The following is a 133954-nucleotide window of genomic DNA, read 5'->3' on the forward strand; positions in this document are numbered from 1 at the left end:
GTTACGTCCCAGCGTTAGCCAGTGTTAGCTCACCGTTATGTTTTCTAGTCACAACTTGTATCAAACTCACCTCTCAGCGGACTCAACTCTCATGTTTAACTTTTCATCAACGGAGTCATCCTTCTTCAGCCAAGTTACTTCTTGTGTCAGGCATTAAAATAGTCTGTCAACACCGAGACTGTGTACGTTAGTTGTTAAAGGTCCGTAGAGCCATGCAAGAAGGGGTTTGTTTATCCGTGAGGCACCAGTGTCACACAGTCCGTGTCCAGCGTCATTGTGCGGGACCGTCCAGGCACTATGCTGCCTTCACGCGCGTCTTCATGTGTCCCGTCTCACAATTTAATGACCGGCTTGACTTCCTTCCTGTCGCCTGTTTAAATGACTCGTTAGGAATACTAAATTAAATTTGTATGTACATTTTGACAGTCAGGGATGCATTTGCACTGTCACACGAGGAGAGTCATGCGTATCGTCTATGTAATCAAAGTTGTCAGTAATTTATCCCTCAGAAGTTATTCTCCACATTCGTCCTATATCCTTCTCATCAAATATTTTCCTACTCCTAAACTTCATTGTTAATATAGAAAGTTCCGCCTTCAGTAGCTGTATTTACAGATTTGTTGAGTTGTTTGTGTGCGTTTTTTTTTTTTTTTACAATAATTGCAGTATTGACAACAGTCCCTGAAGGCAACATAACCAGTGAGTCCAACCAACTTGTGTGAGATGGATGACCACTAGTGGCTACAGGCTGCTAGTGCAGAGTAGTAAAGGTTTGAACATTTGCATAGTTTATGGTCTCCTGTTCAGAGGGATCGGTGTGTCAGATGCATTTTGATTCATCATGAAAAACATGTTTATTTTTATTTAAAATGAAAAGTTCCCCCAATGCTCTTTAGGTACAAAACCACTAACGGATAAAGTTGACAGAAAGAGGGCCACACAAAACCTGCATAATTTTTCTCCTTTTGTCATAAAACATGTATGTATGTAGCGTTTGAGAGTGATTAATTATGTGCTCCGGAGAACAATTCAATCTTATGAAACAATAGTATATAGAAATGATGTCCTCCGTGAGGAAGAATTTGAAATGTTATGACACTGGTGTCTTCTGAAAGAAAATCCCAATCGTTGTAAAGTAAACCTCCTGTCAGTTGTTCACATTCGTCATTCATCTCTTACCTATAATGGACAGTGTTTAAGGAAGCGTGCATGTGTTTCATAGCACTGACAAAACGTCCCTTGTGTCACAGTTTGGACTACTGGCACCAGGAAGGAGGAGAGGAGCAGACGCAGAACACAGCAGGCTGAGCTGATGATGATTTTACTAAATCAAAGCACGCTGAGACGACTGGCAGACACACAGGATGTAAAAAAAAGAATCTTCAGTAGTAAGACAGGAAACAGGATTAAGGAATGGTTGAAAATTATGACAGTAAAGATATTCATTCAACAAGACAGGAAACAAGCACAGGGTTTAAAAACACAGATAAAAGCAAACAAAGAAACAAGGAACAGGTGTGCAAGTGGCTAATGAGGAGGCAGGGAAGGAAGGATCTCTCAAGAGAGGTGACAAGTGGACAGCAAAGGGATGGCAGCATGGTCCACCACAAGCAAGGACTGGGGAGGGAGAAAAACATTTCTTTCTACTTTTAGTACATACTGCAGCTTCCCTCACAAAGTACACACTCTTGCATGCAGAATGCATTCAATTGGGACACACTACTTCGTCATAACATTGCACATTGAACTTTGACCCTCTTGCTCATATCGATGCTACACAGAGAAATGTAGCTGCTTTCCAAATCGCATACTTTTACTTTTTTGCTTTTAGTACAGACTGCAGCTGTCATTACAAACGTACTGTCCTTTAGTATGTCCTAATACATAGTATGTCAAATGCAGCACGCCAAAAATACTAGGATGTTCTACAACCGGTCGCATTTTGTAGTATGCAAGCCAGCATAGTTTTCTGGCTATTCTGACCCACAATCCTTTTGTGCAGCAGATATAACTGCAAGAGGGTCAAAGTTCAAAGGTGCAATGTTATGAGGAAGTAGTATGTCCCAACAGTATGTACTTTGTACTGAAAGGAAAAGGAAAAACCATGCGATTTGGAACGCAGCTAAAGTACGTACTTTTGCATGCAGTATGCGTTCCTTTATGACCTTGAAAAGCAGGTTGGCTTACGATAAAAAGCAACCTGATGCATTCGGACATCCTGGTATTTTTGGTATACTGCATTTGACATACCCCGTATTGGGACATACAAATAATTTTTTTGGCAAACTAAATATTATGGTAGGATGGGTATTGGAACGCACAGAAAGTCTTTAGGTGGTGGCAAAGGGAGACAGATATCCCCGTGACACCTTGTTTGTCTCTCATCACCTTATGTTACCGCCTGATCAAATGGCTGTGGACGAGGTGCCATCGCACCTTTCCTTTAACCCGGAATCAGATCCTTTATGCTTTCACGCTTACACTCTGTTCACAGCAATATTTTCTTACAGTGGCTTATGAGTCAGGTAGAGTTATGTGCTGCGTGTCACCATATGCATTTCATCTAATGCAATGTGTTATTGCTACGATTACTTCTGCATGTGAGGATAGAATCAACAGGAATGCACCGTTTCATATGATCCCTGAGTCTTTGATGAAATGCTTCCTGAGATTTCATTATTTGGCAAAGGCAGTGATATTGAAATGTATAAATCCTCAAAGGTATCTGTACATACCGTTTCAATATCATGTTGCCAAAATCCATCAAAGAGGCAAAGCATACCACGTCTGACCGCTGGGTGGCATTTATACACGCAGATAATTGGGCAGTCAGTCTAAATTGCTGTAGTTCTTCTAGTCTATAGTTTTGTAGGAAGCTGATGAGCTAATGCACTCGCATTAGCTGAGAGCATCTCTAATGGTTTGCGTTCACTGTGAGGGTGAAAGAGATGGAGCCAGACAGAAAGAGAGAGCTCCAGCATACCTCTCTGTGTTATCAGGGTGTCCTTGGGCCGCTCACTCTCTCATTTCCATCTCCGTCTGCTCACGTGTGGCTGACTGTTGGGAAGAGGCAGAAACAGAGAGAGAGAGAGAGAGAGAGAGGGGAGAGCAAATCAGCAAAAATCCAGATGCCTGCTGCTGCATCATCATCGTTTACATCGACAGTAATGATGCTCCTAATAGTGAACCATCTTGTTTCTGTGATCTGGGCTGCTCTAGACTTCCCTCCACATCTGCCTTGACTTTGATCTGTACAAGCGGTGCTTTTACCTGTTGAACTGATTTGGTCTGCACACAAATTCTTGCATCAGTCCTGCCTCTGCAGTTTGGATCTGAGGCCTTGTACATGATGTGAGCATATTTATGGACCTATATTTTCATGTACAATACGTTATGCCACACATGGCTTCTGTAGTTTTGGACACATGCCAGTATGTATGCTGATAGCATGTGTGAATACGAACTCTCATTGTATATTTTGTCTGTATATTTTATAACGTGGCAGCCACCAGTGCACATTTTACCCCACCTGTAGCTCTATTTTTTCCCCAAATAAAGTTTTTTTGAAGCGAGGTTCAAAGGACAGTGCTGTGCTGATTTAATGTGCCCTTGAAGCAAATTGGTTTTTTGTGATATTTGGCTTGACGTTAATCATTACCATGGCAATTTTTCATGTTGTTATACAGTACAGAGAGAAGTCATAAAGAACAAGAAACACCATCTCCGGTGTCAAATAAATGAACATTTATTGCTGCTTTGGAGGCAGATTATATGAATTAAATATATATAATTTCTTAACATATTTATGATACAAATGAAGTGGCTGGGTTTTTTTCTTCACAGCAAACAGATAACGAGTGTGGTACAGTCTGCCATCCTGATGTATAACTTTTACCAATGTTAGTATTACATTTATGTACATTTACTCTTTAAAAAAGATTGCCTGTCCTAGCTTATTGAGCATAAACAGAGCTAGAGGAGAGTGAATATTGGACCTTCAACAGGTGGCCACAAACAACTCACAATGATTGATAAAGTTGCTGTGTCACTGCTGTTTAACAGTTATTGCAGGGTTAATGTTATTTTCTGTAAGTTACTGCCATGTACAGTTTTCTCACATTGTGTTCACCAGGTACATAATGAATCATGGTTTACTACAGCAGACATTTATTAGATATATGTTAATTGTGTCAGCTATTTGGTTGATGGTTGATTTTATGTAACTTTAAAGCAGCTGTAGTCAATATTTTTATATTAACAATGGATCACATGACTAGTATGTGGGAGGGATCCCTTGTAGTTATAAAACCACGGAGAATTAGAACCTGACTCTGCAGTTCCCCTCAGCGCTACAAAGAGTTGTAGCCTTTATCAGCTCATTGTTTTGGTTTCAAGGCCCGGAACTTTTGATTAAGTCTCGCCGTTGTTATCTGCAGCATTTACAGCGGCAGCAGGCAGCTATTTTCAGTGAAAAAGGCTCTGATAAACCCACTGTAGCCAAACTGCAAAAGTTAACAAAGTTAGCGATTAGCTGGCGCCCGTAGCGAAGGATTTAGTAGCTAAGGAGCCAGATATTTCCCTCAGGAGATGGTAGAGACCAAAAACAGAGCTAAAAGAAAGTGAATCTTGTCGTCACATTCACCAGAAACACGACTCCTAAGAAGCAGTTCAGTTTGTGAGAAGCATAATACTCTGCTAAAATATTGACTTCAATGAAATACTTAAAGACATTTGGGAGTTTCTCATCACGATTATTTAGTAAGATTAATTTCCACCAGACTAGTTGCCATTCACTAGTCTTCTTTGGTAAAGGAAAAAGCTGCAGACACAAAAGCCAAAACACATTTCGAAGGCAAGACAAGGCTTTAAGTAAATCTGTAACTTTGGCTGCGCGGGGCTTTGTTTTCTCAATCCTGTCCTGGAGGTTCAGAAAATGAGCTTAGTGTAATGGAATACCCGTATTTTGGCTCAACAACTAATTTGGGCTACACCCCAGGAGCGAGCCAAGAATTGGGCCTTGAAACGCCTATCAATGGCCATAGACAGCCCGCACGTTTCTCCGCGGCTCAGGAAGGATTAGTGTTTGGAAGCAATTGCCATTAGTCTGCTGCACAATGCAGAGAGGCCTCAGGCGTTTCCTTGTCAGGAGACATGCAATAGAAAGGACAACAGAATATCTTGTGTGTGCAATACAACCACACTGAGACACATTAAGCCTCTTTCTAGCTCAAAAGGAGTGACTTTTCTGAAAACAAATACACAAGACGTTGTGCAGGAATTAATGGAAATAAAGAGTTTGTGGAGTAATATGTCTTTCCGGGGATGTTCGATCATGTTGGTAACGTATGAAGATTATAACAATCTTTAGGACAGCGTACCGCTCTGTAAAAAGGTCAAACGTAGCTTACTGACCCCTACACTGAGCATACTGTTATGACAAAGCTTCAAACTACACGCTGCATTATTAAGAACTCTGCCGAGATGTTCATGTTCAGGTTCGCCTCGTCTTTTCATTCCACTGTGGTGGAGTCCGTTCTATTTGTCAGCCATCACTTTTCTGCGGGGACCAAATGAGGACCGGAGGACTTTTTAAAAACCTTCAAAACTCTCGAGAAACTTTCAAGTACAGCTTTCTGATTTTCACTGCCTCATAATCGCAGTCTTTTTGCTTTGGAGTACTTCAATGTGGGAGAGTCCACACACACACACACACACACAGTGAGAGACACAGGACCTGAGCCACAGCCTCGTCCTCCTTCTGCGTGTGTGTGCAGAGATGAGCAGGACCGCACCTTCTGTGAGCGCTACCTGACACTGGCGATGCACGGGTACCAGTGAAGGGTTAGCTTTCACTGTATTGTCTTTTTTTGTTTGTTCTTTTTTTGCTCCTCCTGCTTCTTTTAAACATAGACTGATACGGGGCGTTAAGAATATTAGCATACAATGCTCTGGTATTTATTGTTTTTTTACGTAGTCCCTTTTAGTCAAGCAGGGTTCAGGACATGAAAGACCTCGATCAAGTAGCGCTGGATGTTCTGGAGTTTCCTGCTTCCATCTCAACACAAACGTTCCGTGTGACCTGTGGAATTAAGCTGCCAGCTATCTGAGCTCTGAGGACAACATTCAGTACTTTTTTTTTGGGGGGGGGGGTGGAGGAATCCTATTTGGATTTCATTTTTTACTATCAAGATAATTACTTTCACAACAGGTATGTATCTTTTCTTTATGAAATACTAAGTTGTTTCTGCTTTATCTGATTTTAAAGAAGGTATTGAACCTGGTTCTGTGACATAACAATAGATTGAATCGAGCAATCCTCTGTCATTGAAGTTGTTTTTGCTATAACTGGAAGTCCATTACAACGTGAGGGGGATGTCATTATTATGTTATACAGTGGTATTACAAGGCAGAGTTTTAAATTAAGATCATATAATGTCAAACATGTTCAGATTCTATGAATTATTACCTTCAATATATCTAGTATTGAACAAGGATTTTTCAAAACAAAAAAAAGAGTCATTTTTTGTCACATTCTACAAAAAACTAAATAGACTTAACAGGGGACAAAGGATATTGCTCATAAAAGGCTGTGGTCAGACACATCCGCTGATAAAAGCATTGATTCTCTGTTTAACTGTCGTAAAAGTCTCCTGTTTAAAGAGACTGAGCGCGTTATTCTGCGCTTCATCTCAGAAGTGAGGGGGGATTTTTGTGGGGCCCGAGATCTTTCAGCTACCGGTATTTCTCAGCACGGTGAAGTGAGAAGGGAGGGGAAGCGGAGCCGACACAAAAGGCAACATTATTCCCCAGCGGATCTGCGCTACATCCTACCATGAATAGAGTATTGAAAAACATAACATTGGGGACTAGATTATTTTTCAGTCCTCATAACGGAGCCATTTGTCCCGGAGTTTCGAGTGGATTGTTGGTACGGTCTGCAAATGAGACAGCCGTGGTTCTCGGGTGCTGTGCTGGTGTTAAACTGCCCACCTCCCAATTGGACACACAATGATCTCTCTTGTGGGCCTCTGGCCTTCTGTGCTGCACCTTTTCAGACAATATGACGGTTTAGTGAGAACGGACCCGGATGACGACTGCACGACCCAGAGTCATATGACTGTGTCTGCCGTCAAGTGCTTTTTTTTTGCCACGAATGGCCCGCAAAGCTTGTGTGTTAAATGTACCCTCCACAAGCTGAAGATAACTGTGTATACAGTAGAGAAGCTAAAGATTTTAACACCCCACCCCCACCGTTCCACCCCTGCCTCCAAGGAGACGAGAGGCGCCCCTGCAGTGTCATCGGGTGCCTAAGCGTTCTGGAGGGTTCTAGTGACAGATTGCAGGAAGCAGCGTTTATGCCTGACGATGGGGACCACAGAAAGCAGAAATGTCTTTTTGTGCCCCCTGAGCCCGGAATGTCCACTATCTCGAGGGGCCAATATCAAATTCTCCCCTCATCATCCCCTAATACGCATTCCTGTGTCAGGTCAGGGGCAATTCTGCATGAGCGAAGAGACAAACAACCCAAGGCCTGAGTGAGACACTGTGTGTCTCCTAATGACAACACGCTCCTCATAACAGCATTCATTCATTTTTGCTTGACAAGAATATGGGAAATTGAGTCACTCTAACTTCCCCATTTCTTTAAATACGGTATTACTCGTTTTATATTCTTTTTTAAAGTTTTTCCTCACACAACAGCTCATTGTATTGAAGTGTTTGAATCCTCCTGCAGTGTACATGTATATGAATCGTCCCAGTTTCTCACTTGAGAAGAATGTGGGCTATTCAGCGTCTGACCGCAGTGCTATCTAACCCCCGATTATTGAGTGATTGTCGGTGAATCCCAATGTTCTTCGTCTGTGGGGAAAATCCCCTTGATTATCAAAAACCACGGCGCGACACAGGAGACACAGCTTGTGTTACAGACACGGCCGCTGCCAGTGCAGGTGCACGGCGGCCATTTTGTACTGACTGTACAAAAACAGCAACGTGACCCCACTCCCTGTTCCTGGTGTTTTATTGGCACAGTGGCGGAACTTTTCGATGGCACATGCCAAACGTCTGGGAAACCGGGTCTCCTGGTTTGCTCTGAGAAGTGTTGGTGCGCCACAACAACTCCCTTACAGCTCCCTAATGTCAGTGGTGTATAGTAACGAAGTAGAAATACTTCGTTACTGTACTTAAGGCATTTTTTTGGATATCTGTACTTTACTACTTATATTGCTGTTGACTTTTACTTTTACTTCACTACATTTTGCAAAGAAAACTGATACTTTTACTCCGATACATTTCCCCTGAAACCTTCGTTCCTCGCTACAAAATCAAATCTATCTTTAGAAACAAAATGAATCATGAGAGCAGCGTCGGGGACTGTGGTGGAACACAGACTGCAAGCAAGCAGGTTTGGTGAATCAGTGGTCCTAGCAGCAAGTTAAATCATTGGTTAATCACGTTAATGCGCAATTGCAAACAAGTGCTCTCAAAGCCGCGGTGTTTTGATTCCCAGTGATGCCAGGATGCTACATGCTATAGCTAGCGGGTGACTACCTGAGTAGAATTCCACACAGGACGGGTGGGATGAGGAGAGGTGGACGGGTCAAACAAACACTGGTGTTTCCTCCAGGAGGCCGCAGTTTGTGCCGTGTGTGAAACGAGAAGCCAATGTTGATTTATTTGTGACGTCACTTCCGTAGATATGTTAACGCAAACCACGATCTTTTCCTAAACCTAACTAAGTAGTTTCATCGCCTACACCTTAATGTTCGTTGTTTCCTGTGAAGATGGAAGTTTATTTTGAAAAGACAGTATGCATGTAACAAGCGAAAACATACTCATGTTGCTGGACTTTTGCAGGAAAAACGCATGAAAAATGAGGAGTAACTTTTCGTTAGATATCAATAAAACGGGGATGAATTGATATCATTGTATAAAGAGAGTGACATGAGAAGATCAATCTCATGTCTGTAAGTTAAATCAGCTATAATCACTCTTTTAAAGTGATTAGTGACTAGTCTAAAACATTTTAAAAAAGGAATAACTTCAATAGAATCATTCTATACACTGTAGCTTCTTTACATTCTAATAGAATGTAAAGAAGTTACATTCTAATACAATGTAACTTCTTTACATTGTATTAGAATTGTCTTTTGAAGATGAACAGGACATTTTTCAGTTTCAAGTAATGACTGGGTTGTTACTTTCAGTGCTGCTTTAGTATTGATCATGTTTTATATTTGAGTGATACACATTTACCAACCCTGACCTCAGCCAGACTACCATCAATACCTCCTACAGCACCATGACAACAGCTGCAGGCTCCACCAGAAAAAAAAGAATCCAATACCGTAATTTGGCTGCTCGGAACCAGGACAAAATAGAGTGATCGTGTCTACCAAACAATTGCCTACTACATTGAGAGGTGTGTTCACATGCAACACAGGGCTTTTGGGAAGCTTGATGAGAGAGACTGACTAGTGTGTGAATGTGTGTGTTGCAGGCGGATGGTCAGTCAGGCAGCCATGCGAGGCCAGCGTGCGGTGGAGAGCGAGTGCAGGTGCTGGACCCTGGCCGTCTGGCTCCTGGTGTCCCTGCTGGGGTCCCTCGTCTTGGTGGCCGTCAGTGTGCTGCTGCGACTCGGTGAGTGGTGAGTGCGTGTGTTGGGGGGGGGGGGGGGGGGGGTCAAGGCCTGGTCCAAGCTGCCCGACTGTAGGAGTTCACCGTCTGTCGTGCAGAATGCTGCATGCGATCAGAGGGAACAACTCTATTTCTCTCTATGTGGGCCCCATTTTGAGAAATTTTGTCAGACAATCATTTAGAAAAGACATACTGGAAACTGGAAGAGCCCACATACGCCCACGCTCACAGAATAGCTCAAACTCATGACAGAGACAGCTGGATTTGAAAATATGATTGCCAAGGTAAAGAACATTTCAAGTAGAATTGACCAAACATTACAGATTCACAATCTTCGAGGAGGTGTGGAATACTTGCAGATTTGTGTGTATATGTATATATGTATTAGGTATTAGGTAGTATGTATTAGGTATATGTGAAGCAATGTGAATGTCCTTGTAGCTATTTAAGTGTTGAATATATTATTTTTATTACTGTCTGCGAAACCATTTTTTGTATCCATGTCTAATGTTAATACGTTTAAATGAAGAAGAAAAAAAACGTATTCGAGTGTCGAAATACAGTTTAAACTAAATGCTTTATTTTCATTTACGCTTTTTAAGTAATAACATCACGTGACATGTTTTCAAAGGACCGTTCTTTAATTACAAGTGTGGTGCATTGTCAGTGTTAAACAGAGCAATGTGAAATATATATGGAAAGGTAATAGGCCTGAAAGTGTGGTGCACTTGTTTCAAGTTCTCAACGGCAAGTGTCGGATTATTAAAGCATATCATTTCCTTGAAGGGGAATTTTTCATACACTGGCTCAGGATCAGAGTTTGGTTGCCGAAAGATTGAAACTGATTCCCAATCTTTATCTCAAGCTATGTCTGCTAATGTATCATGAAAAAAAACTCTGAAACACGATAGCAATTTGGATCGGTAGTTCTAAAATAAGGGCCATCAACATTTTGCTGGCCTCTCCAGTCCACTGACTGAATTCATTGTTAGACGCTTCATGTTCTAATAGTTGCTCAGAGGGAAACCGTTACCACACCATGAACTGAAACAGAATGCGACACATGAGTTGGTTTCTTGTGTGTCGGAGGTGAACCACACGTTCTGCAGGGCGTTCATAACGCTCAGGGACTGGGTGTGCCTGCAAGTGAGGTCCCTGTAGAGGAGTGCTTGTACGTCAACAGTTTCTGTCTGCCCTGTGTTTACCAGTGGCAGTTGGCTAAAAGCCCTGAAGAATTTTGAAGGATCAATTCTGCTCAATGGACAAATGTCAAGAGAGAGCAATTTATTCAACTATGTTGTGTGTTGCTGTTGTCTCTTGATAGAGACAACAGAAATCCAAATGAGTGCCTTACTAACATTTTGTGTGTGTTTTCAAATTTCAGGAGACTTGAAAATAAACAGACGGGCTGTATCCAGTAAGTAATATTTAAGTTATTCGCGTTTTGCTGTTGAACTAGTTCAGGCCCTGAACTAGTAATAACCTGCATTAACCTGCAAAAATAAGAGTTGGCAGCCATGCTAGTAGCTAAATGCTAACGCCAACGTGCTGATATTTTATCATTGTGATCATTATTTTATCATGATTTAATCGCAAATTTAGGCACAAAAATATCAAACACACTGTTCCTTGGATAAATGATGATATCTTAAAATGAATGAAAGAACGGGATTGTGTCTTAAAAACTGCAATTAAAAATAAATCGAGCCATGACAGATAACATTTTGCTATGCTGAGGAACAAAGTGGTAAAGAAATTAAGAAAAGCTAAGGCAGATTTATACTATAATAGAAAAGGCAAGAGGTAATCATAAAAAGATCTGGATCAGTTACACAAGCTAACGGGACATTTCAACAAAGTAAGGAAGCTGCAGCAACTTAACATAAATGGAAAGCTGTCAAATAACCCAGCGGAAATAGCAACAGCTTTCAATCACTATTTCATTGATTCTGTCGCTACTATTGCTAAATGTTTCACCCCTGAGAAAACACTTGCAGTTGCAAGTTGCAGAGAAGTTGGTAGCTGAGCAAATAATCTGGTATTTGAATACCAGTTATTTTGCCCTACACCCAATGCAATTCGGCTTTAGAGCCAATTATTCCACTGAGACAGCCACCTGTTTCTTCACAGAAAAAAATCTAATTTCTAATGGACAAAGGGGGAGTTGTTGGAGTTGTGTTTCTTGATCTCAAGAAGGCATTTGACACTGTTAACCATAGCATTCTTTTGTCTAAGTTGCACGGCCACAATTTCTCCTCAGGTACACTGAAATGGATTGAATCGTATTTGCTAAATAGATCACAGTATGTTGAAATACAGAACTATCAATCTACCGCCCTACACTTGTCCACAGGCGTCCCACAAGGATCTGTCCTGGGCCCACTGCTGTTCTCTTTATATATCAATGATCTGCCATCAGCATGCCCTGACACCAACATCCAAATGTATGCAGATGACACTGTGATTTACTTGCATGGTAGCAAAATGGGACAAGTGGCAAATGAACTCACTAACTCCATGGTTCATGTAACTGCATGGTTAAAGCAAAGCTGTTTACAACTAAACATATCCAAAACAGTGTGTATGTTTTTTACCAAAACAAACTCTGTCAGTGTAGAGCCTGATGTTTTTGTATCTGGGGAGAGGCTACGGGTTGTACCTGACTACAAGTATCTCGGAGTACTTTTTGATTCCAAATTGTCATTAAAATCTCAGGTGAAAAAGGTCTGTAACCGGGTCAAATTTAATCTATTAAATTTCAGGTTCACACGAAACTACATATCAACAGAGGCAGCTAAGACATACATGCTTGCTATGGTCGTTTCCCATATCACTTCCTGTTTAACAACCTGGTCACAGGCTAGCACCACGACTCTGAAACCACTACAGTCATTGTATAAACGCACTCAAAATCCTTGATAAAAAATCAGTTCGTTCTCATCATTGCCCTATACTACCAAAATATAACTTGTTTAGTTGGGATAACATGATTAAATATGTGAATGTCTGTCTCATGTACAAGATTATACATGGCTTGACCTCTCCTCCGCTCAAACAATTTGTGATCACAAGAACAACTGGTTATCGGCTCACAAGAGGACCAGCAAGAGGGGATTGCATTATCCCACTCAGGAAAAGTGCTTTTAGTCATTCTGCATTTTCTGTACAAGCTGCACTACAATGGAACTCCATCCCAGTGACCATTAGAGAACTAGACACATACAGGTCATTTAAATCTCACTTACAGAAATGGTTAGTTAGTACTCAGCTCTGTCAGCACTAGATTGTAACTCTCTCTGTCTGTGTTGGAACTTCCCTCGATCTGTCTGTCACCTTTCTGTCTTTCTTTAAAATGCCGGTCGACCGTCATATACCTGCATGCATGTCTTTTATTGTTGTTTAGCTGTGTCTGAGTGATTTATGTATTTTACATACTCTGTATGCTTTTATGTTTTGGCTGGTGACCTATGTGGTCTGAACAGGCCTCCTGTTGTGGTTTCAGTCTGTGTCTAGTGTTACAGGAAAATAGATACAGTAGATATAGAGTACAGTAACTATGGAAGGCCAAGAGCCTCCTTTCAACAAATAATTTGTACTCTCCCTCTGTCTCTCTCCGTATCCCCTCCTCCCTCCCGTTTCAGCCAATGGCGGGCAAACCCCCGAGAGGACGCAGTACCATGGTAAGCATGAGCGGGACGGCCACCCCCACCTCTACACCTGCCCAGACACTCATGTTGAGGGAAAACATGTCCAGGCCACGATATAAAAACACATCAGTGGCTGTCCGTGTGTCGGTGAAAGAGAGTACAGATCAGTGCCTGGGGCTTTTTAAACAAGGTCACTTTCCCAGATCTCCATTTCCCTAATCCCCACTTATTTGTTACATGTAACCTCCCACCCTCCTGCATCCACCTCACTCTCTTCCAAGGAGTTATGTGGCTTATTGTGTGCCTTAACTTGGTAGGATTAGACTTTTTGCTGTTATTAGTCATTACATTAGAGGCATGCTGGTCTGTCTTCTCATATTTTTTCGCCCCCAAAACAGAATCATGTTGTTAAATTGTCCCTGAGTTTAAAAACGCATCTAACAAATATTGTCCGCTGTCTCTCCAAAGTACAACTGGTGAATGGCCGCAACAGGTGTGAGGGTAGAGTCGAGGTGTTCTACAATAAGTCATGGGGCACAGTGTGTGACGACGACTGGGATATGGTGGACGCCAACGTGGTGTGCCGGCAGATGGGCTGCGGAACGGCGGCGGGCAGAAGCTCTCAGTTCGGACAAGGCTCAGGGCTCATCCTGCTGGATAATGTGGACTGCAAAGGGAATGAAGAAGATCTCAGCCAGTGCCGCAGTCTGGGCTGGGGCATCCACAACTGTTACCACTACGAGGATGTGGGTGTTACCTGCAGAGGTAATACCAAATAATAATACCTAATACCTGCAGACCTAATAATTCAAGTGTGCGTACTGGGGAAGTTGATTTACCTAAACAATTAAAAACTATCCGCTGAGTTACATACATCACTTTCCCAATGTAAGTCTATGGGGAAAAGTCTTTTTTTGGCCCCATGGCATCATGTGACGGACCAGGAAATTGTAATTACATTGTTTGGTCACTATGTAAAATTAACTTCAAACCCTAGCACTCCCCCTGGGATCTTGGGCTGGCCCAGGACAACATCCAATAAATGTCTGTAACTCACTGAGGAAAAGGTGTATTTTCCCAAATGTCCCAGGGAGCTCCAATACACATTTTACATTGCTCCAGAAAGAAAGGGTCGGTTCCCTTGAATCATATGGACTACACTTACTTACTGAACGAATAAGCTCAGAATTGGCAAACATATCAAAATGTGACTTGGCTGAGGTTGTGGTGAATCATCTCTCCATGTGTGACCCCAGAAAGAGAAGAGGACAATGTGACTAAAATCCCTGCCTTCTTTCCATTTTGCTGCTAGAACCAGCGGTGGTGGGGGCAAAAGGATTTGTGGATCGCACCACGCCGCCGCCCGGGAACTCCGGTTTACGTAAGTGCTGCCTGCTTTTATCGAAATTACACTGGTCGTCTGCCAGCCTGAAACGTCAGAGGGACACATTTGTCTTTTCTTTTTTTTTTTTTGAAGCATAAAGATAAATTGCCAATATCCAGTAACAAATACGGTAATTTTGAGATAATATACGATACAAGACTATTTGAAAAATGAATACTTGTAAACAGGATGTGTATAACTACAACCCCAGATAGGGAAACAGTATAACTTGTGCAGTATACGTGAAAGGGGTCGCTTGTACAGTACACTAGTGATGAACCTCAGCACCAGACGGGAGGCAGGCAAAGTTACTGGCTGGCTGGAGAACAACATTGAGCATTGAGCAGTGGAGACAAAAACAGAACTAAACTAGAGCGAATATTGGACTTCATTCATCAAGTGGCCAGAAATATGCTTCAAAATGAATGCTTGCATTTTCTAACATGTTAGCCATATCAACCTTAAAAAATGTGATAAAATGTCAGTCGTTTTTTTCACAGCTTGTTTCCACTACCAAACAAATTTCAAAAACCTTGAAAGACTCAAACCACACCTGTATGTGGCGTTAATCTTCAGCGAACACGGCTGATGAAATTACTCGCCCACCCCTAAAAAGGGAATCATGCCAGGCTGATTTGCGTAAAGGTTTAAGGACAGATGCTGCGTTGTCTGTTGAAATAAGTAGATCAGACCATTGTTCATGTGCTCGTTCCAATGTAACTTTAAAAAATGTGATACACTGTAGGGAATACTTAGAGAATATGTCATATATGCAGAGGAATTGAACTTCAGACCAGCTTCTCTGCGTTCATTTCGATAACTTTTTTATGCTCTGGGATCAAATTCAGAAAAACACACACACACACAAATCTATCAGACAGGTGGCATGCCAGATGTTACCACAACATGCAGGGGCCAGGCTTTATTAAACAATGAATGATGGCTTATTTTGTCATTGCGCGGGTCCACAATGCAGAAATCACACAGCCAAGCGTATTTAGAAAATAGGTTTATCAAAGAAACGTAAATTGAATGGAGGGATATATTATATCAGTTTTGCAAAACCGTCATCACATTTTACACAAGATCAAAAGCTTTTCAGCTCAGTAGAAACTATATTTAGGCAACAATACACCCCAAAAGGCCTCTTGAATTCCAGGCAGTCCTTATTGTTGGCTGGGTTTGCCTTTGTTGTGGTTGTTTTTTACCCTTAATTCCCAAGAGGAGACAAGAACAGAATTTTGTGAACAAGTGATGTAACTCGAAACCCACAGGGAGATGTAGTAAAGTCATCCAGATTAATGGGAGCACATTTTTTAAATGATGGACACATGAGATTGTCTATTGTCTTGGTTAGAAGGTGTGTTTTTGTCTCGGCCGGGGCATAATGACAACATCTTAGTGCTATATCAGATGTTCACTTCCCCGCTTCAGGAACCACAGAGGCCCACACCCTTCTCCTTACCCTGTATCAATGTCTGTTTGTCTTCAACACACATACACCAATCCTAGCAGTTATCCTAGCACATAATGAATTTCACAGAAATAAAGATTCTAATAGAATCAAGTCTTAAAAATATGTTGCAGAGAAATATGTATTCAACACCAGTCCCTATAATTCCCTCCCTCTCCATCTTGTTTTAGGAGACGGCACCATCCTTCTGGTGAGTGGACAGAATGCCTGCCAGGGCCGGGTAGAGGTCTACCACCAGGGGGTCTGGGGGACAGTGTGTGATGATGACTGGGGCCTCACAAATGCCCAGGTGGTGTGCAAACAGATAGGCTGCGGCAGTGCCGTCTATGCACACACCAACTCCTATTTTGGCTACGGAACCGGCCAAATTCTCCTGGACAATGTCAACTGTCAAGGCACTGAGCAGGACCTGTCTATATGCAAAAGCCTGGGCTGGGGCAAACACAACTGTGGCCACCATGAGGACGCTGGGGTCACCTGCATCGGTACACTGCTCTTAGTCATGGAATCTGAATTAACACAAGTCGTACGGATGTAAACTAGGAATCCTTATTGTTATTTAAACAAATAACTACAAATAGCAATACTAAAGGTTTACAGCCATGCTAGCAGCTCTGTCGAGCTAAAAGCTAACGTCAGCGTGCCAACATGCTCACATTAATGATCCTAAGATGCGGATGTTAATCAGGTGGCATGTATGGTTTGCTATGTTCAGAATCATAGTTTAGTGAGCTAGCATGCTAAACACAGAGTACAGCTGAGGCTGATGGGAGGGCCATTAGTTGTTTGTTTTAGTATATGGTCATAAACCAAAGTACTAACAAAGTAAAATGTTGACCACACAAAAGTTCCTACTGAGGGGGACAAAATACAAGATAACCATTGTTGAAATGTGAACCTCAATGCTGGAGCTAGAGGAACAGTCGGAGGATAACCAAAGTCAGTAGGGTGCATCCTCTGGGGACCATAAATCTGTACCAAATTTGAAGGCAGCCCATCCAACAGCTGCTAGCATGGCTAAAACCTGCATAATAGCCATTTATTTACAGTGACTATTTACTGTGACATTTCTTCTGTCTATATTCAGTACTACAGATTATGACAACGTTAGTTATTAGTAGTTGTGGTAATACTAGTGGTTGTGCCAGCAGTAAGGTGGCATTAGAAATAATAGTGGAGATGATTAGCGTGACCACATGTAGAGAACAAGTCAGTTAGTAATGTTGAGGTATAATTATAAAAAGCTAAAATTTGAAAAGGTAATTCATTGATTCTCTGGAAATAGTGAATAAGGAGGATGAGATGAGTTTATAATGGCAGTAGTATAGTAGTGGTTTGTGTGTTAGTAGCAAGCAGTAGTAGTTTCATCTAATTTAATTTCCATTTCTACCAACTTTAGGATCCACCACTGTACCTCCTTTGGTAACAGAAAACCAGAATCGGATCGTGGTAACATATAACACTGAAGGTATATATCTATAATACACGTCGGATGTTTATCTGTCAGCAAACACACACACACACACACACACACACACACACACACACACACACACGGATTGCTAGTAGTAGTAGCCAATTTGCTTTTGCTAGATTCTTTTTTCCCCTGAATAAAATTGTGCATTTTGCCAAATGGCCAACAGGGAGAGCTATTTCTCCCCCATTCACTCCAGAGGTGTTACGCCACAGTGCCACGAGTCATGGTGGTAAAACTGTGTAACAGACAAACCTCACCACATTCATCAGGAACAGGTCTGTCACGCTGGGGTATGGAGACACATTAGCTATCTAATCATGCATCTTATCTTCCCTCCAGCAACAGAAAACATTCCAGTCACCACAAGACCAACAACAACAACTGTTACCACTGTCCAGACAAAAGGTAACAATTATAAACTTTAAACACAATTACAGGACATTTTAATATTGGACTAACCAGGGAATATTACAGCACTTATGCAATTGTGGGGAAAGAGCCACTGCGATGATGTATCCGTCTCTATATTCCTGTGCAGGCAGACCAGCCATTCGTGTGATGAACGGTAACAGTAGCTGCCAGGGTCGTGTAGAGGTCCTCTACAAAACTGTTTGGGGGACGGTGTGCGACGATGACTGGGACATCATCAACGCCAACGTGGCGTGCCGGCAGCTGGGCTGTGGCAAAGCTATCACTTTCAAGGCCCACTTCGGCTACGGTTTTGGTCCGATCCTGCTGGACAACGTGGATTGTAGCGGCATAGAACAGCAGCTGTCCGACTGCTTCAACCTGGGCTGGGGTCAGCACAACTGTGGCCATCATGAGGATGTCGGAATTATCTGTGCACGTAAGTCTGGACCTCTCTATCACCATGTGGGGCCACAGCAGGCCTCATCAGACACACATTCGTGACAGAGCACATATACCGGGCTTGAACGTTGGGAAATGTCTGCATCGCAAATCGCTATCTTAAGTCATCAATTCCACTGAAAGTTCATACTTCCTTTGTATCTGCTCGTCTGTGCTCGCCCTGCTGAGCTGTCCAGTTGCAATGCACGATTGTAGTACTCTGAGGAGGAGACGGCCCAGAGAGCATTACAAATACAGGGGATGAGTCAACGCACAACAACGCACTGCCTCCCTTCAGGCCAAATTCCACTTCTTCAAGGCTAAATCAAAAGCACATACAGACTCCCCTTTACTGAGACCCTTGGTCAATCAGAAAATATGATTACATGTATTTTCTAAAGAAGTGGATTTTAATCAATTGTCTTTCGGAGTTATTGGCAAACAGTTGTTGAAATTGCTAAACAATGTTGCTACAAAGTGTGTCTCTGAATTGTAGAGTTTTTCTGCTTTCCTCAGCTTTTGAATTCTTGATAGCAAATATACGCGACTTCCCAGTAACAGAAAGCATACCTGCCACCACCACGCCTCCCTCTGAAGGTAGGTTAAATATATCTTCAACTAGCACAACAACAAAAAAAACGAACCCATTTCCTCAGGACTGGGTCTCACGTGATTCTTTTTTGTTTTCGCAGGAATGGTGAGACTGGTGGATGGCCAGCACCAATGCGAGGGACGGGTGGAGATGTACTCAGATTCTGGATGGGGCACAGTGTGCGACGATGCTTGGGACCTCCCCGACGCTCGGGTCGTGTGTCGCCAGCTGGACTGCGGCGAGGCCATGGCGGCTTGGGGAGAGGCGTTCTTCGGGCCCGGCTCAGGGACAATCCTGCTGGACAATCTCAAGTGTAGCGGCGCGGAGGCCTCCCTGCAGGAGTGCTCCCATATATCCTGGAGTGTGCACAACTGTGACCATTCTGAAGATGCTAGCGTCACCTGCTCGCTGTCGTGATTTCAGCAGAACCACACTCCCATCTCCACCATGGGTCGGAGGTGGGCATACCAACCTGGGACTTGTATATTATTATGTAAATAACAGCTTCCACATTGCTGAAGGAATACTCCACCACCAACAACATGCAAAATAACTAATGTGACAGTATATAATTACATACTATAAACTATCTATGCCTATTAAGCACTTTATAAATAAATATGACATAAAATACAATATACACCGTTTTTTAAATTGTTTTTATTTTAAACTAAGCTTTTAACTTTCTGACTCTTATTTTCCCCAAAATGTTTAAATATTTACTGTACATGTGATTTGTTGATGATTAGGGGAAGAACACTAGAGGAAGATCTTCAGTTATTAATGATGTGGATGAAAGGAGAAGAGTTTTGCAAAATGTTGCAAATATGTATGATAAAGAAAGCTGTGAACCACAAATAAACAAACAAATGATATACTACAAACAACAATGTGAGATAACACGAATATCCACAAATAAACGTGTTATATTTGGTGAATATACAGCAACTCTCCATCCACAAATACATAATGTGTTACTTGTGTTCTGTAAACCACCATATAAATAAATGATACTAATAACCATTTACATATGACAAAAACAATGCTCTTATTTTCAGTATCTAATATAATTTGGGTGTAAAATCCGTATCCGTCCTAAACATGTGGTTTAATTTTGTCTTCTTCTCAGATGGCACATGCAAATATGGTGAGTCCACCATAGCTGGCAACTCAAAATGTCTTAATTTACATGGGGAGAGCATGAGATTTAGAGTTGGGCATGTTTAATTCTTTTACTTTTTAAGCCAGCCCCTTTTCTTCCTGGTCATTTACCATTTGTAGCTACTAGCTAATAGAAATATGCTAATTGTTAATACATGTTGTTCGCCTAGTTAGCCAATGTAACCAAGAAAAACGGAGTACCCAAGTTCATATGTAGGCCTAAATCTAAATTGAAATAAGCCAATTGCCATGCTAATATATAAAAAAGCTAATTGACTGCACCCAATTTGGCGATAGCATAGTGACACTAGGTAGCTAACGTAGGCCATGTGCCACTTACAGAACAATCATGAATGCTAAAATGTAGTCTAATAGTAGGGAAAAAAGAATAAAGTCAGCCAACCAACTCCGTGATATCAGTTACACAGCAGTATCAATTTAAAGTGTGCCAACATTAGCCACAGGAAGCTAATGTTCATACCTGACCAAGTAGCTACTATCTGCTAATGCTGCGTTAGCAGCAACACTGAGTGAATAGACGTTATCGTTTTCAACCTTTACAATTGGGAAGAATGTGTTATTTCACACGTTGAACTGTAAATGTTCTACAATAAAACATCTTAATAGAGGCAAAGTATGAAAATATTTGAAACAGCATGTATTGAAAAGCAGTTAGAGAACCTCGCTGTAATGCCGTTAATCATTTTTTCAAAAATCTGCCAATGCTGGCAATTTAGTACCGGTAGGTACTTAGGTACTAACAGTCTGGATGATCTTAAAGCATTTTAGATATTGACCAAAACTGTTACTTGTTTTTCAATACCCATAAATCCGTTGTAAACACTGTAAATAGACTTTAAACAAATTCTCTTTATTTTAGTTTTGACCATAACTTCAGTTCAAGACAATAAAAAGAACACATAAAGAAATACATTGCAGTTTTAGATAAAAAAAACAACAATAATGGTAATATCTTTAATCAGCAGGAATTTAAGATATGTTACGATCAAAATTAAGCCGGAGACACAGTATACATCTGTGTTATGACAAGGCATCACTTAAATGGAGATATTTTGGCATCCACATTAAAGACAGTCAAACCTGAACTGAAGGTAACTTGAAGAAGTTATCCTACTTATCTTCCATCGGTAAACTACGCCAACATCTACACGTATCTCGTGAACACCCCCAGTCCTTACACAAAAGACGAGTTGGAGTGCTACAAAGGGCTCGACGCTTATAATCAGTTTGTCAGTGGATGGGTCCGAGACGTCAAAGCAACGGTCGTCGACAATTCTCATCTCGTCATTGGAAGGGTAAATATATACAGATCTGGTCAGATATTGAGCAATATTCAATGTTTACTCAGTGCAAACAGACACGTGTGTTTGTTTACATTGTACGTGCATGTCATTGTGTGCGTGTGTGTAGGAATTCACTTTCAACTAACTCCTAACTTCATCCCCCCCCCCCCACACACACACATATATATATATATATATATATATATATATATATATATATATATATATATATATATATATATATATATATATATATATATATATATATATATATATATGATCTGACGTTAAACTCATATCAAGCAATGCTGAGGCTGCATCTCTGTGTTTCGCCTGTTGTACACGCTCGACACGTGTCTGGCACCGACTGCTGTCACGGGCCGATGAAGCTTCGGTAACCTTCTCATGTCCAAGTTTAATTTATATTTCCTTTATTAAATACTGTTCACAAACGAATTTGTAAATAAAATCACTGACCACTTATAAAGTGATCCGCACATACTCTAGTGTACGCCAAATTCCATTCCTTTATATCTCGAGAGATGCGTGACAGCCATTTCTCGCGACGTCGCTTGGATAGTTCCTTCGTGTCATTTCCTTGATGTGTAATGACCGCTGGCAAACGAAAGAATGATTTCTTGTCTATCAGCTCTGCTCCCACAACCAAAGACAGCACAAAAGTTCACCATGATCGATAGGTTATGCGACTCAGCCGTGCATGCCAGTGGCTTTGTGTGTACTCCAACATGGCCGACAGCTAAACTGTGACGTCACACGAGACCACTCTATAGAGAGTAGACCTAGGTTACCCTTTACACTGGAGGGATGGGGTGTTTGGGTTCAGTATCTCAAGGTAGCTACCCGAAGGTTTACCTGATTTGGGTGATATTTAATTTGCCCTCCTAATAAACAAATAGACTGTTAAACTTAGCGTCAGATTAAATAACTGACTACAGACAACTGATTTGGGATGAAAAGAACAAATGTTCACTGAGTGCTGTTTAAACTGGTCAAATAATATTAACCCTTTCGGGGAAAACAAATACAAAACAACAATAACAATAACACACTTACAGCAGACTCAGTGTATAAAACCAGATTCTTAACTTTAAAACAATGGGCCCCACTCACTCTCACACACACTCACCCACTCACTCACTCACATGAAAATAATAAACGTTGCAGGCCTGTAAGCTCGGGTGCGGGGCTGCCTCGCGCGTCCTGATCGTCAGCAGAGCGGAAACACCAAAACCTCAACGGTTCATCTTCAGTCTGAGGGAAACAAAACAGTTTGTAGTCCAAAATGGAGAAAACACGTTGTTTTACAGAGGTGACGGCAACAGCGGTGAAGTCCTCGTCGAAAAAACCAACCGTCTCGTCCTGTCAGATGTGACGTCCTTTCATCCAGCAGCTCAACCACTTTAACAGAACAACTTTTCATAAAAATGAAAACCCCTCTGCAAAATCTACTGATATCAAACAATCAATATGCCGTGCTGTCCACAGTTAACAGTTTTGTTCTCCAAAACTAGACTTTCAAAACAAACGATCTCCCCTCGCATTTCTCTGGCGATCTCCATTGATATTCCTCCTTCTCCCTCTCCCGCAGTTCCCCCCTGTAAATAAAATATACATTCATTCAATGTTAAACACAGCTTATACGCGGATATGTGAGTTCTAGTGCACGAAGGTCAAAAACGCCAGGTGGGGCACTCTAGCACTCGCCTGAACAAAGTGGAAAATACTAGAACTCTGAAGGATAGCTTTTGCCCCAGTTAAATGTCACATAGTCTTACAGAGAACTAGTTTCAACTGCCTGCTCCATCTTAGAGATAGAAAGAGGCGCCCTTGCATATCTAGCGCCTAGCTTATCTAGTCGGCCGAACATAATATGCTGTTACATCAACATTTCACACACACCGACGTTCCAGAGAAGGCGGGACCCGGACGTGAGCCAGTGTGGGCGGAGATGCCCAGTGCTCCAACCGGCTGTCTGTTAGATAGAAACAGATCCGCCTCCTACTTAGTATTCAACCAATAGGCTTCCATCCGAAGAACCTATTCACGACTCGCGCACTCTGTCTAAGCGCCTTTTAGCTTTTCATTCGCTCCTACAGATTGAACATTTCTAGGTCCGTGCACGTTTAACTGCTGGACATAATACTTCTGTTACAAATAAACCTTATTGCTTGAATTGAGCTAAACGCCTCGACCTAAGTCTGTTCCCCTGAGTTTTCTCCTCAACATGAGTTTCATTCACAACACCCCTTTTTCCCGCTCCTTCCTTAACCCCGCCCTCTCCTTTACCTACAACCAATCAGAAACACCTCGCTCAAACTGAAAACACTATCAGTGTTTTCTTTCCTTTTTTTCTGGTTTAACCCATGGTTTGCAGTTAATATTGTTTTAAGCTGTTTTCTTTGAAAACTAACTTATTACACCAGGGCTACATTGATATCCAAAAAAAAGATGTTTTTCAACAATAGAGCATATGAATCATTTGGCTGGTCACATTGCTGACACATGTTTTTATAACTGAGCAGTCACCTCGCTACCACTCCAGGCACGGCCATCCCTCATGTTCTTCTCCATATATCTCATCTTCTCCAAAAAACATGTCATCCTCATGCTCCTCCTGTTGGCCCCGAAAACAAAGAGTGATTTGTTGAAACCAGCCGCCCACTGATAGAAGCCTGTTGGTGTGACCTTAAGTCAACCGCCATTGGTGACTTCAAAACATTCAGATTTCCACTGGTGGTGACAGTATTTAAACAAATGACAATCAAAAATGGACCGGGATATATAAAAAGGACAATACAGCAAATAGCAAACAACAAAAACACACACACACAAATATTCTGTATATTCTTCCACTGTCAGAGTGGTTCTGAGGTCCCAGCAATGACTGACTCTACATTTGGAAAACATATAACCTACAACATGTCCTTTCTCCTTATGATTTAAATGATTCATCCTGATTAAAAATGACAAAAAATGAGGATGCAGCAAAGCCATGGCACTGACCTTTGGCACACGTTATTCTGCTCTTGCTTTGTGCAGGAAAGCTTAACAGATAGCTAACAGTAAATCCTTTCAATAAAGACCCAGGCATCCGTTGAAGAGTTTCAGGGCTTCAGTTAGAAGTTCTTAATTTTGTAAAACTGTGGAAACACAATATGAAATATGGCCTTACAAACTGTCCATATACGCATACGTTACATGAATACATAACAACAATCCAGCATATAGCCAACATGAAAGAATGTTCGATTAGCTAGCTTCTAAGCTAATATTAACATTGCTGTCAATGGAGAAATGCTAATCGCGATTAGCATTTAATGCAACGCAAATACTATATTAACAGAGCAAAAACAATAGAATATAATATATCTTCTCATGCTTCATGACGAAATACTCACAGACTAAGGTCTCTCAAGGTTACCAAACAGAAGAGGTGAAACATTAGTGCAGCGTGTCCTTTCATTAGAATACCAAAACAACGAGGTACTAACTACGGCAAGAGAGGAAGGACAAATGCGAGCATGAAAAGGCAATGACATTCTACAACACAGAAATGTGGGGGCAGAACACACGTGTTATAAGTCGTTCCCGGGAAGGGAACATGGTCCATTCCCGTAGACATGTCTACAACAATCTCGTCTCGATGCAGCGGGATAGGGGGCCCGCCGCGCTCCTGCAGGACCAGGACATAGGTGACCCCCTATGTAAATGGCCAGAATCGGGAGATGGGGGAGAAGCGCTGATCCTGTCAGCGCTTGGTGCTCGAGGAGGTGCCTTGGTGACCCTCGATACTCTGACGTTTGAGGCTCGTGGTTCTCGATTTTCATAGCGCTATTTTTCGAAGTATTTTACAATTTACATTTCTCATTTCTTTCGGTGCTTCTGGTAGTCCACATCTTCATGGTGGTTCTGCTATCACAACTTCATTTTTGGATGGTTATTTTCCAGGTATTTTACAACTTAACGTTCGCGGGTCTGGGAGTACAACGGACCCAATTTCCGGGTTGCACGGGTTTAACGGGGTCCATATCTCCCCGAAAATAGAACGCACTGTGAATCTCTGTGTCTCCTATAACACAAACTCAGATCTGCCCTGGAAAGCCTATTTGGGATGCTGTATAAATAAATGTGGGGTGTTTTACATTCACATTTGTGGGGCTGTGTATTCAGCTGTTCTGCTAATACACCAACATTTCACAACTATAAACCTCACAAATGTCCCTTCATATACATGATTAAAACATTACATTAATACATTAAAACCAAGATATTTTTTCCCCTATTTTAAATCTCCTAATATGACTTAGAGTTTTTGAATTTTCTGACTCAATGCACCAAGAGAGCCCTTCAGCTCTCTCCTCGACTGATGTTATTTCACCTCCGAAAAACTTGAGCAAAAACTCAACCGTGGAGACTTAAAACTGTGGTGAACAATGACTTTCAGGCCCAGCATTACAGCAATGCACAGGTGATACTCATCAGCTGATTAGACCTCACTCAGTGTCTCCTGTGATAAGCCTGCTGCTGTTACCACTGTGTGTGTATAAGAAGACATTCAAGCGACTAGTTACTGTAGAGATACAACTGTTTAATACACCACCGCCATCTACTGCAACATAACGCCGGTGCACCCCCGCACAAAACACAAGCATCACCTGCTGCCTCTGTATTCAAGCTACACAGTAGCTGAAGAAAAGCAAGGTTCCATTAACAAAGTCGATGAACAGGTTGCTTTTCTGGAAACAGAAACATGCTAGTCATTAATCATAGTCACGATAACGGCTCCACACACTGGGCTGGATGTTTGGGTGACACAGACACTGCAACTCTTTTTAACGCCACGATTTTGGAAAATGAGAACTTTATTACCACACACAGACGCTGTATATCCAGTCACTTTCGAAGCCATCAGCTTATAACAGTTAGTCCTGAAGACTGGTTGCAGTGGATATGAAGCCAGACACAAAGTACTGTCATTGTCAAAAGAAACACACATGCCCATTAACATCCATTACCTCTGGACACTTCACAACATACAGAGCATGCCAGACTCCTGAAAAACCCAATTATTTTTGCATAATGATGTACTGTACAAACTTCTATTGCATATTGACGTGCTGTACAAAAAAAAATCAACAAACCGCATTGTCAGCTCACCATCCACCGGAGTGTGGATGGTGAGCCCGTATACTCACATTGAGATATCCTAGAGATTCTCACCCGTTAAGAGTCACCAAATATGAAAACCTGTGAATAGCACCTCCGACTCATTTGTGCTAAGGCAACCATGACACTATTATGGAAAAAAAGAAGGTAAACAAATCGGCTAAAACAGTAATTGAGCTGCCATGTTGTTAACACAAGTGGACATTGAAACGGGCACTTTATTCGTACCATCAGGTGTTTTATGTGCAGATTAAAAATCAAGTTATGGGGGCAGACCACACGGATACAAGATGTGAAAATAATATGAAAAGGGCTTGTGGAATGGTGTTGGTGTCCAGTGGACACTCGAAATAAACTTGTTGTGCAAAGAAAAGTCCAGGAGGAAACAGACTCCAAACCTTCCAGTGAGTCACAGGTATTGATTTTGGCTTTCACATCAGCACCCAATACCTTATGGTCAAATCAAAAATGGAGATGGATCTCTCCAGCAAAGTACCATGAAAGGGTCAGTTCACTACCCTCACACATTATGTACATGGATAGAGATACCACAAGGGAAAATGAGGATATATTCTGTTTTGTCTGATTTGGGTGAACAGACCCTTTAACGCCTCCTCACAAGCTATGCGTAAGATACACCAATTAGCCGAGTAGCAATTGTGATGACAGTACATAATTAGCCACTGGTGAAACAAGTAACAGATTTATAATCAATACTCTCATAAATACCCTCAGACCATTGCTTTTCACACGTTTCCATTATTTTGCACACGACAGTATCACCACTAACAGGGGCTTCTGTTGAACCCGATTAAATACAAACTAACAATGGCATGGCAGCACATTCCATCTATGGAACAACTGGTCTGAGGTTCTGACTCCACTGGAGGAAGGATTGGGATGTTATGGCATCACACGAGTAACATCAATTTAAACACCGTGAATTCATTCGATAGATATCTAAACTGGAAGATTGCACGCGTCACCATTTTTGGTGAACTGTGACGTCACCTCAGATTGTAATTATCCACCATCAAAATACATAGTTTGGATATACTATACATACGTATATGTATGAAAATATCCTAGTAACTTCAGCCCCATTTGTCAAATTGTACTTAGAGATGAATTTGCATCCTGTATTTTGAAAAGTAAAACACACTAATTTAAGTTGGACCTTTGAGTCATTAATGAAAATACGTGTAGGCCGAGCATGAATGTAGTTAAGAAAAGGAAAAAAGCTAAAATGGCTGTCAGTAGTCTGGCCGGCTCAAGAGCAAAGTTGGAGCTTATCAATCAATTTCAGAAACATCAGAATGGCCTGTACAAGAGGGCATGTTTGATGACTCATGATAAAATGACTCAGCATTATGAGCTTGCTTAATACGAAATCACTATGAATCACTAGAAATGGCATATCCATAGTAACAAAGATGGTTTCACAAACAACTTATATTGCATGAGAACGAACCGCTAGTAAAGGGATTTTATATTAATACACAAATTCAGCACTAATTATCCATGATTTAAATGATAAAAAGTGCACCCGTTAATGAATTCTAAATCTTTAACTTTGAAATGTTATTTGGCTCGTTGTTATGCTTCTCCTCTACCAAGCAACGCGATTGCAGTCTTGTCAAACACAAGAACACAAGATATGAACTGCTCTGTGGTCACGGGTGTGTCTTTTCTTTATCAGCAGGCTTTGAAAGGTGACTCAGCCAATCAGACCTGAGGACAGCAAATCTGTCTCATTGGCTATTATCATTATCATAGAAATAATAAGTAAATCATGATTTAAATATTACCCGTTACTACTTACATTTCAAACAAAAAGCTACGGGACTTGCACTTGAGCTTCACATTCTCTATTTAAAAAAAAACATTCTCACAATATCTCACTCCAAGGAGATGCTGTGACATTACAAGCCTAATGTGTGCGGATGTAAGGACTCGCAAATTGATCAAGGATTATCAACAATGTTGACATTGTTACCAGCTGAAATAAAGAAGGCCAGGTTTTTGACATGAGGCCCCTCTTCAATACAGGATCACTAGCATATTGGTTGGTGTTTTAGTGGAGCATTCTCCTGAAGTCAAAGTCAGGAGCTGGCAGTTGCCAGGATTGACTCACTTGGCCTGTGAGTGTGAAAGATGAATCCACTACAATATATGCTAACGTTTTATTTTAAAAAAAAAGGACATGTGAAGTGTACATTTGCTGGACTGTGGGGGCAATAGGCCGTGCTGTCACTCTCTCCGGACCAGGGTCGTGACGTCACTCCGGTGAGGACACGCCTTTTTGGGGTGGTGACACAAACCGAGGGAAAGGGCTCGGAGGGGGGAGGGGTGGTGTCCCGTCGGCAGGCGCACAGACAGCAGGCAGCAGCTGCAGCGAGAAGGAGCCCTGCGCCGCAACTCTGCATTTCAAACAGTCACATTACGGGTTATTTTAGCTCCGAAACGCACGCACCGCATCCCAAAATGGTAGACCGCGAGCAACTGGTGCAGAAAGCCAGACTGGCCGAGCAGGCGGAGAGGTATGATGATATGGCAGCAGCCATGAAATCGGTAAGTAGGTTTCCTCCGTTACGACCCTTTCTCTCGGGAGCATTTAAAGAAGATATATAGACACACAAATAGCTTCATCCATGTGTGAGTGTGTGTGAGGAATGTGTGACAGCTAGCTAACATAGCCATTAGGGCAGCATTACGCAGCCAAAGGGACCGAGCCTCTGTGTCAGAGCGCTTTTTTGACTTAAGCGAGTAAGAGACGCGAAACTGGTGTATGAAAGTTATGATTAAAGAATATGTTTAGGAGAAAGACGTGTTCGCGGGCAGGATCGCGTGCTGCTATAGTAAGATTTGGGAAACATTATTGAACAGCACGGCGAGGCCCGCGCAGCCTTTGCTCACATTTGTGACCCGTTACCGCACATCTCAGAGGGTTTAGTCATGACATGACGAGGTTCTAATAAAATCAGCATTTCGCAGTGAATCAATGTCTGTTTTTCTTTAGGGGGGGGGGGGGGGGGGGTTTGGCGGTGAGCTGCGGTGGATTGTGGTTGAAATGCGGACTGTTTGATCTTGGGGCGGTGCCTTTCACCGGGCTCCTTTTAAAAAAAACACCGACCAGGCCGCTTGGTTGTAAACTGAAAAAAATAAATAAAGAACCTGCGGAAATGAAGCACATTAATGACGACAAGACGTGATTTAACCGCCCGGCTGGGTCAAATGTGGGCTTGATCGCGAAGCAGTATCAAAATGAGCCCCGTCGAAAGATGCGCATAGTGGCGGAGCAGAGGGCGAGCTAGGTGGTACCACGGTGATGAGAGGGGACATGGCAGCTGTGTCGGGTTCCGGTTTTGGGTGATGCTGAGAAATAACGAGACGTCGACTGAGTGTGATACACCACTTTTCTTTAGCTCGACGTGTAAGGTGCAACGAGCAGGCATGCGTCCCCCCCCCCCCCCCCCCCCCCCCTCCCTATTGGCACTCGTTTTGCGCATTGGGAAGAGCAATGTTGGCTGAAGGTTGATCGCAATCGATTTGCGCAGAAAAAAAACGCGAAGCGTCCACCTTTTACGGACGTGGGTGTCGGTGGACGGGCGGCGTCTCCAGAACCCTCTGTGGATGTCATATTGCAGCAAACTATATATATTTTTTGGGGGGGCTGCTTAACCGTAGCATGACTGGCTGCCCCGTACCAATCGGTGCCAGAGTAGCAGCCGCATCCCAGTGCGTCCCCGGCCTCTCTCACGGCAGGTTTCCGCCACACAGAGGCGTGCCGCAGCATCTGGCAAAGATGCAGCAGTAGGCCCACCCGTAGTGCACCATTTCATATAGGCAGCAGGTTTTTTTTTTTTTAAATCACAGCATCACAAAGGCTGCATCTCTGTGTCAGTAACTGTCTGGACAATGAGATCATGGAGGAAGGGACACATTAGCACGGCTCCACCCACTTCCCGGTTTATGCTGAGTCAGAGAGAAAGGGAGAGAGAGAGCTGCCCCACACCCAGCCAGTCTCTGCAGCACCCAGGCATCTGGGTGTGACTGCTGCCTCGCCCATCCTGCGATGGGGAATCCCCGGGCGGCAACGGAGCCAGATAGCCGGGCTTTACGGAACACGACGCTGCACCCGCCCTCTGGAGGACACTCAGGAACCAGGCCCGACCCAAATGAACGATGGTGTCGATTAACTGCCGTTAGCGCTTAAATAATAGAAAAGTCTGAATTTTTACATCCGACACTAATGTCCCGGCAGAGTTTCCAAAACTCATCTTTTAGAAGCTATGTCACATGTTTTTAGTGGAGCTGTAAATCCTGCTCGTCCTCTTGTCGGGGACGGCTACCAGCGATCAGAAAGGCAGACCTAGTGCTGTTCTTCTGTGGATCCTCCTTAAATCTAAAGAGCACACAACTGGCGAGGTGTGTGTCTCTAGCGAGCCCATTAGCCTTGGACCAAGAGTCAGAAATGAAGTTGGGATCCTGGACTTCGACAAAAGCCACATGAACAGAAAGCGATGTTTAGAGTTGTTCAAAGGGTGTGTTAAAAGCCAAAGAAATTCATAAGAGTTTTTACATGCATTTAGTAGACCATATAGCGGTGTAGCTTATTCACTATAAACTGTTTTACTTGAAGCATTTGAGATTTTTGTACACGCTTTTTCTACCTTGTGGGCAGCCATTGCTTTCCTTTTATTTTCATACAAATCAGAAACATGTAGTTTTTGTAATACTAATAAAATAGGCTGTATTGTAGTTTTTTTCAAGCAATTTTCTCAGGCCAAATTGTAATTTTCTCAATATATATTTTAATGATGTTAGTTTCCGTCATATTTAGAATTTGTGACTTAGTTTTTTATTCAGCTTACCTTGCGACTAGCAGTGCTTCTTCTTCATTCGAGGAATGAAAGAACCCAACACGTTGATTGCCTCTCAACACGTCGATTGCCTGTCAACATGGCGACGCCCTAGCCGGCGGCTCGCAGCGAACGTTGATAAAAGTCAACTGTTCAAAGTGCAAACGGCAACAACAGTGCCAACAGTGTTAACCTGAGTGGGAACCGGAGGGTCGGGCGTTATCAGCTGTAACTGCAGAGCGGCGGCTGTTAGCTAGCCAGTGGGGCTCGCTCACATGTAGACATTACTCCAATATATCTTTACAGAGCTAATGGTTGCTTGCTGCTATTTTAATGCTCTGAATATCAAATGTATCACCAAAAAAAACCTTTAAATATCCAGGGCTTAAGTTTGATGTTCATTTTCTCGCCACGCCTCATTTTCTTAACATTCTGCTCCATTAAACTAGCCAGGTCAGACATAAATATTCAAAGTAACTTTATACGTCACATTCATTCACACATCTCATTTGGAGAGCGTCTCAAGGAGTGCCAGGCACAGAGAGCCACGGCTTCCGTCCCACTTAATGAACTGGATGCATTATTCTCTCATGGAAGTCCGTGCAATGCATTAACGGATACATTGTGCTGCAGCTGCTGGATGTTCACTGAATGTATGTTTAACACGTACTGACTGAGTAGTATTACTGCATTGGATAAAAAAGAAATGGCAGACACACGTGGCTGTAAATCTAAGGGATGAAACAGAATAGCCGAATATCCGACTGCCTCCAATGTGATTATTTTAAAGATAAGCTGTAAAAACATTTGTTTTAATTTGAGACTTTTTTTTGTTAAAGTGTGGTTTTCCATACATTTATCACAGGTACAGTGTCGGCCATACGCTCTGCATCTGCACCAGTAGGGAGTGACCCAACACAAATGTTGTGGCTGCATAATATACCTGCTCAGTGGGCCTGAGTGGGAGTGCAAAAAAAAATCGAATATATGAAAATACGACTGTTGTTGGACTTGACTGTCCACATCCTGTAAAAGCAGTAACTGTGCTCCCAACTAATGAAATAAACCAAATGGTATTTCTGTTTCTTGTGGAGGCCGTTACACTTGACTGAGCGCCATCACTGCCACTCTTGAAGTCTGACACTTCAGCATCTGATTTGTCTGTCGCTATGAGAAACAACATAAGCTGAAAGGGAAACGGGGACTTGTTCCAGAATTTTTCTTTTCCATTATCCACTTTTACTCCTCACTGCTTAAAGCAAACTCCACGATCGACCAGTGTCTTACATCCTCAGTAGAAAACAGTGGTGCGTGATGTGGGAGTGATCTGAATCTCCATAGAGTGGGTGTGAGTGGGATGGTGGGAGGCTTGTGGGAGATATCCTCTACACCAGCGGTTCCCAAACTTTTTAGGCCACGCACCCCCTTCTACATCCCGACCGGGTTGACGCACCCCCAACCCGCCCCCCCCCCCCACACACACACACACCTTAAAAACAAAAAAAGCAACAGAGCCGCATAAAAATCGGACGAATGAGAGAACAGTTTGCTCGCGCGTGGCGTTTGTTTACAAGATAAAAAACACAAAAACTCTTCCTGCACCGTGCCTTCGAAAAGGTAACGGACGTAACGTTACGAAGGTAACGGACGATTGGCCAGATTGGCCACATCTGTAGGCTCGTCTACTTGCAGAGTGTAAAACTCACTCTTCTTCACGCGACCGACCAATGTAGCCAGGATGTCTTCGGACAAAGCATCGATGCGCGCGACAGTGTTGTTGGACACCGGGATCACGTCCAACTTTTTCGCTTCTCTCTCTCCAATCATACATTCCACCATCTCTTTAACATTGTTCCCTCTCCACCACCGCCTCTCCTTCTCCCTATTACGCGGTCAGAATACTACCACAACACGCCGCCTGTCTTCGGCAGAAATGCGCTCATCCACGCACGGGAACAACACCGAGTTGTAATATATACCTCCATAACACCCCGCCACTCTCGGCTCATACCTCCCCAGCAACGAGGCACATCACCCGGTCACAATACCTCCAGAATGTCCCCCGGGTGAAATCCGGGACTTGGTTTTATGGTTCCGAGTGGCGGGCGCTCACTCGTTGGCGCCGGGACGCGAGGTCTCCAGCCATCCCCGCCGTGAGGCGCCCGATCGTCAGGTCTTCAGCCCTCGGAACAGGCCGCGGGTCAATAACTTGTGGGTGGCGGGGCAGAGGCGAGGCAGATCACAGAAAAATAATAAAGACTAGAGTATGGCAAAGATATGTTGATGAGAAGCGTATTTGTACGTCAAACACAAACGTAATCAGGGAGAAAATACGTTCGTGGTAAAACGTAATTGAGAATGCATTTTAGTTTTGGGGGAACGTAATTTTTAGGAGACAGGACTGCACCGCCATTACATTTTTCCTCTCGCGCACCCCCTAGAGGCAGCTCGCGCACCCCACTTTGGGAATCCCTGCTCTACACCAAATCAGATTTGTCTCAAAATGTGCCACTGTACTGAGTGGAAAACTGCTATTTCTTTCATTAGCCACTGATGATTAGCTTCATTTCAGATACAAATTGCTACAATTATTGTGCTAAACTAGCCCGTACACTTCCCCGTACACATCAGTCCAATTATGAATGCAGCCAATGTCATCTCAGGACACTTAAAGATGTCCCGAAGTGAGTCTTGAATCAGCGCTGAGTCACAAAGGCACTACGAGAGAGATCCACCTCACCCACCTACAATCAGGTCCGCTTCACAACATCTTGCTTGCATTTGCAGCAGGATGTGCGGAATTGAACCGAGCTATATTCCCGACAGCAGCACTTTATTGCCTCGCAGCTTCATTCAGTTGCCGTGATGTCTACTTTTTTCCTTTTGCTTAGTCACCGTCAACGGGTGCAGGGAGGGATGTAATTACTGGCGGCATCGGAAGGCATCACATTGACACACCAACCCTGACTTGCAGTTGTGATACAGTTCATATGAAAAGAAAGAAAGCTCAATAAAATGAAGTAGAGAGTATACATCCCTAGTGTGGAATGTGAAAACGTACAGACTGAGTCTGCCTTTCAGAATGGTCACGTCTTCTGGTTGTTGTGTTGCAGATCAGAGGAAACACAGCAGCAGTTTCAGCAATTATCTAGTACCCACTGATGTCGATTGATTGTGTCGCATATGGAGACACAAGCACTTTGCAGTGTCCCATTCCATGAAGGACTTAGCTCTAGAGTGGGTTTAAAGAACCAGATCAGTGGACCTTTTTAACTTGCAAAAAAAGAAATATATATATTTTTAGATGTCTCCCCCTTTTTAATTTTGGGGCTAGGTTCTTGCGTTTATGGCGTTTCGTCTCCTTAGGTCATGGAGTGAAATGTCATTTGACACCATATTTCATGTTCGTAGTGCTTGGAAGTTGTTGCCTTATTGCAGTGGCGGCTGGTCAATAGAGGGCCATAGGGCATGGCCCCACCATGAGCCACATAAAAAATAAAAAAAAATTATAATAATCAAATTATACAAATTGTCAATATTTGTGTTTTTGAACTATGGAATGTACCCAGTAATGTGTGTAAAATATGATATCTGCGCAAAATATATGCTTTTCCTGCTCGTCCTCTCCGCCTGTGTGCTCTCTGCTCGTGCTCTCTGTCTGTGTGCACGACACTCTGAGAACGCGCAGCTTGGGGGGCCTGATCGTTTTGGCCCAAAAGAGGCGGGTCTATGAAGCAGTTTAGCCAATTGCTGATTCAAGATATAAATGAGTGACATACAATTGAGCCAATCAGCGCCCTCAAATAGATTCAGCTGTGGGCCAGAACGATCAGGCCCCTCGCTGCGCGTTCTCGTCAGGAGAAGTCTCTACAGGCGCCCGCGCCAGCGCGAGCACTCCTCCTCCAAGACCCGTTTGAGAGGAGAACTTTGGCGGAGATTCTGCAGCCAAAGAGCTGATATCAGATCAGCCTGACCTCACAATCAGACAGCAGACTCGCCGGAAAGGGAAGCAGTACATGAAGCTTCTGTACTAGCTGAACACCAGACAGGTTTGGCTAGCTGGATGACGTCATGCTAATAATTTATTTAGCTTTTTAAAACAACGGGGACGGATCCAGCATGGACAGTTACGGGAGTGAGGGATGAGGAGGTAAGGAAACATGAGAACACCAGGGTAGGGAGTGAGGGATGAGGAGGTAAGGAAACATGAGAACACCAGGGTAGGGAGTGAGGGATGAGGAGGTAAGGAAACATGAGAACACCAGGGTAGGGAGTGAGGGATGAGGAGGTAAGGAAACATGAGAACACCAGGGTAGGGAGTGAGGGATGAGGAGGTAAGGAAACATGAGAACACCAGGACACACATGAGAACTCTGTCAAGCTACATATTAGACAAAGTGAACATCTTTTATTCTACATAGTTGTCCTCAGTCTCATCTTGGTCATGGAGACATCAACATGTAATAGAGATGTTAAATTAACAGTGAAAACTCATCATAGCTTAATTTAACATCAGTATTCATAATTACACTTCATGTTTACTTCTCCTGATCTTTACCTCCCATACAAGGTCCATAGGGGCATCTCAATAAATAAACAGGTTATATTATATTATATAAGTGTTATTTACTGATTGTTTTCGTGTTGGAATACATGTTAAATATTTAACTGCCAAGTAATAATGCGTGTTTGATACTTACATTTTTTTTGCATTAAATCATACTGGGATGTTTGCTGAAATTGATAGGATGGCCCTACCTAGAACATTTTCCACCAGTCAGCGGAGGGGGGGGGGGTTGTCACATCAGGTTAGGGGAGCGAGGGCAAATGCAGCAAGGAAAAGACAGAAGGAAAGCGTGGAATGGGGAGAAAAACGGGGAGCTGTGGGACTGTGGCCAGCCTTCATTATGGGAATTGTAATCCATTAAATGGAAATGAAAGGTGGCGGGCGTTGAGGTCCAACCCAGCCTCTACTTAGGCCCGGCATATCCCCTTACCCTCGCAGCCCCGCAGCTCTTACAGTCTCCTGTGGATATTAATGGTCATGCAGAGATCTGTCAAAGAGAAAGTTATTGATTGTCCTGCCTGGCCCTTTGTTTGTATTAACACTCAGCTGTTTGGAAGTTTGACTGCCTTGTGCGAGGATGAGTCACGAGAGAGACTACGTGATTGATGAGCTTTATGGGTAGACAGAGCTCCATTGTCATCAGCTGCACCGCAGCTTCCGTCAGGGCTTTCTGCTCGCCCCGCAGCCTTCTGAAACAAAGGCATCCATGTTTTTACAGATGTGTTGTTTAGGCCTGGTGTTTCTGGCCTCTCCGGTGCTCCAGTGCTGACATACTCTGCTGGTTGCATTTGCTGGAGGTCAGATACTTGTTTACACTAATTGTAATTTAATGGGCTAAGGCAGAGGCTGTGCTTCAGCAATGAGGAGGGAGGGGGGGGGGGGATTTCTACTGTGCTTTTAAGTGGGATCATTACGCAACGGGTGCCGGTCATTGTTTGTCTTCTACTCGTTCAGTACAGAGGTCATTGTGTTGATGACGGTTGTACATTTTTACAATGTCTTGTGGAGGAACACTCCTTAGTGAGGAACAAAAGTCAACAGTACTGCAAGTGGCCCTCTAGAGGCTGTCGTGTTCATCCTAATTCAAAGGGGTGTTTCCTGTGGGGAACATGAAACTACTTAAAAGCTCCTGGTAGTCTGTCCACTAGTGACCTTTTGGACTGAGCTGACAATTTGGATTGAGGGTGGCACCAGAGGCAATGCCCGAAGTAGGTAGAAATGCTGTGGGACGTTGGGTTTCTTTAGTAAACGTCATGGTAATCTGCCTTTAAGATTTTGAGACAAGCACATGTACAGCTTTTGGCCGAGTATTGGCTTTAAAATTTAAAAAAAATATTGACGAGGGCTCTAGAGTCTAAAGCCGTGCTAGCAGCTCCGTGAGGTTGTACTTTGGCACGATGCTTTGAGGTAAATGTTCATTAATGCCAACATGCTCAAGTTTTGATGTTTAGCAGGTAATATTTACTAGGTTCACAATCTTAGCTCAGCATGCCAAACACTTGCTAATTAGCATCTTACACAAGTGCAGCTAAGGCTGATGGAATGTAATGTTGCAGGTATTTGGTCATAAAGCATGAGTATTGAACAAATTTAAATTTTGACCTGATGATGGACCAAGATTAAATGTCAAGAGATCACCAAAGCCAGTAGAATTTCACCTCTTCAGACCTCAAATATCTGTAGTTTATTTCACGACAATCCATTCAATAGTTATCAAGATATGTCACTTTAAGCCGAACCTTGTGCATATGCCAGAGGAAAGGATAAAATATCACCAAAGTCAGTTGTGGGAACCATGATTATCCGTACAAAAATAAACTGCAATATCCCAAATAGTTATTACGATGTGTTGGTGGCACTAAAGGAATTTACCCTTCAATATGTGCACCAAATCTCTGGGCAATCCATCCAGTCGATGACAAGTTATTTTACAAATGTCAACCTCATGGTGGCGATAGAGAAAGTCAGGGCAATTCCCAAGCCCAAAAGATTCATCCTCTGAGGACCATGGGTGTCCGTACAGAACTGTTTTTCGTATTTTAGGCTACAGAATGGACATTTTGACCCGATGGAGGTGAGGAAAGCTCATCCTCTGGGCAGCATGAATGTGCTCGAAACATTTGACGGACAGACCAAGAGACTGACTTCACCATCCTCAGGCCCTGCATGCCACTGAAACATGATTGAGGTGAAAAGGTTGCTTGTGGTTTTTGGAGTACTCATGTTTCATACGCAGGTTGTGAGCTTTTAAATCATTTTCGTCTGGAGCCAGGAAAATGACGTTGCTGTGGCTGACACACACGGAGTTGTTTCAGCCGGAGTTGTTTCAGCCAGAGTTGGCTGAAAGGTGTGAGATATGAAATGGCTTGTTTTGCACATACACCCACCCACAGTGCTGCAGCGTTCGCCATACCATCAGCCATGTCAGCATCCTTGCCATTAGCAGCTTGTGGCCAGCGTCTCCAGCAGAGATAGAAATGGCTCTCACAAACAAAGCAGATTTTGCAGTCGCCCTGGAAACAGGAGATTGCATCACTGATTGGTCTTTGGTCTCCGCTCCCTCCCTCTTACAGTAATCTCATTAAAGATGGTCAGTTCTGTTTAATAGAACTGTGGCTTTGATCGCATTTCTGTATGCAGACAATGAGTTCATCAGATGAGGACACGAGTAGTCATAGGTTTTGTGTCAATAGGCTGTAGTAGCAACTGGAACAGGGATTAGCAGCTACTCTGTTATTGGAGTCTACCCAAAGCAGAGTGACACAGCTGTTAGCTTATCGTGATTAGGATGCACCTCAGAAGGTCACAGGTTTAAGCTTTCCTGTCCTTGAGCGAGACCTACCCTAAAGCTCTGCCATGTGTCGAGGATGCTGCACAAACACTATCATCAGCATAACCTCTGGGGAATAATTGTCTCAGTGTGATTACAGAGTTCCTAGCGACATGTTTGTCTCTTCCATACACTGCAGCAGCAGAGTGCTACCCCACCTGGGTGGTTTGGAGAGGAAACTAATTTAACCGAAATAAACCGTAACAGAATTAGACATATTATTCTCAGCCACGCTAGCCAGGCCTCTATGGATGGTGATACCAGTCTGTTCAACAGTCCACTTTGGTCCAGACAGAAATATCAATTGGATGGATTGCTATGAAGATTGCTGATATTAAAATTCTCAAAGCACAATTATTAAGGAGTACTTGTTTACCCTAAAACGGAAGCATTTCTTTGACTATTGTGGTACAGTACTTAAATTAATAAACGTTTTCCTATCGAAATACATAAAGAACATCCTTACAATCCCTTCAGTTTCACATGTAGTTTTATGATGACCGACATAGCGTTCAGTATGGCCATTGTGAAGAGCCGTTCCACATGATCGGCCGGGGCCCCCTGCTCTGCTGCGCTCATGGAACTGAAAAAGAAAGTGACAACAGGCTTTACACTCAGAAAAGGCCTGTAAAGATGCCTCTGCTGCACAGTCCCAGTGGGGTATAAAGGATTAAATCCTCTAGCCAGACACAGGCCTGTCCAAACAAAACAAAACCAGCTTTCAGAGCTGCGGACAGCCAATCAGGAGTCCCCTCAGAGGATGGAGGCGTGGTTTACCCTGCAGAGCCAGTTGCCTTGGGAGTTGTACAGTTTGTCTAGAGCAGGCATGTCCAAAGTCCGGCCCGCGGGCCAATCACGGCCCGAGGTCAGATTTTATACGGCCCGCGCCTTCTGTCTTAAAATGCATTATTTATGGCCCGCCAGCACAGTCAAAACGGAATGAATAAATCATACAAATTCAACATGCAATTCCTATTTTTACCTCATGGTGGCAGCACCACTCTGTAACTGTCTGGCTGTTTGAAATTGGCTCTGACCCTTGAACTGTCATGGCTACGGCAAGTAAAAAAAGGAAAGTCGATAATGAGGGCCGCCGCTTCCAGGAGAGGTGGAGATCGCAATATTTTTTTCACCGAAAACCGAAACAACTGTGTCTCCCTAATTTGTCATGAGACTGTTGCCTTGTTTAAGGAATAGAATGTAAAGAGACACTACGAGACCAAACGTGCTAATGCTACAACAAGCTATCAGAGAGCGTCCGTGCTAGAAAAGTGAAGCAACTCCGAGATAACTTGGCCACACAGCAGCGGTCCCTTTCACATGAAAACATCATCAAAGTAAGCTGCGGAGTGGCCGTGGTAATTGCTAAACATGACAAACCTTTTACGGAATGTGAGGTTATCAAAGACTGTGTTATGAAAATAGCAGAAAACATTTGCCCCGAGAAGAAGACAGAGTTTGCTAATGTTTGCCTGGCTCGTAACACTGAAGAGCTATCATCAGATACGAAGAGACAACTTGATTTTTTTCGTGAGCCTGTTTCATGTGTGTTGAATTTAAATGTTAGACAACTTTTCATCACCCTCACTAAGTCATATTTAAGATTGTCTTGAGGTGAGAATATTGATCGGTTCCTATGTAATTAGCTTTTAGATGGCTTGTTCTTTGTTATCTGACTTTCAAGATGTGAAAGAAAGGCAGAATAGTTGTTGAGATGTGTTCACACATGAATGCTTACATTTGGTTACATTGCTATTTGCTGTCATTGAAAATAAAATGATAAAATAACAAAGTATGTATAGGCTACTTGTATTGTTTAAAATAATGTCAGCAGGGACTGTTGGCCCTTGGGCATTTTCACATTATCAAATTTGGCCCTCTTTGAAAAATGTTTGGACACCCCTGGTCTAGAGGCATCTGTGACCGTGTTCAGAATCGTAGCTTTGTATGTCTTCGCTTATGCTGTCCAACAACTTGGGATGGCTTCGGTTTGACATGTGCACAGAGGATTAGTCATTAGGGGTGGGGGGAAAAATCGATACAGCATAGTATCGCAATATTTTGCGTGGCAATATTATATCGATACATGGACGTATGAAGTATCAATACTTTATTATATAAACTATTTAAAAAAGAAAAATCAAATCAATTGCTTATTCAGTCCACTAGATGGTGCCGAGTTGTTTTCTGGTGAGGTCAGCAGAGGTGCCGGGTCTGCGTGCGTGATTGGATTGGTAGGAAGTTGGTCGAAACAAAGATGGAGACATCAGAGAAAGAACTCAGATAAAACATGTTGACACAGTTTTCCTTTGGGGACATAATTTGAAGTTGAAAAAAGTAATAAATCGCAATATGTGTTTTCACACTACTCAGAATATCGCAGTATCGCGAAAGTATCGTGATAATATCGTATCCAAAGTATTGCGATAATATCGTATCGCGAGATCTCTGGCGAGTCCCACCTCTATTAGTCATACGTTGTAGCATGTTACAGTTTATAACTGTCCCATTGTCAACGGTTACATAACTCTTCACAAAGATAAGATAACAGATTACAAACGCCTGCATATTTTTCTTTCTCTATAGGTGACAGAGCTGAACGAAGCACTATCCAATGAGGAGAGGAACCTGCTCTCCGTGGCCTATAAGAACGTGGTCGGGGCGAGGCGTTCGTCCTGGCGTGTCATCTCCAGCATTGAGCAGAAGACGTCCGCCGACGGTAACGAGAAGAAGATCGAGATGGTGCGCGCCTACCGGGAAAAGATCGAGAAGGAGCTGGAGGCCGTCTGCCAGGATGTGCTCAACCTCCTCGACAACTTCCTGATCAAGAACTGCAACGAGACGCAGCACGAGAGCAAAGTGTTCTACCTGAAGATGAAGGGCGACTACTACCGCTACCTGGCCGAGGTGGCCACGGGGGAGAAGAGAGCCGCGGTGGTGGAGTCCGCAGAGAAGTCGTACAGCGAGGCCCACGAGATCAGCAAGGAGCACATGCAGCCCACCCATCCCATCCGCCTGGGCCTGGCTCTCAACTACTCAGTCTTCTACTACGAGATCCAAAACGCCCCGGAGCAGGCGTGCCACCTGGCCAAGACCGCCTTCGACGACGCCATCGCCGAGCTGGACACCCTGAACGAGGACTCCTACAAAGACTCCACTCTGATCATGCAGCTGCTACGAGACAACTTGACGCTGTGGACGAGCGACCAGCAGGACGACGAGGGAGGAGAGGCCAACAATTAAGAGTCCAAAACCTCATTCTGCCAAAAAAACAAACCGCGCGCTCACAAATGACAAAATAATACGAGTTAAAAAGTTCTTAGAAATTAAAAAACAAAAGGAGGGAGGGAGGGAGGGCGGGTGGGAGGGGAGGCGGTGGAACATTGGCGGCCAATTCAGCAGATGGTACCAACGTGGCTGCTGTTCTTTATTTTTCAACAAATTAAAAGTGAAAAAAAAAGGTTGACAGACGGAAGACAATTTTAGTTTGAGAGATAACCTAGTATTTAAAAAAATAATAAAAAGAATGAAACCCCCTCCTCGGTAGCCTCTGCAGCGTTTGCCAAAATCCCGCTTTAAAGGCAAGAGGTACGTCATTCATCACAGTGTGACGATTGGGTAAACTCTCCTTCACACTGGCAGAGACTGGTCTTACCGCGCAAATGAAGCTCAGCTGTCTTATTGTATTTGGTGAGGGGAGGAGCATTCGGAAAGTTGCGGTTGAGCAACCAGAAAATCGGAGTAACCTTGAATGTCGCGGCCTTGCTTGGCGAGAGAGAAAGACGAGGGCGAGAGAGCGAGAGAGGACGGGTTGCAGAGATGGAGAAGGGCTTTTATAGGGGTGTCATCGTGACACCTTTAGTTGCAACACACCATGATCGTCGGGTGACAAGCACGTTGTCTCGGCTATTGAGGATGACATTAAAATAATTGTTTTTGTTTTGCTTTGTGTCCAGCTCATACTGTAACTAAAAAAAATACAAATTCATAAAGTAAACTTAGTGCAGCTTGTCCCTCATGTGCTGATGTGCTTTGTTAAATAAATTAACAGTTTTTGGACACCTAATTCTTCATGTCAGTATTGTCGTTACTATAACAACTACTATTGGCTCCTTGTAGGAAACAAACCCCGATTTGATTTGTGGAAATCCGGATTGCAAAATTAAATGAATGGAAATTCTTTAAAAAGAAAGAAAAAACACCATCACGAGTCGACCCTTATTCTCCAGTTATACGATCTCCAGAACAAACCCGTAGGATCTCTGAATCGGCCCCTGGAACCACACACTGGATTGGTGAACAGTTTGTGGACAGAGCACATGCAACGCTAAGTAGAAGCTCTAAAAGCAGATCTGAGGTTTGTGGACTTCGTCTTCAGTTTCTTGGTCAAGAGATGCACTTGCCTATTATACTGTTCCTTCAGTGTAAGATAACTGCTCCAATATTCTCCATAATACAATACTGTGCATGCTGGTGATGTATTTATACAGTAGCTTCGATTTATTAACTTATACTGTAGATGTTATGTATTCATATGAACATGGAATTACTAGACCTTAAATCGGATTCTTTTCTATTTATTTCTTTTTATTGCGATTGTTAGCTAGACCTTACTTTAATCTGTGTTTTCTTTACTCCATTTGCTGAAGTACGCTATACCAAAACAGTGATTGTTCACAATAAATTGATCTGTTACGGACATCGCTATGGTCCCATGCAATTCTTGGTAAGGGGGCCAAAACGTGAAGGACATCATCTTGGCTTATGTTGGACAGCGGGAGTGAGTGTGTTCACAGCGGAACCCAGAGATTTAGTCCAGTGACTGTAACGTAACTATGGTAATTAAAATACTGTAGAGTCAATCAAATAGTGTAAAACTGCTACATTTTCCTCCCTATACATTTGGTGCACAACAAAGTGAAATACAGTCTCTTGGGACCAGGGCGGTAAGGTTTTCAGCAGCAAAGTAGTCCTCTGTAAAGTGCTGTCATTAGTAGTAAAGGCAGCAATACCACGGTATAAAAAAAACACTGTTACAAGTCCAGCATTTAAAATTCTAGTGGAGTAGATCCACTGAAGTGTCATCGGCTAAATGTGCAGCTATCAAAAGTAAAAGGCAGATTATGCAGAACGGCCCCTCTCAAAAGGAAAATATGACGTTTTTTTTATCCTGTGTGCAAAAGATATAAAGTTGATTATCGAGTAAAAAAAATAGAATATATTGTGACTTCGGGGCTTTTTAACATATGAAATTGGTGAATTTTCTGAACCTTTGGGTAGTTCATAGGTTCATGGTCTCTTACGGGTATTGTTACTTATTTTCTCCCGATTAGACGGACTGGTCTTTGATGACATCTCCATCTCTTTCTCTCTCCTGTTTTTTTGCAGGACATGCAGCGTGCCGACATATTCTAAATTCTTGCATATCTTTGCATGACTCAACCTGACCAGGCAGGTTGCCGATGAATGCCTGTCGGAGAGCAAGGCCTTTAATCTAAAAGTAATGAATCACATTTTACGAGCTGATCAAACGTTCTGCATGTCAAATCCAGAGTAACAACTAATCACAGCTGTGGAATATATGCAGTGGAGTATAAAAGTGAAGGAATAAAACGGAAGTAAAGTAGCAGTACCTCTGAATTGTACGTGTATATACAGTAGGCTACTTGGTTTCCATCACTGTTGTTGGGCGACTTGGTTCCACTTAGCTAATGCTGTCTTAAAAGTAACAGCATGCTCACGTAGGACTATCCTTCCAACACTGTAGGGAAGCATTTGTAGTTTAATACCCTCTCGAGGACGAGGGCATTCAAGAGTCACTCGGCTCTGGCTAATGACTCTGAAAAACAGCCGAGAACAGCTGGAAGTTCAAGACTTCCTCAAAAGAAACATTTAACCTGCAAGTGGAAACCTGAGAGCTATTGCGAAGAGTTACACTTAGAAAAATACTGCATTTTATCAGAAGAAACGGTCCCCTTTGTACGGGATAGTGTTGGTTCATTGATATCCCGGAAATATTGAATACAGCTGATCTGTTCTTCTCTTGCACTCCAAATCCTGATTTATTCTACACAGAAAATATATATTTAATACGCAATCACTTTTTGTGGGGAAGGTAACAGAAGGGTCGTGGTTGCATTTGTGTCCTGAATACACCGTTACAAATGGACTGCCCTCATCGGTAATGAAGGTAAGAGGCTGCAAACATGCTGGCAGCCTTTCGCTGCTGTACACTAATTAGCAGAGGTGGGAAGAGTACTAGATGATAATATGCTGCTGTAAAATTAAAGGACATATAAAATGGCAGTAGACTTCAACGTATACGCTACATTGGGATCAGCAACATGAGCCCCTCATGTCCAAACCAACAAGTATTTCCATTTATGGCACTTTGAAGCCCGTTCATACCTCACAAAATTAACAAAAAGAGATGCAACTCAGACAAACAAAATGACATGCAACAAGCCACAGAACCACAGAAGTAAAATAACCAGACCCTTCTTCAAGAACCAACAGCAGAATAAAACATCACCAGGTCAGCCTAATGGGGGCCGTATAAACAGCATAAAGTCCTTACACTAGCACTTACTTAGCCCCACACACACCTCTCACTAAAAGGTGCGTGGACGGAGTCAATGAGCATTTTAGCATGCTAGCATTTAGCCAGACCCAGCGGGCCGCAAACGACGTGGGTGTGTTTGATTTGGGTCACGTTTGAGTGTTCGCCAGGTGGGTTCAATTAGTGATTACTAAGGTAAACGCAACCTTTTTTAACTGTGCAAAGACACAATTCTGATAACCGTTACCACGACATTATCCGTAATGACGTGAACGCAAACATGTATCATTTCCAGAGTGTCAGCTGAGTGAAGCATTACCTCTCTCCTGCAGCGTCAGACAGACAGGTGAACATACACACCTGCCGCTTCTTTCCTGCTGATGATCCATTCGTTAAATTATCAGACTTGTGAACACAGTGCTACTGTTCTCTACATTGTCAGCCTATTTGCGCAATAATTATAAACATTTCCATGCAGGTAAGTCCACTGAAATAACAAAACAAACACCGTCTTTGGGCGCAAGGAATACATTTCATTAAGCCAGGAACTGGAAATTGATGTCAATCAAGAGCTACAATTGGACCAATGAACCTCTTAAATCACTAAGGGAGAACTAATTAGTGAACAGCTGGTGAGTGCTAATTGGCTTCAAGGCAATCAAAGCTCGGGCATGTGATTGGACGACACCCCCTGTCTAAGGTGTTGCCACCAGCCAATCCTGAGCTGTTGCTAAGCAGAAAATAAGCACACCACCTGCTCTGCTCAGAGGTCTTCAGTCCACACATTTACTGCAGATATAAGTGCTTTTGTCCATGTGGACTACATATGTATATGTGCTTTTACAGCTAGTAACATTTAATATCTATATATATATATATATATGTATATGTATGTATTTTAGTGAAAAGCCTTACTAATGCACGTCAAATAGTTGGACTGATTTGTATTATGTTCTTATGGTGAAATTCATCTTGTTATGGATGATTAATTGCTGCCACACCCGTTCCACGCCCGTTATTGTTTCACTTTTATCAGTGTTGGACTTTGCTCCGTATCCGTACTGCAGTGACATCATTTATTAATAAACACGAGCTGAAAACACGTAGAGATGTCGATAGTCGGTTTAAAGGACTGGCTGGCTCCTGGATTGATGGGGACTGGCGTAAATAATTTAGGCCTGCATTAAACTGGAAGGAAATGATGACTCATGGAAGAGGAAAAGTTGAAATGCTTTCTTAAGGCAGTGTCTGCTGCCGGCTGCCATGAATGGCTTCCACTGAGCTCATGGTTTTTTAGATATATCACACTGCACACAGTACATACAGTATAAATACAAATATTTAGAGTATAATGTTCAGCTAATGGACATCTGTTATGACAGATGTGTCAAACTCTCAGACTCACCGTTTGTGAGTAGAACAACGGTGAATTAGAAACGTCTTAAATCTAATTTGAGCTCATTAAGCAGCCTATTAGTCACGACAGGTCTGGGACCATTGAGAGAATGGGGGGAAAAAAGCACCAGTTCATGTCTGCTATTTACCCTGTGTAGGTATACAACATGCTGGAGGCTCAGTGCATAGCAGAGAGCGCTCTAGAAATAGATCTCCCCTGCAGCTTGGGAATCAAGACTGGAGTATGTGCATTAGTGGGCCGGCACGCAACATGAATGCCTGGAAGTTGACAGGGAGGAGGAGGAGGCGATGAAAACCACAGGCCATTCAGACCGTTACTAGTTGTGTTGCTTTCATTTCGTCCTGCATTTGGCTGGATGTTGAACTGGAGGGAGTTGAGCGTTAATAAAGAATAAATAAATCATGCACTATACGTGCCGCTGTACAGTGTATTGATAGCAACAGGGCCCTACTCTACTTTATACCCTGCCCATGTGTTTTTCTACCTTCATATATGTGTCCTAGTCTCGAGTGTCACCTTTGATAACACAATATAACCTTTCGTTACCTGCACGGTTCAGATTAGGTTCAATTAAGTTGATCCGAAATGGGAATTTTATATGCAAGTATATAAAATACATGCAAATTAAATTTAATTAAAATAAGCACTTTTTTTTTAAACTTCATCTTTAAATGTAAAGACATGCCAGCCATGCTAGCAGCTCTGTGAGGCTGTACTTAGGCACAGTGGTGTTTTGAGCTAAATGCTAATGTCAGCATGCTAACACGCTCACAGTGAAAATGCAATCGTGGCTCGCCATGTTTACCATCCTAGTTTAGCTTCTTTGTATGCTAATGTTAGCAAATTAGCGTTAACGCAAAGTATAGCTAAGGCTGATGGGAAGCAGGTATTTGGTCTTAAATCAAAGTGTTGGACAAATTTAAGTTTTGACCTAATGATGGCGCTATATGAAAAGTCAGAGGACCACAAAAGTTATTTTAATTCATTTCCTGGGGATCTTGACCATCTGTTTATAATTTCATGGCAATCCATCTAATTGCTTTTGAGACACAATATCCCAAATGGAGGAATTCCCCAAAGTCAGTAGGATTCAACCTCTGGGGACCATGAATGTCTGTTCAAAATGTCAATACGTTGAGATATTTAAGTCTGATATGTCAGTCTGTGGTGGACCGAGAGACTGACATAGAATAGAGAAGATAGTATGGCTATCAAAAGTATCAAAAGCTAAATCAGTAACAAAATAATTCGTGGTTATACTCAGAGTATCAACATTTTTGGCTCCAACGCACTGACTAGTATTCTCATTCCTCCTGTAACATCCATGCATGCCTGCTGCGATTGTGTTAAATGACCTTGCTCAGTCAAGAGTAGAGAGAGCAAATCTCCATCAATTATGCATCTATATGGGAATGAATAATTCATCAACAGACATTCTGTATGATGGGATTATGCAATTTTGGGCGTTATGACACATTTCGAGTGCAGATGCACAGCTGCATCCATCTCAGATGTCAACTGAGATACATGACTGAGAGAAGAGACCCGGCCCACGAGTCCACAGATCAGGGATCACATCCCTGTCAGGATGAAGTTATACACCGGTCTGCTGAATACCACATAATATATTGGGATGTGTGTAATGTAGTGGACATTATGATATTAACTCCTTTTAAGCGCTAATTTCATACTGACTGGCCTGACCGAGGTGGTGTAATTACCACCTGTCCTTAATAAAGGACACAATGTTTCAGAAATGTTTCAGACACTTTTGCTACTTTGAATGAGAGCTGGTGCATTATAACACTGTGTGGGGATGAGATGGACTGATGGGGGCGCTACACTCTTAAATGCCAGCTTACAACACAGCAGTGATGCTGTGAATCTTGTTTGTCTTAGGCTGCCTGCATCACTCACGGGGGCTGACATGTTTCACTTGCTCTCTTTTGCATGGACGACCATCAGATTAATAATTGAGCATAAGATTCCCCGACACCCAAAAGCCAAGCATTTCCATTTAGCCACATACAATCTTCCTGTTTCCAGACTGAAGAACACAAACAGCTCGGACGCCACTTCCATGATGTCACGTCACCAGTGTGCATGTAAACAGTTTGTAACTTTCAAAACAAAAGAAGAGACTTTAAAATGCCATTTTTTTCTTCTTTATTCTGTGTTTGCATGACTGAACAGTTTGCAGATAACACCAGTGCATTTCCAGTCAAGTCCCACAGTGTGTACGCTGACAGGTATTATCTCCACACTCAAAGTGGTTGTATGGTTAATTCACATGATCACTGCTTTTACAATCCTCTTGACTGTCTTCACGTGTGTCTGTGGGGGCAGCATGAAGCGGGTTAACTCCATAGAAATGAGAGAGAGGTGCGTAAACGAGGGAGAGACAAAGCTTTGAGCGGGGGCTAAGCTGAGATTTCCTACATTCAGATGAAGAGTGTAATTACGGCAGAAAGAGCAGGCATATGGCGCTACTGCAGATGTGTTTACACAGAGCACTGGGTTGGCTCATTACCAGAGACGGTGGGGAGGAGAGGAAAGCAAGGGCAATCCCTTGCTTTCCTCTCTGGCATGTGAACAAGCAGCTGCTTTGGGAGGAGAGCTAAGCCGCTTCTTCACCTTTCTACAAGCAGTTTGTTGTCGTAAAAGTGAGTATTTGAATATCTGTGACTGTGTGTGTGTAGGGGGAGACACCGCGGGCCGCTTCTCTTCCTACTTCTTCACCACGCAACCTTTGCTTTCCACGTTGACAGGTATCGTGGTCTCTGAGGACTCGATGGCCGGTCGGATCAAAGGAGCCTCCACGGTCAGCACCCCCTCGGGGGACAGGGAGGAGGCCACCTTCTCAACGTTAGCTGAAGAGGGGAGGCTGGAGGGGAGCAATAGGACACAGTTAGCTTTGAAGAAATCACTCCAGTAGATTTACAAAGTGCCCCAGACTTGGGACTTGGGAAGCATTACTGCCCCTACTTAAACACAGACTGACTGAAATATTAATGCCTGAGTCATCCTTGGGTAAAATCGGATTCAAAGTGCAGCTCAGTGTGCGTTGTGGCCCCTGGATGGCAGCAGAGCCCTATGAAGGATGGATGAACACTAGGGGAGGTGGAGGCTGCTGCTGCTGCTGCTGCTTCTGCTGCTTTTCAGAGCATGAAATTCAGCTATCAGCAGCAGCCAGCCCTCTACAGGCCGGACTAAACCACAACTAAAGAGACTCACAGCATCAAAAACCACAGCGAGAGAATCACAGGGCTCTGAATCCAGCCAGACAAATGCATTCCCTCTGTGAAAATTCAATCCAAAGCCGCCACCAAACAGCCACCACAAACCCATTATAATAAGAAATCTGTTACTTTTGAAGTGAGCTGTTGACATGTTGCCATGGCCAGCAGCTTCCTTTCATCAACTGGACCACAAACGCCCAAACGTGTAAAAATATAACTGATTTGGGTGACATTTCAATTACTCTTCAAGCTTATTCTTTGACCATGATCAGTTCAAACATTGAGCTACTTACGTGTATTTCCTGGTGAAGCTTCTGGACACAAAGCCGTGCTCATCCTTCCTCTCTTCATGCTTGCCTGAGGACACAGAAAAGTGGCACTAATATGAAAGATACGTTCACTTTAAGGAGTTGCACCTGAAATAATACATTATGGTGGAGCAATTCTGTAATTCCTATAACTTGCTTAAAATCAAGTTTTATTGCAGGTTTTCAACAAACAAAACTAGGTGAAGGATTTTGCGGACTCTTAACATTCACACCATGTTTAATTTGTCTTTTTCTTGTTATAGCAGTAAAAGCAGGTGTAAATGATATCAATAATTATGGATCAATTCAAGTATGCCACAAAAAACAGAGCCAAGCTAGCTGTTTCCCCTGGTCTCCAGTCTTTATGCTAAGCTAAACCAGCTCCTGGCTCTAGCTTTATACCTATTGTTAGTTTGTAGCTTATGTGGGGTTATGTACCGGACAATTTCTTGGCTTACGACATGTCAGGCAACCTCACGAGGACTCCAGAGAGTCACAGTGCCTTGCCAAGAAATAGTCGGGCCCTTCTAGTCTTCGTGCCAAGTTAAGCTAACTATCTCCTGGCAGCATGCTAGCTCCTTATTTACTGCACACGAGTAGTATCAATCTTCTCAGCAAGAAAGTGAATACTTCAATGACTTGTTTATTTATCAGTACCACTGTACTGTATGTGTATTAGTGACTCCTGCAAACAGTACAATGACTCTGCTATTTTTGGTTTGTGAAGGATGTGAAGTCACAGCCATACCCGTCTTCACCAGGACAATGTTGGCACTAAAGATAGTCAAATGTTTGTTATGACAACGGGCCCGATAAAGGTTGTTGTCCTCAGGGAGCTGTCCCCTTTCCAACAGGACGACACCACCAGTGTGAGTGTGGCTGGGCTAAGTCTGCTCTCTTTCATCTTCCCAGAGGGTGCTTCGTTCTAAGTATGAATGAAAAGGACTGACAATTGCATCAAGAGGTTGCACTTTGGTTTCTATACAAAACTCCTCACTAAAGCCACTAAGCTTCACCGAGTGATATCATCTTTAAACATCAAAGACATCCGTGTTCCGAGGCGACATATGAGAACCATGAGGTGGCAAATTCCACTTGGACTAGGCCCTCTGCTTTGTTTATCTGTTCCTGACTATGCCCAGTCTCTCGGCAGGGAGGTAGTGGCCATGATCCGGCCTAGGACCCTGAACCTGGACAAGATCCAGCAGTCCTTTTAAAGTAGCAGACACACTGGGTGAGTCACGGCTAAATCCTCTACTATAAGAGCATAATTCTTAATAAAATGGCAGACAGAGAGGCCGAGACCGGCTCGGAGGAAAGAGGGGCTCAAGGCCTCAGAGAGCTTTAAGCTCTTACAGCGATCCTTTCAACACACATTCTCCTCAGGTTTGCGCATTTAGCTTTGGTCCTTCACAAGCGTGGACACAATGGGAACAATTCACGACAAAAAGTGAAACCAGCTATTTAATGAACCAGTTTCTGCACCGTGTTCATCTGTGAATTGTGTGTTGTTTCGCATCTAGCAGGCGTGAGGCCAAAAGCCCCCCGCCCTCAGGATATTGTTCCAACATATTATGTAACTCTGCAACAATGCATCTGCCTTGTGCTTGACCTCGCAAAAAAAAAAAAGATGTGTCCTGCCTTTTTATCTTGAGTCTTATTCCCCAGACCTGTACTTTCTCCTATCCAGGAGAGAGACAAACCGAAGTCCACCAAGTGAGGCATTCTGTTATCTACGCGTGTATCTAAGCAGATCTTTAGATGTTATCACTTTGCTGTTAGATTGAGTGGTCCAAATTAAAGACTGACTTTCCCTGACAGGAAATTACCTTCAACACCTCAGGTTTTTAGTGTATGAGGTTATGAAAATACTGGGCGACTTGAATCGGCATGCACTAGGTGACAGTACAGTACAAACAGATGATCGGTGAGGGGGGGGGGGGGGGGGGGCAGTGCTCACCAGTGATTTCCACCACGCCGTCCTTGGTCTTCACCACCAGCTCCTCAGGTGAGAAGTGGTTGACATCCAGGGACACCTTCCAGCTGTCTTGGGTCTGCTTGATCTCCGACATGCCGGTGCTCATCTGGCGGGTCAGGGCACGGGCCTGCTGGGCCATCATGGGCGCTGGGTACATCACAGGGGCGTGGGGCATCATGGGGCCCATGGTGCTCATGGCGCCCATGTCCGGGGTCATGACGGAAGGCCGCAGGTATCCCGGCCAGTGGGTGCTGGGGAATGTGGCGAAGTCCTCGTGCAGGGCCGGCATGCCGAAGGTCTGATCGAAGATGCGGCTCTGCTGCCAGTCACGGAATGGGTCCCAGCTCGCGGTGCTTAGCAGGGTGAACGGAATACGTCTCTCGTTCATGGCTGCTGTCGTTGCGTGGCGGCGGAGGAGTGTTGCTGTAACGGAGAGCTGCTGGATCCTTTGGTCTCTCTGAAAGTGTTTTCCAGACGTGCTCTCTGTCTCAGCTGAGAGCTCTTATACACAGGCTGACACCACCCCAGTCAACAGGGCCCTCCCTTCTGACTCAAGCCCCCTCACGCTCACACCCCCGAAACATTTTCGGAAAGTACTAGCATATCTATTTGTGGCAGACGTTGCACTGTAATGGAATCCAACAGGAAGGCCCTCCCCAGTAACAGCCGCTCAGTGCACTGTTGAAACCGTCCTGAGTAACACACAGACAGACACAGAATCACACCATTAAAAGGTTTGAAAGCCAAACAACTTTGGTGTCATATTACTTCACCAAGTTTCCAGATTCATCCTGAGGTCACGAGGTGAAATAATGGCACTAAGGAGGGAGGATGCAGTGTAGGAGCTGAGGAGACAAACTACTTGGTGTACACTGAATCCAAAGTATTCAGCTCACATTCAGCTCTGTGATGTTTTTCGGCAAGCCCTCATGTTATTAATGTCCGAAACTTAACAAGCGGTTATTTCTCAAAGCCGCTGACAGCCTGCTATTGCTGCTGCGTGGCATGATTGTATGTCACAGATGTGTTCCTATACCAGCGTCGCACTGGCACTCTCATGAGATGTTCTGCTTTCGGGAATGGGCCCTGCATACCCTGTCAGCCTGCACTCATAGGATCCAGCTACGCTGTGAGTCAGAGGGTTCACAGTCCTCCACAGACAGTCGGTCTGTCAGTATAATAGTCCACTTATGATTAAAACCGTCTGACAGAAAGCGTTGGTGTGTGTGGTCACATCCCAATCGCTCAACGTCTTTTTTAAAGAGGGTCCAACTGTGGGGACCTATAGGGACCCCATCTATTTAAGGACCCGTCTTCAACCCAAAGTGAATAGAGTAGGATCCAAAGACATTAGAACTTTTACAAATGTTGTAAAATATAATGTCCCGAACCCACAATTGAACATGTTTTGGCGTCGTCAGGGAACACCATGTGTCACAAAGCGCCGTCTAACACTTAAACCACGGCCCAATCCCAGTGTCCCGACATCACCTGGTAAATGTGACATGATGAGTGTGAGAGGCTGCAAGGGCTTGAAATAGTGTAGACACCAATGGGACAGCACTTTGCTGCAACATATCACGTTACATTCACTCAATTAAACGCGGACCGCAGTGCAGGATAGCTGTGTTTTTGATACATTTGCAAAGGAACTGCCTACTAAATCATCCAGATCAGCACGTACTGCTGTGTGTCGGGCCACCTGGAGCTGTGTTGGACTTCTCAGCTCCTAGGAAACCACTGGGTGAAGGGTATTGTTCAAGAGGAGAGTTAGAAAGTGACAAATCATCAAATACTGTTCAGAAGGGAGCGTAATCATTTACCCTCAGACCTAAAGAATACATAAGTTTGGTATCTTTGGTAGGAAATAAGATGTTTGAAGTGCCACTGAGACTGTGAGACAGCTGCTGTAACTGAGTAAGCAGGTATATCATGTAATGTTCAGTTAAAGCTGCTTTAATCAACATTTTTTGTATTAACAATCAATCAAATGAATGTTTATTGTGAAAGGAGTCACTTGTAGTGACAAATTCTCCCTCTGCAGTTCCCCTCAGCTCTGGATGTTTAAAAAGAATGAAATGTATCTTTCAGCTCATTGCTTTTGTTTTATAGTCGGCAACTTTATAGTTGTGGTTCATGTGGAGGGAGAAATCTCCTCACAATGAAAGTGGAGCAGGCCAGCACACGTGGACTGATAGCATTTCAGTCACATGGCGCTAAAAACGTTACCGAAACTGATTTACAATTATAAGGAATTTAATTCCACTGATGCAAGTACGATTACAGTTAAACATTGGAGTACATACTCCTATGAAATATTAAAACAATAAAACCCCATTTGCAAAAAACTCTACTCAGCTCCTCAGGTGAAAAACACGTCCGTCGTCCGAGGGCCATCACGCGAGAGAGAAAAAGGCTTTAAATTAAACCACCCACATCTGTTCGAAACACCTCCTCTTCCGTTTATCCCGATTCCTATTGGCTAACTTCCAGGAGTGTATTCGCCTGTCTGCCTTTCTGTCCCTGAGTTTACTAACACATTCAATGACCGTCAGTTACGTTTTAATCCCTTCTATGATAATCCTTCAGTGTGAAAGTTAACCTTCTGCAACTTGGCAGAAGCTTCATGTCTTTTAGCTACTATTCCTACATCACTTTATGTTTATCTTAATTATGCATTCCCAAAACCCTTATGATTATGACTAATTATGAATTATGAATTATGAATTATTAAACACTTTTATTATATCTACTAACTACAGTTTTTTGCTCAAATTTCTTACATTCACTCTCAACAACCTCATTTCCAGCCACAGCAGCAAACTGATCAAACCACTGTGCGCTACCCACCTACCCAGCACCAAGCCGCAGACTAAGTTAGCAACGAGCTAACAGCCAGCTAGCAAGAAGAGGCTGTTGGACTTTCGTTCATCAGGTTTCCAGAATGAATCCTGATGTTTCCAGAATGAATCCTGATGTTTCCAGAATGAATCCTGATGTTTCTTAAAAGGCAAATGCTTGCTTTGAAAGGTGATCACACATCAGTGCAGTGGTTCACAGCGTGTTCACTGCCCTCAAGGAACCTAACTCATGTTAGCCGAATAGTTATTCATTCTATTTTAAAAGAGAAATATATTGTTTCATTTGAAGTTCTTTGTAACTTTTTACTTTTAATGTTGGTTTCTTTTTCGCAAGGATGCTTGATATTTGAGGCTGACTAATTTGAATGTACATATCTGTGAATATTAATTGCACAGGGGGAAAAAGACTTTGATATCAATCCCTTACAAATATAAACTCTATTGGGCACTGACGGATGGACACTTGATTTTGTATGCATGGCACATTGAAGGTAAAAACACAACAAGAAATAACTCGTACTGCTTGGGTTGAAACGTGATCCATTTCTAATAAACAATAGAAATGACTTGAATACAACCTCTGCTGTCATCTTCATCTTCTCGTGTGTAGGCTCAACCGAGACTTTCTGTGCACGGACAGTTAATGTATCGATCACTCAGTCGGCGTCGATTGGAGCCCACACACTCTCTCCCAGCAGATTCTGTTCTCAGCGATCCAACACCAACGTCGATAGTTCTTCTTCACGCTTCTTCGAGCCCTTTATTAACCCTTGAAGAAAACCAGCACATCTCCCCATGTATTCAGACAAATGGTTCCTTTCTGCGATCTAAAAGTCCATCTCTGTGTTTTCTGCCCAAGCTGAACATTGGCAGGCCTTCTGTTTATTCAGTCTCACTGGGTTTTGACCTCGAATGCCCCTCGGCTCCGGGTCTGCCTCCTGTATCGCTCCCCTGCCTGTAGTCTGGAGTCTCTGGGAGGGTGCTGATGATGGGACTGACGATCACTGGGGCGGTAATGACATCAAATTGAGCAAATATTCAAAAAGGCTTCAGATGATTCACTGCTCCTCTGCACCACCAAAGCCCCCACACCGGAGTGAGTCAGCTCTCCTGCTCGTCTCCCCTCTGCTTGTTCTTCACCCGGGATCCCGGTGCTCTCATCACTTGATGTGAAAAGAAGCAGCAGTGAAGTTAGAGAGGCAAACATGAAAAGGCTTTCAGTGCCTGTAACGTGACAATACGGGGATGTCATGGTGAAGCTGGGCGGTGCTTTGTTCAGATTAGACATTGGTTAGTGATACATGTCCATCACAAAGTCACACGCTCTGAACGTGCAGTATTGAGCTGTACTTGCTGAGTGAAATGTAAAAAGAAAAGCGGTTCCACTTTATAATAACTACACACTATGAAGCATTAGTTAAGTATAAGTAAACACTTAATTCATCATTGATAAAGCATTGTTCCTACATTAATAATTCATTAGTATGCAGTTCATCACAGTTATAAATGTTTTATTCTTGATTCATAAGCCCGTCTATTATGTGCTTCATTATTGTGTTTTCATACTTTATAAATGATGGATTCCCCATTTGTAAATGAAGTATTATATATTTTACAAACCAATTATTAAAGAGTTGTCGATGATTAATAAGATCATTTATAAAGTGTAATATATCGTGTAATATATAGTTTCTGCATCCATGCGTTTTTATGTTCCATCTTTAATCCTTAATACCTGAACAACCATGTGTTTGTTTACCATTGTTTACCATTTTTATGTCTCTGGCTTCCACGCTTCCACTGGTGTTTAACGTGGGTATAACGTCACATTGCTATGAATTGTGGGTAATTCCCAAAGGCAAAGTCTGCAGAAATCCAGACTTAACGGAAGGTGTTTCGAAAGGGCTCAAAGTGTCTGCGAGAGAGCCCTCAAACACTCGAGGATTTGACAGTGGGAGCATGAGAGCAGAAGCATGCGTGTTGTCAACACCGCATGCTTCTGCTGTGATATACTGTGCAGATGTCATCAGTATCAGTGTGTTGATATGTGCACAGTCCCCAGAATAGAACACGCCCTCTCTCAGTACTGGTTTTAGTGGAGAACATTCTCGCCCATACAGATATTTGAAGTTGTCCTACGTGAGTATCAAGGACCAGAAAGTTCTCACCAGCACCATCTGTAGGGAAATATACGCACAAGGCCTGCTCAACATCGTATCACTGCGCCTGAAGTTAGAAGGAGAAAGAACAACACGAGAGCATAATTACTTCCCCATTTGTTTCTGTTTATTGTCAGGTATAATAACTTGTACATTACAAAGAAATGACTTGTAGAACCAAAGGGGCAATGCTATACTTGGAATAAATTAAGAGGTTTGCAGGGTATCATAGTTGGGTTAGCTCTGGTTCCACTGGGAATGCAACACTGTGTGAGTGACATGAGGCCAGACGAATGGAAAGGAAGACTTAAGGGTGATCCCTGATTGTATCGCCAGTTAGTTTACCGCACTACTGAAGCTGTAGACAGAGTAGGTATTACAGAGCCTGCTGGTGTCTCTGCTATGCCAGGTGTTACATCACATATATTTTCCTCCAGAAGCTGGTCACCAGGGGACGGGAAACATGTTGTGGCCCATTATACGAGGGACTAGAATATGTGGTGGCTGGAGACATACAATAGAGTACGACAATGGACTCTCAGCTCCACACAGGGAGACGTTGTTTGGTTCTGTTTCGAGGCTGATCCTTCGCTCCTCAATACAGGCAGAGCCACTGTGGCGTGTGAGAAAATGTATCCACTACAACGGACCGGGGGAGCCATAATGGCGGTCGTGGGAGTAACTGTGGGCGAAGACTCCGTTCCACTGGCTACAATCAGAGCATTTAAAAACACACAGCGGTGCATCTTCACCCTGCTCACTAATCCGAGAGCGACGGCGAGCCCTCGCCACAATGACGGACCCATTACGTGTGAAACATGGACACGTACAGTCGAGCTTTCAAAATGGGAACACATTTGCATCACAATCGCATCCTTAAAAGCGTGATCCAACTGCTTTACTGCTCGTGGCAAAAACAATGATGAATAAATGGTAATAAATTAGATCATAAATAACCCAATAAATAAACAAGTAAATACAGTAGAATCATAAATAGCTGTGGTCTACACAAATGTGTGCATGGAGACTTTTTGCAGACAGTTTTTCCTGTACAGTACCACACAGCAGCCGCATCGGTGCCGGCTACAGTGGTGTACATGTCAATCATTTCCTCACTGGTCATTGCAGAGGAGGTACACGCACACCTGCGTGCGCGCACACACACACACACACACTCACACACTCCCTCTCTCATAAAGTCAAGGTTAGCAGAATCAACATGATTATTTAAACAGGGAAGAGTAAAATTACATAATAAATAGTCCCCGCCCCCCCCCCCCCCCCTCCCTACCCATCCCCCTGTGTATGCAGGTGGCTGACTTACTGTATAGGCCAGCGGGGAGCACAGATGCACCCTGGCACCGTTCATTTGGGCCAGGTACTCTCCTTCCAGCAGCAAGTCTCTCCTGATGCATCATGCTAAACAAACCTCCTCCAACGAGATGGAATATACAGTGCATAGTTTACAAAGCCGGAACTTAAGAGACTTTACATCTATACAGACAAACCTATACAATACAATTTTTATCATTAAAAAACATTTTTTTTCCTTCTTCTCCCTATTTCATCAGCCGACCTCTCCTTTGTTCGAACCTCTGTTGATCTCTGTGCTTCGATGGAACGGAAGTTTTTGGGGAGACGAGTACATGATGAGGGGAAACAAACTGAAATGTACAGCAAGCCGTCAATGTTTTCCTCTTTTTGTCTTCTACTCAGCTCCTATTGTAAGGATATATATATATGTATTTATATAGTGTATAGTTTTTTTTAATGGATTAATTTTTGGTTGCGTTGTGGAAGAAGAGAAAGAAAGTGCTAACATACGGCGAGATTTGTTCTTTGGGCTCTACCAAAATTAATTTTGCGACGGGCGGTGAACCATTTCCATTTAACACCTTGTTTACGTGAAGACATGAACAGTGACGGCCAATTTCATAGTAATGTGCTATTTCTCCTGTTTGATCCGGGCTCTGTGTTTGGAGAGAGATAATGGTCTCGAGTCGAGGAGTTCGGGGCCCCCGGACCGGACAGCGTACGGCTCCGAGGAGGGCTTGGTAAAGATCACGACTGAACCAGAGCACAGTAACATGTAACGGGACTCCTGTTTGTGTGTGGCGCTCAGAAGCCGGGGCTGTCGTAGCTGCTGCGGCTGTAGTAGCTGTGGTGGCTGCGGGAGCGACTCTTGCTGCGGCTCCAGCTCCGGCTCTGGCTGCGGCTCCAGCTCCGGCTCCGGCTTCTGCTGTGGCTCCGACTGTGGCTCCGGCTGCGGCTGTAGCTGCTGTAGCTGCGGCTGCGGCTGGACCGCGACGGGCTGCTGTCGTAGCTGGATGACGAAGGGCTGGGCCGGTAGTACGGGATTGGCCGCTTCCGAGCACTGGGGAGAGGAGAGAGGGGGAGGATGGAGAGAGGGGGAGAGGAGAGAGGGGGAGGATGGAGAGAGGGGGAGGATGGAGAGAGGGGGAGAGGAGAGAGGGGGAGGATGGAGAGAGGGGGAGAGGAGAGAGGGGGAGGATGGAGCGTTAGACCAGACACCAGACCAGTTTGTCAAAGTCATGGCCTTTGTCTGGCACTGATGTTAAACACATGATGTGTTAAGACAAGATTTAGTTGGTTGAGAGCAGATCAGTGTTAGACTACAGAAGTGGATCTGAAAGAGAGCAGCTACACGGGTTAAAAACAAATAGTCCAAGCTGTTTAATCACACACACACACACACACACTTTGCAGAGAAATGCATGTCGTTAGTTGAAGCTTAAGCATAAATTGCCTTGTTAATCGCCACCCTGGAAGTGCTTCCTGTAAGGTAATTAGCTGTTAGTTTCCTAAAGAACCTTGTCTTCTCAGTGGAGGCCAACACCCAGAGAAATGGTGGAGCCAACAGTGCGGGGAGAGATAAACACTATCAAGGTATCCCCGCTGCTACAAGGTGTGTTTCACCGTGTCATTTCAGCGGCGTGCAGATAACGCAGCCGACGCTTTTTGTCTTCTGCGTCTGCCTTGGGAATCCACAGCCTGCGCGATCGAGATATCCACTAAAATAAACCTTGGTAGCGTTTTAATCTCCCCGCGTTACAACATTAGTGCAGAACCGCAGAGGGGTGCGTCGCTTTCGAGCTGGTGTGAGTTTCTTTGTGTCAATTTGAATGAAGTAGCAGCAGAAAGAGGACAGAAGAAGAAGAAGAAGAAGAAACCAGGAGGAGGCCAGGTTTACTCAGGGGGAGCTCGGATGGTTTGCTGTTCAGCTTCAGGAGTCGGACTACTCGGATCCTGCTGCGCGGCAACTGTTACAGGGGTAACTAGCCTGCAGCGGCTCAGTTCAACAGCATCCGGTCCGTCTTGTGAGGCAGGACCTTAAGGACTGGAGTGAGAGATGACAAGGTACACACATTTGAGCCATGTCTATTAACGCTTCTGTAAGAGGGTAGAGAGGCGACGTGAATACCACACAAACAAATCAGCAGATCAAGAAAGCTTAATAAATCAATACAGATGTGTCTGCCTTTGTTATCATACTTTTTGTATCCGTTTTGTGCCTTTTTTGTTACGTGCACTTGGCCACCAGTTTATTAGGTACAGCAAGTTAAAAGTACCTCATGAATCCTAAATGAATAACCCATTCATGAGGCTTCTAATGTTCAGTGTTTGTTGAGACTGTTTTAGAGAACTTCATGGTCATTTTGCGGGCTGTAGGTTGTGATGCTGTTGAACTGTATTTCCTTAGAGGCGTGTTTCTGTTATTCAGTCGCATTGATATGAATGCATTGAAACACCTGCCGGTGAAACACAATACAGTTCAACGGCACCACAAACTACATCCTGCAGGTGCCGATCAGGGCTGAAAAGAAAGTTCAGAGTAAAGAAACAACAACAAGAAATCCTTTTATCTGTTTTTATGTCGAGTTAGTATTCTCCAAAGTCAGACTTGACCGTCAATCCTCTGATTAAGGAGGTAAAGGACATAACACTGTTATAGGCTTATTGCATTAACATTGCAGCGATTTACAAAGAATTCTAATATCTTGTTTTGTATAATTACATGATATTAATTGAGGAAAACAGGACATACTATTCTCTGTTTGACTTCATAGTGTCCCCCTAACCTACACCCTATGTAAACACCTCATTGGCTAATGCATGCAGTATTTCATTTCTGCTCTGTAAAGGATTAAATGGATCTGAATGTGGTTCTTACAATTTCCACTTGTGAATTAAAAGCAGGAACAAATTCCCCTCGCTTTATTTCCTTTTGCTTGTCATTGTAGTAATTTGCGGCGGTAGAAGAGCGCCGTTTGCTCCGGCGTGAGTGCGCTCCGGTTAAATGATGGGAAACGTTTTAACTGCAGAGCGTAACTTACCTCCGGCAAAAAGTGTGTCACGTTAGAGTGCTGTTATTTCCAGACGTATGAAAGCTGAAAATAAAATTCAACACAAACAAACTGTCTCGTTGGAGACGCGTTACTCTGTGTTCTGCTGGAAGAAAGTCCACACAGCAGATGAGTTGTGGGGGGGAAAATATGTATGAGCAGATAAATAATCTTTACAACACATCTGGAGGTTTATGATGCTGGACTGCTGCGTTACCTGGTGATCCTGCGAGCCTCCATGAAGCTGGGCGAATCTCTTCTCCTCTTGCGAATGGGCGAGTAGCTGCGTGAGCGGCGGCGAGCTCGGCTGTCGGTGTCGGAGCGGTTGGGGCTGTCCTTCTCTCTGCGCGACACACAGGACGCCATCAGAACAGCGACAGCGGAGCACAGTAGAAAGAAGAGTGTGACAGAGAAAGGAGGTCTCACCTGGAGTTGTTCTGTCTGTTGTGTGGGGACTTGGCCTTGCTGGGGCCCCTGTCCCTGGAGGCGGAGCGCGAGGACGAGTGCCCGCTGCTCCAGGAGCTGCTGCGCTGCCGGAGGTTGGGCTTGCTCCGGGACTCCTCTTTCTTCCTGCCCGACGATGCGTGTGGGTGGCGTCCCGGAGACGCCGACGGGCTCCGGTGGTGTGCCTGACCCCGACTGGAGCGGTGGTGGCGCTTGGAAGAGCGGCCACCTTTTGTCCTGGGGAAGTGTAACGCAGCAGATGTTAAATGGTTGTCTCTCAGTGGCGCAGCTGAAGTGAAAAGATGGGGGAAGTCGTGCGGCGAGAGACAAACTTACTTTCTCTGACGACGAGAGTTCCTCCCTCTGTGGGTGGGGTTGTGCTGGGAGTGGGCCGAGTCGCTGCTGTGAGCAGGGGAGCGGGAGGTCTTATTCTGGCCTCTCTGGCTCCCTCTCCTCCCTGTCGCCTGGGTGACGGAGCTCCCCACAGCTGTGTTCCTCCCATCCACACTCCCAGCCTCTCCTGACGCGCACATCTGTCCCGCTTGGCTCCTGCTGGGGGCGCTGTGGAGCCTGTGCTCTCTCAGCAGAGTGGACTGGATGCCTGCAGAGCTAGCGGTCAGCAGACGGAGCTTCTGGAGAAAGAAATGATGACCAACAAAGGAAAAAAAAGAAAAGAAAAGAAGAAGAAAGAAAACAAAAAAAGAAAAAAAGGACAAAAAGAGCATTAGAGTGTTTCCAGGTTGGTGATTGAGCGCTACGGTGTACTTGCCAAAAGAAGGTAAACATCGAAAAGAAAAAGGTCTAGGTTTTCTCCATATGGCTTATAGATAGTCCTCTATGGTGCAGCGCATGCAATACTTGGCATGCAAAACCATAATGAGTTGAAGAAATCATAATCGCAAAAACAAACAAAAAAACTAGGAGGAAGAGAGGGAAAAAAATTTAAACAAAACTGTGAACCAAATAAGTTAAAGAGCAAAGGCAGAAAGTACAGAGCTACAGATTTTGTAGAGTAGAAAAAGAGGACTTCAGTTTATTTTATTCTTTTCTTTTTTTTAGTAATGGTTAAAAAAATGAAACAAAACAGAAAGAGAAGACAACTTGACGGAACATCACAGAAATGGAAGGAACAAAATAAAGATCACAATTATTGAATCAATCGAATCAGAAAACAAATCGTCTGCTACTCAATTTTTCTCTTTCTGGATTTTTTTTTTCCTGAAGACAATTGCTGAGATGTGAACAGCGACCCATTTTCTTTGTTTTTTTTGTAATGGTTACTCTTGTTTAACTCCCTTCTGGTTAACATCCACTTACCAATAAAGTGGTATTCCCTCCTTTAGTAGGTAAGGTATGAAGAAAAGGGAAAAGTGGGGCAACATAAGTGCATCATTAGATTCACAAAATGCAAGAGAAAAAGACACAAAACCCTTCCCTGCCAGTGACTCATGAGACAATGCATGGAAATCAATGGAAAATAACTCAAAAGCAAAGAGGAAAACCACAATGTGCAGGGAATCCCTCACACAGAGAGTAAATCCTCTGGGCCCAGCCACCTTCCTAAACATCAGAGAGCAACTGGCTGGCGAGAGTTTGAGGTATTTTCTTCACCATTTTTCTCTCCATGTAGTATCTACCGCAGGGCAGGTGTTATTATACTGCCCGACACGTTTACAGGCTGCAGTAACGGCCTTGGCTTCTACTGGGTATTTGTGTTTGTGCTCACAGGCTCCCTGATACAGGGCACCTGTTTACACAACAGCCAACTCTTCTGTTAACGTAGTTCCAGGAAGCTGTCGCTACATATAACAGCAGTGAGCCTTGCACTGAGATTGGCTTGGGTTCAACCACATTTCATGGCATTCAAAGGGAATTGTTTGGGTGAGTGACTAATGTTAAAACCCCAGAAAAGCATGTGGTCAGTGAAAGGTCAGTAAAATCGCATCTAACTGATTAAAAATGTGATTTGATCCTTTGGGATTTTAAAGTGAAAAGCTACTTTTAGACTCACGAAAGGACTCAATTACCTTGAAGCTAGCAGCTTTCAAAATGACCACTGTCTTAAAGGATAAGGCGGGCAATATTCTCTATTTCTCTTATTGGTTAGCATGAGCATGGGTTCTGTAGTTTATTTTGAAACAATATACCAAATGTGTATAAATCCACAGGTGAAAATAGTTCCTAACGAATGCACTATTTACTTCAGTTTGAGTGACGTTTGCTAAAAAACTACAGTGCCCAGATGTTTATGGAATATATATAGAGCCTTACCTGGAGCAGATAGCTTGGCTCTATGGATGGAAGTGTCGCTCGTCTGCTCCAATTTTGGACCGGACTGAAATATCTCAACAACTATTGGATGACTTGCCATGTAGTTTAATACAGACATTCATGAAACCCTCTGACGTTAGTGGTCCTCTGGTCTAGCCAGCATCAGGTTAAATTCATTTTCTTCAATATTTTGGTTTATGACCAAATACCTGCACAACTAATGACTTCCCCATCAGCCTCAGCTGCATTTTGTGGTTATTGCGAATTAGCTGATGTTGTAACATGGTGAGCATTATACCTGCGTAACATCAGCATGTTAGCATTCTCATTTTGAACATGTTAGCATGCTGACTTAGCATTTTAGCTCTAAGGACCGCTTTGTTTAGCTTTACTGAGCCACTAGCTGTAGACTCATAGTCTTGGTTAATAATAAAACTACCGTACATATTTGTGACCCCTTTTTAAAATTGTACATCTTCAGTGGGAACTTATATTGCTAATAGTAGCAAAGTCAGAAAGTATTGACTGAGCAACAAACCAATGCTGATTTAGGTCTTTTTAAAGGGATTTGCTCATAGTGAGAAAAAAGATGTAATGAGTAAAGCCAGCCTTATCCTATGATCTGTGTTTGGTAGAAGGTGAGTTAAAACATATTCCCAACCTCTATTTTAAGCATTCAACAAAAATAGAAACTGGACGAGTGCTTCAGTGGGAGTCAGGGGCTGAGACTTGTGATGCACAGTTATACACTGCTCATTGTAAGCAGGTCATAAAAAGAGAGTCAATCTCCAACAGCCGTTTTTTGTTTGAAACCACATACAGCTGTCTCTCTCTCTCACGCATGCATTACAATGTGCAGTCTGAACGGCTTCGTGATCTGAGGAACAACAAACGCACCGACTGGCCGATGCAGAAAGAAGAGCCGCTCTCCACTAGAGAGAAGACAACTAAGCGGTATGATGAGAAGACACACAACCACTGGTGCTTATGACAAGTTGTTAGAAACAGTCGTGGAAATCAATATGGTGAAAATCATAAGACGGATGTACTAATTCACCAACAGACAGAGAGATGCTGGACAAACAGGAATGCATTCTACCAAAACAGAAAGAAAACAAAACTGGAGAAAGAAATGGACCTGGAAGATAGAGCGGGATATTGGACTTCAGAATGAAGTTAAGGAGGAAAGAGAAAAACCAGAGCTCTACGTAATCCAATCATAATTGATGAAGTAAAATCAATTTGGTTAGAGATTTGGTAAATAACAGAGAGAGACAGAGAGAGAGAGAGAGAGAGAGAGAGAGAGAGAGAGAGAGAGAGAGAAACATTGACGTCACTCAGGCTAGGGTGCTTGTCACATTCTCATCTGCATAAAGATCACGTGCGTAGGCAAAGCGTTACCTACCTTCCATTTCAATCAGTGACACGTATGCAATATCAACAAAAAAAAGGAAAGAAAGAAAAAAAGAAAAAAGGAGAAAGGAATGTTCTCCGCAGCGAAATGGGAAAAAGACAATGACCTCTTTTAGTATCAAAGCTACATACTGTGTCCAAAAAGTACAAAGAAAATAGAGGGGAGAAAACAAAACAAAAATAAAAATCCAGATGCAATTCAAATCAAACTAAAACAAAGGATGAAATCTATAAACTACATGATTTGCTTTGTCTTTTTCGCTTGTACAAATGCAGCCATATTTGTATCAAAACGGGAGGGGAAGGGGGGTGGGGGGGGTGATAGAGGTAAGTGGATAGAGTTAATTATCATATTAGTGGACATCCATGTCGAGTAGAGTATAGCTATAGGAGAAAGGGAGGGGGAGGAGGAGGAGGAGGGCGGGGAGGGAGGAGGACATGCAGAGCTGGCAGATACGTGGGAAGAAAAAGGCCGGGACAACAAGAAGTGAGACGTGAGTCACACATGACACGGATGAACAGGTATGAGAGGAAGAGGAGGAGGAGGAAGGGCAGAAGAGTGTTAGAGGGGCGGTCACTGCTAAGATGGACAACTGGAGAGTCAGCACATTTGAAAGGGACCCCAGTCACATTTTGGCCCTGGTCTTCTTCAGTATAGCACCACTTCTCTACTCTGTACTGTAGGACAGCTTTCTTCCAGGCAATCTCTTTGACTGATGTATCACTGTAAACACAGGTACGGTGAGCGGGAGAGAGAGCCCAAGGAGCTTTGTCAAATCCGCTGTTCAAACTGTTAACGTCAACGGGAGGGAGGAGCTTACGCTCAAAATGGCTTGGGTCCCTTTAAAATAACAATCATGTTAATACATGTGTGAGTTGTCCAAGTTATTTTTCAAGAGTCCATGTACGTGTGTTTGAAGTGTTTGAAGACATCCATTAACAATGAGCAAGAGGACGACTGGCCCAGTTTGGGACCGGCTCATTCACTGTGTAGGAGAGAGTCCTGGACGCTTCCCTTCTGTGCGCTGCTCTTTATCAGATTTAGGGAGGTTCAGCTCATGCATTTACCAAACCAGCCGCACGGGCCTCAACACATGTATCGGAAAGCACTTCAGATGAAAGATCAATCTCGTCTTTGTGTCAATGTTTCAGTGCTGCGTCTTCTGTTGCAACGCAGCCGAGATGGACCAGAGAGCAGTAAACACCCGGGAGGCTCCCAACAGACCACCATGACCCGCAAGGTGAGGGTCACATGACAGGAGCTAGCATCTGCTAGCATGTTTACTGCTGTGTACGAGTACTGACCGTGGGTTTGACGAGGTTGTTTTGTGAGTTTTTATTTAAAATAAAGAAAATGGTACAACAGATGGATACATCAGTCGAGTCTCCTGTAAACGTCCACTTTATCTACGATTGGTGGGAAGTTGAGTTTTTTTGTTTTGCCCCCATTGGTCAAATGGAGCAGCAAGGAGCCCATTTCACCCTTAAAAGCAAACTCGTACACGCTGCACGAAGATGAGATTTATGCTTTCATGAAAATATTTTCAGTTTTTTCAGCAAACGCATGTCTTGCTTAACTTCTCCACCTCCGATAGAGAGCAGTGCACAGGCTTTTCTACGGGAAGCGTCCGGGAGTGTCCCCCATGTCGCGGATGAGACCGTTCCAAAACGGGGCTAGAGGACGACTACAGGAACACAAACTGAGATGATATATATATATATACACAACCAGAGCTGCTGTACAGAACATTTGCTAAACCACACAACTGCTGCAGTAAAGTCAAACTTCAGTGGGACCCAGGATCTGTCACACATGACCATCCCCGAGCGGAGATTTCGGTTTGGGGATTATCATGAAAGAAGTATTTTAGCTTTTGGTGGAGATTAACAAGAATGGCAACATCGCCTTACGCTACAAAGATGTCTGCTTATGAAACGGGCGAGCCAATTAAACGCTCCGCTCTCGCCACATCCCAACTGAATGGACGTGATCAAAGAAGGCCTCCCTTGCCATTCTCCACTGGCCTGAGCAGATGGAGTAGAAACAAACGGCAGGGACAGAGGAGACACTGCCACCGATAGGGGCAGCATGCACGTGGACGTGGCAGAGTAAAACAGTAGAGAGGAGCGTGTGTTTAACTCCTGGTGGTTTGGCAGGAGCTGTCGGGACGCCTGGAGGAGAAGAGGGTCTATCACTGAGCAGAGCATGTGCTTGAGAAGAAAGACAACTGTATTGACAAGAAGAAACTATTACACATACCCAGTTAACCTACTTGGTCCGGTTCCAAAGCATTTGAGTGCTTTTTATATAAACGAGACAGAAAGATTTGGGCATTTATTCATGGGTAAATACCACTTAATACTTTTGATAAGAAAAAAAAAGAAACAGTAATGAATGAAATCAGCAGAGAGAGAAAGAGAGAGAGAAAGACCAGATAAGACCTCAGAGACACATGCAAGCTGGAGGAGAAAATAGAAGACGTCCCTTTTGTCCCATTTGGAAGCGCATTCAACAGAGACAGATGGTTTCACAAGCGATCCCTACAGTCTAAGTGTCTTTTGTTTCGCTCTCAACATAATCGGCCGTCATCCTGCCGTAGCTCCGGTGATCCATTTACCGTATGGAATCGCAAGGTTGCTTCCATTATAGCAGGAATGGATTTAAAACTCAGTGTCTTCTAGGTAATCAGAGACAAACAGAGAGGCTTACTTTCAAAAGAGCCAAAACAAACACGGAGCAGTTCCACATTAAACACGTAGAGGGGAATAAATATGATTTATAACACTCCTGGAGCCTATTGTGGACAATATGTGGAGGTTTATTTTCAGGTGTTATTACTCAGAGGGTCCACCCTGTGTCGTAACTTTAATTCATCAACACAACATCGTTTCTGTGGGAGATATAAAATGCCTACATAAAAGAAATCAGATTGAAATCCAGTGAAATACAACACACATTAACTGTGTCATGATCAAATGAAGACTATTTGTTCAAAGGAAAGTGATTTAGCGTGTGCTGTTGATTCTAAATTGAGTCACATTCTGTGTTTCTGATGGATGTGTGACGCATTTGAAGAAAGAAGGCGGCTCCCTCGTGACAACACTGTCGTTTCTTTTCGTGCTGGCAGGTCTCTGCTGCTCTCTGCTGGACTAAAATATTATAATAAAATAAATAATAAATAAAATAAAATGAATAAAATATTCAAGTGTTTTCGATGACTCATCTTGAACTCGGCGGTTACGTAAATATATTAAATCAAATGTGATTTGGGAAAAAATAACGAACCCGCCCATCACAAGACTGTTAACTTGTAGGTAGCTAGCAGTGCAATATCTAAAGAGGAGGTGTGTGTTTGGAAATCAATGACTAAATTAACCCTTATCCTTTTATAATTTGATTTAAATCCTTCTTTTAACTATTGTAATATTCCGTTTCCTGTGGAAATATGTCACATTACAGGAACTAAAGATGCTCTGATTTCCCTTTAACTGTGACTTTAATATCCATTAAATGCGTTATAAGACTAAAAGCAATATAATTGTCCTGTTTGATAGTCCTCTTTTATTTAGGCATTTTAAATCTTGCATACGGCCCAGCTGTACCTTGCAACAAATACTTTTTGCATGCTCGGATCAAGACTTTCCATAAGTAATTGGATTTGTCAGTTGCAGGAGAAATCGCAGACTGCTGTCACTTTGAAGCGCCCTCAGACGTGTAATTGTGACTCTTGCAGCGTTGGCTAATTACCACTTTATCTACAGTAAAACTTGGAGGTTATCATTCCCAATAGACACATTTTTCTGTCATATTTCTTCACGGGCATGGACCTTTGTGGGGGAGCAAATGTCTGAAGTCGTCATACCTGTCCCTGGCTCAACTTCCTTTTTATCTCTATCATGCCTTAGCAGGCACCCGCTCTGCAGAAACAACACATTCATTTGGAAATGTGTGCGGTTCATATTTCCACCCGAGTATGCGCTTGTTGGCTGAAGAAACCACTAGAACCTCTCTTGTCTTTGCTCCCTACCTCTGTTACCGGCAAACAACAGGAAAAAAAACGAAAGGAAAAACAAGATGGCAGAGGAGTCAAAGAGAACCAGAAACAAAGCAGCAGGAGCGGCACGTTTTGTATACACAGGACAGGAGTGTCTTTCACACGTCAAAAAGAATAAGAGTAATAATATAAACTGGCCTACCAGCGAGGAATAACTGATAACAGAATGAAAGAAAATCTTTCAATATCAAAACAAGGTGAGAATTCATGTCAACCAACACAAAAAAAGGGAGCAAGATCAAACTCATTGGTAGAGACTGTGGCAGATACTGTATATCGTTGGCGTGGGTGAGGAGGGGGGGGGGGGGAGGGTGTGGGAGCAAAATAGAGGAGATTACATACATCGTGCCCTTTCTCGCCCTCGCCGTGGTTGAGTCTGCCGGCCTTGCCGTTGCGGCTCCGCTGGGTGTGGTCCCCGTTGTGCCACGCGGCCGGAGCGTTGGTGCCCGGGGACGGCGAGGCGCCCGACGCCTTTTGTCCGTCCGTCTTGTGCTTCGAGTTCAGTCTGGAAGAGCAGAGCCACACAGCGACACGCTGGGTAAAGCACAGCCAAAGGAATGTTCGTACACTGGGACTTCTGTTGAACTCCATCGGGCCCATATTGAAGCCCTTCACTTTAACTCCCACTCGAAGCAAACTCGAGAAGACGTGATAATTATCCAGTTTGGTTTGCCGAGCACACGCCGTCTGGAACATTGGAGCGATCGTACCAAATATCACTGGGAGTGATGAAGATGGCAGCTGAGTCAACGTGTATAGTTCTATAGAATGAGGTAGTTTACTGTTTCTACAACAAGAATAAAGCTGCATTGACTTCTGTTTATCTTCAGTGTCTGCACTTGTCGATGTGGTACGTCTCTCTCTCTCTCTCTCTCTCTCTCTCTCTCTCTCTCTCGTAGCTCGACTGCCAGCAGCAGAATCTATTTCCTGCTCCAGGCTAGTTTTATTTTTGTGTTCATTTCAACCAATTGCTATTTATTCATCTTTATATCATAAAATAACAGATTGTTGTTTATTTCACTCTTTCATGTAGATATTAAAGCGATAGATGACAGATCGAGGCAGTGGAAGACCAACAACTCTTTCTGTCAAAGGAGTCTGGTGCCTCTGAAGAGAGCATAGATGGATAGAACGGCTTCAGTTCCTCCTCATCGAGGGCTGTCTGAGGTAGAAGGTAAAGCCGTGAAAATATTCCAAATATAGCTGCATTGCTTTGCTCCCGTGCTGCGACTCCCGTCTGATTCTCCAAATCGGGGTCGTCCCGACCGCCATCTGCTCCAGGTAATACACTGACTATGGATGAGCACCTCATACAACCCCACTTGAGAAAAGCCGAACAATCCCTTTAAATATTTCGCACAAATCAATCAACAGATTGTTGTTCATTGAATGTATAATGGAGCAGATGCAGGGTAACTCCTCGTCTCTGATTGGCTATTCCTCTGAGCATACATGTGATTGATCTGATCCTTTCGGAGCTTTCTCTTTGCCGTAAGTGGCCGTAAGTGGCATTTTGTGGGGACAATTGGTCCAGGATTGAGGGAAAATGCTGCAGATGAAAAAAAAAAAGATTTTCAATGTCATGGCTGACTATTTAGCTGATTGCAGCAATGTGGATGTGATGCCAGATGCTCCAGAACGAGCCACAGTGAGACACGCAATAACAACCAGAAAGTATGAAGCAGAAGGTAAAGAAAAAGGTTTAATTTCTCCGTAGATACTTTCCAGAATGACTTTAATAACAATCTGAGCCCGTCAGTGGCAAAAACACCGGTGAGGAGCTGCCCCGAGCGGCTTCATTACAGCTTGTTATCTTGCAGCGTTCTCTCGCAATACTGGACCAATTTCAAAAATCGTTGGCCCCATTAGTCACTTCGATGAGAAAACAAAATACCAGTGTTGCCTTTTAAAGGGAAATTCTTCAAACTTTGACAACGCTGGTTGAACGTGACATACTACTTCATAAAATAAATACTCTTCCCTGTCCTTGGCTTGCTTAGAGAAAGAATAACTTGTATTCGGAGTAGAAATCTAATTAACTGCCCCATTGCACTCTTATTTGCTCGAAAAATAATTGGAAAAAATGCCCAATGCTGTTTAACATGTCACAGCAAAAAACAAAACAAACAAATAATAAGATAGGATGTCAGCTGCAACCATAACGCTACATCCAAGACCGGAAACCCAGACATTTCACTAACTTCACGATTTGGAAAATTCAGCTTTTTAAAAAGAAAAATAAGACGCCCCATGCTCCATGAAATGACAAACGGTGCCACCAGTACAGAGTGATACCACAGCTATTTAATGGGGCTTATTATAAGAGGCCCACCGGCATCCTAATATGTCTCCACAGGGCCGAGAGTAAGAGAGAGAGAGAGAGACAGTCACCAGGGCAACAGCTCGACGGGCAGAGGAGCAATACCAGTGTGTGTGACGAGACAAAGCCGAAGTGTTCATGCGAGTGTGTGTGCGTGTGTGCGTGTGTCGAGGAGTCTACCTGGCGGGAGATTTGGAGGTGCTCCGTGTGGAGGACAGGGAGGCGCTACGGGAGCTACAGCAGCTGCCTTGACGCTGTGAACTCCTACTGGGGGTCTCACCGGGGGACCTGATGGATGACGACCAATGGACGCACACGTGCACCACACACACACACACACACGCATACATGAACATACATAAAGCCATGTGTATGTACGCAGACATCACGGGGGGGGGGGGGACACACACGTGCCACAGCGAGCTCAAGGCGGGATGCGCAACGTGTGGCACGGGAATGGTGTAGGACTCATGACGCTTGGGAGATGCGCCCTGTGCTTCACAGCATGGCCATTTGCATTCTCTGCGAGTCCGAGCTGGAGATAATGGGTGTAAAATACCAATATAAATGGATGAGAGGCCGAACGTGATTCCAATTGGACCCGCTGTTGGGGACAGAGACTGTGTGCTTCACTGTGTGCAGAGGACAAACCGTGCTTATTCTTACACATTGAACGGTGTGTGTGTGTGCACATCAGCTGTTACTGATAACCAATGTGAGACAAGCAGACCTGGAGGTCTTTCAGCTCAACATTAACACGTAAGTGGCATTAGAGTGATTCTATGTGCGTCTCACCTCTTTTTCTGTTTGTTCTTGTCTTTGTGTTTGTTCTTTGGGCTGCCCGATCTAAAAACAAATGTGATACGTGAGACAATGAGGCCGTGCACTTTGAAGCATGGGAGACACGCATTCACACCCTTTGTAAAAAAAAAAAGAAAAAAAAGGAAACTCAGCGTACCACTCACCCATATGGATTGCATTGTCTTTTGAACAATCAGTAGGCAGAAATGACAATAACACACACCGTACACATATTATGTATGTTGTAATGTATTGTGTTTTTTATGTCTGGTTCCATACACACCTGTGTCTCCTCTTTTTCCTGGAGCCAGAAGCAGATCTATAAAAGAGAAGAAGAAAAAAAGTCCCACAATCATCATATTGATTAACTGAAAAAATAAATATTCAGTATGATACAAGTGTGCAGCGGGGGCCTGTTCCAACAAGCAGGTGCACTGAGTAATCGGGTGAACCTTCCCAGAAAAAAAGAAAAAGGTATTTTTAAATCCACGTTCCAGATTTGACGTGGTTCTGGGAATTACTAAACTCGCTTCTTGAAATAAATTCTAGGACATCGGAGGCGGTATTTTGGACAACTGCTGGAGGTTGAAGCCAAAATCTATTCTGTGCTGTGTGCCACATTCATATTTACTTTTTTTTAAATATATATGTATTTAAAAAAAATAACACCTCCAAAGAATATTGAAACTATATGTTAAGTCTCTAAAGGTGTGAAAGCTTGCCAAGCAGTCGAGACTCATTTAGAGTGTAGGTACAGCTAATTACTCATGCAACACATTCAAAGACAAATGTGCACCGACGTATGAATTAAAACGGCATTCTCGACATTACAAACAGACACATGTTCGAGTTGCCTTGAACGGCAGGAGGATTGTGTATTTTATAAATGAACGGAATATTTCAGCACGTGTTCCAGCCCTCTGCATCCAGCGCATACGTATGCAGAGGTGTGCACAGGTGCGCTCTCACGTCAGGCCCTCCCAGCTGGTATTCTACAGGTGGTGGGTGTCACGCTTGGTTTATATTTATCGCCGGTCGTAGAAGATGCTGCTCCCTGTGAGGCAGCAGGACCAATACACAGAGGTTCAGTTTCCCTCTGACCCCGTGTCAGAGCGGACAGTAACGACCGGGAGACCGGCCGTTCCTCAGCGCTCAACTGACACATCACCTCCATATCACTTTCTCCCTTGTTGCAGTTTCCATGGTGATAAGTGAGAGTCGCTGCAATGCACACCTACAAGGATGCAGTGGAGTGGGAGGCAGTGGCGGCTCAAAGTGTGTTGATTCACTGTAAGGGGAGTAATACAGCTGTCACAGTATGTGTGACTCAGAGCTGTGTGGCCCCCGGTAGCGGCCTCCCAGTTTGGTACATGTGAGATATATGAAGGGCATCAAAATAGTCAAAAGCCTTATGATGTCAAAGTGAGTTGTGTTTGACAAACAAGCAGCGGTATATAGGAAGGTTTAGCTCCTCCCATAATGTGACACCTTAAAAAGGAGACCAGCGAGGAGGCTACTCTCATAGAGGAACTCTCCATCCTGCCCCCCCCCCTCTCTCCTCAACATCGATACATTATTCATATACCAACAGTACCTGCATTGCAGAGCTGCTTTGGTGTGAGGGGGAATGGGGGAGGAGAGAGGGCGGGTGGTGCCCGGATGTGTGTGGATGGATGAGAGCTGGGAAACAAGAGCGGGGCAGTGCAGCAATGCTCAGCAATTTGCTGAGAGGCTAATTTTTCGTGTGCTTTGTGCCCCCCCCCCCCCACCTCCCCACCATACAGGCCGGGTTATTAGAGCAACGTGTTTAGCCCCGCTCCCCCTCCCCAAAGTGGGGGGCACTCTACGATTGCTCATTGTCGTTATGATGTCCCGAGGCGTCTCACAAGTGTCGGTTGATGAGCTCTGGCTCTTTACTCTCTTCTTCGTTTGTTTCCTGTCACTCTCACTTTCTTCTTCACTTCCTTTTCATTTAGTCTCTGCTCCTTTCAGCCTTTCTCTCGCTTGAATCGTGTCTTTCTTCCTTTCTTTCTTCCCCTTCCTTTTTCTTCTTCGTCTTTCCTACTTTCCTTTTTCACTTCCATTTTCTTCCAATCTTTTCGTCTTTCCTCTTTTCCCGTCTTTTTTCATTTCCTTTATCCTTTTCTTCTTGACTTTTTCTTGCCATCTTCCCTTCCTTTTTATTCTTTTAGTCTTTCCTCCTTCCCTTTCTCTTTCCTTCTTTTCATTCTTCCTTTACTACATTCTTTCCATTTTACATATTTATTTCAGTTTTTCCTCCTTTTCTCGTTCTTCCTATGTTTTAGTGTTTCCTCCTTCCCTTCCCTTTTCTTCTTGTCTTTCTTTCACAGCCATCACTGTGAAGGCAACAGTTGATAAACCCTTGAAAAGTCACATTCTTTCTTGTGATGACATGTCAGTGATGACACTCACACACAGCCTGTACACACTCACCTGTCTCGCTTGTGTTTCTTCCCACTCTTTTTCTTCTTGTCTCTGTGAGTGGGTGAGGAGCTGCCAAACCTTTTGGTGGAGAGAGGGGGAGAAGTTGCACGCAATGACAAAAATGCAAAATGAGTCTCAGATCGCTGCTGACTTCTGTCTTCTCGCTCATCATTGTTACGATACATCACACGCTAGGGGGGGGGGGGGCTGTCAGTGAAGGTGACATCCTATAGTAGCTCAGCTGATTTTTCACTGTTTGTCCCCCGTGCCATTCACCCATCTGCCTCTCTCTTCTTATTCTTTCTTCCCTTTTGCATCAATGTAGCATTTCCTTCTCTCTCAGTCTCTCTCCGTTTCCTTTTTGACCTTTTCTAAAGAGCATGGAGGATGTGACTATGCTTTGCGAATGACTCCCTACTACCCCCCCCCCCCCCAATTTCAGTATCTGATGGCTCTTTAGCAACATTCACACTCAAATAATTGGCATTCCACTTCTTGTAACCACAGTGCAATTATTCTGCCAAGGAGGCAGGGAAAAAAAGAAAAAGCAGATAAATCGACCCACTTCATCAGTGGAAGCCGTTCCCACTCACCGACTCCTTCGGCGGCCAGATTTCTTCTTCTTCCTTTTCTTCGGACGAGGGGATGGAGAGCTGCTCGATTTCCTCTTCACTCTGATTGAGGCGGAGAGAGATCGAAGCGGGATCCAGAGTGAGAGAGGCAGGAATAATTTGCAGGTGATTGTGAGAATCATCATTTTCAGAATTTCTGATCATAATTATTTGCTGCCGTGCAAGTTGATAAGTGTCTATTTCCTCATTTCCTTGATCATTCTGCGATAACATTAGCATACAATGTAAACTGGGAACCACATCGGGGAAATGACTGCTGGTTTTTTTGTTTTGTTCCCTGTGGTGATGAGTGTTTAGGTATATGCTGTTACTGGAGTGTTGCAAGAGAAGAAGATGATTTGAATTGGTATATGTTGAGATCAGTTTCATGTTTATGGATATCATCTTAGGAAAACACCCAGAGGCCATGTGAAGGAGATAATAGGTGGCTGATTTAATTCCCCACTTGAGGGGTCGGAGCTGGTCAACACCACATGTGGTGTGTTTCAGCATGTGCTTTTACCGGTTGTCACTGTGGTAATGATGGTCATAGTCTCCGTCTTCGTAGCCAACCGCTTCAGGGTTCCCTTCATACTCGTCAGGCTGATAGTGGAGGTGGTTGACCCTGAAAACACAAGAGTCAAGTATCATTAATGTGGAGGGCGTGTGTGTGTGTGTGTGTGTGTGTGTGTGTGTGTGAGTGTGTGTGTGTGTGTGTGTGTGTGAGAGAGAGAGAGAGAGAGTATTGTGACTAAAGAGGAGTAACTGTGGATCAAGGCAAACTCTATTTCCAAACAATTTTCATGAGAGACTTTGCGGTGAAATAGTCTACAGCCATGCTAGCAGCTCTGTGAGGCTTACATGAGCACAGCTGTGTTTTGAGCTAAATGCTAACAACAGCATGCTAACATGCTCACAATGACAAAGGTAACATGCAAACGTTTAACAGATATAATGTTCACCATATTAGTTTGTGTTAGCATGCTAAACCGTTGCCCCGTCGACTCTGCTGTTGATATTTTAGAGTTTAAAAGAAGTAACTTTCATAACAACAGAGAGCCATAAGAAACAACAACATTGAAACATATTCCTTTGATTCCTTTTTTAAAAAGCATTGTGCGCATGAATCCTCCTGAGACATTCTACAGTTGAAAACAGTTGACTTGTAAGTGCACTCTTTTGGACATGTAATGGAGCAGGGCTGCCTATAAGAGGGGAAAAAGGACAGAAATAATCACATTCATTCTAAATACAAGCAATAATCACCAAATTACATTTTTGACCAAAATATTCATCATTACTATTTAAAACAACACAAATAAACATTGTTATCCTCCCCTCTATTTGTATGCAACCATTACAAAAGATAAATTGCTAGTGGTTGGCAACATGACCTGAAAAATGTACTGATACAAACTAACTATCAGCTCATTTGTAAAGCCCCCCCCCCCCCCCACACTGCAGCTCATGAATGCACCTCGCATGTCACTTAACTTTGGGTGCAATCAACTGAAAACAAAAAGTGTGACGCTCGCACACTAAACTCTTTCTGGGACTGTAGTTTTTACTGACATTTTGTAATCTCGTCTCACCCCAGCAGTGAGAATATCATCATCTCTCTCACTCTTGCAGCTCAGCTTGAGGGATTCATATCTTCCAACTTGTTCCGCACTCACACTGTATTGTAAATACAGACAGATGGCGGCAACCTCCTCCCTAATCCCCCCCCCCCCCCCCTCTCTCTTATGTGGCCTTATGTAGCTTTGACCTTGCAGGCTTCCTGTGGGCTGAAGAAATAGATAAAGAACACACGCCACACTGGTTATTTGTTTCCCCCATGCAGTCATATCTGTCTGACCTCGTCACGTCGCAGTGTTGTTACAAACCCAGCAGGTCATGCTCTGGGCTTTCTGGTACTTTTTACACAGAGATGTAGCATTTACAGTGGCAGAAGGTAGTTATGACGGACTGCAGTGCATGCTACTAGTTAAGAAGTGCATGCACACACACACACACACACACACACACACACACACACAGACAACCCATTAGGTGTATATATTCATATATATATATATTCATATATATATATATATATATATATATATATATTCATATATAATATTCATATATATATGAATATATATATATGAATATATATATTTATATATATATATATATATATATATATATATATATATATATATATATATATATATATATATTATATATATATATATATATATATATTCATATATATATTCATATATATGTTGGATTGTACAGTCAAATGAGTGACTTAGGCTATTGTATTGTGAAAGTAGAGCGGTCAAAGAGCTACAATACGGTAATAACATAAGAAGTTATTCATTTGATTGAATAGATTTTTTCAAATGAATTGTAATTTTCATAGTTTATGGAGAATAAGCATATCAATTTGTTCAGGAGTACGACTGCATTTGTCTAAAAAGAAAGAAAAGAAAACCATGATGAGATGGGGACGAGGAAAATATATAGAAAATGGCACCACTTGGGATGGAACTATGAAACACCATATATTGTTAAGCAAGATCATCTTCACAAATCTTCACACCCTTTTTATTATTATAGTAAAAGGTATCAAGCAAAAAGCTAATGTTAGGCTATATACGAACTACATGCATGAGCTTGAGTATTAGTACACAAGGAGGAGTTAGCGTGATGATGTTTAGTCGTCTCATTGAGCCACTTGTTGGTAACTCCCTTTTTTAAGACACTTAAAAGCTTTGAAAGGAACGAGAGGGATATCAACTGTCAAATTTGATATCACAGATCAAAACATGAAAATGTCTGAAGCTTGTGTTAACCACAGAAACACATTGACCTCGAGACGAGGGAACCGGAAGTGCAACAATGCTGAATCATTGACTGGTATATGATATATACGGAGGCCCCTGAGCGTATGGGAGTATATATGCAGAGGTGTTTTGGATCAGAGTGATGAAGACAGAGACATAACCTCGAGGACTGACCATGCAGCCTCAATTAGTAAGAGAGAGATGAAAACAGGCAGGAGTAATGAGATGAAGAGAACAAAGTGACACGCGGGAAGAAGTTTGTCAAAGCAAAGGCTAGTGCATCTCCACTACGGATCTCACACACACACACGTGGGGTTCACCAGAGCTCATTCTACATGAGATCAAGAGAGGCGGGCTGCTGTGGCTGGTGGTGCAAAGTCTCTGGAAGGAGACTGTGTGGAGGATTTGAACAGGGCACAGGCCTGATGGGTGGTTGGGAGGAGATGAGGCAACAAAGCCCTTCATTTGCTGAGCACCGCCGGGCACAGCAGGGATGTCAAGCACAGGCGAAATAACCTCACTTCACTATCACGGCGCTTTCTCACACTCACACACACACACACACACACACACACACACTGAAACACCCGCTCCGATTAATAAACTTGCATTGCAAAAATCCTGTTAATTTGAACTTCAGCAACAGAAAACAACAGTCTCAGAGAAGTAAACAACTGCAGGCAGTGTGTGTGTGTGTGTGTGTGTGACACAGTTCACACGAGAGAAGGACTTTGAATTGTTGAACAAAGTTGCTGATTAAGTTTGAAACTGTGAGTCAATACAGACAAGAGATGACCTTATATATATATATATATATATATATATATATATATATATATATATATATATACACACAGCTGTCTGTGGCACTCGTTTAATCACAGAGAAAAGAGAGGACATCGAACTTTTGAATATAGAAGAGACACACACACACACACACACACACACACACACACACACACACACACACTCAAGAGTTATCCACTAAATCCCTTTAAGCTGTATTTTAGTGCAGCTGTTCAAATGAGAGGAGCTGTTTTAAAGAAGCAGCAGTGAGTGATGTGTGGACTTTCTTTGCCCTGGGTTTTACACACAGGCTATGATGCTGGACCCTCTGATAGGTGGAGGTTGTACCTGCAGCCTGAGAGGAAGACTGCAGACAATTCTCTGGGCTTAATATACTGCATGATATTTGTTTTTACTGTTAGGATAAGTGAGTGGCTCTGGCCCTAATGGCGCCCCGGTGAGGAGAGAGGCTCCCCGATTCAGCCACTGTCCCTGGACCTGGACCACGGCCAAGGCCCTCCTCAGGGCTGCAGCACAGCGCAGTGCAGCCCATCCATATCCCACGCTCGGACAGCCACTCTGCCCGGATAGAGAGTTATAGTTTGTTATTCTGGGAGGAGGTGGGTGGAGGTCGGATTGATTGCTCCTCAGCGATGAGGGTGGGGGGCAAATCTGGTAGCTCCTGTAGCAGCTTCACGGCGCTCATATTGAGATGAGGTGCTGACTGGGCTGGAGGTTTAAGCTGCGCTGGTCAATTCTGTGATCTTGGGGGGGGGGGGACCTTGATGTTCTGGCTGCAACAGTCGAACGCTAGATCCATTTTCTTCTTGAACAATTCTGTTTACTAATGAAGAAACGTCGGTCTCGGGCGATAGCCAGACCCAGGGTCAGCTTCCCCCATTGATCCCACTCGGTTACTGAACGGCTCCGAGAAGCTCTACTTCTCTGCATCCCTCCTCTCGCCCCTTCTCCTCACATCCATTCTGCAGGAAATCAATGTGGGACATCGGTAAACAGAGTTATGAGCGAGCTCATCCTGCTGGCTGTTTACTGCTAGTGTGTAAGAGTATTACGCTACCGGGGGCCTATAGCCTGTCAATAGTAATGGCCTCTGTGGAAAAGACAGCACCTGAATCAAACCACGCAGCTGAGCAGAGTCAAACCGACTGAAGGCAGCAGTATATTAGAGGCCGTGTTGGCCGTGTTGGGAATGTCATTAACCGCGCACGTATTTGTATCATAAACCAAAGTAAAAATGAATGGATTGGATCTGGTGCGAGAAAAATAGTCAGAGGATCACCAAAGTTATTACCATTCGTCCTGAAGGGGACATGAATGTGTGCACACAATTTCAGGGTAAAAATCTGAGGATCCCCAAAACTCTGGAAACCACGAATGTCAGTACAAATTTACGTGGCAACTAATCAGACAGATGTTTCACTAAAAACCTCATGGTGGAGCAGTCAATTTCATCCTCAAAGGACTGACAATGTAGAATATTTAATGGCAATCCATCCAATAGTTGTTGAGCAACCTGCGTACGTCTGTATCAGATGAGTTGGGAGTGAGACCGGCTCGCGTTAAGACATTCCAGCCTGGATCAAAGTGGTGGCCAGGCATCCATTAGCGTCGCTATTACTGTGGCCCATGAACAAACCAGGAGCTTAGCTTTCAGAGACCTAGAGAGCAGTGAAACAACCTCGCCACGAGTGTGAGATGAGATCACCAGCATCATATCCGTGCATACTGTTGGCTGTTTAACACGGTCACTTGGGCCCTTGAGGGCCCTAGTTAACTGATGTGACGGTCCCCTGCCATATTACCTATTAATGCAGGGGGTTGGTTGACAGTGAGTATCAGGGGGCCTATAGCACCGTTTTACCCCGAGGCCGATCCACCGGTTGATCAAGGCATGGTACCCAAAATGCTTCAGGGGAGTAGGCACTTCACAAATAACGTCACATTGGTGGGCAGAGGGACGTGGTTTACTTCAGAAAGAATTGCCTGTGTGTGTGTGTGTGTGTGTGTGTGGAGGGCCTGGGGGAGTGTTGAGTATGAGGGGGAGTGGGGGAGGATAACAACCCTGCAAATTACAACCTTCAATTTTCCACATCAAGGCCTTTCTGGGGATGGAAAGTTGCAGCACTTGTGTGCAAAGCTCTGAAATCCCAAATTGACGAGTCTGAGGAGCGCCCTTGAGAGCGAACCAACGCGAAAAGCAAAAACAAACACAAGCTTTCTGTGTCTTCGTCGTCGACTTTCCCTGGGCCCCAAATGATTAAATTAAGGTTATTACATTCGTCCTGCGGCGCATCGCCGTCCTCTACAGCTCCCTCCTCATTTCAGCGTGGTCTGGTTGAATGTCAGACACCGGCTGAGGTGCAGAGGAGGGAGAGTCATTAGTCTAGTCTGTGAGACGGGAAGCATCGGCGTCATCACCAGTCATTAGTTCACAGACAGCGGGTCACGTTGCCGCCACCACACCGCCTCTCTCCATCACTCACAGATACATGATGGACTCACTCAGGAGGGCCACCCCGCCTACATCCCGCTGCTGCTGCTGCTGTTTCTCATGTTTTTTCCGAAGCAGTGGCCTCCGTGAGTCTGCGCGTCCGTCCAGCGATCTGGACGGAGACCGCACACGCAGTCATTCATTTATTGGTTCCTTTAATTCCATGTATGCTGGAGACACTCTCCATACCGCACCGTGCTCAGAGCTAGAGCGAGGCTTAGCGCCAAGCAAATTGACAATTATCGTGCCAATCTTCGCCTCGATGGCTTCCAGCAGAGTTTAGAATAGACTTTAAAATGCTCCTGATTACTTTCAAAGCATCGGGGTTCAACCATTCCCTGTGTATCCAGGGAGGCATAATCACGACTCAAATGAAATTGTCTTGCACCTTTGTAATTACGGACCGTATTCTATTGGAACCCACCGCCTGAAGACATTATCAGGCAGGCCATTTCTCATAACCTCAATTTCTGCTTGTACAGTGTTTGATGTTTATGGATGTTTGGTTTCATTCGATTCATTTACTGTAATTGATTAATGACCTGTCACCTGCTTGACACAATTTACGTACCACCACTTCTTCTCATCTCAGTCATAACAAACAAAAGACACCGACGTCATACACACAATACTACAATCAGCATAATTCACTCTTTACTACTGTATCTATTCTGTCCATCAACGATATACTGTAATTGTCCAAACAGCCGTTTAGAAATCAAGCGCTCCTTGTGACTCATAGTCATTAGATTCAGTCTTCTTGGCTCTTTCTTGTCTGTACCGTGCGGTACAGGAACAGCTAGTTGCCAAACGTTCCACGGTGCAGAAGTGACGGAGTGTAAACATGGACGAGTAGATAGTTTTATTATGTGCAGTGCCACATACAGCGTGACTGATGTTGCGGGTTATTTTTACTTCATGATCCTCACGAAGCTTGACACTTCAAACAAACTGCATTTTCCTCTGGGCCTCCCTCCTCCCATTGCATGTGCAACCTTCGACTTCTAAAGAAAACCGTGGCATATGGTGAGTTCCTGACTTGAATTGCATTGTATTGTCACCTCCTGTTCTGTTCCTACTATTGATTTCCACTCTGCTTTTTTTTCTTTTTTCGGAGGTGGGGCTCAAAGACACATCATGTTTCATCAGCTGCAAACATTACTACCGATGAGCGGTAACTTACACTGGTTGTGTGTGTGAGCCCTCTCTGGTGATGACGCCCTCCTTGTCCATCAGCATTTGTCTGAATGTGCTCACTTTCTGTCGAATCTCTTCTTCTGTGTACCTGCGGATGGACATGAAGACACAGCAGTTAGTGGAGGCATACTCACGCGATGAACATACTGAAGCGGCAGCTTTTTAACAGCAGCTTTGAATGCAGCGGGGGGGACGCTGGCCGAGCCGACGGTCATCCGTCACAACCGCCAGATGCCCGAGTCCGACAAATGGCAAACGCCGTCATCTATGCCAAAACAGACAAACAGCCGAGGGATGTATATTCTGATGACTCACTGTCAACCTCTCAGGACCCCGGCGGGTTCCGTTGCTCAGGCCCTGGACTGCATGTCGTGATGTATTCTGTAAGCAAAGCGCTGAGTTGAGAGTAACTTTGGGGCAGATGTGAGGAGCTTTCAGCAAGCTGACAGACAGGAAACTGCAGATTGCTGCAGCGGGAAAGCAATTACTGTCTGTGGCACGCTGTAGATTTATATTTGGGAATATCTGGGTTTTTTTCTTCATTTATTTCAGATGCATTGCGTCAGTCAGTGGGCGCAACAAAAGAAGCATCAAAACGATGCTTTCATTTCATTGTGGTATCATTTGGTGCAGTAGATAATGAATGAATCAAACTCTCCCCAAATATTCCATACATACAGCTTCAGGCTCCTGTCCTCCCAGTTTGTGAATAACACAAGTAGCCTCTGACCACAGGCCCGCCACTGACAGCTCTGTGAGGGGGTGGGTCTCAGTAATAATTCATCCATCCTGTCTGAACAAGCGCGGTAGCTGCTGTCCTTTGCCGTTCTACAGACTCTCAAGGGGGAGTTACGCATGTCTTGTGGACTGACAAGTACAAGTGACAAGTACACCGAGCCGAACTCCTGGTGCATTCAAACCATCTCCACATTCTGCTCCGGCTGTGGTAATGGGATGTAATGAGCTACACAGGCAGAGAAACACGCAGTGAGAGGAGGAGGGGGGGGGGGGGGGGGGGGGGGGGGGGTGTTAATGAGGCTGTGAAAGTGTAGCCAGACATCACAGAGTTAGACTGACTGGAAGCCTCGGCCATTTATAATAGACCGTGCTGTTCGTATTAGGTGTTCGTTTAGGTGTTCGTGGAGGTAATAGCGCCTCCATTTCATTGTCGTAGTTGTTGTTTTTTATGTTCATATATATACTTTTCGATCTATATTTATATTTGTACATAGTAGTTAAATGTTCATGGTGACCTCTGTTCTACTTTGTTGTCCTTATTTTTAGTTTATTTGTATATTCTGTGTACGTACGAGTCAACTTCCTTGTTCGCGTATGCGCATACATGGCCAATGAAGCTGATTCAGATTCTGATCAGAATCAGCTTCCAGAATCAACATCCATGAGTACACAGCAAACAAGAAGTGCTGCAGTTTGTTTTCCTGTTTAAGGTGATAGCATGTGATATGTCAGCTCCACTTACAATGAAGGTGCAGGGGAGCTGTCCATCACTGTGCTGGAACACGGGCTCTTACTTGGCAACAGATTCTCTCTCAGCTGGGGCTCATGGCAGGACCAATTCTATAAACTGGATCGTAAATGAACCGGGGTGTCATTTCAGCGTGGAAATGGCATTAGTCTGAGGAGTGTTTGCTGTTCTCACATTAAATATAGCAGTCGACACCGTGCATTCTGAGTTTGGTGCTATCAGCGCTTTGGCAGTGCGGAGAATAAGATTAGGAGCAGTGCGAGGGACTGAAATAGCTGGAAGATAGCCCAACGGACAAGAAGCAAGCCGGTGTGACAGCACCATTCAGGTCCTGCTGTACGGCAATCTCTCAGCCCGGCAGCCGCCAACTCAGCACAATGGAGGCCGCAAACACACACACACTTTAAATTCATGGCTTTCCGTGCACACCGCAGGAGCCGTCGGCGCACATTAGCTGCTTCCTGAACAACTCCACAGCAGTCCGAGCGATGCTCTCAGCTGTCTGTTGTGTCTCGAGGAAAGGTGTGCGATAGGTAAAGAGGGTGAGAGGGCTCAGGGAGGACACTGGCTGAATCCGCTCTGCTCTAACAGACGATTCGGATGTCGGGCTTTCTCCTTCACATTGTGCTGATGATGGTGAGGATTTTACAGTCTTTATCCCTATTGGCACTCCAGCTAAAGCAAGAAAAAGAGGGGTCAGAGCTTGTGGAGCTAAAGCTTCTGTTGACACATGCCATACCGAATTTCCTCCTCTTCTCTCTCTTCATTGAATTGCTCCATTCTGAGCTTCTGCACAGCTTCGCGGCATGGAGCGCAGCGAAGTCGGGTTTTTTTGTTGATCCGTCTAGCTCGCTAACCGAAGCCAGAGAGCGCAGGCCCAGCAGTGGTGATGCTTCAACAATGAGACTGGGGTTTACGGGTAAGAGCCTGGAGAACCCCCCCCCCCCCCCCCCCACGGCACCTGAGTGTCTGCAGGAAGCTGGTGAACGGTGAGTCGCCTGCAGAGATAAAAAAAAATCGATGGACAAAAGAAGTCTGAGAAAAGTCTTTCTTGCGTGATTGCCAAACTTTTGAGCAGCATTAAAGTGAAGTTAGGCCAAAATCCACGGTGAGCTCTGAATCAAGCTGTGTAAATTGGCCACATACTGGATGTTTGTCAGTCGCTATTAGGATGAGCACACTGGAACAACTCTGCACATCTCATTAGCACTTCTTGCAGCTGTAAAGGTAGCTGCTTTCTGCCGAACACACCATCTGCTGTACCGCGACAGTGCACAGAAGGGGCTGATTGGATCGGTCACTCTCAGCAAGGCCGGGTAACACTGAATTCAAAATGAAGACAAAAAAAACATGTTGCATGTTTTCATTTGTGTCTGTGAGGTGGGATGTTCAGAGTTAGCCAAGCAGAGCCCAAATGAAGGCCATTTAGCCCAGACCCACCGCCCACAGCATGCAAAGTCAAGCGGAGAGAGAGACAGGGGACATCGATCAGAGTGACGGGCTCCCCGCCACCCTAGCCAAGACAAATCACCACGATTAAAGAACTTGATTGGAGTAATTAGACAGCTCCGAGCACCCACAGATCCCCCCCCCCCCCCCCCCCCCATTAACTTCCGATCCCGGGAAAATGAATAGTTGTGGCCCAGAGACCATCCTTACGTTGATGGTGGTTGACCATCGAGTTGATGCGTGGGTTTGTGTGTGCGCATACTCCTTCTGACTGCCAGCGATGTTCCGCGCTTGATGTCTGAACGAGAAGAACCTTTTTTTTTTCTTTCTCACAAGTCGTCCCCAGGCGCTGCTGTGCGCCCGTGAAGCTCTGCAGCCATCAATCCCGCTGCAAAGAGCGCAGAGGCAAAGTGATGCCAATGTAGTTAGCGAGATTGAATGGCGCTGGGAACATGGGGAGGCAAGCCCGAACACCCACACGTTGCTATTTCAGGGGCAGAATTAAAACAACCCACTGATCCACAGTGAAGAGAAGTGGAGAGGCTTCTCAATTGATGCTCTCTCCAGACATATAGATGTTCTGGTCAGATAACAGGTACTAGAAAGACCAGACAGAACGAGGAGCAACAAAAGAGTTCTCTCACTACATAAAGCTGCCCTTTTCACCTCCCCCACAGTATAAGCAGATCAATGGTGGGAGCGCCACAATCTGCCACTGCCTCTCTTTCTGATTGCTCATCTTCTCGAACAACAGAATTTATAGCTCTTTTGTCGTGCACGAACCTACTATATTGGCTTGGGACCTCCCCCGGTGACAATGTATGAAATGGGTCATTCTCCCCGAGATTCTTTCCCTCCAATTTTCAGTCTTATAGGACACAGGCTTATCGCCTTATGACACAGGCTTTGGCTTGCAGGAAAACCTCCATTGGAGCAGAGATATTCATTTGCTCTGGCCTTAGAGCAGGGGTGTCAAACTCATTTTCACTCTGGGGCCACATCAGCATCACGGTCGCCCTCAAAGGGCCGGTTGTAAATGTAACCACTCCTAACATATTTAGTTTAGTTTCCCGGGATATCTGTGACTTCCACAACACGTACTAAGCAGAAATAGAGGTTATTTTTTCCATGGTTAATGGCGGACAGTTGAACGGCTTTCAGGGCGATAAGCCCCGCCCCCTCTCCAACGCGTCCAGTGCGAATGAACACAAATAGCCCCCGGTGAGACCAGCGGCGCGAATGGCTCAACTCAAAGTTTTTTTATACTCAAACATCTCCGCTCGATGTGAACTTTGAATTGGAACAGTACTTGGGCTGAGACTGATGACGTTTCACAAGTCCACGAGTTTACAAGTGCAGAGAAGTACGCATGTTGAGAAAGGCACGATCACTTGTTGGAAATCCTCTTTATGGGCTGTTGCATCTCCTGTCCACCTGTTGTGATAGTTTTAATGTCGGCACACAGACAACATGCTATCTCATCACTTCGACTTTCTATCTCATAATTTCGACCATGGGGATATTTTTATTTTCACATCTAACTTTTAATTTTTGTAAAAAAAATAATAATAATAAAAATATATATATTTTTATTTTTTTTTTTTTTTGCTGGCGGATTCGCGGGCCACATAAAATGACGTGGCGGGCCGGATGCGGCCCGCGGGCCGTATGTTTGACACCCCTGCCTTAGAGGCTCTGAGAGCAGCTCTCTCTTAATAAGATCCAGCCTACGCACATCTCTTGCAATTCAGAAAGTGTCACTGCAGATGTTATTAAAGCAATTCCACAGCAGTAGCAGCCAAAATGCAGCAATTTAGCACCCGACTCCCTTTTCTTCCTGTCTCAATTTACCGTGGACTCTTTTGTCTTCACATTAATTTGCTTGTGTGACATTAAGCACATGTAAAAAACACAAATTCAGAAACGCATCATTGTTCATCATTTTCTAATACACACATCAGGGGACGACTCTTCTGGTTGTAATAATAAGTTGTATAGAAGTCTATAAGAAAATGACGACAAAGCAGGGTATGCTTTAGGGCGGGGCTACCATGTGATTGACAGGTCTCTACCACGGCGTCTTAGAACTTTAACCCTTTCACAGTGTGTTTTCAGTGCAGTTTTTGGTCGCCTAAAATTGTCTTATTCAGCCTTCCGTTGTACTTTGCTTCCACCCTCTCGTGCCACTTCTGGTTGCAAAAAACAAAGAAGTTGGCAGCAGTCAAAATCCAAAAAGGCAAGAACGAAAATGTCAAACTCGAGGTGACGTCACAGTAACTATGTCCACTTCTTATATACAGTTTATCTACAGTCAAACTAACACACACACTTTCATGCATGCATTAAAAAGACCTACACTGGACTGGACTGGACTACACGGACACACACTGTGTGTGTGTCCGTGTGTGCATGCGTTGCACAGATGCGTGTATGGGGTTCATGTGTTTAAAGGGAGCCCCACGTAGCCTGGCAATTAGAGTGAGTGAGGCCCTGTGAAGAGAGCTCATTAGAGAGCTGCAAAAAGGCGACGACACAACGGGAGTTCAAATCATGCACCAACCTTATGCCTCAATCAGTGTGGAAAAACACCACTGAAACAGAATGGGGACCCTTGCATGCAAAGCGGCACTTGAGCTGTGTTATCGTATCGTGGCCGACCTTGCTTATCGTCACTGAGCATTCGTTGAGATGTTCAGTTCATGCAGTGTGTTCTGATGGAAGGACGGCAGGAGGTTGTTGACGGTGCTTCAGTTCTATACCGTACCATCTCCTCCAAGAGCCACTCTAACAGATCAAATGTATAGGCCCTACAGCGTATCTAACACACATAAAAGGGCAATGTTCCCTGCAGCGGCAGAGCACTCAGAAGACTCGGGGGATGTTGCCAGGCCTTGGATCGCTAAATGAACAGACTGCTTTAATTGCTCAGCCCATCTAATTGGCTCCCGGGGTGAGGCCATCATTCATGGCAGACTATTTATCATGGTCTTATCTCTGGAGAAGGGCATGGCCAGTTTTGGTGGGGGAGCTGTGTGTAAAGGGAGGAGGGGGTTGTCTGCCATGCTGTCAGAGTTAGAGCAGGAGGCAGGCTCCCAACCTGCCCCCCGGCCTAATCCTTCACACAGGCCTCAGTCAGGACGGGGACTCGGGGGGTGATGCGTTGTCTGAGCCTGCTGGCTTCCATCCACAACAAATGAAAACAGACCCCAGCCACCATTTTAATTGTGTCTCATGCCTGGCATTGCTCTGCCTCTCTATCCCAGTGTTTCATCCCCCGCTCTATCCCATCATCCTGCACACATGCACTCAAGCGCTCTCATTTAAAGAGGACCATTAGAAATTGGAGGGGCGCGGGGAGCTGCACCGAGCCAAGCTGGCAGATGAGGCTCTCCTTTTATTGTTGCTTAACGAGATGACTCGAGTCCGTCCAGAGCTTTAACACTCACAAGCTGAGGGGTCGCCGTCTGACAAGTGTGTGGGGCTGGTCAGCGCGGGTGTCTGGTCTCCTTGTGTTCAGTCATCATTTGCCGAGCTGCTGCCTGCCACTACACTGTTCCACAAGATGGCTCTTTTACATCGCTCTCAAACCGGGAGCGACTACGCCCGTACTCCAAGGACATTGACAGATGGCCGCAGTTCCCCCCCACTTCTTTTTCTTTTTGGGAAGTCCGGTGGTTCCGTTCCAGCTCTCAATCTGTCGTAGCTCCACCATTACCCCTGTCTTCACAAGACCCCACTGTCTGACAAGCACAGTCACGCTCAGGGGGAGGAGGGACGGGTGGAAGAATTAGTTGAAGAGAAGTCTAATCCATCCTTCTCAGAGTGCATTTTATTTAATTCATCTCTGTACTCAAAGATGATGATTAAAACAGAAAGACATTTGAAAAACGCCGGCCCCACATACTGGCATTCCAGTGTGAGCCGGCCACCTCTCGTATCTAGCCTTGACCCCCCGCTCATCTCACTCATTGGCTTGCCCTGCATTCAATTAAATCACCCTCCCCTAATATATAAAGGATTAGCCGGCTTCCTACAAATGACAAACGTGATGTGAATAAAATGTCATGAGGTATTACTGGGAAAGTGAATTTTCTCCGCACCGACACAGGATCACAGAGCTCGTCATTAATTACAGACTCAGCTAGCCTGGAGTTTGCCTGGGAGATGTGGTTATTGAAGCAGCAGTATGTGTGTGTGTGTGTGTGTGTGTGTGTGTGTGTGTGTGTGTGTGTGTGTGTGTGTGTGTGTGTGTGTGTGTGTGGAGTAGCCTGAGAGAAGCCTTCAGATTGTGGATTAGGGCCAACTACAGTCATTACAATTTGCATGGGCCTTGGCGTTAGCACACACTGAGCTCTTCCTAAACTTCGTGCTGGAGGACACACATCATGCTAATGTACAGTGGCGGCTGGTGGAACATGTTCTAGGTAGGGCCATCCTATCAATTTCAGCAAACATCCCAGTATGATTTAATGCAAAAAAAATGTAAGTATCAAACACGCATTATTACTTGGCAGTTAAATATTTAACATGTATTCCAACACGAAAACAATCAGTAAATAACACTTATATAATATAATATAACATGTTCATTTATTGAGATGCCCCTATGGACCTTGTCATAGGAGGTAAAGATCAGGAGAAGTAAACATGAAGTGTAATTATGAATACTGATGTTAAATTAAGCTATGATGAGTTTTCACTGTTAATTTAACATCTCTATTACATGTTGATGCCTCCATGACCAAGTTAAGCAGATGAGACTGAGGACAACTATGTAGAAGAAAAGATGTTCACTTTGTCTAATATGTAGCTTGACAGAGTTCTCATGTGTGTCCTGGTGTTCTCATGTTTCCTTACCTCCTCATCCCTCACTCCCGTAACTGTCCATGCTGGATCCGTCCCCGTTGTTTTAAAAAGCTAAATAAATTATTAGCATGATGTCATCCAGCTAGCCAAACCTGTCTGGTGTACAGCTAGTACAGAAGCTTCATGTACTGCTTCCCTTTCCCGCGAGTCTGCTGTCTGATTGTGAGGTCAGGCTGATCTGATATCAGCTCTTTGGCTGCAGAATCTCCGCCAAAGTTCTCCTCTCAAACGGGTCTTGGAGGAGGAGTGCTCGCGCTGGCGCGGGCGCCTGTAGAGACTTCTCCTGACGAGAACGCGCAGCGAGGGGCCTGATCGTTCTGGCCCCAAGCTGAATCTATTTGAGGGCGCTGATTGGCTAAATTCTATGTCACTCATTTATATCTTGAATCAGCAATTGGCTAAACTGCTTCATAGACCCGTCTCTTTTGGGCCAAAACGATCAGGCCCCCCAAGCTGCGCGTTCTCAGAGTGTCGTGCACACAGACAGAGAGCACGAGCAGAGAGCACACAGGCAGAGAGCACGAGCAGGAAAAGCATAGATTTTGCGCAGATATCATATTTTACACACATTACTGGGTACATTCCATAGTTCAAAAACACAAATATTGACAATTTGTATAATTTATGATTATTATCATTTTATTTTTTTTGTGTGGCTCATGGTGGCCCATGGCCCTCTATTGACCAGCCGCCACTGCTAATGAAACAGGCTACGCTGGGTTGGCCCGTGTCTCTATGGAACCTCCCTAATAACCACTACTTGGAGTATGAGGCCAGCATTACAGAAGTTCAAGAGTTGGCTTTTTGCAGCAACAGCAAGGCTGAGTAATGCTGCATATGTGACATAAACAAGATTGTGAAGCAGAAATGGCTGCCGCTGATGTATGAATCTCCATGTAGCTTCATGTTTGAATCCAGGTGGCAAAAAGAAGTCTGATTGTGTAGAAGTCTATGAGAGAATGACCCTACACCTTGATTTATTACCTCATTATTATTACCTCCAATACAGCATGATGTTAATGTTGTAAATTTATCCCATTCAGAGTGAAATACTTCAGGGATTGGCTGTCTTGTGATTGAAAGTTTGCTACCACAACCTTTAAGGTCTGAACTTTAAACCTTTCACAGTGTTTTTAGATCATGAAAGTTAATTGTAACCTTTTTGGTCGCATAAAAATGTTGTTCTCAGCTCCACCCTCTTGTGTCACTTCTGGTTGCAAAAGAACAAAATGGCGACGGCCAAAATGGCAAACTCGAGGCTTCGAAACTGTCGTCTACAAACCAATGTGTGTCGTCACTACTTTGTCCACTTCTTACATACATGGTTGTGACCTGGATGTCTTTGGATATAGAGATGTGCGGTTGCATGGTCCAGATGTGTGGTGCGGATAGCAGTCTTGTGTTCAGCTCTTCTTTCTTCTTCAGCAAACTGGAGCCACTAGAAGAGTGACAAGGGCGTGGTCCTTCACCGGCTTTGCTGATTGTGAACATTGCCAATTATGTTAAATGGGGCAACTGACCAAGCAGGACTTGTTTCTTTTTCTACTTCTTCCTAAAATTGGGATAAAATTGACTTTTGGCAGGTTCCAGATTTTGAATATAATGTTCTGGTGTGGCGTGTGAGCTCAGCGCCCCTACAGTTACACAGCTGTCGATTGTATTGAATTGTAAAGAAAAGATAAACAACTGTTTCACTGGAAGCGCTAATGTCACTTGACATCAGATCCCCATTGTGACCGGAGTGCTAAGTCGCTTGGTTGATTTTTGTGCTCAAAACATATTGGGCTTCCTGCAAGAAAGTTTTCATATTCTTATAATACATTTATTTTTTCTCTGTGAGGCTCAGTGCAAGTGCTCCGAGTCAGATTCATTTAAATCTCTTAACTGCACAAACTGGTCATCAAGTGCTCGTTTCAACTCGATGAGATTTGATCATTACCATAATCGATGGCCCCCAAATTGCTACGTATGACTAACTGTTCCGCTCCGTTTGTGGGCAAGCCTATTCGCAAATATGTCACAAAGATTAAAAAGACATACTTCGCACTCTGAGTCCCGCTGTTGGATATCAGCAGACGAAAACATAACAGCATTCGTCATGTTGGAGGACTTTCAATAATTGGAACTTATGAACGCCATGCCATCAGTGTTGTACTGCGACAGAGATAATGAAGGAAGGGTTTGGTGTGAGTGGGGAGCTGGTCAATATAGCAGAGAGAAGATTATACAGCAGGTGACGTTACAGAAAGCTACATAAAGACCCTGAGACTGCTGTCGGAGTGAGAGCACAACGACTGAAGTTTATGATTATTATGTTAAAAATTATGTTTATTTCAGTTGGTGTCGGTATATCATTCAAACTCCAATTTAATTCAGATGAAGGCGTAATAATTCTTACCTAAAACAACTAATGTATCTATTTCCAATATCCACTCTCTTAGGAGTTGGTACCAAAACACAGAGCTGACTCTTCAGCTGCTAAATGCTCCACTATGTCCACCAGCTGGTTGCTGACTGTGTCTGTCTGCTGCTGGTGCTGAGCAGGTCTGTTTGTTTGTTTTTTTAGAACTATTCTGCTGAAAACAAATACTGAAAATGACACTATGAGAGCAGAGAGAGAGTTTAAATTTACATACAAGACAGCTAAACGAGCTGAAGCTCCATAAAGCCGAGGGGAGCTGCAGATTTAGGAGATATCACTACACATCATCATTTGTTACATTATAAAAATAACAATGAGGCCCATGGCATTCATGTACTTACCCCTGCTCCTCCATCATCTCCTGGAGCTCCATACATTTCAGCTCTACCCTCCTCTTCCTCTCGTGGTCCAGAATCTCCCTGTGTGGCTTTTTCACCAGGACTGGCTCTGCTTTGGGCTCCTCTTCCTCCTCCTCCTCCTCTTCCTCCGTACGTGGCTGTCCCTCCTCGGTTTTCGCTTGCAGCACTGCGGTCGGCGTCGGCCCACCTGATCCGGCGGCTGTTCCTGCTCCCGCTCCGGGGGCCGCGGGCTGGGCCATCCCGTTTGCGCCATCCTTAGGAGACGGCACCCTCGCCGCATCGTACATGGTTACTGAACTCTGTGGAGACACAGACGATGGAGAGGAACGGTCAGACGAGCACCAGGTAGATTATGGCAGTTTCATTTTATGTCGATAATTTAGAGTCCAATCTTTCCAAGAAACTCTCATCTGGGAGGATTTTCAATGTATTACTGATTTCTATGCACTGTTAATGGTGCTGAGAGTGAATAACTCTTCTTCACATGGCATACATTCAGTAAAATATTGTATAAAATTAAGATTTGTTTCACTGTGAAGACTGCGTGGGGCCCCCTGAAGCCCCCTTTATGGCTGCTGAACCCCTGAAACCACAGAGCTGCACACTGATAACCCAAAATAAATACATTTTTATAATTTGCTGTATTATTCATTTTTAAATATTGCAGTTACAGTCATAACCGGAACCAGACAACACACACAGCATCATTAAGAGAGAAATGGCGAAGCAAATGAAGTTGTTTGTGGGGTGAAAAGTCCGTTGAACAAACAAATGTGCAAATTGACAAAGATCCAGATGAACCTGAACTAAAATCAAAAAGGAAACTTGTGACGTCTTTGGAGGAAAAGCATCTTTGAGCTCGATGAACAATGATACTGCAAAGCATGCAGAACATACTCATTTTCATCATCAAGCTGACAGCTGCAAACTATTTTATCGACTCAAAATATAAGGTGACTAAAAATGGCAACCACTGTTAACAGTTAGTGTTGAGCACTGCGGTCACGCTCACATGTGTTGGGATGGCGAGTGAGCAGCAGACTGAGCTGAGATGTTAATACCTCCGACAGGCTGCAGCGTTTCTGCCTGAACTGAGCAGCACGAACACTCTTCATACCGTACACACACGCACTTTCAGTACATGTAGACATGCATCGCCAGCGACAGCGACCTCATCTTCATGATCCAACAGCCTAAAGGCAGGTTAGGGGGGAGAGAGTGATGGAGGATAAGAGTGGAGGACACTGAGCAGCTTAAGGACACAGAGACTGGGAGAAATCTGGAGCAGCAAAACAGGTGACAGGGAGGAATGTGGGAAGTATTGATGGAACTTTTGCATCAACACTGAATGCATTCTTTGTTTTTGACTCGCTCGACCTTTGCGTTTCTGTCTCCTGTACTAATAAAAGGATGAGGTTGTCATTTCGGTGAAAAAAAGCAAAAAAAGCAAGGTTGTCTGGTACAAGTGCTGCATGGACTGATTAAGATAGATTGTCCCGTTAGGGCCACTGTAGAACATGCAGGAGGAGAAGAAGGCCTTCGCGTACCCACGAGGCTCGGCTGCTTGGCACTCGGCCCTCTCCCTCCGCAACTAATGGCTTCATTTTTCACCGAGCAGCCAAAAAAAGCCCGGCCGAGGCACTTCATCACTGTCACACATAAAAAAAACGGAGGCGCGGAGACGGGATGACGCTGAGGCTGGATGGACGGACCTCTAGATCTTATCGGTCGCATCTCATCCCGACTCGTTTCGCCCTCATCACAGAGAGTGCTGTGAGAGACGCGTCCACTCTATCTTAACCGGTTCTGGAAGTCTTTGACTGGTTTATGGCGATGTGCTTGTTTTCGAAATGCCGCGCGCTGGGAAACGAGCCGCGGATGTGCGCGCGGGCGACGCGGCTCTCGGCTGACAGAACAGGTGGCGGGACAGCAGGATGCCCCATCGCTGAATCTATTACACACAAAATCAGCACTTGATATTCAAAGACAGCCATCTCTCATCTGCACACCCTCGCCACAAAAACAAGTGTGTCGAATATTCTAGCTCCGACTTCAAGATGACATTCAGGTCGACAGAGAAGGCCCTCTGTATGAGGTTGGATGGATGTCAATTAAAATTACCTTGTTTTCCGCTAATTGAAATGTCAGAACAGAGACAATGCTTCCTGACGTCCACTTTTCTTTTTAATTGAACCAGGTTTAGTGGCTGTGAAAGCTTGAGCTGGACTGCTCAGGTCTGGATCTTCCAGCCAGAGGGGAGTACCGCAGCTGATCCCCTTTGTCCTCGACATCAAGCCTCGGCCGCCGGGGCGCTCAAATCGCACACGTTTTTCTCCGCATGCATCCGAGAAGCTCGTTTGAAATTCAGCCGCAGTGAGTTTAAATGAAGCGAGGATATCATCTGAAAAATCTGCGAGCAGTCTCAGGGTCTTTATGTCGGGGGGGGGGGGGGGGGGGGGTCGGACCCTCCCATCTCAAATGAAATTCTCCACAAAGCCAGATGTGAGAGTCAAAAGCTGCGTCTGTGTTAAACCGTGCTGTAAATATCGAGCCATCTCATGATACTAATGCATCATTCCGCAGTCACTCATTGTGTTCCCAAGAGAGGGGCGCGGAAAAATCAGTTCCCTTTCAAATTAAGACGTCTAAATCATTTAATTGCGCAGTGAAAAATAGGAGGAAAAAAAAGAATCTGAGCAGAAAGGGAGACTTGTCAGTGAGCTGATAAGGCCGCGGAGCACACAATGTATTGTGTGCGAGTCCTCTGCAGGGACTGCAGGTTATCTGGAGCTACTGTAATAATGGCGGCACCAACCTCTTCGGCTGTGATTGCGAGGGCGTACAAGACTGTCACTTCCCAACAATCACTGCTTGTAATTAGTCATTATGCTAAGTGAAGTCGTTAAGCCGCAAAGTGTCAGCATTTCAAATCCCGAGGAGATAATGTGCACTTGAACATTCAATATTGTATTTTTTGGAGCAGGGACGCTGATTGCTCTGAAACATAAGAGCCATTAGCTCATGCCTTCTCTCCATCGAGTGAAAGAAGACGGCTCCTGTTCTTAACCCCGGCCCATGGTTTGTTGACCGGATGCTCTCTGCTGTGCCAACACAGCAGAGAGCAAACCTCACACAACAATTTCCGTGCAAGCATCATGATCTGTTAATGCCTCTGGTAGCCCACGGCAGACTCATCTGATATACAGTGGGTGGATCGGACACTTAAAGCTCATTCACCATGGCCAGACAGTGAAAAAAGAAATCTTTGTCTCAACAGTGTAATTATGGTGATTTTGTTATTATTATTTTTTTCCCACTGCGGATTGTATCTGAAAACATTATTAAAAAGGTGCAAATTACATTGTTTGTACTATACTCTACAGCTCCTGAGAGCTGCAATCTATCTGTATATTTAATGGGTGGATTACCAGTTAACTGCCTGCATCATTAGAAGATAATTCACACAAGGAATTGACCTCCCAAAGAAAGAAGATCAATGATTTTCTGTTTGTAGACATCATTTATTCAGTCACCCACCACACCACCGGGAGGTCCAGACAGAAGACAATGAAAATAAGGAACAACACTGTTCCTGTGAAGCCGTGTAAGTCTTTATTCACTGTTACGATTATTAAAAAGCAAAAGCAGCATGCGTATACATTGAGTATACCTTCAGCAGCTAGCGTAGCATTGAAATGCTCTGCTAATCTTAGCCCAACAGGTTTTTACATAGAAACATAACATTTTAGAAACGCACATCTCCTTCCTAACCAGCATCACTGTTGTTATTTTGATGTTCTATGGATTAGAGCCAGTCGGGACCTGGTCAGAGCTGGCCAATGCTACGCTATGATCGGCCAGTCTGCGTTCGAGAGGCGATTTTGCAATTTGGTACTGTAAGTTCTTCATGAATTCCATCTGAGCTGGTATAGAATGTGCATCTCGGTCTTTACACAGCATGTTTTCTGTATCTGAATATATGAACATAGTGCATATTTAGTTTTTTTTATATGGCAAATCTACACAGCAGGACTGTTTCAGTCCGGAACATATGAGCAGCCATTTGTACAGTTAGTCTTGATGGGCCTGTTAATGTAAATACTGCAGCTACTAGACGAGAGTCAACAGATTGTGTATGTTGAGTTTTCCTTCTGCAGTAAATCTCTCAAGTTATTATTGTAGGTTGTGGATGACTGCAGTCTGCACTTGACTGTAAGCACGGGGATTCGATGTTGTTCAGCAAGTGACAGATTGATGCCAGGCGGCCTTCTCAGTGTGGCTCAACGAATCATCGTTAATTCATTTTCTATTCATGGAGCTTTAAACAAAATGTAATTGTTAAATTTACTGAATTGTTGTATTTCATCAGATACAAAAAAGAAATGAAAAACATGTCTACATTATATATTGGGCATCGGCCACTTAAAAAGCCACATCGGTCCATCGCTATTTTCAGCCAATATTGACCTGTGCATCATCCAACACTGACACAACATCAATACTGAAGGTACAAATGTCTCTCAGCTACAGCTGGACCCCGACTGTCGATTGCAACGATCCAGTTTCATCACAGCAATAATTGTTGTTCCATCTTATCATATCTTCCACCTCTTACGTTAAAGCCTCATTAAAATCTATGGACAGCTTAAAAGAGCTGCCTTTGCAATTAGAGTGGAATAACTCGCAGACAACAGCATGCTCCGATCTCTTTTTGAGTCTCTGAATATCTTGGGCTTGTTTAACTGGATCCCACTCTACCTGGAGAGGAACAGGCAGAGGACTGGTCTCCTTGTAGCCTCTCCCCTCTCCCTCTCTAACCCTTCGCCCCTCTCTCATTGCAGGCTGGGTCACTCTGTGTTGTGCACAAAGACTCCGATGATTGCGTCTCACTCAGCGGTGGCGGCCCAACTCGACCGTGATTGCAGGGTAGCGGTAACAGGGGGCTTGACCTAGACTGTCAGAAGGAAGCTGGAGAAACATCCTGGGTGGAACATTTCCCCAAAAAACAACAGCAGCAAAACATAGTCAAAGCCAATGTAGCTGATCTGAATATATTTGTGTGTCGAAGGAAGACTTTCTCACTAAAGTTGCCCCATCTCCCTCTGTCTCCTATCTCTCTCTTTCCATAACAGCTTTCCTCAAACAATGATCTGCCCCTCGGCTTGAAGCTTGTGTTTTGTTTTCAGCACTTTGGCACCCAGAGGATGTGTTTGGCTCTCCCAAGGTCAGCTGTGTCTTCATTCGCGGCACGTTGGATTGCTGTTGGGAAACAAGCAACTTTTTTGGGGTTTTTTACTCTCTGCTTATTTATTTATCTTTTTTTAATTGTCGTTGGATGGAAGGTGCATACAAAACGGAGCCGAGGCGGTGTGAGGAATGGTAATAGAGACGCAGGAAGGAACAGTCGTGCACACGTGGCCTTGTTTGAATCATTAAATGGGGGATCAAAAGGTTTGACGCATTATTGGCTGCTGTTTACCAAAGCTCGTGCAGTTTAGCATTGGTACAGCGAGATCATGCGAAATACCACAAGAGAGGCAGACTTGAGTTGAGACATTGGCACGCATTTTCACACATCAGCTGCTCAGATTTGGTAGATTTATGCCAAGGCACAGCTGACTTCACGAAAGTCCCAGTGGAACAGAAGTTAGAGTGTCTTTAGCTTCTGCACTGTGACCGATTCCCCAGTAAAACGGAATATTTGAGCGTTGGTTACACGACGGATTCAAATCAAATCCTTTGCATTTGATTAGGCCGCTATCAAATGGGCGGGGTTAGAAATGAGGACCGTGGTTACACACAACGTTGCATGTTGATTGATGGGATAGATGCCATGGTATTATTGGTTGGAATCGGTTGGTTTGTTACACACAAAGGTAACTGTTTGGAAAAGGAAAGGCACTTTCAAAATAATTACTTGGCAGGTGATTGGATGAACCATCTGTCAATCAAACTCTGACCAAAGCCGGTCGGGAGGAGAGCAAAAACGTCTTTTTGAGAAAAGCCTTCAGTCTTTTTTTGCTCTTCTTTCAATTAAGAAATACAAACAAACGCATCACTCGAAGCCTGACAAGATGGATTTTCATGTGATATGTGATCACGAGATTCTCGCCTGATCTCGTGACGGGAATCCAACTGCTGTGCAAGGTAAGATGGCACTATAGCTTACGTAAGCGCACTTCATATTCTGTTTTACAGAATATGTTCTGTATATTCTGTAATATGTTCTTGTTTTAATAGGCACGGGGGTTAGAATGAGTGCAGGGAGTGTAAAGTCCTTCACTTACTTTTCTGCTGGTGCATTGGGAGCTGCTGCAGCTCGGAGGGAAATACGAGATTTCTACTCTACCGGGAGTAAAGAGAGGGCTCAAACAGAGGGGGCCTGGTTGATGCTGCTGTGCAACTGAATTCCAGCTGAAGCAAACACCTCTTCCCTAAAAAACGCAGCGCTCTGCAAAAGACTAGCTACTGGTAAGAGCCACTTTATGCACCATTGGGAGCAAAGCAGATGAGAACAAGTATAGATCAACATGCTAATGAGTGGAGAGAGATACGGAGTAGGGCGAGAAGGCGGCTGCAAAATTGTGGCCTTTGGTGGAGAAAACATCGCTGGCAACCTCAGAGACAGAGTGTGACAGAAATAACCCGGCCTTGTCCCATTTTCCTCACAGTCAGAATACTGAGAGTCACCTCAGAGGAAGGCGGAGATGCTGTCTAGAAGGTGACAGCTGGGCTCATCCTGGCTAACAGTTCAGCTGTGGGTTGACAATCCGGAGGTAGACGCAATCGACCTCGGAGCAGGGCTTTGAATAGTCTGCCCCGCTTCGCTCCTCTGGGATCAGACTGAGTTTTAAAAAAAAGAAAATCTCTCCTCGACAGGTTTGTATCCGCTCCAGCCGGCTCGTGGCAGAACCGCATTCACACTGCTAAGACTTCTAAAACTCCAGCCGTGTTTCCCTGTGCAGCGTCTCTAGGGGAGAGGGGGGGAGATGATTAGCATACTGCTTCTGATGCATTAGTGGGGTCACTGGCAGGGGAGAGCTGGGCGCTGGGCTCAGGCCTGTGTGCCTGAGTCAGAACACCACACGGCACCACACGTCTTCCTCTGTGCAAACACTGAGTGGGACTTGAGAGAATCTTGTCGGATTATCGATTCCAAATCTTCTTTTATTATCTCTCTAATCTCGTCCGTATGTTGGAAAACGTGATCTTAAAATGAAATGACCTCATAAATATAGTATTTTAAATTTGAAACTGCTGGTGCAACAAATTTGCACAAAGAAATTTTGCTGTGAAACGTGACAGATATATTTCAGAAAAATTCAGATTTCTTTTTTTTTATGAAAAATGTGGGAAAAAACCCAGCTACCTTTACGGTATCCTCGGTGTCTGCAGACAACAGTGCTCTCCTGTCCTCACAGTGAACAAAAGCAGTGGACTCCTAAATGTAGGACTACCAACATTAGCAAGCCGGCTACGAACACACACAATTACGTAATTACAACATAATTATACATTCGAGGCCTGTGGAGTGACTGGGAGTCGCTTTTCTCCTCTTTTGGTCGAGGTCAGCAAACTGATATCAACCTTCAATTAAATTCCGAGCAAGGCAGTGAATTAGACAAGACCCCAAACGATCGATGTAACGCAGCATTACTGGGATTCGTAACTGTTATGTAATTATTTTTAAAAACTGTAATCTCTTATCGGCTCAGGCAGTGTTATGGTATTACAGTAAACCAGGGTATTAAGAAACACAGTGGAATGGTTTTTCAATACCTTCATGAACAGATGCTGCACTTTTTATGATGTATTGATGTGATGCATTGTCATATTTATCATTTATCATTTATCATTCTTTCAATCTGCCACACAGTCACATTGAAGACATTACAGAGTAATAACCCCTCTGTCCCTGCAGTACAATGTACATCAAAGTGGGCGGATCTCATTCAGCGAAACTTAAATACGTGACAAAAGAAGTCCATGCTGGATGTATTAATGCATTCAGCTTCTATCACGAGCCCTTGCTTACTCGGCGGATCCATCTTAAGTTGCATTTCAGGTTTCATCAACTGCTTTGGCCTTTGTTCCTCTACTATAAGCTTAATGTTCTTTTCGCCAGCAAAGCAGTTTACCTGATACCGCCGCAGTGTGCTTGTGAGAGTGAGCGGAAAATCTAGCTGCAGCTAAATACTGCATGGTGTTGAAAACCTCTGCTCAAAACTCAGTTTGGAGTCTTATGGCTTTTTGAGAATGAGGCAATAAATTCCCTTCTTTCTTTCTGAGTTGCAAGTTAATACCAGAAATGATGTTCCCGAAACTCCAGTCAAACGTCTGCAGTGACTCATCAGACTTAGAGGGCATGTAAGAAATGTGAGCAAAAAACTGTGTGTTTAGTAGATATAATAAGTGTTTAATAATTCATAATTAAGAATTCATAATTAGTCATAATCATAAGTGTATTGGGAATGCATAATTAAGATAAGCATAAAGTGTCACGGGAGTTCACGGGTAGGACCCAAATGCAGACCACAGGAGACAAAGTCCAATGAAACAGGTTTATTTGGTAGACAAGTGGGTGGCTGGTGTGAGTCCCGTGGCTCGACACCGGGGGCTGGTAGCTCGACGGTGTGATGTCCCGTGGCTCGACACTGAAGAGTTGACAGATCGACGGTGTGATGTCCCGTGGCTCGACACCGGAGAGTTCGTAGATCGCCCAGTACTTTCCACCCGTAGCAGAGAGGAGAGAGATTAGCACAGGAAGATACCATGGGGTTTACTCACGACACGGCGGACGCTACCGAGGCAGAAGACAATACAGACTGACGCCCCAAGCCTGCAGGCCCAGGGCTTATATGCTGCCGGGTAACGAGCCAGATTGTCCGCAGCTGGCATCCATCAGAGCGGTAGCAGTGGGAGGAGTCTGGAGGCAGGTCCGAGAAAACACCAAGCACATGGCATAACAAAACACACACAGGGGAATGACAGACACATGAGGAGAGGAGATTGGAGGGGAAACAGAGGTAACCACACAGTGGGTCAGACAGGGATCCTGACAGTACCCCCCCCTCAACGGGAGCCTCCAGGCGGTCTGCCAGTCTTGTCCGGGTGCCGTCGATGAAAATCCCGAACGAGAGTGGGGTCGAGGATCCTAGACCGGGGCACCCATGAGCGTTCCTCAGGACCGTAACCCTCCCAGTCCACGAGGTATTGGAAACCCCGACCCCGAGGGCGAACATCCAACAGTCTGTTGACCGTATGCGCTGGACCTCCGTCGATGAGTCGGGCGGGTGGTGGGGGTCTGGCCGGAGGGCACAGGGCACAGGTGGACACCGGTTTGATCAGCGACACGTGGAACGTCGGGTGGATCCTCATGGATGAGGGAAGCTTCAGACGAACTGCGGACGGGTTGATAATTGCCTGGACCGCAAACGGACCGATGAACCGGGGAGACAACTTCCGGGATTCGGTCCGTAATGGGATGTCCCTGGCGGAGAGCCACACCATTTGACCGACTTGGTAATGTGGAGCAGGGATGCGGCGGCGATCCGCAAAACGCTTATTCTGTTCCGCCGTGCGGAGAAGGGCGGCCCGGGTCTCCCTCCACACCTTCCTACAGCGACGAAGGTGGCGCTGCACTGAGGGAACAGCTATCTCCACCTCCTGGGCGGGGAACAGAGGTGGCTGGTAACCCAGGGAGGCCTCGAATGGAGTGTGGCCCGTAGCCGATGATGTATGGGAGTTGTGGGCATATTCCACCCAAGGCAGGTGAGTACTCCAGCTGGAGGGATTCGATGCTGCCACGCAGCGGAGGGAGGCCTCGAGCTCCTGATTAAGCCTCTCCGTCTGCCCGTTGGACTGGGGGTGGAACCCAGAGGACAGACTGATGGTTGCGCCGAGGGCCCGGCCGAAGGCTCTCCAGACCTGGGATACGAACTGCGGGCCTCGGTCCGACACAATGTCCACCGGGATCCCATGCAGACGGAACACCTGGCTGACCATGATATCCGCCGCCTCCTGAGCTGAGGGAAGCTTGGGCAGAGCGAGGAAGTGAGCCGCCTTGGAGAAGCGGTCAACCACCGTAACGATGACCGTGTTTCCATGAGAGGGTGGCAGGCCCGTGACGAAGTCCAGGGCGATATGGGACCAGGGACGATGAGGCGCCGGGAGGGGTTGCAGCAAGCCGGCGGGAGGTCGGTGTGACGCCTTATTGCGGGCACAGGTTGAGCAGGCGAGGACAAAGGCTCTAGTATCGGCCTCCAGCGATGTCCACCAAAAGGTTCTCCGAAGCAGATCAATGGTGCGTCTGACGCCAGGGTGACAGGAGAACCGAGAGGTGTGCGCCCACTGGAGCACTTGGGAGCGTGCGGACAGGGGAACAAAGAGGCGGCCGGGAGGCCCGCCTCCGGGATCTGGCTGGGTTCGGAGAGCGTCCTGCACCACTGATTCGATCTCCCAGGTGAGAGCGGCTGCCACACAGGTTGTAGGGAGGATGGTCCCAGGACTGGAGGAGCGACCCTCGGGAGAGAACTGGCGAGAGAGAGCATCAGGCTTGGTATTCTTGTGGCCTGGGCGGTAGGAGATGGTGAAGTCAAACCGTCCGAAGAATAATGACCACCGAGCCTGGCGAGAGTTTAACCGCTTGGCCGTCCGAATGTACTCGAGGTTCCTATGGTCTGTCCAGACCACGAACGGATGAACAGCCCCCTCTAGCCAGTGTCTCCACTCCTCGAGAGCCAGCTTAATAGCCAGCAGTTCCCGGTTTCCCACATCGTAGTTCCTCTCTGCTGGGTTCAACCGGCGGGAATAGTAGGCGCAAGGGCGCAACTTCGAGTCCGAGTCCGACTGTTGAGACAGGATGGCCCCCACACCTGTGTCAGAGGCGTCCACCTCAACAACGAACTGACGGGTGTCGTCGGGCTGAATCAGGATGGGGGCGGAGGAGAACCGTTCCTTGAGGAGCTTGAATGCCCGACCGGCCTCCGGTGTCCATACAAATATGGTCTTGGAAGAGGTGAGCCCAGTGAGCGGGGCTGCGAGGTTACTGTAGTTCCTGATGAATCGACGGTAGAAGTTGGCAAACCCCAGAAACTGTTGGAGCTGTTTCCGGGAGGAGGGAGTCGGCCACTCAGTTACCGCCTTGACCTTTTCTGGATCCGTTCTTACTTGACCCCTCTCAATGATGAATCCCAGGAACTGAACTGAGGTCACATGGAACTCACATTTCTCCGCCTTCACAAACAGTTTGTTCTCCAGTAGGCGCTGGAGGACCAACCGAACGTGGCGCTGATGCTCCAGAAGGTCCGCAGAGTAGATGAGGATATCATCGATGTACACGAACACAAAACGGTTCAGGAAGTCCCGGAGTACGTCGTTTACCAACGCCTGGAAAACTGCTGGGGCATTGGATAGTCCAAACGGCATGACCAAGTACTCGAAGTGACCGAGGGGGGTGTTGAACCCCGTCTTCCACTCATCTCCTGCTCGGATCCGCACCAGGTGGTATGCATTGCGAAGGTCGAGCTTGGTGAAGATTGTGGCTCCAGACAAGGGTTCAAACGCAGAATTAATCAGTGGCAGAGGGTACTTGTTCCGGGTAGTGATGCTGTTCAGACCCCGATAGTCGATGCAGGGCCGGAGGCTCTTATCCTTCTTAGAGACAAAGAAGAATCCAGCTCCGAGTGGTGATGAGGACGGGCGGATGATTCCAGCCCTCAACGACTGTGAGATGTATTCCTCCATGGATGCCTTCTCCGGCCTAGACAGGTTATATAACCGACTGGAAGGAAGCGGAGCGCCCGGGTGGAGGTCAATAGCGCAGTCGTAGGGACGGTGAGGTGGTAAGGAGAGGGCCCGGCTCTTGCTAAACACTTCCCCGATGTCATGGTAGGCGGTGGGCACGGAGGCGAGATCTGGCAAAGGCTCGTGATAGTCCTGGGGAGGTCCTCCAGGGGGTTGCGCCGATCTTAGGCAGTTAGCATGACAGTCGGGGCTCCATGCGGCAATCCTCCCTGCCGCCCAGTCAATCCGAGGGTTATGGGTGGTGAGCCAAGGGTGGCCCAGAACTAGGGGGTTTTGCGGAGAAGGAAAAACGTAAAACTGAAGTCTCTCTCTGTGATTACCGGACAGGATGAGCTGCAGCGGCTGGGTCCGGTGAGTGACTCGGGCTAGGAAGCTGCCGTCTAGGGCATTGACCACTAGCGGACGCTCTAGTCTCTCCAAGGGAATCTGGACTCTGGCGATAAACTCCGTGTCCATGAAATTCTGTTCTGCTCCAGAGTCCACCAGAGCCGAGAGAGAGAGAGAGCGAGAGTGCAGCGAGAGAGATGCCGGCAACAACAGTCTTGGTAGGGAGTCTCGAGAAGGCTCGGGTCCGCTCACCAGTATCCCAACCTTTACTGGCGAGCGCCCCCGTTTGACCGAACCGGACAGGAGGAAAGGGAATGTCCCAGGCGGCCACAGTACAGGCACTCGCCTGCTCTGATCCGCCTATCTCTCTCCCGTGGCGAAAGGTGGGCACGCCCGAGCTGCATAGGCTCCTCCTCCGGCGTGGAAAAGGGGACCGAATCCCAAGCCTGAGGCCCTCTCCGCTCCTCCGGATAGGCTGACGCCGGAGCACGCAGGCGGAAGCTGGAAGAGGGCGATGTCACGGGTGATGCCCCTAGGGACCTGTAGTTCCTCTCACGTCGCCTCTGCCGCATCCGATTATCCAGCCCGATCGAGAGCTTAATCAGCTCCTCCAACGAACCGGCCTTATTACAGGTTGCCAGTTCATCCTTCATGGCTTCGGATAGTCCGTGAAGGAAAACTCCCCTGAGCGCCGTCTCTCCCCACCCGGACTCGGCGGCGAGAATGCGGAAGTCCACTGCGTGTTCTGCTACACTCGCCTGACCCTGTCGCAAGTGGAGGAGGCGTTGAGCTGCATCCTCGGAGTCCACTGGGTGGTCGAAAACCCTCCTCAGATCCTCCACAAAGTCGACATAATCCACAAGATTAGGCTGGTCGATGCTCAGTGTGTTCGTGGCCCAGTCCAAAGCCCTTCCCCGCAGTAAGCCGACCACGTAAGAAACCCTGGACCTGTCTGAGGCGAAAATCTGGGGCTGTCGGTCAAACACCTGCCTGCATTGAAACAGGAAGCCCCGGCATCTCCCCAGCGTTCCGTCATAGGGCTCCGGAGGTGGCACGGGGGACTCCCGAACCGGCGGGGCGAGGCCTGGAGAGGGGAGTGCAGGTGATGGGTCCGGGGCTGGAGCCGGCTGAAGCTGGCCTGTCCGAACCAGTCCCTGCAAGATGCGGCCAACCTCAGAGACCTCACCTGCCATGGATTGCAGGGCTTGACGCATCTCCATGAGCATCTGCTGGTGTGCCTCCAGCTGCGTGCTATGTCCGGCCAGCGTAGCTGCTCCTGTGGTCGCTGCGTCCATTTTATGGTCAGTCTGTTCTGTCACGGGAGTTCACGGGTAGGACCCAAATGCAGACCACAGGAGACAAAGTCCAATGAAACAGGTTTATTTGGTAGACAAGTGGGTGGCTGGTGTGAGTCCCGTGGCTCGACACCGGGGGCTGGTAGCTCGACGGTGTGATGTCCCGTGGCTCGACACTGAAGAGTTGACAGATCGACGGTGTGATGTCCCGTGGCTCGACACCGGAGAGTTCGTAGATCGCCCAGTACTTTCCACCCGTAGCAGAGAGGAGAGAGATTAGCACAGGAAGATACCATGGGGTTTACTCACGACACGGCGGACGCTACCGAGGCAGAAGACAATACAGACTGACGCCCCAAGCCTGCAGGCCCAGGGCTTATATGCTGCCGGGTAACGAGCCAGATTGTCCGCAGCTGGCATCCATCAGAGCGGTAGCAGTGGGAGGAGTCTGGAGGCAGGTCCGAGAAAACACCAAGCACATGGCATAACAAAACACACACAGGGGAATGACAGACACATGAGGAGAGGAGATTGGAGGGGAAACAGAGGTAACCACACAGTGGGTCAGACAGGGATCCTGACATAAAGTGTTGTAGGATTAGTAGCTAAAAGACATGAAGCTTCTGCCAAAGTTGCAGAAGTCTAGCTTTTATACTGAAGGATTATCATAGAAGGGATTAAGCCATAACTGACAGAAGTTGAATGTGTTAGCTGCTCAGGGAGAGAGAGATGTGGAGATAGGTGTTTACTGAAGTGCATAGAGAAGTTAGCTAACAAAAATTGAGATAGACGGAAGGGGAGGAGTCGCGAAGGAATATGTGGGCGGGTATAGAAATGTTTTTCTGCCTCTTTTAGCGTGTGGTTGCCTGGGACGGCTGTGTCCTGGGACCAGAGGTAGTTTTTTCCAAAGTGGGTTAATATTGTAATATTTCATAGGAGTATGTACTCCAATGTTTAACTGTAATCGTACTTGCATCAGTGGGATTAAATCCTGTTTTGGTAGAGTTATTATTGCAGCGTATGAACTGCACGAAGCAGCTGGACACACGTGTGGTCTGGCCTCCTCCACGTTGGGGTGAGTTTCATCCTCAACAGGCAGCAGAATTGAAGCAAAAAAAGGAAGAAAAACAAAACATCTTCTTTCATTCAAGGAGAGTGATAAGTGATAAGAGCAATTTCCTCAACTGTGCCCTCTTTCCCTCCCAGTCTGTGAGTCAAGCTGGGAATGTCAAAGAGCCATCTGGAGATTAGCCGGCCCCCCATGCACTCTCCATCCAAACCGACCAGCCATTATAGAATTTATCAAACGTCCAGCAGACCAGCGTGCGCTTCTGTGCATGCACTCTGTGGCTGACGTGCTCTCACGAATTCAACTCGTCTGCCAGCATCATTATCTTAATTTCTCATATTCCCCCCCCCCCCCCCCCCCACTGGAATATTATCCTCAAATGGTTAAACTTTTATAAATGATTCATTCATAAATACTCCATGAAAGGATCACTTACTTGTATGACAATGATCAAAACGGACGTCTAACTCAGACAGAACAGGAACGTTTCTGCAAAGGTTTTCTGTATATAAGGGGTGAAGATGCTGGAGCTCCTGTAACTTACAACATCTATTGCAGCTTCAAAGAGAAACCTCATCTGAAAAGGCAGTGGGACCAGAGTGCTCTGGGCACAGGGCGGCTGAAAAGTTGCCACTGAGGAGCAGTGAAGTTTACCGCCGGCAGGAATGTTCACTTAGAGTCCAGGAAACACAAACGCATTTTCCATCGCCATTGTGAGTCCAATTTTTAATCATGTTTCCACACTGTACTCTTTGAAGACGCGCCACTGATGTGGATGAAACCTTTCTCTTATCCACCTGCCTGCTGCTGTCTGGGTGATGGAGCCAGTCAAAGAGAAAGGCTGAATGGAGTCGTTGCCCGCAGCAGTCCGAAGCCAATCTGCAGACTTCTGCAGCACAGGCATGAGGCCGTCCTCGTCTCCACTTGCCTTGCGCCGCTGCTCTTTAATTGGCACAGCACTCCGGAGCGCGGCAGTGATCAGCTACCTGATACAAAGCGATGCCTGTCAGTTACCGGCGGACGTTCACTCCCTGAATGCAAACACCCCGGGACCACTGGGGCTTCTCTCTGAGACTCCCGCACAAAAAAACCCACAACCACCTTCGCCCGGTCAGAGCACAACAACAACAACAACAACAACAACAACAACAACAACAACATCTCTCAAAGTCTCAGACAAAGCCCCTTTTCATTTCCCACAGGAATACAACGTGTCAGGGGTTTGCAGAGGTATTGTTTTGCTCAGTGCAGCCAAATGGCTGATTCTAAATGCGGGTTTGCTGCCTGCACCATTCCTAGATCGTGATCACCGGCAGCCGGCGGCCCTCCACCGCTGTCACACAGCTTTATGCACAACAAAAATTGGGCCGATGAGTCATGAGCTCAAACCTCTGGTTAATTACACAGGGGACTCGGGCTCTCTGTCACTTAGCTCCAGGCGAGTGAACCAAATTATTGTGTTATTAGTTCCCACCAGCTAACACCCAGTTTGTTTGGTTTCACTTCAAATGTTCCGTCCCAAATGTTTCCAACTGATTGATGGAAATTGGAAGAAAACGATTCATTTATCAGCGCAAAATTACAGTTTCGAGCCGTCGAGCTCACCATGATGACCTGATCACCATCAGGCCGTTTCTCGTGCTAATTAAAAGAATTACATAGTTTGGATAATGATGAATTTCATTCTCCGGTCACAGTTTTAAACAATCTTAACTATAATGGACCACATGGCATGAATGGTTGGAGATACCGCGGCACCTTGTAGCTAATTAAATGAACAATGATAGCCTTTATAACGCCTCCCACACAGTCACACACAGACAGAAAAGACGCAAGGACAGATGTGAAAGCCAAAAAGAGACTGGGCCGTGTTTATCGGTTTGCTTCTATTTACTTCTGCATCTAAATGTTGAACAGCTGGAATGTAAAAGGACACTGCAAGCTGCTTTATTGACTCTCAAAGCCCTTTCATGTTGCATCGTGTACATCTAGATGAACTACTTTGCACCGGAATCACAGCAGTTTCTTTGTAAACAGATCCTCTCTGAACAAAGGTGAACATGAGCTCCAATTATTGCTAGTTTATTGACATTGTAAAATGTTCAAGCAGCAACCAGAGCATTTCAACTTCCTGTAATGTATGAGGGCTTTTCTTTCCTTCCTTTGGAATGTGATACCAACCGATCATTCACTTCCAAGTGGCCTGTCAAACACACAAATAAAGCCATCTTTTGCTGCTCAATTGTCTTCTCAACATTTTGATGAATGAAACTATTTGTATTGTGGTGTATATGATAAACACGAGTATAATTGGATTTTCACCTTTTATCAGAATGGCTGCCTTTAAAAATCCATCGTTATCAGTCAACAAGACTAAGAGTCTAAAGCAACGCCAGCTGCTCTGTGTGCACTTCAGAGCTAAATGCTAGCATCAGTATGCTAACATGACAATGCTAACATGCTAATGAAAACAATCTTAGTTTAGTGTGTTAGCATGCTCACACTTGTTGATTGGCTCTAAACACAAAGCACATCTGAGGCTAATGAATGTTATTTGTTTTTTAAGTATTTGGTCAACAACTAATACATTGGACCAAAGTTATTAAAGTCCTGAGGGGAACTTAAAAATGTCTGCAGCAAAGGCCGGGGCAATCTATCAACTGTTACGGCTGCTTCTGCAGGGCAACGGGACCCGAACGCAGACGGAGGAGGCAGCAGGACGACTTCACTGATTTATTGATGAGATGGCTTACAGGCAGGCCGACGGTCCAACACGAAAGCACAAAGCAAGAAACCAACAAAGCAACCACGACGAACTGACAGGGACAAAGTGGCCGGCTTATAGAACGAGTGGCTGATGAGGGAATTCGATGCAGTCCAAACAACTGCGGTGAAAATATGACGTCATACGTCTTTTCCTAACCACTGTTCCTTGACCTCGGGAGAATCAGACTGCAGTCGTGGACCGACCATCTGACTGACATCCATAAATGACGTTGGCGTGGCTGAAAACATGCCTGTTGGATGTGGGGCAGTGGTAAAGCCAATCTAAGCCTGAGGCACGGATACAAGCTGAGGGTTGCCTCATATCCACAACAAAACAAAAGAGAAACACTTAAATCCGGGCCTCTTCCAGTTGACAGCGGACAAATCCACAGCTCCATTTCCCCGCAATCTAGTAAGACGTAATAGCTGCATCTGCTGCTCATAACATATGATTCCGAATGGAACATGGCCAACAATACATCTCAGCTCATTAAATGTAATCTGACATGTTGACAGAGACGGCACATTCCTATTTATAGCTACAGCCTTGTGCGTCCATATGTACCGCTAGATCCTGCACCGACTAATTAGATGCTTTGTTGGCCCTCTTGCATGTTTACAAGCTTCATGAACATCCAGCATACATTTCTGGATTTTCTAGTGTGCTGTTAAGTCTTCAAGCATGTGTGTGTGTGCGTGCGCATCTGTCTGTTCACGGCTAATCTCGCACAGCTAAAAGCTAACGGAACTCAACACACAGCTGGACTGACTGTTTGTGTTTAGAGGTGGCGTTCAACAGTCAGCGTGAAGCGTTGCACAGTGAACTGAGGTTTAGCGACACAGAGCCGGTTCAGACAGCTGCGTAGGTTAAAATGAGAGCGTTGAGTGAGACCGTCGAGCAAAAAAAACGCACCTAAAAGGGGCTGCTCTGGTTTGTATTCATTCAATCAAACGTTACAGCAGTGGTCGTTGCACGCACACACACACACACACCTGGTTTTTCTGTTCAGATCTGAAACAATGACACGCATAAGCATATAGGAAAATTCATCAAAATGGAACCAAAAATATCCAGTTATTCTGTAGATATTTCCAGGCTGATGTGTTCAGTCTTGCCAAAGTAAATTAAAGCTGAATAATAATTATTAAAAGATAGAAAACCAGGCCTTCATTATCTGGATGTTTTAGCTCTAACAGCAACATCTAGAATAGCCTCGATGCATAATGTCTGTTTGTCATTGATCAACAATAAATCTAGAGTCATGACAGTGGTAGATATCATCCTGTTGTTGTATTATTAGTTTATGCTTTTTTTGGCAGTCAGGCTCGATCAAATTATCTATGAGCCCCCCCTGAAAACAATCATATCATCGACCCTGTATATGCAACATAAATTAATTCCCCAGATGGTACTGCCCTTATTGTCATAGTAGGGCTCATAGTGGACAACAAGGAGCCCACCAGTGCTTCACAGACAGGGCTTAAAATAATGGCGGCAGGAGAAAGACAAATCAATGGTGGATTTTAGGTTAGACAAGGGCAACTATGCACCATTTATCAACAGGCAGCCTGTGAAAGCTGCTGAGGAAGTGCTTCACGGGCTACGGCCACCATCTCTGGAAGGACAATACATCTCCATCTTCCTGTCCAGAAACAGCTTGATTCAACAGAAGAGTGATTAAAGAAGTAAAACAATATCTGGTGACTGTACTCATATTAAAAGAGACAATAATAGCCATGATTATGCTCTCTGTATTTGTTTCCACTGAGTCGTCTCTCCAGAGCTTAGAAATGACATTCTGTGCGCTGGTTGCTATGGTAATAACATAATGAATGTGAAGATGTAGGCCTCGTGTCTGCAGAGCGCACAACTGCAGTTTCTCTTTTCATTTTCTGGGACTGAAGAAGGCTTTTGGAAGAAGCTTTAAAAAATCTTCAGGATGAAATCTTTTCAGTTTATATGAAGATGGATTTAATCCTGCAATCCTGTAATGATTGAAATGGCATTCATGTCATTACAGACACAGACACAGACACAGACACACAGACACACACACACACACACACACACACACACACACACAGATGGCCACTGCCGGCTCAGTGGGTGAATTGGGTGAATCCCTTCACAAGAGGCCTGAGCTGTCTGCTCGTCCTCTGAGTCATGGCATTCACAGCTGTCAGCCGAGGGCTCTGGAGCCACCGGACTCAGATGCAGTTTCCTTTCCCAAACTTTTCATGTCAGGACAGCTGAACACAAAAAAAGAAAAGGGAGAATGAGGGCGATATCAAGTGAGTATGAAGAAGGTTAAGGCCTCGCTGGCTGGGGATCAGTTCGCCTACTGGCTGTGGATACAGAGTTGAACAAGCACCAAACACTGTGTTACGGCGGTCCAGCGGGCTGCTCCAGATAAAGAAAAGAGAAGATAATGGAGAAGAATGCTCCGTGTTAAAACGAGACAAAGGCCACACATGAGAGAAAAGACTGAAAAGAGAACAAAATGAGGTTTCGAGTCTTCAGAAGATGGAACAATTTAATAGAAGGAGGAAAAAGAAAAAAAGCGAATCAAAGGGAGAGTGAGAACATTCTTTTCCAGCGCAGCACCCGCAGAGAACAAGATTCATGGCTGCATTGTTGGAGTCGTATCGAACACAATGCCTTTTAGGATTAACCAATGACCGTTAGCGCCAAAAGCCAACATCTGGAGCGCGAGTGGCGCTGCCTCCATAGCTGGTTCATTGGAGAACAGTGAGACAGTGAGACGGGGGCCGCCACGCGCAGGAAGATGCTCAGCAAGCAGAGGTAAGGCTGCACCAACACCCCGACATCTGGAGCGCCAATACACCATATACTGCAGAAGCAGAAGACTGATGCTCCTACGCAACCAGCTGAGCTTGCTTTTCCTCTTAATTAGTGTTTTGTTTTTGGTGGAAAAGCCTGAGAGAGCGGTGAGCTAAAGTACAGCGATGACAGAGAACACGGCAACAATAAGCTAATTAGAAGGAGCTTTGATTCATTAGGCAGACCTTCTCGATCAGCACATTGGACACGTTTAGCCCAAATGAATGTGTTTACCTTCCTAAACAACCATGTGTGTTTGCTGATTTTAGCTCTTTAACTACAAATTATGCATACTTAACATTTCTGCTGACTATTTTCAAATGCCTTCTGTTCAGTTTCAGATCTTACGCGAGTTTAGTTTCAGTATGAAAACACAATACAGCAACTTCAACAAAAACAAACGCAGACTTGATGTTCACTGCAACGATTACGCCGTCAAGTTTCAAGATACTGCTTTTAGATTTTCATACTGGAAATGGATGGAAACCAATGGACGCATGAGAGTGGTAGAAAAATACATCTTTTTAAAACACAGCAGTATGTTCAGCAAAATGATGAACATTTGTAGTAAATGGGTTAAAACTTGATCATTTAAAGTTTCAAATGCAAAGAGGTTCTTTATAACATTAAAGCGGACATAATTATGCTCATTTCCAGGTTCATATGTTGGGTTTCTACTACTACTTGTTTGCATGGTTTAATGTTAAAAAATACATAATTCTTCTGAGTGAGTTGTCTGGACTGTGATGGTTTGGTTTGATCAGATTTGACTTATTGAGCGGCAACAATTAGTCCATTCATAGATTATTCCATAACCATGAAAATAAACTATTTTGATAAATGATGAATCGTTCTTTTAAGATAAAATATTTGATTTGATATGTTGGATATTTGATCATTAAGATTTCAAGTTGTCAAGTGTGAGGATTTTCTTCTTTTCCTTTTGCCTTCTCTTTGGGTTTTGGACATTTGATGACATCGCCTTGTGATGGAGGCTTTTAACTATTTTCAGATGTTTTATAGGCCGAAGGATTAATCAACTCATTTGATTCAAATGTTGCTAAATCCAGAATTGCAAATCATCGCCCTTCTCTCGAAGCCCACTTTACATCAGGAAGAAGAACACGGAGGAGAGAAAAAGAAAAACAGAACTCTCGAATGTGAAATAAGCGAAAGACATTGAACTTTGGGTTGACGTAGGATTCTTCATACAGCCGTATTGAGAACTTGTGTTTTCAGGGCCTTTGAATGATTGCCAGTGAAGTTCTGTTATGTGTAACCATCTGTGCTCTGCTGCAAAACACTGCAGGGCCTTGACAAATCAATGGCAATGACAAATCTTAACTATTTCCCTTCATGATTCACCCCTCTTCACCGCAGCCCACGGTGAAATGACTATTTCATTTCCTTTCCTGTGACAGCTCAGGTGAGTTACAATGAGCGACCTCCATCCCCGTGTGTCTCCAAGGCAACCCCGACATTCCATTTCAAATTAATTTGGACAGAAGCGCTTTTACAAAATCGAGCGCACAGCGAAGGCTTCATTCAATCCTAAATGGAGAAAGAAAAAAAGAAAAAACACGGGGCCAAATGTCAGTCCATCGGAGACTGTTGTGCACAGTGTGCCTCTTGAAAGCGTGAGGAGCGACAAGAATTCATTTGATGGTGGTTGTTTGATGAAGATGATAGCAAGAGAAACTGTATGTGCAACACCTGTGGATGCTCCTCTGTGTGAATAAATACAACTTGCCTGTCCACTGGTCAGAGACATTTGTAATAAACATGGGTGTAACCTGTGCATTGGAACTCTCAGGAGCTGGTTTCTATTTCACGCTGGCTGCGTGCGGATGTAATCATCTATAAGCATAAACATAAGTATAAGTATTATCTGCCTGCGTGCTCCAATTAGAGATGTCAGGGTGGTGGGGGGGGATCTACATTCAACGATAGTAATAGACCGGACACAGATTTGAGAGGGAACAAGTGTCACTGGACTGGGGGAGGCTTTTCAGAGGCAGAGCTCTGCCTGTCACACACACTGCCCTTCTCCCCGAGATAAGACGCAGCAATATATCTCCCTCCTCCTCCCACCTTCTGCTCTCTCATCCCCTCAGACGTGCAGTTCATTCACAGCGGAGAGACAGGATTGAGCACTGCGCCTCCTTCCCTCTCTGCATTCATAGCGTGTACATAAATTCCTACTCCGTATGTGCGGCGATGGGGAAGGGGGGGGGGGGGGGTGGGGGGCGGAGGGCGTCCACCGGGAGGGCCGCACCGGAGATTGCTGACGGAACAGGAACGCTGTCTGATGGTGCACCAGAGGAGAGCGATTAGAGGAGGTTTTATCGTTTTTCCCGATATATTTGGGGGCCTCAGTTGGAGGAGAGTCCCCCCCCCCCCCCTCATAATCATTGACAGGTCCACTTCCTTCTTGTCAAGATAAGGAAGCATTCTCTTCATTGCAAGGAGACACACGGTGATTAGCTGACGCCGGAGGACACAGCATCCACTGAATCATCAAGGTCAACCTGCTAGAAAGCCCTGTTTTCACAGGATTTCTCAGTCATGGCTTCCACCGAAAAATGCAAAGCTGAAAATTGGACCAGCTTGGGTCGACAAAAGACGAGGACGAGATTAATGTGGCTCAGATATTGAGCGACTGAAAAGCCGAGCCTGGAAGACCGAGAGAGAATGTCAAACAGGGAAAGGGAGACCGATTGGCTGACTGATTAAAGGAGAACAGGTCACACCTATTGTCTCTGATCCGCCGTGACCACGAGTCCGTCCCCACGTGGTGAGAGAGAGACAGGATGTGATCGAGATCAAAGGGAGGAAAACAGGCCTCCGTCAGGAGACGAGGACACACCGACCATCCGTCATCAGCTCCTCACTCACATCGCTGCCCCAGGAGTACACACCGAGGAGCTGGAGACACCATTTGAAAAAAGAAAACTCATTCTAAATTAGAGCAGCTCTCCTCAAACTGTCAAGGTGAGGCCGGTCCCTCCTCCCCCCTGGCTGTGTTGTTGCTCCCTGCTTTTACATCTCAATCTGCGGCGCTGCCGTATCGGCGGCCACGCGTGAGGCAAAAAAAAGGCCACGATGGACATCCAGCCTGCTCCGATTGCAGATGTCCTCAGGCCATCTGTCAGAATGGACTTCGTGCTAGTGGGCTACGAAGCGGCACATATTCCAGCATTAACACTCCACCGCACTGCCCCCGAGAAACGTCACGCACATGCTTTTATGAACTCGGTAATGCCTTTGATATCTCATGAAGACTGTATTTTATTTATTTTTTCGGGGGGTGTTAAGCAATGTTTCTGGCACTGTCAAAATGTGTTTACATGCTGCAGGAAGGAGCTGATATGGAGTAAAATCTTCAAAAAGCAGGGGGCTTCTATAATCTGCAGGTTGGGGGCAGGATTAAGGCTCCTTTCAGAGGAGGCGCCCCGCTATAATCCCCAGCCTCGGCACGAACAACAGTTTGTACATTCATACACAGATTGGGAAGCGAAGCAGTCGTGGATCACTTCTGTGCGTGCCCTGAGCTGATCAGTGGGGGAAAAGGTGGCGAACGAGAATATCTATGCGAGAAAACTTTTAACTCCCAGGAAGTGATTTGAATAACATCAAGAGCGTGTTTTTAGGGATGTAGAGTGGAGTGTAAATAGTTTACAGGATATTCAACCTCTGTTTTACTTTAATACTTGACTACTTTCTTAACAGGGATTGTCTGAAGCACGGGTCTCAAACTCATTTTCACTCCGGGCCACATCAGCATCACGGTGACCCTCAAAGGGCCGGTTGTAAATGTAAGACGGTGTAAATGTAACTACTCCTAACATATTGGTAAATAACTGTCTCTGCATTTGATTATTGTTATTATTATTATTATTATTAAGTTATTACAATAACTTTGTTCAAAGCTTAAAATCCTTTCAAGGGTGCGTTTGCACAATCCGACATGAAGTATTTCATGTGTTTTTAAAGCCACGTTTAAAGTAGTCTTCAATGTACTCACAATACATTTCCATGTCAAATGTACAGTAACCAGCCAAAGAGCTGCTTCTGTGTTTAAGTATCTCATCATTATGACTTTCTATCTGAGAATTATGACTTTCTATCATAGTTATGACTTTCTATCTCATAATTTCGACTATGGGGATATTTTTATTATCAATTCTAACTTTAAAAAAAAAAAAAAAAAAAAAATGTTTGGAATTATTATAATTTTTTTGTGTTGGCGGATTCGCGGGCCACATAAAATGACGTGGCGGGCCGAATTCGGCCCGCGGGCCGGGAGTTTGAGACCCCTAGTCTAAAGGCAATGAAGTAGTCCATGATAATGAGATATGACTTTACAGTTAATTACAGTTCCTCCTCAGCAGGTCATTGGTTGACCAACCAGCCCCGAACCCACACGTGCACATGTAACACTTTTTGCACAGTGGGGATGCAACATTTGCATTCAAATCCATGGACTAATGACCAAAGAAATGTGATCTCTGGTTCTTGTTTTTTTACAATGCATCTAATTCATGTCTGGTTAAGGGTGGTGGTGGCATGGATGATTTTGTTAGTCACTCGCTCACACGTACACCCACACGCAGACCAACAGTGCTTTTGGAGCAGAGCCCATCGGAGAGGAGTCCCTGGCTTTACTGCAGTAACACAATCTGTCTTCACTGTCTGCAAGCCCATACCAAGAGACGGGCTGCAGAGGCCGGCCGGTTCTCTGGGGGACCGAGGATGGTGGCGGATCCAGCTTGTCAGCACTAGACACCGGGGTCTAGAGGAGCCAGCAGGCAGGAGGGAGAGTGGGGTTGGGACGGGGACGGGGGGGGGGGGGGGGGAAGCTCTCTTAAAGGTCACGTGAGCTGGCTGCTGCTCTTCCAGTGGGCTACCACTTGGCGCCTCAAAGGTTAGACAGAGCCCTCAGCCGCACCGGAGGCGATGTGAGAATACAAGAAATGTCACCAACACCGATGCGGCTCCAGACAAAGTCGATACTTAGCGTTTCAGCTTGGCTCTGGTGATGTAAACATAACTTAAAGGACGAACACCTGCAGTCGTCTAAGTGCTCTCAGTGCCCCCCCCCCCCCCCCATACCTTTGTCGGATTCTCTTCGTCCGCCCTAAATTGCTCGACAAAATGAGGCTGGCTGGGCATGTTACAGCCGCAACAATAACATGATCCCCGAACATTACGGAGTCGCGGTGAGACATTAGAAGACAGAATGGCTACAGTAACAACCCCCTCTTCAGTGTCACATCCCTTCTGTGGCTCCCCATATGGGTAGCAGCCATGATGGGCTTATTAATCCCCTGGGCGGCAGCGGAGCGAGGATGAGTGTGTCCAGGCTTGCTGTAATATCCTCTGGCCAGGCACCGCCCGCCCCCACTCCCTCCACCAATGCCATCTGTTTCCTCTCCCAGCACTCTGGCTTAAGTCCCTTGCTGAGCATTGGTCTCTCCCGGCTCTCTTAGAAAATGTGCCCCAATCTACACAGAGGCTCCAAATGTATCTGTGTAATGCTCAGCTATGAATATAAAATAGACAAGAAGAGTGCATCGGTAGGATTTTCAGAGTGTCGACACATTTCTCAGTCGATTCGTGTTAAAAAGCTTAGAGTTTCCATGTTATATTTATGAGTTGAATTTTTCATTCGAGGAAAATAAATCATTGAAAAACGAATCAACAACAACAATTTAAGATAGATTTTTGCCAATTTATGGATAGAAAAATGCAAAATAGAGAAATCCCAAACAACAGCAGTTTTCATTTCTGTTCTGTTGGAGTTGGACTGAAATTGTCAAAATCCTGACAGTTATGTCTGCTTACAGAAAGCCGTCAGTAAGTTTCGATCCATATTGTACATATAGAAAATTACCCCCCTCCCTCTCTCTCTCTCTCTCTCTCTCTCTCTCTCTCTCTCTCTCTCTCTCTCTCTCTCTCTCTCTCTCTCTCTCGCTCTCGCTCTCTCTCTCTCTCTCTCTCTCTCTCTCTCTGTAGAGTGATTGCCCAATCCAAAATGTATCATATCTATGCCTTTAATCCCACGTGTGTAGTCTTTGGCTCATCCTTACTTTAAGACTTACTTTCTTTCCTGTGCGGTACGGTCTGATTAGTAACTTGAGATGCGAGACTGCAGTTGGAATTGAGAGACGACGTGTGCGGCCAGATTGTCTCACAGGTTACCAGTTTACAACTAAATCGAAACCAATTAAGAGCTGAACAGTCGTCAGACGATAGACGTTGGGTTTCCGAGATTGCATTTTGACTAAAACACCGCTTTTGCTCTCCACACTGTTTATTCAACCAAATCCTGCGGGAATGTGATTGGTGAAAACTACTCGGACTACGAAGCGTGACCAGAACTCCTACGATTTGCAAGAGATTATGTTAGACATGGTTAGAAAATGAAAGTCATTACTTACTTCCTGGTGGCATGGTGTTAATCTTGTCATCTAACTCTCTGCAAAGAGGAAAAGCTGCGTATTACCTAACATGTCAGACTTATGCTTACTGACAGCGGCATGACAGCGGCATGACGGCTGGCAGTGTTGCAAGAAGACAGGTCTTTCATCAGCCAATCAGAGCCGAGTCTCAGTTTCCACCATCTTAGTCAACCCGCAGCATGAGTCGAAATTCAGCGTCAGATTCTAACACACTTACCCTGAGGGTAACGAGATCACAGATCCATTTCTGCCCTTACTCAACTCACTCTAATCCTGTCCATCTCCCACATTTCCCACTTTCTGTTGGTAATCATATTTGTTGGCGCTGAATAAATGGCTAACATCCTCACAAACCCTCCCCCTTAATTAAACAACTGCACAGCTGCCAACGCTAAAAGCCTGAGGTCCAATGCCCCGAGTGCTTGAAAGCTACTTGAAGTGTATCATCATCAACCAGTTGCAGATGGGTCGAACATAGAACTTTGCATTGCTTTGTGTCGGCCTAGTGAGCTGTGCGACCTCGCACGCTTCCCGACTCACAATGTGAGCTGTAAAACAGCCGAGAGGATCCATGGTCCTCGACGCCTAGCTACGTGCCCCGAGGAGGTAGATTCTCCCGTTTCCCCCTAATGGAAAAGGCATTCGGCATGAAATTTCCCCTGACAGCTGACTCCTTTAAACGCAGCGAAAGATGTGCTCCACACTGTGGGGTTAATCGATGAGGTTGAAGGATTGAGGATAGAATCCAGATGAGAGTCAGATTCCGATGTGCAGAAGGAGAAAGACAACAACTTTTCATTCCTGCTTTTTATTCAGGCTGCAACGTGTCTGTGCTCGAGCTCCAGGCCTGCAAATGGACATTTCCTGTTGTGAACGGAACAAAAGAAAAATGTCAAAGTGCCGAGCAGTTTGGTAGCGGCATTCGTCGGGCCCCCTGGCACCCAGGGGCCACTTGCCTTCACTGAGCTCGTAAAGGTCACACGCTTTTCCTGTAGCACGGCTCTGGAGGAGGCCAGGGTCACGTGACAAAACACTGTACACTATTCACCGCCGAGTCCTTGCGCAGCAGAGTATTATTTGAAGTCTACTGGTTTCATTTATTATTGACGTTTATTGCTTTGAAAAACATGCTGAAGGTTCTCACCTATATTTCAAGCTGGTCGAGCCAATTCCATGTATGAAAAGAACTTCGGCTGACACTCACTTTCACCCGATGCTTTCTGCAGGTTCGATTGCTGTTGACACAAAACCGATAAAGATCCATCTAACTAGCAGAGACGTTATTAATAGCCTGAAACGTGCACCTCTGAGAGACACGGTTAATGTTTCTATCTGATCTTGCTCGAGAATCCTTGAACCTTGTGTCTTCTAAGGAGATGAGACTCTCCTCGCAACAGAACAATTATCCAGCGACAACAGCACTGCAGCGTATCAAAGGCCTAGAAGGTCTACACTCCTTATGTAAGAGGGCCATAAAGCCGGTAAGTTCCCATTGCTAAGAAAGCCGGTCTTCCCAATAATACCCCTTCAAAATGTGAGTCAACAAAAGCTCTTTAATGGCTACTGCGAGCCTTCCGAGATAGAAAGGCTGTCAGTGAGTCTCTTTTATCAGACTGGTTAATATAAGTGGGTACCCGTGGTAAATAGCGGCGCTGCCAGCGACAAATGCTCCGACTCGAGCACAATAGCAATAGTAAAATGTCCCTCTTGATCTCCATCTTCTCGCTGAAGCCCTTGCCGGCCCAGAATAACTTAACAAGGGCGGAGCGGCGTCCTGGGAGGAGCGCAGGGCCTCAACGTCCTCTAACCTCACCGCTCTGCACCCGCCTCCCACCACATACCCATTTCTGACTCTTCCAGTGAAGGTCCACGGAGAGCAATGAAGCCCAAACATTCTCCTTGATAGGAAATTGGCAGCCAGGGTCCATAAACGTTCCGCCGGTCTCTGCTGTGTGAATTGCCGCAGCGCGCCGCCGGTGTTTGGCCTCGCTGAGGTCCCAGGACGGCTGCGTTTCACCGTCGGTGTGTTTACATCCCTCTCCTGCATCTGATCTGGAGGCTCTTTGTTTAATTGTCTCTCGTTGGCGTTCTCATTATGACTGTTCTTTTTGCAGCGTATTCGAGTCTAATGTTCGCATGCGTGTGGATAAAGCTGCACTTTTTTCAAGTGTTCTACTTAAACAACACAGAAATGGTTTCTGCTGTATTTGCAGGCGCAACTGGAAACTGACTGCATCCAGTTGAATCGGCCTGATTAGCATAAGGAGCTGAAAACGGCTTCATTTCACTTATGACCAAAGTGCAAATTATACTCATTGCATGAAGTTTAAATTGCTCACTAAATCAGGGATGGGAAGCTTTGATAGTAACATGGTACAAAAAAAAGAAGCATTAGTGTATGACAGAGAGGAAAATAAGCCTGCATGTTGTAAACAAGTTATGCAGGTGTGGTAGATGAATTAAAATGAGTTGTGTATTACAGATGACCACAATGTACGACCTCATACATACAACCCCCTTAATATTCCTTCAACATATCATTTAAGAATTTAATGCAATATAACTTTTGACTCACGACTGCAATTTACAGTTAACACCATCCATCATCCAACTGCTGGTGAACTCTCAAATAGTCCAATTACCGAGATATCGTAGCAAAGATTGAGTAATACAATTATAAAATTAACAATTTACTATAAATACTGCAGTAAAACCTTCAACCACAGCTCCCTGAAAGACTACTGTGGGGAGGAAGTAACCGGGGGTGGAAGGGAGAATGGATTAATTGACAAAATGTAATTATTTCATGATTTCTCAATACCTCCAGAAGGTGTGGTACGTTTGTGATGTTTTATCTAACCTTTGCTTTTATTGTGAAATATTGAATCATTTGACCTTGTCGGGCCTTGAACGGTTACTCAAATGAAAAAAATGTGAGGTTTAGAGAAAACATGTCTGGTGGAACTGCCAACAACTGATCTGAATCGAGACAAGGGGCCACAACTAGACTCTTCTAAAAACTGATTCAATCTTTGCTCATACATTGCATTTTATAAGCTAATCATCTGGTGTTTATGTATCTTTACCTGTAAAGACACCAGTAGGTAGTACTTTGTATTTGCTGGTATATATTTCTTTGTCTGACAAACAATACTAACACTGACATGTAGTGAATGGTTCTCTGGACAGAATCTTGCCGATCCTTCCACAGGTCTTGATGAACTGGCTTCTCATGCTGCCAATGCTTTCCTTCCATAAACTGGATGCAATGAGTCGGAGTAATTGCTTGCGGTTGCTTCATCAAAGTGGTGACAGAGGTTTGGAAAAGGATGTGATCGTGTGAGATGTTAAGAGGATTTCCTCTGCTGACCGCAGTAATGTGTTACTTCGCCTCTCGGCAGAATAGATGCTTCGACATGAAGAATACCCACAATGCATCTGACATCGTTATCTTCAACTAACCAGACTGCACAATGCCGTGTTCTGAGTGAAACTGGCTACAAATTACACTAAAAAAACCGATGGTACAGGAAGGATATTTTGCTTGACAGCGGTCTGTTTGTTGTGGATTTTCCACTGAGAGGGTCTGTCGCTGGGGGGCTGCCACCTTATATAGCTCGTCCTCCTCGCAGTCCAATATCAGGTTTGAATTCACAGTCTGGGGGCTGCGTCTGGCAGACACTGTCTGATAGAGCTTCTGAATAATTCATCATCCACTATCCATGTCCATATACCTGTAGACTGCCTCTCAGAAGATTGGACCATATATATTCACTGGCTGCCATGTTCACACACTCAACGTACATGTTATGGATGCGATTTCACAAAGAAGGGTTGTTCTCCTGATATGTTTGTCCTTCTTCGTGTGTATGTATCGCGGGTGATTCGTTTTTTCCCGATTTAACTTGTGCCAGCTGCCAATAAGAGTGTTGGTAGTAAAATCAGTTGGCGTGCGCTACTAGTATCCACTAACAGCGGGACGCCTCGTTATTCAAAGGAAATGACTGGTGCTTTTGGAAAAACTACAGTTGTTCTCCATTTTATTTTTGTTGCTGTTGTTTTCCTTTACTAACAACCACACATTCACAATTCCAATTCATCAAAGTGAAAGGTCTGTATTCATCAAACTGCTAAAGGTGATGTTTGGACTTACTGTACTTCTTACTTTGGCGCAGTAGTGCATGGAGCTACATGCTAACATGTTTTTGATGACAATGCTGACAAAGTAGTTAACGTCAAGCAGGTATCATTTTTATCATCCTAGTTTAGCGCATTAGCACGCTAACTTTAGCCTATTAGCACTTTACACAACTCACAGCTGAGGCTGATGGTAACGTCCTTAGTTTTGCAGACATTTGGTCATAAAACATAAAGGACAAATGAAAGTGTTGACCTGATAATATTATTGTGATATTTGATTTTTTTCCATATTGCCCAGCCCCTAAAATAGCTAATAATCACTTACTATGTGTCTTCATTGTCTGCATTGTCATTGACGTACTACATTTCAGATGCATCTTGTCAATTATCAGCATAATTTATTACCTGCTCCGGTTAAGTATTCTTTTTGCTATCATTTCACCCAATGTCATATTATTTCATCCTTATAGACAGTAAATATCATACACTGTATCACACTATTACAAATATTAGATTAACATGTGACATATTCATGTCACATGTTAGTTACTGAAGATGTTAAGGATGCAGTAAGGGATGTAGGGGGAATTATTGTCTCTGATTGGCTGCCTAATCCTGCTCAGTCCACACACGTGTTTAATAATGTGATCATTTGCTCTAAAATGTCACTTTTACACTGTGCTGCAGGAGAGAGTTGCATGATATATGTGTCTTATTCCTCATACTTCGGCAAATAACTTTTTTTTTACTCCCAACTCGTCTCTTGGGGGCATAATTGCTCGAAATCTGCATCCAGGTGGTGTTCAGTGGCCAGCGATCCAAGTTACGAGATGATCAAAGTGTAAAGTAAAACCCAAGCTGCTGGAGAAGTGGCTGGTCTTTCTGTTCAACGGGTTATTTAGTATTTACCAGCAGCCGTTGGGTCATAACGCTCCCAATCATCTAACTGACACATTCTATCAGACACACACAGGCATACGTACACTGAGACAGAGAGACATCCGTCAACTCCAACGTCCACATGATTTGACATCATCATAGCAGGAGAGCATGATTGATTCACCCCCTCCCCCATCACAGCTGCATGACTCTCCCTGACAGCGGGGAGTGGGTTGAACACACACACCATTCTGACAAAGACACTAGCGTGGACGGATATAACAGTGTAACGCCGAGTTCAAGCCGCTAGACTCATCAGCCGCATCTGAGCCGATGATAAAGGGAGCAAACTGGTGTTTTAGGTCCGGGCTCGCTCTAAAAAGGGAGAGGCGGTGCTTCGACTGCAGAAGGCCGGGCTGATATGAATTCCCAGCATGCTCGGCAAAGAAAAGATGGAAAAGGTCAGAGCCCGCATTCATCTTTTCAGCACACTTTTTGCTCGCAGCGTCACCTTTTTTCCTGCTTTTTATTCTTCTGCGGCCTTGGTTCTTCTCCCCTTCTTCCCCCTCCCCCTCCCCATCACAATATCTCTCGGGGGTAAATAAAGGGAGTTGTGCCACGCGGCGCGGCTCAGCACTGATGACATTTTGTCATCTGCCGCTGTCTGCTGGTGTCACTCACGCTGAACCATTGTCACTCATTACACGCTCCCACCGACAACACTGTTTACCCAGAGCAGTTCACATGCTGTTTGATCAGGAAGACTGTACGTGATCCAAATGAATGGTATTCTGATTCAACATTCAAACGGGTTTAAATACACCACATAAATGGGGGAGCTGGTGCTAGTGGGCGGGGATTATATCAGTTTACCCTTGTACATACTGTTTTTAATGGGTGAGAGGCAGGGAGGGGGGGGGTTAGTAATTCAGCCAACAAGCCGTTACTGTGGCTCCGTCACATTTCCTCATGTGAGAGACGCTCACTGAGTCATCATCTCATCTGGGCCCGATACCTCCCCACCACCTCACCCACTCAGGATTATGGCAGCTCTGCATGGGCTGCTGAGAGGATCATTTCTCCCACTCACTCTTTCCCTTCATCTACACTACCTATCTATACCTGCACAACAAACACCTGCCGACGCTGCACGAGTGTGTGTGTGTGTGTGTGTGTTAAATCTCTCGTGGGAGAGCTGCAGAGCTCATGTTGGGCTTCTGGGGGTGCTTTTTTTTGCGGATTGTTGCAAAAAAAAAAGCAAACTTCCAAATTAAATTTGAAGGTTTGCCTCCAAGTGCAGTTCTCCTGAGCCCATTTATTAAAATAAGCACATTGTGTCAAAATGGAAAGATGTGTGTGAGATGGATGCGTAGATGGTGTGTGTTTGCCGAGGAGATAATAGGGTGGGATGTGTGCGTTAGTTCTCTGGAGTCGGGACGGCAGATGGTTTTGTGTTGAGGGTGTGTTGGCCGCAGCAGCTGCTCTCATTGCGCCTCTCTCCATTCTTCTCACACACACACACACACACACACACACACACACACACACACACACACACACACACACACACACACACACACACACACACACACACACACACACACACACACACACACACACACACACAAACAGACTCCTAAAAAGTACACCAGGATCACCTGATGGAACTCGACACTGATCTGCTCCATTATTCATGAGCTGACCGAGAGCAGCTACATGAGCACCCTAACATGCTGTAAATGCTCTATCCCCCCCCCCCCCTCTCTCTCACCCTCTCTCTCCCCCCGACGACACTTTGTCATGCAGAAAACACCATGCAGCCTATGACATCACTCTCAAATTATTAGGGGGGTGGGAAGCTCAGCGATGAGCAGAGTGAGTGCAGCAATAGACATTTTCACTGGTCTCCCCCCCCCCTCTCTCCTCCCCTTCACCTCTCCTCTGAGGAAGAACTTCAAAGCAGCTCTGAAGTCAACGGGATAGAGGGAGGGGATCCCAAAGGGACAGTACCACACACGCACGCACACATGCACGCACACACACACACCCGAAGATGGCGAACAAGCATCCAAACAGGGCCTTTGAGCAGTAGCTGGGTGACAGCTTCAAACGGGCTCGACTCGAGGAGATTGCGACTGTTTCTCAAGACTGTATTGACTTCAACAGCGTGGTTTCATGAGCCCGTTTCATCACACATCTCTTGCCAAAACACACACGCATGCACGCCGGCGTGCATGTGAACTCCAGATCTGATGGAAATCACGTCTGGTAGAAAAGAATGCGCTGGTTTCAATGGGTAATAAGGCTAATATTTAATTGAGGAATAATGGATCTGAGGAAACAGCTGAATAAAACATGCTCTCTTTTAACAATTGCCAGCGTGCAAAAGGACAAAGTTCACTTAGAAACAGCCCCAAAACCCACAAAAAAACCCGTTGGGTTGAATTATTCAGTTATTAGTCCTTGATGTAAATTTGATCGAATGTTTTTCTGCTTCTGGATGAGGATGAATCTGGGGCTAAGCTCTCTTTGATCAGGAGATGAAGCAGGCGTTCTCTTGGTCTTCCAAGTTGCTTAAATGCTCTCCACAGTGGGAGGCTGACCTCGAACTTAAAGTTGCGTTCCAGACGCACAGAAGGAATCCAAAATCCAAAACTATCGAAAAAGAAGAACTTAATCCCCTCTGAATGCCAAGAGTGTTTTCAAAAGGACGAAGGGCTGCGAACAGATGAGATGCTGACCTCGGCATCTTCATCCCCCTACAGCAGACACACACAGTCTGATCAGGTTGTGAAGATGACTCACACTCTATAGCAGGGAGGAAGGTGAGGCAAAGACAGTGAGAGGTGAAATGGACAGGTGCATGCTCGCGCTCTGAACACAGCTGGATGTTAGTTATTGCCGTTTGGTCCGCTGATTTGGTACGCTCACTTGATCACCATTATTTTCATCTGTATTGGTTGATTGTAGGGACAGAATCTTTTGATTGCACGTTCACGTTTTGATAAAACGGGCACTGCTTTCACTGCCATGTCATTCATGCTGATGTACACATCTTTGCATTAATAAGACTCGAAATTCAGGGTATTTTTGTTTTGCCCGTCTGCTCCTCTACTCTGCAGCCGTAACATTCGGGAAAGTTTGAAAGTCTCTCAGAAGTAAAGCAAAAATAAAATGAATCGCTCTCTGGTGACTGTTAGTTTAGGAAGCGCTTGATTTTACTTTTTGTTTTGCTTTCTATGTGCGCAGCTCGCATTTCGAACGGCAATATCGCAGTCGATCATGTTCACGACACTGTGATAAGCCAAAATCATGATCGCGATTCATATTTGATTATTTGTGCGGCCCTATTGCACTCCTTCACAAAGTCATAACTCAGTCAAAGTCACACAGAGACAAGATGCACATATTTAGATGTCCTCTGCGTGTAAGCGTCCATAAGTCTGCATAGAAATCATTGAAAAAAAGACGCCACTCATAACTCCACAAGTTGAGAATCGTCACGTTTTCATGGGTACATTACAGGAGCTGCATTGTACTTCCTGAAGATGCAACGTGAGCTTCTTCAGAGGCACTGGGATAAACATAAGAACATAAAAATAATGCAATCCCACCCCCCCACACAGTGAGTTAAATATATTGCTTCACCAAGCATTGGATAAGTAGAATTGATCTCAGATAACCTTGGTGCTGAGGGGTCTCATCGCAGCTGCTAAGGATTCTTCATGCACAAGGCAGTTGGAGGTCACAGCATCAGGATACCTCCAGCACTGGAACCACATCCTCCAGAGTTACAGTCAGCACCGAGTTCCCTCTTTCACTAATGAAAGCACGAGTTTGTAAAACACCCGTTTTGGTTTCTGTGACTCAGCTGATGTTGGAACACAGATGTGTGGATTTTGCCCTTCAAGCTACGGTAATTAAAAACATGAACGATATTTAAAAATAGCTCCAAAGTGTGGACTTGAAAACTGATTGGAATAAATTAGGCAATCTAGAAATCATTTACAGATTTTCTATTTTTTTTAAATCTGGAGATTCCTTGATAACACACTGATTTGCTTTGGTCACTTTTACAGCTCGGCATTGTCGTAGCCACCAATTATGAAAACAATGTGACTTAAACGAAGAGAAAAAACAGCGCTACAAAATGCAGTGCGATGAAAAAATAATACATCTAAATTTCAAGGACGACTGGCGGAGCAAAATCCAACATGGTGCATTTTAACTTTACAAAGCAAAGCTTCCTTTGAGTATAAAACACACAGTTTGTGGAGTGAAATAAAAGAGGAAAGAAGCTCGATTTAACTACACTGGGGTATTCCCAGAAGCAGAAATTCTCATCAATTCAGATCTTCTGAGAAATTGGAGTTAGTATGTGCTTGTTGTCAATTTAGACGACGTCATCGTGTATCACGATATCTCCACACATGATTTCATCACAGTATGAATCCATTGAAAGAGGATAAATGATCATTTTGAATTGTCGCCCAGCCCTCCATCCCATCCACCCACACGATACAGCGGTAAAACTCTTTAGCGATACAAACACTCCCACAGTGCACTTGGATTTGAGGAACACAGCCCATTAAATAGCAGATAACGGAATCACCACCTGCTGTGATGCCATACAGCGCGACTACGCTGCACTCCACACCCAGACAACTGGAGTGCACTTTCAAGGAGAATCACAAAGTGATGTTTCAGGCCAATTTTCGTGCAGATCCCAGTCTCTCTGGCACGGCTTTCATTGAACGAACCCCCGCTGCTCTCACGTTGCAGCAATTCCTGTGTTTGGTTTGTCAGACCTCCTCGTGATGAGACAATGTCTGGGCTGCTGGTGCTTGCCGGAAACACTTCAGCCTGATAGAGAAACAGCTCTCCATCCTTCCTCTGCTACCCGTTCAATAGTCAATCTCTTGCCCCCCCCCCCCCTTCATCAACAGCGGCTTCGCCCTTCAGGAGAGCTGAAAAGGAAGGAAGTAGGACATGAGGAGGAGCCAGCGGAAGGAGAAAAGAGGAGAGCATGTGGGGGGGGGGGGGTACACCACTGAGATGCTGCAGAGTGGTGGTGGTGGTGGTGGTATCGCTGCTCGTCCAGGAACAATGTGAACGAGGAGCAGGCAGGAGACAGATGCTTTGTGGGGAGAGAAACCGAGAGACAAACGGCGGGGGGGGGAAGCTAGAGCGAGGGTGACTGTGACATTCTTCTCACGCCCTCTATGAGCGGCTAATCCCTCGATCAGCCTGTTATCTCACCTGGGCCGATCCCTCCAGACAGCAGGAAGACCCGCTTTCCAAGACACTCTGGTATTCTACTTTGGCCACAGACCGGCACCACAGTGGTGCTCGAGTCCCACGCAGCCGAGTGTTTGGTCAGCGCTGTCGCTGCCCCGTCACTCACACGGGTCCTGCTGACTTTTCCTTTTTAAACCGAGCCGCATGTCACACAGGGAGCGCTGATTACTGATTCACGGGGTGTTCATGGGCCAAACTGTCAATCTCGATGCTGGGGACGGGCTGCTGTAGGCTTTTGTGAAAGATGTCACAAAGCGGTATACCGCAATGAAATTTGCATCAGCGTGTTGGATTGTGAGTTTTTTGTTGTTAGTCAGGGCTGCAACTAATGATTCTCTTCGTTATTGATTCATTCCCATTTAATTAAGCGTTCAGTTTATCAGAAAATAATGAAAAATGTCCTCCAGATTTTGCCAAAGCCTGCAGGGACATCTTCAGACGGCTTGTTTTGTCCAACCAACGATCCGAAATCAAAAATATTCAGTTTACAAATGCTCACATTCGAGAGGAAACATCACACATTTGGCATTCTTGCTTTGAAAAATGACTCAAATGATTAATTGATTTTGGAAAAAGCTGCCAAATCATTTTCTGTAAATCAACTAATGGATTCCACTCATTGTTTCAGCTCCAGCATTAATATTTCGTGTCGCAATACATAACTCCATGTTTTTGGAGACGGGTCCGAGCTGTTCACGAGCACTGAGATCCTCTGTGTAATAAATCAAAACACTTTACTCTCCCTGTGGGGATGTGATGAACGCTCACTCTTCTTCTGTGTGACTATAACATATCACATTTCAATATTAAAGAAGATTATTATACATTTGTTTTGTATATTTGTTACATTATGTGATGTCAAAGGGATCGTACACAGCCTAATGACTGCAAAAGCCACCACAGCAATTCAATTAAGCTCATTCTGAACCCTTGTTAAGTGATCTACATGTTCATGCTTTTATCTTAGATAAAAACTCCATTAATCCCGACATTGACTGCTTTTTTTCTTACAGCACAGATCAAAACCTGACACTTTGCCCTGCAGCGCAGGATGACAGGACTCACACAACTGCCCCTTATAAATAGAACAACACCGGGGTAATCAGCGTGAGAGTCATTAAAGACAGGTTCAGTCAGCGTTATAGTATTTTAAAGGATTCACGTACAGGAAGACTAAAACAGGGTATAGTTTAAGCTCATCCACCAGATTGACAAAACAACATATGAGCTAACAATAGTCTTTGTCTATGAACCAACTATTCACAAGAACTCATAAAGTGTTCAATGCTAATTCGGAAACTGACAATTAAGCATCCTTATGAACAAAATTGTTACAAATCCCTGCTTCTTTTAGAGAAACCAGTTTCTTATTTAACTATCATCGACCTGTTTTAGACAATGCTGAGTGTATTAACAGACGCACTGATGTGTTCTGGGTAATCCCGTAAATGTGTAAACTGAGTGGGGGCGGTCTAACCAACGCAAGACGCCCCTCAATTCACAGAATATAGCAACGATATAAGAACAGTGGCATTAAATGCCCCGCAGCTCGGACAGAGAGAAAATAGAGGAGAACAAAAAAACCACAGCAGCTGGTCAGTGTGGCAACGGAAATCGACGAGTTATTAAAAAAAAAGAAAAAAACACCACCATCTGCAAAGCGAGGAGAGGCTGCCCAGCAAAAACACGGCATCACCGCAAAGCCCTTTATCACAGAAGTATCCCTCTACTAAACGAACCACAGGGTGAATATATGAGCAACAAACGAACGATAACGCCGCCTTAATGCGCTCATACACTATGTATGGTGCTGGAACCGGAGCTCGTTCTTCTTCAGTGATGCTGCGCGTTATATTATCCCCGCTACCTCCACCAACTTGATCCCATTTGAGCTCCCTCGAAAACTCTTACCTTTTCCTGCGGTCTTTTGCCTCGCTGGTGTCGGCGTTGCTGGCGGATATTTCGCAGGGGGGGGGGGGGGGGGGGGGTCAGTGCTGATGTTGGACCGTGTCTTCCGTCCCTCCTTTTCGGCGTTAGCTAGCAGCCCCGCTGCCTCTGCTCGGCTTGTGGTGCTGAAGTGGACAGCGCACCGAAGAGATCTGGGAACAAAAACCCACCACACTGCGCCTCTCGCGGCCCGCCTGCAGGCGCAGCGCCCGCTGTTGGACCGGAGGAGCACCTGCAGCCCACAACGAAACTTTGTCAAATGCACTGTGATAGCGTCACCTAGCGTGGTGAGTACACCATTGTCCTGTGTAAACGACATTGTCATAAACATGAGCAACAGTGGGGTGGTTCACTTATCCCTAAACCGGCTTCTTTAGCGGGAGACATTTCGACATGTCGCAGGAGGAAACGCACAGGTGTAAATAATTAAGCTGCTGATGGATGAATTCCATTTAGCTGCGGTTCCAGGCTCCTGGTATTGTGTATGCTGGCTCACTGCCACTGCTCACTGGGCCACTCGAATCCAACAGAGCCCTCTGTTATTAGGACCAGTTGTAGTCAAACTGTCTGCTGTGATAAAGACCTGTATCAGTGTATTCAGGAATGCTCTCCTATAAACTGCATGCTGTGTCTTAGGTTTGGAGGTTGTGACGGTAAATGCTTAAGTAACAGTAGGCAATAGGCATTTGACACAACTCTTGAGTTAAAATGACTTTTGTCCTGATTCAAAGGAAATATGTTTCGTATTGTTCAGTTTACTGGGGACCCGCCGGGCCGCCTTCAAGGAGCCCTGATGGTCCGTAAACTCCACTTTGACAACCACTTAACTTAATATTCTGAAATAACCCCTGCTTAACTTAACAACTTGTTTTCTCTTACTTTATACTAGCACTGGTGTGTGATGCCCAACACAGAGTGAGATAAGTATGAGGTGTGATAAGACATTGTAGCGAGAACATGTCAGTGATTGAAGACAATAATATACTATAAACAAA

The 133954-nt window shown here is 44.8% G+C and overlaps 4 protein-coding genes and 1 long non-coding RNA gene across 5 annotated transcripts; 2 read left to right on the forward strand and 3 right to left on the reverse strand.

Moving 5' to 3' along the window:
• The first annotated feature begins 9497 nt into the window (after positions 1 to 9497).
• LOC306788051 (scavenger receptor cysteine-rich domain-containing group B protein) lies at positions 9498 to 19861 on the forward strand. Its single transcript, XM_079283379.1, is given in 9 exon segments — positions 9498 to 9644; positions 13683 to 13689; positions 13692 to 14048; positions 14596 to 14664; positions 16312 to 16626; positions 17865 to 18023; positions 18157 to 18465; positions 18984 to 19064; positions 19160 to 19861. Coding segments are annotated over 9 exon segments (1755 nt in total). The 5' UTR covers positions 9498 to 9503; the 3' UTR covers positions 19477 to 19861.
• Positions 19862 to 22144: 2283 nt separating this feature from the next.
• Positions 22145 to 25012, reverse strand: LOC306788646. The gene is made up of 3 exons (XR_013772610.1): positions 24944 to 25012; positions 24549 to 24685; positions 22145 to 23140 (listed from the first exon to the last, which is right to left on the reverse strand). It is a non-coding gene; the product is annotated as an uncharacterized lncRNA (long non-coding RNA).
• A 4063-nt stretch (positions 25013 to 29075) lies between these two features.
• Positions 29076 to 42308, forward strand: ywhag1 (3-monooxygenase/tryptophan 5-monooxygenase activation protein, gamma polypeptide 1). Its single transcript, XM_079284194.1, has 2 exons — positions 29076 to 29282; positions 41557 to 42308. Exons 1-2 carry the CDS (start codon positions 29196 to 29198, stop codon positions 42211 to 42213), a joined length of 744 nt encoding a protein of 247 aa, XP_079140320.1. The 5' UTR covers positions 29076 to 29195; the 3' UTR covers positions 42214 to 42308.
• A 6787-nt stretch (positions 42309 to 49095) lies between these two features.
• Positions 49096 to 52990, reverse strand: hspb1 (heat shock protein, alpha-crystallin-related, 1). Its single transcript, XM_079283799.1, has 3 exons — positions 52454 to 52990; positions 50479 to 50542; positions 49096 to 49830 (listed from the first exon to the last, which is right to left on the reverse strand). The coding sequence occupies exons 1-3, from the start codon at positions 52857 to 52859 to the stop codon at positions 49674 to 49676; spliced, it is 627 nt and encodes a 208-aa protein (XP_079139925.1). The 5' UTR covers positions 52860 to 52990; the 3' UTR covers positions 49096 to 49673.
• Positions 52991 to 59609: 6619 nt separating this feature from the next.
• On the reverse strand, positions 59610 to 94417 carry srrm3 (serine/arginine repetitive matrix 3; the record flags this gene model as incomplete). The annotated part of the gene is made up of 13 exons (XM_079283960.1): positions 59610 to 59865; positions 62073 to 62198; positions 62282 to 62536; positions 62636 to 62931; positions 70381 to 70543; positions 72539 to 72646; positions 73154 to 73204; positions 73443 to 73478; positions 75614 to 75682; positions 76198 to 76278; positions 76739 to 76840; positions 83535 to 83636; positions 94113 to 94417. 13 exons carry the CDS (start codon positions 94415 to 94417, stop codon positions 59610 to 59612), a joined length of 1950 nt encoding a protein of 649 aa, XP_079140086.1.
• Between the last annotated feature and the right edge of the window lie 39537 nt (positions 94418 to 133954).

The sequence above is a fragment of the Melanostigma gelatinosum genome (genome assembly GCF_949748355.1).
Source record: "Melanostigma gelatinosum genome assembly, chromosome: 14".
NCBI classification, from domain to species: Eukaryota; Metazoa; Chordata; class Actinopteri; order Perciformes; family Zoarcidae; genus Melanostigma; species Melanostigma gelatinosum.

What these genes read in the sequence shown, in the direction of transcription:
- ywhag1 (XM_079284194.1), top strand. Translation starts at nt 29,196, where the DNA reads ATGGTAGACCGCGAGCAACTGGTGCAGAAAGCCAGACTGGCCGAGCAG. An exon ending in TGGCAGCAGCCATGAAATCG is followed by an intron (nt 29,283 to 41,556) that starts GTAAGTAGGTTT and finishes CTTTCTCTATAG; the next exon opens with GTGACAGAGCTGAACGAAGC.
- hspb1 (XM_079283799.1), bottom strand. Translation starts at nt 52,859, where the DNA reads ATGAACGAGAGACGTATTCCGTTCACCCTGCTAAGCACCGCGAGCTGG. An exon ending in CGGCGTGGTGGAAATCACTG is followed by an intron (nt 50,543 to 52,453) that starts GTGAGCACTGCC and finishes CTGTGTCCTCAG; the next exon opens with GCAAGCATGAAGAGAGGAAG. An exon ending in AGCTTCACCAGGAAATACAC is followed by an intron (nt 49,831 to 50,478) that starts GTAAGTAGCTCA and finishes GCTCCCCTCCAG; the next exon opens with CCTCCCCTCTTCAGCTAACG.